Below are 144,179 nucleotides of genomic sequence, written 5' to 3'. Positions count from 1 at the left end.
TACAACTTTTGGAAATAAAATTATCTGATTTAATCTCTAATTTTACTTAACAGAGAGGCATGAGTTTCTTAATCCAAAGCATGTATTCAAGTGCCTGTTTTTGATTAGTTGACTGTTATTATGTATTTTGGACTAAAACTTCATTGTAATATGGTTCCATTCCTCAGAAATATTGAAAATACTTGTTTAGCAAAGATTAAAATGTAAGCACATGATGTAAAAACAAATGTACAAAATGTAACATGCATTGTGCTCTTATGTACTGTGTGAGAAATCAATAAACAAAAGATGCCTAGAGTTAGACAATTCCTAGAACAAGGAGGGCAGCATCGATGCTGATGTTAGTGTGGAAAATCAGCAGAGGCAACTTCAGTTCCTTCCAGAACTCTTAAAGAATGCATTATCTGAGATAGAAATACTATAAGCCATTAAAGACTCTCCTTCGAGGTAGATAATTCTGCATGTGTACTTTATTCCACATGAAATATATGGTATGTATAAGCTATTTCCAGTTCCCAACAAAGTTGGTAAGGTCACGTGGTTAATGAAAACTTTAGTGCACTGAGTTTTGCATTTCTGGGTTTTAAAGCAAGTTCCTTATGAGTACTACTTAAACACTAAGGCAAATAATTAAACAATGCACTTCTACCAATGAATTAACTGAGAATTCTCTGTACTAGTAATTTGTACAACATGGCAGGTCACTGATTGAACTCATCTATAACTTAACAGGGCCTTAAAAATCTTTTTTTTTTTTCAGAAGAAGCACATAAGAATGAATTTATTTGTGGGGTACAATAACTGCTGCCCTCTTGTGTTTGACGATTGAATGCTAACTTTCCTCTGGATCAAGTGCACAGTTTTGATGTTGGAGATACCAGATGTGGCAGAACAGAAACAGAGCTCAGCACAGGTGTAGAGCGAATGACAGAAGAGAGCTAGACCCATGGATTCAGGCTGGAACACAGTAAGAATTGCCTGTCATTAAGAGAACAGATAGCAGGAAAGGAGATGGAAATTTCTAGAAACTTGTTGGGAGGGCAAGGACTTGATACTGAAAGTCATACATCTGTCAGTTTATCCCTGAGAGTATTGGGAAAGGTTGTTTCTGTGTGTCCATCATCAGATATGTCTTCACAGGACAGACAAAGCTACTCCACAGAAGGGGTGCTGAGAAGCTACTGCTCTCAGATGGCATCTGAGCTACCAGGACACACTGGTAATGAGGATTACCATTCTTCTGGTCCCTTATCAATCCACAGGCTTGAGGGCAAGGACAAGTGAACAGAACAAGCTTAGACACGATCTGGGTAAAAGAATGGTGTCTTTGTGTGGGAATTGTTCTCAAGAGTCATTGGGAAAAGTTATCTGGCCAATGTGCAGTGACTTTGGGGACTTGGCAACAGTTGTGTTTTCCTTCTCAAGGGAAAAAGCAGAGAATCCAGTTGGTGCTAAGAGTGAAAGTATTTCAATCACAAGGACAAGAAAAGAGATTCCAGTTCTACCATCTCAGTGTCTGGAAGGAATAAGGTAAGCTTGAGTTCATTTTAAGGAGTCAAGTTTGCTGTATACAGAACAGCACTAAGGTGAACTTTTTTCAAACACACAATCATTGACTGCTGTAAAGAAGAGAGACCTTCTTATCACACTCAGAAATGCTGATTCTCAAGTGCCACAGCCCTTCTGCTGAATATGTTTAAGACATGTGTGTTACACTGTGGTACCTTGACAAAGTTTCCTCAAAGAAAGACCTAAGTACCTTGTCACCTGTTAATCAGATCAAACAACCACAAATCCCAACATTGTGCTATAGCTGATGGCATCATGGGTGTCACCATGTATTGTCTTGTCTCCTGCCTTGGTTCCCTCCCACCTAAATGCATGTTGTCCTGTTGATGTCCTCTTGTGGTTCACCCCTCTCATCTCTGTCTGTCATCTTTTCTAACACACCAAGGGGCTCACCAAGCTAGTATAACTAACTAGCAACTGACGAAGGGCAAACCTGACCAACTTGGCCTCAGGAATTAGGTCCTTAACCACTGTGTCTATAAATCAATGTTCTCAAAGTGTCCTTATGCCCCCAGCAGAAATATTACATGGGGACTTGTAAGCACTGCCTGTCTCAGGTGCTCCTAACCACTGAAATAGAATCATTTTATGCTTCTTCATTCAAATAAAAATCTAGTATATCATTTTAAACTGGAGTATACACCATCTATGTTCTTAAAGTATGAAAATCATTTTTCAAGTTTAAAATTACATTCTCAAATTAATAGAGAAGAAATAAAGAATATAACAACAATATAACATTTCTGCCTTAACTGACCTCTGCTCTGCATGAGGAATGGTTTAAGGTACTTTTATACTGGCTGACACATCAAAACTTACTGTTGAATTAGAGTAGGTTCTTTTACTCTCATATTTTAGAGATGAAGTTAAGGCAGAGAGTATAATAATTTTCCAAGTTAATAAATGAAGCAACTGGTAAAGGGTAAATCTTTCCAGCTAGGCCTCAGAAATTAGGTCCTTTACCACTGTTACTGTGAACCACTGGTTTTCAAAGTGTCTCCAAGCCACAGGCAGGAACATGATATGGAGACATGTTAGCAATGCTGATCTCAGGTATTTCCCAGTCACGGAATCAGAAGCAGCACTCATGCTGGGACTAACAATGTGACTTCAGACAAATGTCCCAAGTGAATTCAGTGTCTGTTTAAATATGAGAAACTTTTCTCAGAGATCAGTGGCAATATCATTAGTATATTTTCAAATTTTTATGTAGTAGTAAACCATTGTGTAAATACATACTTATCAACCCGGCAACCTTCAATCACTTTTAATTACATTTTTTTTTACCATTAAAGTAAGACATGTTGTTTTGTCTTAGGAGTTGAAGAGGAGTTTTGAGATTTGGTTTGGTATCCCAAGCAATGGATGTTGTTTCAAAAATCAAATCCCAACATTTTCACTTAAGTCCCTGATCTACTTCCTGCTACTGTACCCAGACCAGAGTCCCAGTAAGGAATAAAGTCAGGTCTCTCAGGGAGAGCTTCCTTCTGAGGCTTTTCATTCAGCAACCCCATCCATGGGTTCTTTCTGGAAATAAATTAGATACTCTAGGAGGTTGAAATTTTCTCTTCATTTTGCTAAAGACAAAACAAAAAGGGAGATCCTTATTTGTTCTTGTGTGTTTCTATAGGCCAGCTCAAGTGGCAGCTGACCCTCCCTTGCCATCATCCATTTGGTTGCAAAAGTGGATGAGGTTTTACGCTGCTACCCAAGAGGGCTATGCTGTCACCCTTAGTACATTTAGTAATACCATACCATTTGCCTTTTGCTATTGAATGAATCTATTCAACAAACAGTAAAGTGTTCCAAACAACCAACATTTACATGCTCTGTAAAATCTCGAACTCAGTTTAGATGGTTTCCCTTCTTTCAACCAGAAGATTCCCAATGATCTAGAAAGACAGACAATAGGATCCAAATTTCAATTGAGCCAAGGAAGCCTGGCTCTAATTTCCAAAACAAACCTGGTGCTGCAGGACAATTAATAGTTACTAATTAAATCATGATGTTTTGAGTACACAATTCATGGACAACTGCTATTTTATCCATCCAAGGTAAAATGATTGACTTGCATGTTCTGGGTACAGGCTGGAAGGAATTGGCCAGGAGAGAGGGCACAGAAAACAGAAGAAATCCACAGCAGGGGACCAGTTTCCTTTTCACTCCTCCTTCTGTAGACAGATCATTCTTCTGAATAAGTCTTTGAACTTAGAGTTACTCAAGATGATTATGACAGAGTGGCCGGCAGGATAGGCTGCCATGATTTCCTTCACCACAAAGAACTGGTGACTTCTGTATGGAATTCTAAATGTCATATTTACCATGAAGGCAGCAAAGTAAGAAACAAAGAAACAGAAGAATGTTGTCACTGTTTTTAATGCATTTATGTGAGCTTCGGTTCTGGTATTTGACAGTTTGTGAGATTCGCTTTGCATCCGGTACATGTGCTTGTAAAGAGAAATGAATAACATAGAGGTGCACATAACAAACACAGTTAGGGGGAGCAGTAAGATCAGATTGACGAGGAGCAAGTCATTATTTCTCATTAGCTTGACATTACTATCATTTAGTCTTGTGTTTCTCAGGACATACCCATCCTCAATTAAAGGAAAACCTACCTCAATACACACAGTTGCAGTGCCCAAAGAGGCCAGCAAGCTGCCTAGAAGCAGCCAAACTATGAGCTTTGAAATTCTGAATTTCAGCCAAAGAAACCAGGGCTGAGTGAAGCCTGAAATCTTGAGGCAGTAAAAGACGGAAAGACATGTGGCGAACCAGAGGCCAATCGAGCTGAAGAACATCCAAACGAACATTATCTTTGAGCTGTAAATGTTTTCCTCATAAGAGTATGGAAAGAACACAGAGAAGAAGCTTTGTGTCATCAGCATTATCTGCAGCCCGAGTCTGGACAGCCCTGTGCACATCAAGAGGGTCTGCAGGATCAGCAACGTTTGGTTCTTGAACAAGTCATAGCAGTTCACAATGATAAGGAATCCATTCACTGTAATCCCGATGAGGAACTCTGCTGTCATGATGACCATGTGATAAATAACTGAGAAAGGGAAGATCATGATGAATCTCAGCGTTTTTCTGGATGATCTTAGATTTGTCCTGTTGATCGTCCTCCACATAGGAGGACCATAGGGTCCTAAGGAATCTGGCTGGCTGCTGACCTGTTGATTGTAGTAGAACCTTATGCATGCTTATCTGTATGAATGCAAGTCAGATGTCTTTTCAATGCAGTACTCATCATGGGAAACTGAGAATGCAAATACAAATATTTGAATGACGGCTGTTCTTTCCAATCATATTTGGAGTGGGGGGGCTACCATGTGTGTTTTCTAATTTGGTCTGATTGTGACTCTGTTTTCTAATTTGGTCTGATTGTGACTATGTTTCACTTTGACTACTGCTGTTACTTTTTTTTTTTTTGGTCTCTGTTTTTTTCTAGTGCCAAAGACAACAGCCCTAGGGTACATGCTTATTTTTCTTTATGGTAGCAATGTCTAATCTCAGATGTCACTTGTCCCAGCATATGTGGCTCTCTATCCAATACACTTTCAAGTTATATTACTTCCAGAAAATGTGAATAAAATTTCTTCTCTTGATTCAAGGGTAGGGCAGAGGGGAGAGTCTGGGGAGGATGAACACCATTGAAGATGTTTGAAGAAAACTATGTTATAAATTTTCGTGTGTGTGTGTGTGTGTGTGTGTGTGTGTGTGTGTGTGTAACAGTTTAAATGGAGTTAACCATACACGGGTGGGGGGGGGGAAGCATCCTTCCTAGAATCCATAGGTTTTCAAAAAAATGTCTAGTTCCAAGTATGAGATACTTCCCTTGAGTCGTTTGTCAGAGAAGTCACAGAAACCCACCAAATAATACAGCTTAGTGCTATTGTCTTTCCTTGCTCACAAGAACTTGATTGTAAGATCCTATTCCTGAAACAAACAAACAAAAAACCAAATAAACTTGCACCTTGTCACCAGAGAGATCAGCAAGGGCTGATCTAGAAGCTTTCTCTATGTTGCCTAGCATTTATAGCACCAGAAGCTGCAATGCAGACTGCTCGACAGAAACACCATCCTCAGTCGGCCCAAGCCATGAATCTGTGAATACAATCAAGACTGGCCTGGAAAGACATGCCCATGGGTGTAGCAATGACTAGAATGCCATAGGAACATTCAGTCACTTTCTGCTGGGATTTAAGGCACACTCCATAAGAGGGAACTTCTATCTGATAATATAAATCTGACCACAAACCCATGTCTAGGGAGGTAATAGCTTCTAGGGATAAACCTACTACTATTATTTTGCTAAATAGCCACAGTATCAAACTGACTTCTAATTATGCACTTTCCTTCCATACCCATAGATTTGTGCAACTCTCATCCTTATCAGAGAAGTTGTGTGTGTGTGTGTGTGTGTGTGTGTGTGTGTGTGTGTGTGTGTGAATAGTGAACAGTATTTAAAACAGAGACACACAACTGGTCAAGGTGCTGGTAATAAGTGTCTGCGCAGTACTTGTACACAGATTGGACATTCCCAGTTGAGCATATCAGTCTTTTCCCACCCCAAGGTTTAACTCAAAAAGGAGGGTGGACTAATTGTAAAAGCCAGAGAAAGGGAGTGGAGTGTCAGTGACTTCAGGATGTAACAAGATCATTGTACTGCTGACCTCATATGAGTGTGGCCTTGGAAGAGCATTGCTGTCCTGAGTACGTGAGCAAGAGCTGCACAGTGTTAAGCCAGTGAAAATTCCAGCATGGAAGTAGCACAGCACATGCACACCACTTCTGGCTGCAGAGAGTTGATGGCTAGGGGAGAGAGAATCAGTTTTCTTTAGGTACATGGTCCCTAATAGGTTAACCAGACACTAATAGATGCTCCACTCCCAGCTTATACCTGGGCATGTATGAGTAGCACTAAGCAGACTCAGTGGGGAGAAAAGGAAGAAGATGGAGGAGGAGGAGGAAGAAGAGGAAGACGAAGAAGAGGAGAAAGATGTGATGTTGGGAAAGCTAAATGAGGGAGATTTTTCAGAGGAGTTGAGGGAATGGGAGGGAATGTGATAGAAATAAAATCAAATACATGTATGAAATTCTCAGAAATAAAATATAATAAAATGTATAATTATATAATTTATAAAATTATATAATTTTAATATAATAAAATATTACATTAAAATAAAATAGAACAAAAGTTTCCCTCCCTTGAGCCTCAACTTTCACCTATGAGAATTGCCACATTAGACTTCAACAGCAATTTCTGGAATACAAATGCGGTAAAACAAAAGCTACTTTTTGCCCCCAAATTATACTGCATTTTTATTGCCTTTGTGTTGGTGGAATGTTGCCAGGTGATCCTGCCATGTAAAATAGAAGGTTCAGTAATTTTAACAATCAGCAAGGGACACAATCACTGGTTAAAATGAGCTTCCTCTCTGGGCTAGGAAGAGGCAGGCACATGACCCTGTTCAACTCATACCACATGCAAAATGTAATAAGCTATTACTGCATAAGATATCATGAATCCTGGATAAGTCAGGGCAGGCACTTGACAAACGCTAGTTGCTACAAACATTAAAAATCTGTCTTTGTAATGTGCTTTATCATATATGTATAAATATATATATAGTATAGAGGATTTCTATCCTATGGAAAGGATAATATATATTATATGATAATATATAATATATGACAAGTAACTATATGTTAATATAATATTTATATTGCACATTGATATAGTATATAATGCATTAATATGTTAGCATATGTACAAATTCCATGAAGAAGTAACTTCTACAGAAGTTAAAAAGACCAGTATCCTAGAACACTGAAAAAATAAAAGCAAACCACTGGAGTTGTGATCCACTGTCCAGGTTCATTATGATTTCAGAAAGCCACAGTGTTCTATAAAGTGTCTCTTACTCTTTCTTAAAAGCAACTGTCGTTACTTTGTGCAATGTTCCTCTGTAAATGCTGCAACCCTTTCCATCCTTCATACGTCTCGACTAAACAAGATGTTGGAAGACTGAGTCCATCTCTGTCCGTTCAAATATTCTGCTTTTACGAACCATTGTGTGATCCAGATTTTCATTCTGACCGGCTTTTGGTCTCAGTGATTTTGTTTAGAAAACGAAGTGTTTATATTTGCCTCCTAAAAGCATTGCCCTTATAGGGCAGGTTGTGAGACTTCAGCAGAATTGCAAACTCCTGTGGAGACAGGAGTCCGAACTCTGAGATGAAGGAAGAGAAGGAAGAGCTGCATAGTTCATAGCTCAGCCTGAGTTAAGTGCGGATTCTGAGCCACAGCACCATGTTTCAATACTGTTCAAATACTGTAGATCTAGATAGAATTCTTGCTTAAAATAAAAATTCAATCTCTCCTACCAGTTTTTCAAAACTTCTGTTTTGGTTTTCTAGTAACTTTGTTTCAATAAAAAATCTTGCTGGGCTGAACTTCTTAAGCCAATGAGAGTAGCAGTTTATATATAAATAATCCAGATGTCAAATTATTGAATACATAATTATTGATTACATAATGGAATGCTAGACAAAAATCTTTGACTACATACCAACTCTAGGGTATTTTATATTAAGTAGTGTCATAGTCAATGTGGTTTAACTATACTGTTTGACCATACAATTATAATGAAAACTATATACTAATATGCTTCTATTGACTTTATATTTTAGTGTAGCAATGGTGATCATTTTATATGTCCAATATATTTACCATTATAGTCAGTGTTTGAGTATACAGAAATTCACACATTTTCTTCCTTGTTTTCTAGGTGTCCAGTTATAGAGTCTTCCCTCAATTTTTCATGGGACACTTGGCTTAAAATGGATGGAGTAATACACAGGGATTTTTACTTTTGTCAAAAATGTTAATATTGAAATAAGTATAATATTGAAATAAGTATAATCATCATTTTTCTGATGATTGATGTGAAACTAAATTTTTATACCTACTTCAGAACGCATATATTCTCTGAATATAATTTTATGAAGCTGCTTTTGATGTGCCATCTTAGATAAATGTATAATATATCAGCTAGAATTTATCTCCATTAAGTATTTCCATGCTTTAAAGTATATTGGCTGCGTTACCTTCAACTCACCTCATCCTTGTCACCTTGACCTTGGTGCAGCTGCTTGTAGTGAATGGGACTAATGATTCTCTTCTGAGATTTTAATTTCCAGGACCTATTTCATTGTGAAATCCTGGATTCTGGCTCTCATTTGCCCCTTTATCTATACCATTTAATTGAAGGGAAAGAACAACTTTGGTAAGAACTGCTCTAAAAGTATAATTGACATTGAGCTTCAATTAGTTTGCATTTGCATTTGTGATTTTCCTGTCATATGGCTCCTGGTTTGCATTTACCTGGTCCAACCCCATCTTGGAGATAGAGGTTTAATGAAGCACTTGCTCAAGCAGTGAGAAGGTTCATGGTGACTGAGATAGTCTTACCATGAACAGCTCCTTGGCATTTTTCTGAATTTAGAGAAAGATGGCGATCAAATGAAGAGAAGTGGGTTTCAAATTAAGAAATGTCTAGCAAACTTATTGTGACATATTTCTTTTATTAAGACACTGGATATTGATTTTATTAGGACACTGGATATTGATTGCTAAATTTGTTTATCTGTGTCTCGATGAATATAAATGCTGATAAACATTCAAAAGGTTCTTGAGAATTGGTATACCTCCAGTGAAATTGTTTGGGTAGAAGCTTTTGATTCTGAGGTGAGGGACATAAATTAGTTTGGAGATTAGAAGAGGGAGGATGGCGACACTGACTAGAGGAGCTTGCTACCAAGTCTGATGACCTGAGTTCAATTCCCAGAAGCCACATGGGGAAAGAACACTGAAATTAAAAAGTTGCTATCTTTTTGACCCAAAAAGATTGATTTTCACCCAAGTACCCAGGCACTTAGACATAGTAGACAGACAGACAGACAGACAGACAGACAGACAGATGATAGGCAAATATATACTTATATACATGCAAGAAACAACAGCCATAACAAAGAATTAAAATTAAGGTGTATTTTAATTATTGATATTATTTCCAGGCATTTTCCTGGTATAGAATATGGTTCTTACTTATTGTAATTGCACAAGTGTTTGTGGTTTTTAAACAAAGTACATTGATTAAGCTAGGTGATTTACAAACACTGGAAGAAGACTGAAGCTATGTTTATGATTAAAGTTGAAAATATTTTTGTAGATAATTCATCTCCTACCTTGGGTTTACCATCAAAGTTTTATACAATTTGGTTTTCAGAAAATCAAATACAAGGCTGGAGAGATGGCTTAGTAGTTAAAAGCACTGACTGTTCTTCCAGAGGTACTGAGTTAAATTCCCAGCAACTATATGGTGGTTCACAACCCTCTTGCAATGGACTCCAAAACTCTTTTCTGGTATGTCTAAAGACAGCTACAATGTACTCATATATATTAAATAAATAGATAAACATTTTAAAAAACAATCAAATGCTATCCATTAGGGTAGTATAATTGTATGAAAATACTCAAACTTTTTTTTTTTAATTCTGTAAGGTCTGATGCAAATTTTCACCTGATTTTTTTTTAATCAAGTAATTATAGGAAGGAAAAGGATGAGTAACAAGTCTTACAAGAGATACCTAATGACATATTGGTAGCATTTCACTTACTGTCTCGTTGCTGAAACTGTGTGTAAAAACTGCTTCTGATTCTTTTGAGATATCTGCATGACTATTTTGTGTTTTGTGCAGTTTTTTATTATGATTTTATTGAAAAGTTCCAGTAGGTTGTCTACCTAGATTTTGAGCTGGGAGATGATGTAAGTTTTCTTTTTCTGTTTGGTTTCTGAGTTTCCTCCCTGAGTTTATGGAATAGCAGTAAGATCTGGATGTATGACAGAGAATCCACGCAAGGCCATCTCTCACACTTCCACCGAAATCTTTACTCCTGCACATGCTACATTGTATATATACATTTCCCCATGAAAAGTTAGACATCAAATGAGAAATTTGATAATTCTATTTGGATTTGATAATAGTCCATCACTTTAGTTGCCACAATAGTATGACGTGGTTATTGTTCTCCACAAATGTAGTTTCCTTTCCTAGACAGGCACTATTGCTCCACTGCTTCAGAAAAACTGGGTAATTGACATGTAGTATGAAAGCAACAGTGAGAGGCTGCGGCTTGGGGATAGCATAGGGAAAGACTTGAGTGTACGTGTTTATTTATAACTGATGAATCTTTTCTTCTAAGAAAATACCTTTGGAAGGACGAGGAAAATAGTCATAAACTGTATTTTCCCAACACATTGCTACACTATTAACTAAAATGACATAGTACATTCTTTTTTTCCCCCTTAATGGAGTACTTTCTTAGGGAAAAAAACACTAAAAACCATTTAAGAATGAGAGTACATTTACTGGAATCCATTTCCTTTTTTATGCAGAAATAAGAAGAAGTTAACACAACATTTTCTAGGAATTTAGGCTTGTGAAGTAGTCAAGCTAGAACCTTGGCCTTAGGTTGTTAGCACACGTGATTATCCATCATTGCCATGGGACTAAAATAGTGAAAAGCAGGAAAAGCCCAGGCATAATTTAACAAATAGAATTCATTTAATACATCTGTGAAGAGCAAGGCAACTTAATTCCCATGCAAATGGCTCATATTCAGTAACTGTTTACTCCCTTTATAGAGCAAATTATTACAGACTTTAAAGGACATGGGAGTTTTTCCAGATTACATAGGTAAATACTGGCAGAACTTTTGAAGTCCCCTTCTCTGGGGTTCCATGAACTCCCAGGTAAAACAAATGTTTATGAACAAAAGAAGAAAATCTATATTACAGATTTTGTCACCCTTAAAGAGACTGATAGTTAGGCAAAGTTTTGAAGCACCTGGTCTACCTTGCATGAGCTGCTTCTCATCTAAGCGTGATAAAGAGTAAGATTTTGTTATATAATGTTTGCTATTCAGAATGTTCTACATGTTCTCTATTACACCACCAACCTGAAATAGACTGTAGCCATGACCAGAAGTACAGCAACATGTGGCAACATGCATGCACTCTGGAAAATAAGTTGCAAGCAGAAAATATGGTAACATATTTATCCTAATTTACTTTGTATTGCTCTGATAAAACATTGACCAAAAGCAACTTGAGAAAGCCATCTTATTTCATCTTACACTACCAGGTAAGAATCCACTGGGGGGACTCTAAAGGGCACATAGTTACTCCAAATTACATAAGTAATCTGAAGCACGGGGAAGCTAGGGGGAACTCACAGCAACAATCTGGATTCAGGAACTGAAACAGAAGCCATAATAGAGTATATAAAAAAAATTGTGGTATCAGATAATGTGGGTTCAAAACATTAACCTATGTTGTCTTTCAGAAAGTATTGTGACAAGCTACACCTTAAGTGGAGTTCTGACTTTCGGCTGATTTAATAATAAATAATTGTTCTGCTTTATAATACCTATTTTTTATGTTTCAAAATAGATATTTATATTTTTCTAATGTTCATAATGTATATGATTTTGCATGCATTATTTTGTGACATTAGTTTACTAATTTTTAATATATATATATATAAAATATATAAAAATTATTTATATACCTGTGTGACTTTTCCTGCAGCATAGGCACATGGGTGCTTGTAGCAGCCAGAGAGAGTTGGATTCTGTGGAACTGGAGTCACAGTAGCTTTTGAGCCACCTAATGTGGGTACTAGGGACCAAACCTGAGTGCTCTACCAGAGAAACCAGTGCTCTAAACCTCCCTGAGCCATCTCCCAGCCACTATATTACTTTATATAAGGCTGACCCAGACAATATATCTCTTGGTGCAGTTTAATATCATGCTATTTTCTATTAAATGAAAATAATAATGCTTATGGCATATTTATTCATAAATATTCTCTTTTATTTTCCATGTTTAAAATTTTATGTGAAGGTTTATAATACATTTTGAATGTCTGGGGACAAATACACACATTATTTCCAATATTTAAGGCATCTTTACAATGGCAGCCCAGCATTAAGATATAAACTTTTAATTAATTATTTATGGTTCTTTCCTAATCAATACAAGGATATTACTAGTAACTTGGTCAGAATATAATCTAAATCAGTAGGTCACTGAAAGTAATCACTAACTATTAAGTCTCAAGAGAGATTAAATGATAATTTTACAGGGATGAAGTGGTTTACTGTGGTTTTCTGGTTCATGCATTCCCCCCTTCATTTTGTTATAGAGGTAGTTTGTGTATGCACAAGGATGCATATTTACATGGGGGTGGGTTGCAGTTCCTGCTATGCCTACTTACATATTGACTCATAGTCTGTAGGTAAATGCAGGTTTTGTTCTATGTAAATAAGTTAGATGATGGCTCTTTTTACTAATCCCTATTTACATGTATTTTCTGAATTATTACTAGTAACAGAAAACCTAGTTAACAGCCATAGTCCTTTGTAAAAATGTACATTGAAACACTAAAACATCCTATAAAACCATGAAAAAACTTTCCCATGCGTGAGTTACTCATTGCAATTCTTTCCTTTTATGATAGAATGGTAAGATAAAATTATAGTCTGATAGAATTCTGAAGTAATGTCTCTAGTATGTAGAGAGATAAATTCCTCAAGTTGTGTGAATGCTTTGAGTGATGGTACCTTACTCATCCCTCCAGCCAAGTCCAGGAAGAGTTGGCAGCCATAAGGAGAGGTCCTTGGTCCTGTGAAGGCTTGATTCTCCAGTGTAGGGGAATGCCCAGGTGGTGCAGCCAGAGTGAGTGGGAGGGAGTGGGGGGCATCCTCATAGAAGCATGGGGATGGGGGATGAGATGGGGGGGTTCTGGAGGGGAAACCTGGACAGAAGATAACATTTGAAATGTAAATGCATAAAATAACCAATAAAAAATAAGAAAAACAAAGCACAATTCTCAAGGTAAAGACTGATCTACCACCAGGCTGAGGAAGCTAAGCATCTGATCCTTCTGTTAGCACTAAGTAGATTCTCTGTAGTCCCTTCAAGGACCTCTGGAAATGAGCTGTATGTCTTTACAACATTTCCCAATGTAACATTTTTTAATTTTGTCTTCTTTTTTTTTTAAATGTAACAGTTTTGTGTGAAATAAATTAAGACATGTCTGTTCACTTTGCTCCTCTTGTACTTTGCTGTGAGAACATTAGTGTGGCCCCTAGAGTTTCCAAGGGCATATTCTAGAATTTTGATCTGGCTAGAAGGAAGATGAGTTAGGAGACTCTGAGATGTGTGCATGTGGTTCAGTTTCCTTCGTGGGTGCTTCTGGTATCCCAAGGTTTTTGTGTAATGATAGTTTATTGTCCCCATCACTTTGTGTAAGTAGGGCTCGTGGAAGGATGCGCGCACTAAGCCTGGGGTTTATTGATTCTAGAAATGTGTCCAGAAGCACCAGATTCTAAAGTGCATGTATAATGGAGAAAATGATCATAAAATAGGCATACTGACATGCTGGTCTCTGAGAGTTAGCCTGCCACCTTCCAGAGGGTCTTGACCAGGCTTATTTTCTTGGCTACTTAAGAGAATCAAAAAAGAAACAGGAAAAATTACGGAATTCTATTAAGTGTGAAGAGTTACACATACACACACACACACACACACACACACACACACACACACACACACACACACACACACTGAGGCCTGTCACTTCTTGAAGGCTGTGGGCTTTCAGATCTTTTAGGTATGGTCAGTTTGAACAGAGACAGGGAGGCAGATAGGTCCAAATGTTTGCAATAAACCCATCTTTGTCTGACCTTGAACTTATTAGACTGGTCCATAAGCAGAGAGCCCTCCCAGCTTGAGAAAAGCCCACAAGGCCTTTGTCCTAAGCTGCTGCTTGCCTTTGTCTCAGAGAGTCAAGAGGATAAGGATAAAGTCAGACATTTTGGAAGTCCACCGCCATTTTTACCACCTTGTCACGGTCCTTTGTTCTATTTGCCTGCATGCCAAGGAAACTGCCTAACACCACATTCCTCTTTCTCAAGTCATAATTGTTTACAAATGAAAGGAGTAAGTCCCCTAAAGACAACATGATAGAATTATGAGACAAACATCAGCCCGTAAGGGGGATCAAGCTTAGAGTTTGAAGCTGTTTTGAGTAACCATGGCCAGGACCATGGATTTAAGTTACTCCAAATTTCATATTCCAATGTGGAAGCAGTTTCATGAAGCTTTAAAGTTCAAAGAAACTCACAAATCAAAGCAAGATTAAAATACCTTGGTCAGTGGTTACACGAAGATGGGTGAGGCTTCTCTATAAGCCTTAGTTGCTATCTGATGACGTTCCTAGCTTCTGGGTTGGTGGGAGCTCATAGTCTGATAAATCAATAGATTTCAAAAGGATTTTATCTGTTAGCTGCAGGATGCTAGTTCTGACATAGAGGCAGAGAAGGAATGGCTTTTGGGGATCAAGGAGGTGCTAAAGTTAGCCCTAGAGAAGGTTCTAGGTCTGAGCTTGTAATATTTCAGTCTCTCTACAGCACTGAGGTTCTAAGCAATCAGTTTATGCAGACATAGCTTATTTCCAGCAGTTGTCTTTCACGGAGCTGATGTGAAATGATAGTCTGTGAGGTCAGAGCTATTCCTAAATAATTATCAACAGTAAACATTTATATCAATTATGTTAGAAGTTTGACTTATCTTCCTATTCACTTTACACAAAATGCTCTAGCTATTCACTTTATACAAAACATTGCATCAATAGTCCTGTCATCAGAGGAGATGCTCTAAAAGTATACAGTCGAAAGTGGTAGCAAAAATATTCTAAAAGGGTCTGAGTTATTAAAACTGTACATTTTAAACTTTATTGTACTTCTGATATTTGTTAGCTTTCCTATATGTGTATTGTATTGTGATTTTTCTCACTGTAATGTTTACTTTTGTATATTATTAAGTCATATCTTATATGCTCTTTAATAAAGGGTCCTGGATACTATAAGCTCTCTTATGATCTGACTCTGCCCCTTAGGAATGTTATGAAGGACAGGACACACTGCTGTACCATCAGGAATGCACACTGTCTAATGACCTTTCTCCTCAGAATTTCTCACCAGATGTCTGAAGTTATCACTTAGATTGGCCTTCAGAATATAGGTTTCTTGGTTTCTTTTTCTTTATTTAATATCTGCTCAGAAAAAACAAAACCCAAGTATATATTAAGATTGTTACAACCAACTTTCTGTAGCAGGATTGTTGATAGTATAATATATGTATTTTTCTTTTTTTTTCTGTTTTTTTTCATTAGGTATTTTCTTTATTTACATTTCAAATGTTATTCCATTTCCTGGTTTCTCCTCCAAAAACTTCCTATCCCATCCCCCCTCCCCCTGCTCACCAACCCACCCACTTCCACTTCTCTGTCCTGGCCTTCTCAGAATGAAAGACCTCTCTTCCCTTTGATGTCCAACAGGGCCATCCTCTGCCACATATGCGGTTGGAGCCATGGGTCCCTCTATGTGTACTCTTTGGTTGGTGGTTTAGTCCCTGGAAGTTCTGGGGATACTGGTTGGTTCATATTGTTGTTCCTCCTATGGAGCTGCAAATCCCTTCAGCTCCTTGGGCCCTTTCTCAACCTGTATTTTTCAATGTAGATCCTGAGTTACCTTAAAAAATAGGGAGTTTAAGAAAACCTTTAAAAAATAGAGTTCAACTGTTACCTTAAAAATAAAGTTGTTTATAGAATTTGATTCAAACACAGCATGTTTAATAGGTTTATATCTTACATAATATATAAAATATTAGCCGGGTGGTGGTGGCGCATGCCTGTAATCCCAGCACTCTGGGAAGCAGAGGCAGGTGGATTTCTGAGTTCGAGGCCAACCTGGTCTACAGAATGAGTTCAGGACAGCCAGGGCTACACAGAGAAACCCTGTCTCGAAAAAAACAAATCCAAAAAATAAAAAAATAAATAAATAAAATATTGTTAGATAGTTATATAATTATATATGACCTAGCATATTATGTTACATGTTTCTGGAAGCCAAATAATTATTATTTGCTTTAATATACAAATATATTTTATGTCTTTTAAATTTATTTTATTTATTTTATTCAATATATTCTTTATTTACATTTCGAATGATTTCTCTTTCCTGGATCCCCCCTCCCTGAAAGTCCCATAAACCCTCTTTCTTCCCCCTGTTCCCCAATCAACCCCCTCGTACTTCCCTGTCCTGGTATTCCCATACACTGCTGCACTGAGCATTTCCAGGATCAGGGGCCTCTCCTTTCTTCTTCTTGGGCATCATTTGATATGTAAATTGTTTTTTTGCATATTCCAAGAGCATCCCGGCTAATATCCACTTATCAGCGCGTGCATAGCATGTGTGTTCTTTTGTGATTGGGTTACCTCACTCAGGATGACATTCTTCAGTTCCACCCACTTGCCTAAGAATTTCATGAATTCATTGTTTTTAATAGCTAAGTAGTATTCCATAGTGTAAATATACCACATTTTCTGTATCTATTCCTCTGTTGAGGGACATCTGGGTTCTTTCCAGCAAATTGATCCATTCTTATCTCCTTGTACTAAGATCCACTCCCAAGTGGATCAAGGACCTCCACAAAAAAAACCAGACACACTAAAACTAATAGAAAAGAAACTGGGGAAGAGCCTTGAACTCATGAGCATAGGGGGAAAATTCCTGAATAGAACACCAATAGCTTATGCTGCAAGATCAAGAATTGACAAATGGGACCTCATAAAATTACAAAGTTTCTGTAAGGCAAAGGACACTGCCAAAAGGCCAAATTGGCAACCAACAAATTGGGAAAATATTTTTACCAACTCTACATCTGACAGAGGGCTAATATCCAAGATATACCAAAAACTCAAGAAGGTAGACTCCAGAGAGCCAATAACCCTATTAAAAAATGGGGAATAGAGCTAAACAAAGAATTTTCACCTGATGAATATCGAATGGCTGAGAAGCACCTAAAGAAATGTTCAACATCCTCAGTCATCAGGGAAATGCAAATAAAAACAACCCTGAGATTTCACCTCACACTAGTCAGAATGGCTAAGATCAAAAACTCAGGAGAAAACAGGTTCTGGCAAGGATGTGGACAAAGAGAAACACTCTTGGGGCTGCAAGCTGGTAGAACCACTCTGGAAATCAGTCTGCTGGTTCCTCAGAAAACTGGCCATGATACTACTGGAGGACCCCACTATACCACTCTTTTAAATTTTATATATAAATTCATTGTATTTAAATACTAAGAAGGAGGAAGCCAAGTAAGAGAAACACATGCCATTTCTAGACTGCCCTTCACACCTCGTCCTTAGTGTTCTTTGACCATCGCTTGATTGAGTTCTTTTGGAATCTCCCCCTCCCCACTTCTTACTTTGATCTCTCTGGAATATCGTGGGCCCAGGGATATTAGTGAGAAAAGACTGATATCAAGGACTGCAGAGACTACATCACTCCACTCAGTGTCCAAAACAAGCCATCCCCCCAACCCACACACACATACAACACTAAGGAATTCTTTACCTCCATTTTGTTTATTTCCTCTCTTTATATGCATAATGCTGTTTTTCTCATTGGGAGGGAATGCCCTTCACTACTGGGAAGGGCAGATCTCCACAGAACTAATTGTGAGAGGTTTTCAAGAGACAACTTTTTGTGTCTTATAAAGGATTGGTTTGCCAAATTACACATGATTCAAGGGACCTCGGAATTTCTCTACCCTTAGAAAAACAGAGTCTGCAATAGGAAGGGCACCTTATCTTCTAAGTGGAAATTCTTACAAGAGAAGTAATGTGCAGGTCTGAGGGGAAAATGAGAAATGCTTAGCGATGAAGAGAAAGCCCAAATGCCTAAGAGGGACCTCATTGCTGACTACTGTGAAGGGTGCAAACAAGTCACTTTGCTTTTCTGTGGGAAAGTCAACAAAAGCTATTGGATTGAGCAAATGGTTGCAAATGTTGTTGTTTTAACTTTTTCTCCCTAGTATACAGTATCAAATGTAATTAGTATTTATTAGAAATTACCTGGTAAGTACTTCAAGAGAATTCATGTGGAATGAGTAACAATTATTTAATGAATAACCAGAGAAGAGATGACACCTACCAAAAGAAAAAGTTGTTTCCCCCATACAATATTCAGTCAGTTCAGTCCTTCTGAGTGATCAGACAACAAAGATGTGACTACATAGTGGTCTATGAAGAACAGGAAGAAGGAATGTATGGTGGGAACCCTGAGGAGTTTGAATAGTTAAGACAGAAAAGCTTCCAGAAGTTCCTAGTTTATTGATAATGCTTCCTTCTTGCTTAGATATATGGAAAAATAAAATTTATAAAATCGCTATTCACTCAGAGAACAACAACTCTCTTCAATATGCCATTTTAACCCTTTTGATCAATTATAGCTACTTGTAAAGCAGTTCCCCTAATTTTTGTTTCTTGCTGCCACCTATTGATAACACAGCAGTATTACCATTTGTACATTGATAGCTCTAAATCTAATAGAGTTTTGGATGTCTGATGAAGGCTTGTGTTTGTTAAAGTTTAGTTGAGTTGAACTCAATTCAAAGACTGCTTTTGTCAATATTAAATTAGATAAAGTAAGGTTTTAAATTTTAAGAGTTCACAGGTCACTTGACCAAAAAAAAATATGGAAGCAGCTAATACCCTGAAACTAAGGCAATGTGCGAAATAAACAAGACTAGAACTCACACTTAAGGATACATAAAGATAAAAGGAGATATTTGTGATCTAAAAGACAGTTTAGAAGTTAAGAGTACATAATGCTCTTGTAGAGGACTAGAGTTCAGATCCCAGTACCCATGTTGTTTGGCTCACAACTGCTTGTTACTCAAGTTTTGGAGATGTTAGGTGTCACTGGACTTTTGCACTCGTGTGAATGTATCTACTCACACACATAACACAACTAAAAACCAATAAAGTATTTTTTAAAAGTGAATTGTGAGTTGAAGCTTGTAATTACACAACCCAAGCCATAGGAATCCTAGTGTGCGGCAGGTAGGGTAAAGGCCCGGATGTGCAGGATTTGGAGGCTAATTACATGAATACGAATTTTGGTAAAGATCACGAGTGAGGGTATATACACCTCTCATTTTTTTTAAAATTTAATGAATATTTATTTTTTTTAATTATTCGATATAATTTATTTACATTTCAAATGATTTCCCCTTTTCTAGCCCCCCCACTCCCCGAAAGTCCCGCAAGCCCCCTTCTCTTCCCCTGTCCTCCCACCCACCCCTTCCCACTTCCCCGTTCTGGTTTTGCTGAATACTGTTTCACTGAGTCTTTCCAGAACCAGGGGCCACTCCTCCTTTCTTCTTGTACCTCATTTGATGTGTGGATTATGTTTTGGGTATTCCAGTTTTCTAGGTTAATATCCACTTATTAGTGAGTGCATACCATGATTCACCTTTTGAGTCTGGGTTACCTCACTTAGTATGATATTCTCTAGCTCCATCCATTTGCCTAAGAATTTCATGAATTCATTGTTTCTAATGGCTGAATAGTACTCCATTGTGTAGATATACCACATTTTTTGCATCCACTCTTCTGTTGAGGGATACCTGGGTTCTTTCCAGCATCTGGCAATTACAAATAGGGCTGCTATGAACATAGTAGAACATGTATCCTTATTACATGGTGGGGAGTCTTCTGGGTATATGCCCAGGAGTGGTATAGCAGGATCTTCTGGAAGTAAGGTGCCCAGTTTTCGGAGGAACCACCAGACTGATTTCCAGAGTGGTTGTACCAATTTGCAACCCCACCAGCAGTGGAGGAGTGTTCCTCTTTCTCCACACCCTCTCCAACACCTGCTGTCTCCTGAATTTTTAATCTTAGCCATTCTGACTGGTGTAAGATGAAATCTTAGGGTTGTTTTGATTTGCATTTCCCTAATGACTAATGAAGTTGAGCATTTTTTAAGATGCTTCTCTGCCATCCGAAGTTCTTCAGGTGAGAATTCTTTGTTTAACTCTGTACCCCATTTTTTAATAGGGTTGTTTGGTTTTCTGGAGTCTAACTTCTTGAGTTCTTTATATATATTGGATATTAGCCCTCTATCTGATGTAGGATTGGTGAAGATCTTTTCCCAATTTGTTGGTTGCCGATTTGTCCTCTTGATGGTGTCCTTTGCCTTACAGAAACTTTGTAATTTTATGAGGTCCCATTTGTCAGTTCTTGCTCTTAGAGCATACGCTATTGGTGTTCTGTTCAGAAACTTTCTCCCTGTACCGATGTCCTCAAGGGTCTTCCCCAGTTTTTTTTTCTATTAGCTTCAGAGTGTCTGGCTTTATGTGGAGGTCCTTGATCCATTTGGATTTGAGCTTAGTACAAGGAGACAAGGATGGATCAATTCGCATTCTTCTGCATGCTGACCTCCAGTTGAACCAGCACCATTTGTTGAAAAGGCTATCTTTTTTCCATTGGATGTTTTCAGCCTCTTTGTCGAGGATCAAGTGGCCATAGGTGTGTGGGTTCATTTCTGGATCTTCAATCCTGTTCCATTGATCCTCCTGCCTGTCACTGTACCAATACCATGCAGTTTTTAACACTATTGCTCTGTAGTATTGCTTGAGGTCAGGGATACTGATTCCCCCAGATTTCCTTTTGTTGCCTCTCATTTAATAAGCAAAAATAATGAATAAATCATGACAGAATAGTTTATGTAACAATAAAACATTTCCAAGTATGATGACACTTATAATCCTAGCATTTAGGAGGCTGAGACAGGATGATCTCTAGAAAAAGTTTGTTATCTAGTTAGATATCAGCAACATTGACACTTGTTGAGAATGGGTCTCTTCCTTCATAAACAGCAGATTATAAAAACAATAACTGAGACTGCAGGTCTCTGGTTACCACTGATCCTTGAAGGTACCACTTTCCACTTTCCAATTTCAGTAAAAACTTTCCAGTTTTTACTGAAATTTGAATACATCAGGAGACAGAGACTACAGGGAACTCTAGTCAATTTGATACCTATATTAGTCTGCATTCTCTCTCTCTCTCTCTCTCTCTCTCTCTCTCTCTCTCTCTCTCTCTCTCTCTCTCTCTCTCCCAGTTTTTTGAGATAGGGTTTCTCTGTGTATCCCTGGCTGTCCTGGAACTCACTCTGTAGACCAGGCTGGCCTCGAACTCAGAAATCTGCCTGCCTCTGCCTCCCAAGTGCTGGGATTAAAGGTGTGCACCACCACTGCCCGGATGCATTCTCTAGAGTTAGAGAACTTATAGAATAAATCAAATATAAAGGACATTTATAAGAATGAGTTACAGGCTACAGTTCAGCTAATCTAATAATGCTGCTGAATAAGATCAAAGTCCACCATGACCTGATAGCTTCTGAGCTCCTTGCACTAGAGGATTCCTTTCATTGGCAGGATTTCTCCTTCTCTGACCTTGTCTGGGAAATTTTAAGTCCTCACACAGGGCTCTACAAAAGAAATGTCACATAGCCTTAGTTTGACTACAGGTTCAATTTCCTTTCTCTTAACAAGAACTCACTTGGCTAGCACCTGAGATTCCTGAAATGCTTTCCCATGCTAACGAAACATTTCTGTACCTTGAGCCCTCAGCCAGTGAAATTTTATAAACCTTGATTCACTCCAAGTACAGTTGATCTGACTCCTGGTGTGGTCATTCCTTGGACATACTCACAGGACTTCCAACTTCCCCTTTTGTCATCTTTGCAATATTTGCCTGTGTGAAACATATAGGCCAACGGATAGTCAACCAGAGCAGAGAGAACAGCTAGCTGCCAATAGAAAGCTCAAGAATGTAGTAGTTGCTCAGTCCATGAGAGTAGATGTCTCAACTGACCTTCAGTATACCCTGGGATCCTGAAGAAGTAGGCTTTAATGTCAGTGAAGGAATAACCTTGCTAGCAAGGTAACAGAAACAGGGTAAGAGCAAATGCTTCCTTTATTCAACTTTGTATAGACTTTCAGGAGAAGGTATGTCTTCCTGCTCCAAGATCCAGATTAAAGGCTCTGGTCAAGAAAAAATAACCAAGGATATCGATCACAATACCCAAATTGTTCCTTTCTCCCCTCTCCCATCTATAGGCCATGGAAAATTTATAATACAAAAAAAAATTATCCACACTAATTGGCTCCATTGGCTTTAATATTTCCAGCATTGTTCCAATGAACAAGTCCAAAATCGCTTCTGAGACTCGAGGGGGGGTGCATTTCTTGATTGTGGCATCATGTATAAACAGAAGTTCAATATTTCCGGATTTCCAGCATGCAAAGGCACACAGCATGCTTTGGCATTCCAAAATTAAGGAAGTAGAGACAGAGCAAGGAAATGTTGAACTAAAGCAAGATCAGATCTCACCAGAGGAAACATTAAACCTCGTAGATCCTGTCTGGAATCTGGAACTCAAGATAGAATTGTCTGGGACCCACAGTACTTGGGTAGAAATTCTCACCATCTTTGCTCTCTGGGGTGCACATAGTCTTTTCCTTTAGACAGTTCTACTCTATATATGTGACTTCTATCTGCACTGTAACTTAAGTCTATACTTTTATTGCTCATGCAGTAGCCTTTCAGGGTCACTTTGAAAGAATCCTGGCCCTGTCACACTTTGTCTGGCCTTACAATTGCTATTGCACAATATTCTATGATTCTTACAGCCTTGACTCTTTTATGTCTACCAAAACAATGCTAAATTGACAATGCTGCTAATGTCTGTTTTCTTACAGCACGGGCTGGAGCTTGGCCCCCTTTGGATCACTGTTGTGTCAGTTTCTTGCTGACCCTTGTAAGAACACTTCCATGGGCAGTATCTTTTGGCAGAGAACCACTCCAGCAACATTGTCAACCTAGGCTGTCTTCTTTCAACTGAGTTTGCAAGATACAAGCTTAGATGGATGGGATTTTGTCATCAGGACACCATTCTAGTTGACCCAATAAAGTGTCAGGGTTCTCTTTAAAGGTACTTATCTCTTTAATAATTTTAAACTGCCTTATTTTCATGATTTCTGCTCTACTTTTTGCTCTTTCACTGTAGCTTGGATGAGAGAGGTGAGCTAGTCTTCATGCTCTCTTGTCCTGAAGGTTCTTCCACCCAACAAATTTGACCATCACTTCAGTATTCCACTTCACTCTGATTCTCAAGACAGGGAGAATGAAACTGGATTTTTTGTTGGACTATCACATAAATGGCTAGAGGGTCTAACAAAGATAGAACTCCTGCTCCCTTATAAAACCTCAAAATTAGAACTACCATTGTCTGAATTTCTCTTCAGTCTGTTCTTCCAAACTCCTTCCAGAATGACCCACTAAGCTCTACTCACAGGTCTTTAGGGCTCTTTTAACCTAAAGTTCTAGAATGCTCCCACATTCCTTCAGCAAGCCAGTTCTAAAGCCTGAAGAACCACATCAGGTTCATTACATTACTGTCTCTGCAGATTTGAGCTTGTATTAACTCCTTGCCTCCTTAAAGCAGAGAAAGGGAGATTATATTTAGTAGGAAAATGTTAAATTCCACTTCCTCTCACAGTCTTTCCTCAGTGAGGTGTGACATGATACAACTTTTCTTGGAAGCACACTTACCCTCAGAAACACACCAGTATGATAGGTTAAGGATTTGATTGTAGACATAATCAAGGGAGCTTACTTTCTAACAGGATGGATGGCTGTTTGTGACTTGCATAATTGCACTGGAGGGGAAAGAGGAGAGTAGAGATGGAGAATAGGAAGGAGAAAAAGGGGAGGGGAGGAAGAGGTATAGCGCTCTGTGGCTATGTGGGTCCCTGGCTGCAGCTATGATAAACTGTGCCTGGACATTGATGATGGTCTGGGCTCACAGAGAAGGAAGCGAACGCTCTAATAGACAATATCAATCTATTATGTATGACTTGCTTCCTGTACAACAATGGCATGTTTGTTATGGTGGTAGCCAATTGCTCTCTGCCTGCATTTCAGGACAGCTTCATTAAAATGATTCCTATGTTGTACTGTACACTTAGTCACAAACTGATGGCCATAGAAGTCTTAGGCCTTAGAGGCTCATTTATTGCTGTTTACTTAGATTTTCATGATACCAAGCTACTTTCTAAACATTTATATTTATACTGATAGATGTTACCAGTTACAGAATATAACAGATGTTACAGATACAGAAGAGAAACCGCTTCTGTAATGGATACAATTGATTATAAGCTGCATGCCTGCTCAAGCTATGAATACATGAATATTGAGTGCTCAGAACTAAACTGAATATAAATACCACTCCCTCTAAGGATCAGAGAATATTGGAAAAGCAGGGGTGGGGTGAATTTCAGAGTAGAAGGTGGATAACAGAGCTATTAAATGGTATCTTCTGGGCATGATATAGGCAATGAAGTTATAATCTGACTGAAAAGGGTCTGTTCAAGACCAGGCCCATCAACAGTCAATTGTGGGTTGAAGAGTACACATGGTTAATCCTGATGGATTCTTAAAGAGAAACAGTCATTGTCTTCAGTTACACAACAATAAGCAGCCCACTAAACTCCAGTGGAAAGCTCTAAATCTGTCATAACACAAATAAACCCAGTTAAACCTGACAAGTCTTAGACAGCAACAATAACAACAATAACAATAACAACAAAATTGTGACTGTGTGACAAGGATGTTTAGGGGAGGGAGGGTAATAGAGTTGTAAGTATTGCTGAAACTACCTGATGGTGATTAAAAGAGTATTTGTATAAGTTTAAAGCATTCATTCTAATCTCTAGAGCATTCACTTGGAAAATAATAAAGAAATACAGAAGAAAACAAAATTAAGATTCAAAGCACATATAGCACATTACCAAACTCTCAGTTCAACACAAATGTAAGCAGTAATAAAAAAAATCAATGATACATAGAGAATGAACACAAAAATAACAGAAGTCAGTGTCTCATCAGTCTCATATATATATATATATATATATATATATTCAAGTAATTGACAGAATTAACTTCAAAACTTGCATAGTTGTCTGAAATCTAAAGCTAATTCCTTTTTATAACCGTGTCAAAGATGTGTTGGGACTAAAACTTTGTAAGAACTTTATGCAAACAGTGAACAAGAGTGACCAGGAGTGACTATAAAGATATCAAATAAAACACTATTAAAGACAGCAATAAAATAGTGATGACAGAGCAAAGGAGGAGAGTGTGTCATAATTAAAATATCAGATAATTTAAAAAAGGTGTGATGTTGAATTATGCTGAAATGAAAGGTAATTATTGTATTGAAGTAGTTGAAGGAAAGATAATGAATTTAGAAAAGTGCATGTAGAGGAACTTTAATCTAGCAGTATGAATGCTCTGGCAAGGGATCACATCTAAAGACCTAGGTCTGTGTGATCCAGCTGGATTGCAGGGACACCACACACCTGTAATCCTTCTGACTAGAATACAGAGTTAAGGTAGAGTTAGGTTTTTGAAGGAAGCATCCATGTTTGAAAGTGACTCCTAATTGAGAAGTAGACAACGTGACAAATCAGAAAAAGATGTGACAGAATGGGTCAGAGATAGTATATACCCAACTCTTAGCAGAACAGACAGAAAATAGAGGTGACTTAAGATATCAGTACACACAGACAGAATGACTCAGAGAATAATAAGGAATCAGAAGATTTGAACAGATTGTCAGAGTTAGTTTGCTTTTCAGTTGGAAGCAGACAGAAGCCAGTTAGAATCAGTTTGCCTGGAGAGGAGTTTGAGCCATGATAGCTGAGCTGAATCAGCCAGGCAGAGTTCAGATAGAGGAAGAAAGGGTGAGTTTATCCAGCATTAAGCCTCTGAGACAACAATTTTATCTGGCAAATAAAAGTGACCTTTACAAGGGAGAAATATAAAAATTCTATAGATGAACCCAGGGAGATTTCAGAACCATAGACAGAGACAGCCATGGCACCTGAAAGATTAATGGGGATTTTTCAGGCCTTATACTCAGCAGACTTATGAGTTAAAAATATTTTGAGGAACAATTCCTATATTAACTTTCAAGCTTGGTCTACTGAATATTTTCTCACAGTTATGACATAGAATGCTTTTCTTATAGAGTATGGTCATCAGGAGAAAAGGAGGGTAGAAAAAGTTGAGGAAGATTAAACAGAGTTAAAAATTATTATGATCAGTGATACACTGTTTCAGAGAACACAGTTGCTAGAGAGATGATTGATAAGAAATGAAACTCAGTCAAAACAAGGGTGTGCACCGCAGAGTGATTATATGGTAAATATTGTCTCCATAGATTTAACTGACTTCTTAAGTTTGTCTTGCACACTGCTTGTTGACATCAGCTTCACCTCCATCTCCTTGAGCATACACCACCACTTAATATAATAAATAGAAAAAAAAATTCAAACAATGATTCCACAGCCCACTCTAACATCTTTCTATATATGAATTTGATTTTCACCAGGAGACATCGCATGTGGTATTTAAAGACAAGAGTAATGCAAAATTCAGACTTCTACCACCTTTATGTTGCTTTCCAAGAAAGCTGTATAAAGTAGGTTTCTAGAAACAGTGCTTCATGCCAATATCCAATCCCTGGTTTTGTGTACCCAGGAGCATTTTAATCAGGTCACAGCTAACTTTGGTTCCATTTTCCATTCAGCAATGTTGTAGACATTGAGAGCAACATTAGTGACTCTAGAGTCATGGGCAACTTCCTCACCTCTCTCTGGTCAGACTTCAGTACACTGAAATTTCTACATCCAAATCTTGCAATAAAATCACGTGCATACAATTTCTCTACTGAATCTCTCTATATACCCCAACCAATACAGGGTTTCCACTATATTAATGTCAGATATAAGTTGTTCCTGGTTCAGCTCTGTACTCACTAAATTAAATGTTTATTTCCAATTTCATAAACATTTTAGTTTTGTTATGATAGTAAAAAAAACTCAGCTGTTTTTACTGACTTCCACTCTAGTATGTTGTTTTTAGAGATTATCAGAGAAAGTTGTCTACCTTAATTTGTTAAAGAAATTTTATCATTTTTTTGTAACAGGGATTTTATGAAGCCTTGTGAAAAAAGAGTATTCTGCCATACCCTTTTAGAAAATGTGTCATATGCAACTTGTATTCAGTAATAATATACCTGTTTTAAAGAACTGAAACTTGAATGTAGTGATTTATGTTTTCCTGCCATTTTGTTTTAATTCCTATGATATATTATCTCTACTAAATCCTTTTATTACAGCTGTTTAGTAATATATGACTTTTTCATAACCGCCTAGAGTTGAAACTGCCACTCCATAGACATAACTAGTAAGTCTAAGAAATAAGAGTCAGGAAACCCAGATTCCTGAGGACTAGAAGTGTTATTGCATTTTGGTTTTGATGTTATAGAAGAAGAGACTTCTTTTCAAAGGCTTCAGCTGTCTGCAGCCTATGATTAAGGCCACCTTAAACATGGCCTTAAAAAGCTGCTTCTTTCCTCAACATGGCAATTTTGGCAGCCTTTTGAAGTAAATTATATTCCTCTCTTTACTTATTTCACAACATTGCCCCTTCCCCTTTCAAATTAAGTATCACAGTGGCATAAATGCAAAACAGATTAAGTGACTTTCAGATTGGCTGCCCTTTGTGAGGCATGGTTTACATCGAAGGGTAATTCTGAAGCAAATTTTAATTTGAAAATATGATATGGAAATTCATTTCAAACAGGATAGGTAAATGGTGATAAAGAAGATGAAAAGAATCAACGGATCAATTTGAGGCTGTTCTGGAAATGGACTGATTTGTTTTAACACTCTTGTTACACTTTTACATGTGTGCCAGTGTGTGTGTGTGTGTGTGTGTGTGTGTGTGTGTGCATATTAATACAAGGGCCTGTATATGAGGATCAGAACACCACTTATAGAAATTGGTTCTCTGGGTATATGCCCAAGAGTGGTATAGCAGGATCCTCCAGAAGTGACATGCCTAGTTTTCTGAGGAACCATCAGACTGATTTACAGAGTGGTTGTACCAATTTGCAACCCCACCAGCAATGGAGGAGTGTTCCTCTTTCTCCACATCCTTGCCAACACCTGCTGTCTCCTGAATTTTTAATCTTAGCCATTCTGACTGGTGTAAGGTGAAGAAATCTCAGGGTTGTTTTGATTTGCATTTCCCTAGTGACTAATGAAGTTGAGCATTTTTTAAGATGCTTCTCAGTCATCCGAAGATCTTCTGGTGAAAATTCTTTGTTTAGCTCTGTACCCCATTTTTAATAGGGTTATTTGGTTTTCTGGGGTCTAACTTTTTGAGTTCTTTGTGTATATTGGATATTAGCCCTCTATCTGATGTAGGGTTGGTGAAGAAGATACGTGCTCCACTATGTTCATAGCAGCCCTATTTATAATAGCCAGAAGCTGGAAAGAACCCAGGTATCCCTCAACGGAAGAATGGATGCAAAAAATGTGGTATATCTTCACAATGGAGTACTATTCAGCCATTAGAAACAATGAATTCATGAAATTCTTAGACAAATGGATGGAGCTGGGGAACATCATACTAAGTGAAGTAACCCAGTCTCAAAAGGTGAATCATGGTATGCACTCACTAATAAGTGGATATTAGCCTAGAAAATTGGAATACTCAAAACATAATCCACACATCAAATGATGTACAAGAAGAATGGAGGAGTGGCCCCTTGTTCTGGAAAGACTCAGTGTAGCAGTATAAGACAAAACCAGAACAGGGAAGTGGGAAGGGGTGGATTGGAGAACAGGGGGGAGGGAAGAGGGCTTATGGGACTTTTGGGGAGTGGGGGGGGCAGAAAAGGGGAAATCATTTGAAATGTAAATAAAAAGAATATATCGAATAAAGCAAAAACAAACAAACAAACAAACAAACAATCCCCCCAAAAGAAATTGGTTCTCTCTGGCCCCCAAGTGAATCTATGATATCTGACTCAGATTGTCAGAGTTGGGAGCAGAAACCTTAACATGCAGGGGTGTTTCACTTCTCCCAAACTGACATGTTTTAACATGCAAACTGACATGTTTTAACATGCAAACAACTGTTTGCACCTCTTATGCAGGTAAGTGTGCTCAACTGACCTGAAATTTCTTTTACTTTTAAGACAGAATTAATACCAACTTTTTCCTAATAAAACTGATTAAGTGATTAGACAAAATAATACATGTGATGTCTTACCAAACATGGCATAGAGAACTTGTTTTTATTACTGTCCATGTTATATTTTACTGTCTTATAAATGTGTCCTTATTGATTTGATGTATATTTGTTCAATGAAAACACCCAGCTCTGTCATCAAAAGGCACACCCAACCTGGACGATGGCTCATAGAAGTTGCAGCCCTAGAGTTCTTTGCATAGTTTGCAGAATCTTTCTCTTCTCTTCAGCATGGCTGGTCAGAATCTATCCTCCCTCAGCCGCTTCTCTTTATATAGGGAATGGACTCAGAGAATCATAGAAGTTTCAATTAGTCAAGACATGTGAGATTTTTGTTTATCTCTGGGGTTTCATGAGCCACCCCCTCCTTCTGGAGAGACAGCTTCAATTAGGAGGAAACTGCCCTATAAGACTGAGGAAAAGTAAATCTCAAGAAATGATCAAAATATTTAGAGATTGCCCAAGGCCTGTGTGTGTGTGTGTGTGTGTGTGTGTGTGTGTGTGTGTGTGCACGCGCGTGCGCGCACGGGGGGGGGGGGAGCATATTTATTTTTTTCTGCTACACTCCATATTTCACTAATGCATTACCTCTAGCAAACATCACTGGACTTTTCTGTCTTGGTAAGGCCTTCTTAGAATATGTTTTCATGGGTTCTTACTACATGCTTTTTACACTTAAACTATCTAGAAAATGAAAATAATGTATTATTGCCTATCAATGGGAGAATACAAAATTTAAAAATACTATGAACATACTGTATACATTTTATATAACATTTTAAATGTTAATAATTGACAGACTACTTTCTATGTTGTGTTAGACAGATATACATCACGATGAAAACTACCTGATGTGAGCTATTTAAAAGGAGGAAAGGCTTAATTTGCATCCTGGGTTTAGGGAATTCAGTCCATGGTCACTGATTCCTGCAATTTTGGGTTGATGGTGACATAATCAATATGGTGCAAGCAAGTAGCAAAGGGCCTGTTCTCATAGTAGCCTGGAAGCAAAGAGAAAGAATAGAGGGGCAGTCTCCCAATGACTTTGAAAGGGCACCCTCACTATGTAATCTACCCTCTTTCCAATGGTCCCACTTACTTAATAAGTTTTATCAGCTCCCAATAGTGCTTTAGGTTTGGAAATCAAGCTCTTAACACAGGTGCTTTGGGAGGACATTACACTTGAGCATTCCTAGCTAGCCACAAAGAACATGCTGAAATATCTTCAACTGTGGTATCCAAAATGAGAATTAGCAGATTCCATGTTTAGTCCTGGAGGTTGAAGTGGAGAGTAGTTATGAATTGTCATACTATTTCTCTTTAGAGTAGAGGTTCTCAACCTGTGAGTTGCAACCCGTTTGAGGGTCAAATGACCCTTTCACAAAAGTCACATGTCAGCCTACCTATCTGATACTTACCTTTTGATTCATAACAGCAGCAAATTTATGACTATGAAGTAACAATGAGAATAGTTTCATGGTTGGGGTTCACTGAAACATGAGGAACTGTATTAAAGGGTCTCATTGTTAGGAAAGTTGAAAATCACTGCTTTAGAGTAACAGAAATGTCTTCAAATTAGATTTTGGTGATTGGACAGAACTGAAAAAATGTCAATGTGCTTCAAAGTATGTTTAAAAATTAGGTGAGCCTATGTATATCCTATGTATATGTAAACATAGGTGTGAAATTCTAAAAATATATTAAAATAGTTGAATATTATCATTTATAAGCTATGCTTCAATCAGGATATCTTAAAATGGGTTTGTATCTATTATATCTGGTATATTTGAAATTGAAACACTGTGAGTTAAGAACAGCAGAACAACAAATGGGGGAGAGAGAGAACTGGGATCGGTGTGTGGGAGAGGGCATCGCTAGGATGATTGAGAAACTTAGGACAATGATAAGTCCCAGTATTAGTATAGCTAAAGATAAGTCCCAGGATTACTATAGCTAAAGATAAGTCCCAGGATTACTATAGCTACAATGTGTAGCAATGAGGGATATGGAGCCTGAACTGGCCTTCTTCTGTAACCAGAGAACACTTCCAATGAAGGGACTTGGATACCTATCCAGCCACAAAACTTTAGGCCCATAATTATTCCTGCCTACAAGATGTGCAGATGGAGCAGAAATTGAGGGAACATGCAACCAAAGACTGGTCCAGCTTGGGACCCATGCCATGAAAGAGTCCGTCCTTGACACTGCTAATAATATTCTGCTATGCTGGCATAACTGTGATCTAAGAGGCTTCTCCCAGTGACTGATGTACACTGATGCAAAGACCCACAGCCAAACATTAACATGAGCTTGGGCTGGCCTATTGAAGATGGGGAGGAAGGATTGTAGGAGCCAGAGAGGTCAAGGACACCACAAGAAAACCTATAGAATCAACTAACATAGCCTCCAGGGGCTGAAAGAGACGTAGCTGACAACCATACAGCATGAATCGAATGGACCTAAGCCCTCTGTATGTATGTAAGAGTTGTTCAGCTTGGTTTTCTTCTCCGAACAAACAACATGAACAGGGCCTGTGTCCTGTTCAGTTGCCTGCCTTTTGATCCCTTTCCCATAACTGTGATACCTTTCCTTGCAACAATAGGAGAAGATTCACCTAGTCCTATGGCAATGTAATTTGTCAAAATGGGTTGATATTTGTGGGAGGCCTCCCATTTTCTGAGGATAAAGAACTGCACTATGGGAGTTGGAGTTGGGGAAGGGACTGGTAGTTGAGGAGGGAGGGAAAGATGCTATTGGGATGTAAAGTAAAAAAAAAAAAAAAGAAAGAACACAATCTAAATTTGCAAACATCTTTTAGATTGTTTTGCAAACTAACCCACTTCCAGATAAAGCATGCATTATGTTAACAAGTTATAATCTCAAGACTCAAATGCTTTGTGATTTAGAAAGAATTGAATACAGAAATCACATAAACAAACCCAGAGTGCCACATATCATCCCCACCTGCTACAATATTTCATTTACGGCTTCTGAAAGAATCTAAATCAAACAGAGTCCTTGCCATTACTAGCCAGACACACATTTCAAAAGTATATTATTATGTATACTTAAAATGTCTTAGTGTTACTTCCTATGTGTGGATGCTTGCTGAACAGGTAAGTTACACACTTTTTCAATTTCATTGGAAAGAAAAGTAGCACTGCAAATCATATTTAAAATAATACTGTTAAAGCAAATTTAATTTCTCTATTGACCATTTTAAAATTAGCTTTTAATTTATCAACATGCTAAAAATTGCACTTTTGAAAATAAGTTCCAGAATGTCTTTGTTCACATTAAATTATTTTTTCCACATTCAAATGCTCAAGAATTCACAGCAATTACATAGTACAGTTCTCTAATACAGTTGGTAAGAAAACAAGGCAGTAAAAACTGCTATCAAATATTTTTTTAACCAATGTAGAAATTATGTTTCTATTTTGGGACTAGCTCTTAGTCAAACATTTATGTGTTTGAGAAAAAAGAGCTGAAGTCTTAAAATCTGAGCTATAGTAGGTGGAACAATCACACACACAGACACACAGACACACACACACACACACACACACCATAGGTCAAGATCTTAATTTCTATGTTACTGTGTAAGTTACTTAACATGGTAAAGAAACTTTGTAAAAGGGATTAAATGAATGTGGAAGATTATTCTAGGAAACACTGTTGTAATCCCAACTCTTCCTTAAAAGGGAGTCAGGACAATCAGAGATAAGAAGAATGAGACTGAGGTCAAACAGATGAGATGCTACTGCCCTATTGGCTATCAGGGTGACAGAAAGGCATGGATGTAGGAAGTCTCTTCAGGCTGGACAAGGTTCACAAAACAGTTTCCCCCACACTCCCTCATAATCCAGAGTCTCCAGAAAGACTTTGGGTCTGGTTGAAAACAAGTTAATTTCCAAATCGATCCTCTCCCCCTTTCCTGTTCCTCTTTTCCTCATTTTCTTTCCTATTGGCAGGATTTTGCTCCATAGCCTACTCTGGTCTCGAAGGTATAATCTTTCTCCTCAACATTCTGAATGGTGGGTTGGTCATCAGACTTTTAGGAAAAAAGCCTGACCTCTTGGAATCTAAATACTCTAGTCAAAGGGACGAGTTGTAGTGAGGGTATAGAAAGGGTCTGCTCCCCCTGGATCCATCCTAAAGAGCCAACCAGGAACATTCAGACATTATAGTAAAAGGAAATAAAGGAGATGGTTGGGGTGTGCAAGTTGAGAGCAGATAGTGTTGGTCAGACCAGTGATCTGAACAATCTTTACTTCAGCTACTTTCACAAGCTGTCTGAATAATCATTACCCAGTAGTTTCTCTACAGATGTTACTGTTTGGGGGCTATTTTCTTCCACCTTGAGGTAATTTGTTCTGTGAGGTGTGCCACTGCATGTACTTAAAAGTACTGTCAAATGCTTTTGGTCTTGATGTTAATTGATCAGTCCTGCCATTTTTAGATGGCAGGGTAATCTCTGAAGAGAATAGTTAACACTTTTAAAATTAGTTCTTTGAGTTTGATAATAGTCAAAATACAGATATCTTAAGACATGAAGATATATTATGAAAGCATAAAGAAAAACTTCAGCATTATGCAAATTTAAACCACAATGAACTAGCTAACATCTCACAGCCATCAGGATGGCTGCCATTAAAAAAATTAAAAAAAAAAAACAAACAAAAAAAATAAAAACAAAGATTGGCACATTTTGGCACCTATGTGAAGAAAATGGAGCTCTCACATAATACTTATACAGCAATTGTGAGAAACATTTCAGAAAATTTCATGACAGAACCTCCATATGTCTTAGCAATGCCAGTAGCAGATGTATCAAAATGAAATGAAATAAAAATCTGAGGGAGAGGTGTGTACTCCCGTGGCCACTGCCACAAGATGGGATTAAGCAAGTGTCTACTGATGAATGAATGACTAAACGATATTATGTCTATATGTCTTATCCAGCCATAAAAAGAAAGAAATGCTGCCATTTATGTCAATGAATTTGATGGCATCAGGAAGGAAGCAGAATGGTGGTTACTAACCAGGCTTTGAATAAACTAGAAGATGTTGGTCAAAGGACATGAATGAAGTCTCAGCTAGGTGGGATGGGAGAGCTTAGAAGGGCTAATGTCCATTAGCATCATTCCACTGTACCATTTGCTTGGAAGCTGCAATGAGTGCATCGTAAGTATTCTCCTGATAAGAAAGAAAGCAACAAACTCCTCATAAGAAAAGAAAGAAAAGGGGCAGAGAGATGGCTCAGTGGTTAAGAGCACTGACTACTCTTCCAGAGGTCCTGAGTTCAATTCCCAGCAACCACATGGTGGCTCACAACCATCTGTAATGGGGTCCGATGCCATCTTCTGGTATGTCTGAAGTATACTTACGTACGATAGAGATAGAGATAGAGATAGAGATAGAGATAGAGATAGAGATAGAGATAGAGATAGAGATAGAGATAGAGATAGAGACAGACAGACAGACAGACAGACAGACAGACAGACAGACAGATAGATAGATAGATAGATAGATAGATAGATAGATAGATAGATAAAAAGAAATTATAGGTATATTGTTGATTCTATTGTAGTCACTTCATAGAGTTTATGATTAACTGGCCCAGTATGCTGGGCCAGAATGATGGCAGCAGGCCCTTTAGCCTGACTTCCTAAGTTACAGATGCCTGAAAAAAGAGAATTTCTTCCTGAAAATTGTCCTCTGGTATTCACACCTGTGCCACATGCATACCTCTCCCAAATAAATAAATGCAATGGAAAAATTCATCATAATATATTTATTAACTGTATATTTTAATTTGTCAATTGTACATCATTAAAGTTGGAGAATGAAATAAAGAAATAGTTAATAAAGAATGAAAGTCAGCAATGTCAAATACATATCAATTGATTTTATACTTGTTTTCAAAATGAAATAATTACAATAAAACTTTGTCGTCTTTTAAGTCACTAGATTTGTAATTTGTTAAGCAGCTGGAACCCAACAATATTTGAAATGCTATGAATTATTGTTCCTATTTTGAAAATAAAAAATTGGAGGTATTTAGATGACTTGATATTTAATTTAAAGAAACAAAACTAAAATCAGAGTATAAAACTACCCCAAGTGAACATTATTAATGTGCTACTTCTTAAAAGATCTTTATGTTATTGGCTAGGAAAACTGTTCAGATGCTAAGAAAGCTTGCTGCATAACCCTATGTTCAGATCTCAGAACTCACTTAAGCTAGGTTTACCACAAAATACCAATAATGTTAGGTCCGACAGACTCGACCACACATGGGTGTGTTTCAAACAAATTCACATTCTCTCTCTCTCTCTCTCTCTCTCTCTCTCTCTCTCTCTCTCTCTCTCTCACACACACACACACACAGAAATGCAGAGAAGTAACACACATTTTCTAACACTACAGATGCAGACATGAGAACCCGTATTCCCTATCACATGGACCTTATGCTAAGACATAGATTAAATATTGAGTTTGCTTCAAATTCTAAAAATGATATAATTGGCTCAAGACTAGATCATACCCAAGGATAGGGTTTTCTATACTGACTCAAGGGCTTGTAACAATATTCTGGATCAGTAGAGAAGCAAAGCAATAGTATCTTTGAGTTTCTTGTCAAATCTTGTCAAGGACTAAACAGTGTGAAAGAGCCAATGACCAAGTCATTCTTAGTTTGTGATAAATAATAGGAACTATTGTCATTTTTTTCAAGCAAGAAACATCAAAGAGGACCCAGATATAAATTGTCAGGCCAAGTAGGTGAGTGCTTTAGCTTTTGTCCTTTTATGTGTTACAGCATCACATACTTTTCGATCTGCATGAAGCAGGAATATTATGAGTGAAAGATTTTATAATGTGGTTCCAGTCATTCTCTTTTCAGTGCCAACCACTCTTCTTCATTAATATATTTTAATTAAATAAAGCTGGTCTTTTATTCATCCACATTTTCCTCATTAACTTTTAAGGAATTAACAAAAAGGAACTGTCTTAATTTCAGGATGAAGACAAAGTAAAAACTTAGCTTGGAAATGAGAGTATGTCTGCTCATCTCTCCAGTGGCATTTCAGTTACACTGTAACTGACTGCAGTACCACTATTCATAATTTCTAGATGGTTATCTGTGTTACTCTGCAAAGACTCAAACTTTTCTTGTATCTGATTTTTTGTTTATGGGTATTTTTTATATGGCCTGCTAGCTAGTCACTCTGTTCCTCTACAGATGACTAACTAAAGACATGATGCTATGTTCCCATTACTTCACAGGCAAAGGGCTTATGAGCAAGCAACTTAAAAATTGTATAATTCATATTTTCTCCTGACCTCCCAAACAACATTTTTAGAGGTAAATGATAGTGATAGAAACAAAACATCCAAACTCACAACAGCTCTGGGGAATCGCACAAAACAGAGAGGGTCGCTAGGAGGCGTTAGGAGAGCTTTCCATCCCTGCTTGTCTGCTTCCTGTGACCATGTGCCTGTCTGACCCTGTGTGTGGGAGGAGGCAGTGATGTGCTGTTTATTGCTCTTATATACCTTTCATTCTCTTTGAGCACTGACCGTGTTCTTTCTTCTCCCCACAGCCTCCACTATTTGATCACTCCTAGAGTAAAATTGGCTTCACATCTGCTTTTGAGAGCCCTTATGTCCAGCTGCAATGAATCACATAAGCAGCCCTATCATTTCTTTCCTTTGTGGACAAGAGAGTCTTTCATCTTTATTCTGCCAGTACTGTGGGGAACATGACTTTGGGAAAAAGCAGGATTGCTCTGATTTAGTAAAACATATAGAATTTGTATTCTATAATGTGATTTCTCACTGTGTTCTGGACGATGCAGTACACTATAATAGAGTAATAAAGAGAAACTACACATTTTTATGTAATTAGAGACAAAGGAAGACATAATTACATAGGTTTTAGCCATTGTTTTAATAACAGTAAATTATCATGTTTATTCATAATAGTTACTCGGAACCAGGTGCTAGGCAAAGTACCCACTCCTTTCATTGCTTCACCCACACACAAAGACACATACTTTTTTGATTCTTAAACTCTATGTAGTATTATTTTCATTCCTGTTGTACAGGGAAAACTGAACTGAAGTGGGCATAAGCATGATGTTCAAAGTTACACAAACAAGAAGTTTGTATCCGACCTGTAATCAGAGTGCAGGTGGTCTGTGCTCCCAAAGTCATTGTGACAATTCTGTCTTTTGATCTTTATTTCTCAGTGGTATTTAAAAAAATATTTACAAGTTACATGCATATTTATGAGGGCATCACATTTATATTATTTTTGCTGGAAATCATATAAGTGGTATTTTTCTTGAATAAAATATAAAAATTTATTCTATAGATATTGCTAATTTAATTTACAAAGCCATCTATAATTTGATTATATTTATTGTATTATTCCTAAAGGTTTAAAAAATAAACCAAGATGACTGATATTTATTTTTATTTCCCAATTTTATTTGTAAACTGAAACAACAAAAACCAATAAACTAAAAAATTAAGAAATCTTTGAATTTTTCTACCTGTATTATGTGAATAATCATAATATCCTAAGTAGAAAGCTAGGTTTTTATCTTTTTCTTTGTAATATTGGGTTCTCTTTTGACATAGAGAAAAAAACCTACAAATAAGTTTGTATGCCAAAGAGAACTTAGTTCCCAAATTGGTTAATGATTTCAGTTTTGAGACATGGTTTAAACTCTGTCTTTTCTTTCATTCCTCTCTCATGTATGATACTCAGACCACAGTCTTCCCTCCCTCCCATCTCTCTAGTTTCTCTGTCCCACCTCCTTACTCCCCCAGATACCCTTCCTCTACTGCCTGTCCTCAGAAGAGAACAGGTGTCTCAGGGAAATCAACCAAACACTACATCTCATGCTACAATAAACCAGGCACGTGCCATCACTTCAAGGCTGGACAAACCAACCCAGTTGGAGGAAAATGATCCCAAAAGTAGGCAAAAGAGTCACAGTCAGCTCTCACTCTCACTGTTATGATTTGCACAAGAACAGCAAGCTACTCAACTGTAACATACATGCAGAAGACGTAGGTCAGCCCTCTACAGGCTCCCTGAGTTCTGCTGCAAGTCGCCAACCGTCCCATTCAGTTGATTCTGTGGGTCTTGATGTCACGGTGTCCCTGATCTCTCTGATGCCACTAAACCTTCCTCCCCTCCCCCATCTCCTCTCTTCCCCCTCCTCCCTTCTCCACTTCCTCTGAGAGAATTTTGGAGCTCTGCCTAATGCTTGCCTGTGGGACTCTGCAACTGCTCCCCTCAGTTGCTGCATGATCTCTTTGAAGATGATTCTGCTAGGGTCCGGTCCCAGAACACTGCAGGCATGACAAATTGTGGGCTGTAGGTTTGGTGGCTGCATAGGTGTCCCAGTCACTACACTGGAGACCTTGCCTGGTTACAGAAGATGGCCAGTACAAGCGCCCTGCCCCCTATTCCTAAGAGTCTTTGCTAGAGTTACTTTAATAGACTTCGTGAAATTTCTATTACACTAGTTCCACCTCATCCCCAGAATGCCCCAATTCCAGGCATTTCTCCCAGTATTTTCTCCCTTGCTTCTCCCACCACCTGATCCCCCCTTTTCATAACCCCACACACCCCAAGTCCAACCACCAGAGCTATTTTCTTTCCCCTTCCCAGGGAGATCCTTTTGTGTCCACTTAGGCTCTTCTTATTACGTAGCCTCTCTGGATCTGTTAACTGATTTTTTTAAAAGCTAGTATCTACTTATAGGTGAATTCATACCATGTTTGTCTTTCTGGATCTGGGTTAATTTACTCAGGGTGATTTTTTTTCTTGTTCCATTTGCCTGCAAATTTCATGATGTCATTATTTGGAACAGCTGAGTAATACTCCATTGTGGAAACATCACATTTTCTTCATCCATTCTTTGGTTAAGGGACATCTAGGTTGTTTCCAGTTTCTGGCTATTACAAAGAAAGCCGCTGTGACCATAGTTGAGCAAGTGTCCTTGTGATAGAATACCCTTTGGTATTGGGTCCAAGTCAATGAGGAATCCCCAGGAGAACTCTAAGAACCGCTAGACCCGATGCCAATAGACAAGAGAGTCTTTATTAATTTGAGTCAGACTTGGGTTGCAAACCTTCCCACTACGCAGGATACGAGTACGACCCTGTGCCTAGAGGTCTTGGCATTTTTATACAGAATAGTCAGGGATTCTTTGGGTTTGAGGGTGAAAGGGGGAGGTGACAAGGGAAATCATCTTTCAAACACTATATTGACTATTATTATTTCAAGGTCTATAAGGAATTGTGTTGGAATTTTGATCACAATTGAGTTGAATATATAGGTAACTTTTAATAGGATGGCCGCTTTTTCTATGTAAATCCTACTGATCCACAAGCATGGGAGATATTTCCATCTTGTGATATCTTCCTCAATTTCTTTCTTTAAAGACTTGAAGGTTTTGTTATATATGTCTTTCACTTACTTGGTTAGTTACTCGAAAATATTTTATTTATTTTATTATACTATATATATATATATATATATATATATATATATATGAGTACAACATCATTGCTCTCTTCAGATACACCAGAAGAGGGCACCAGACCCCATTACAGATGGTTGTGAGCCACCTTGTGGTTGCTGGGAATTGAACTCAGGATCTCTGGAAGAGCAGTCAGTGCTCTTAACCACTGAGCTGTCTCTCCAGCACCATTACTCGAAAATATTTTATATTATTTGTGCCTTTTGTGAAGGGTGTTGTTTCCCTGATTTCTTTCTCAGCCTGCTTTTCATTTGTATATAGTAAGGCTACCATCTTTTTTGAGTTAATCTTGTATCTAGCCAATTCACTGAAGGTATTCAATTCAACTGGCAATTCTGCCGTTGGAGTTCCCTGGTAGAGTTTTTGGGGTCACTTACATATACTATTATATCATTGTGAATAGAGATACTTTTCTTTGTTCCCAGTTTGTATCCCTTTGATCTCCTTTAGTTGTTTTATTGTTCTAGCTAGTACTATACTGAGTAGATATGGAAAAAGTGGACACCCTTGCTTTGTTCCTGATTTTACTGGAATTATTTTCAGTTTATTATCATTTGATTTGTTATAGGATATAAGCTTGCTGTAAATTGACTTATGCTTAACTATTATCCCTGATCTTTCAAAGACTTTTATCATGAAGGGGTGTTGGAATTTTTAAAGGTTTTTAGTATGTAATGAGATGATCATGTGGGCTTTTTTCAGTTTGTTTATATGGTAGATTACGTTGACAGATTTTCATATGTTGAGCCATCTCTGCATCTCTGGGATGAGGCCTATTTGATTTTTTTGATGTAATCTTGGATTCAGTTTTCAAGTTTTTTATTGAATATTTTTTGTATCAATGTTTATGAGGGAAATTGGTTTGAAATTCTCTTTCTTTGTTGAGATTTTGTGTGGGTTAGGTATCAAGGTGACTGTGGCCTCATGAATTTAGCAGTGTTCCTTCTATTTTACTTTGTGGAATAATTTGAGGAATATTGGTATTAGCTCTTCTTTGAAAGTCTAGTAGAATTCTGCACTAAACCCATCTGGGCCTGGGGATTTTTTGCTGTTGTTATTGGTTGGGAAACTTTTGATGATTGCTTCAGGCTTCTACTTCCTTAGTGGTTACAAGTTTATTTAAGTTTTTTATCTAATCATAATTTAAATTTGTTAAGTAGTATATATTGAGAAAATTGTCCATTTTCTTCAGATTTTTCAAATTTGTGGAGTACAGGCTTTTATAGTAGAACTACTTTGCATTTCCTCAGTGTCTACTGTTATGTCCCCCTTTCATTTTCTAATTTTGTTAATTTGGATGTTCTCTCTGTCTCTAGTTAGATTGAACTGTCTCTGTCTATCTTGTTGATTTTCTCAAAGAACTAACTCTTTCTTTCATTGATTCTTTGCATATTTCTGTTTCTATTTTATTGCTTTCAGTTTGATTATTTCCTGCCATCTACTCTTTTTCAATGTGTTTGCTTCTTTTTGTTCTAGAGTTTTCAGATATTCTGTTAAATTCCTAGTCTGCTATCTCAACAATTTCTTTGTAAATGCACTTAGTACTATGACCTTTTCTCTTAATAATGCTGTTTTCAGTATCTGGAAAGTTTGTGTATGGTGTATATTCTTTCTTTATTCCTGCCTTGATCTAGAAGTCACTCACCAAGGAGTTGTTCAATTTCCCTAAGTTTGTAGGCTTTCTGTTGTTGTTTCTGTTCTTTTTGATATCCACATTTAATCTGTAGTTGTCTGATAAGATATACATGATTATTTTAATTTTCTTGTGTCTATTGAAACTTGCTTTGTGACCAATTTTTGCTCAGTCTTTGAGAATGTTCTATGATGTGTTAAGAAGAAGGTATCTTCTTTTGTTTGGGTGAAATGTTCTGAAGATATCTTCTAGGTCCATTTGAGTAACAATGTCTGTTAGTACCATTATTTCTCTTTACTTTTTGTCTGTATAACGTGTCCATTGGTGAGTGTGGGGTACTGAAATCTTCCACTATCAATGTATGAGGTTTGATGAGTGATTTAAGTAATGTTTCTTTCACAAATATAGGTATCTTAGATTTGGGGCATAGATGCTAAAAGAATTGAGATGCCATCTGGTTGAGTTTTTCCTTTAATGCATATGAAATGTCCTTCATTTTCGATTAATTTTAGGTGCAAGTCTATTTTGTTAGATATTAGAGTATTTATACCGGTAGAATAGCTAAGCCAGCATGCCTTTTGTGTCCATTTGCTTAAAAAAATTTTCAAACCACTTATTCTAAGGTAGTGTCTATCTTTGATGTTGAAGTATGTTTCTTATATGCAACAGAAGGATATACTTTCTGTGTCCATTTATGTTAGCCTGTGTCTTTTTATTGGGTCATTGAGTCTATTGATATAGAAAGATATTAATAACCAGTGATTATTAATTTTTGTTGTTTTGTTGTTGACAGTAGTTTGTGTGTGTGTGTGTGTGTGTGTGTGTTTTCTTTCTTTTGGTTTTGCTAGTGTGATATTATTTATTGCCTGTAGTTTAGTGGGCTATTTTGTCTTTTTTCCTTGAAGATTTTAATATTCTTTCATTGTTCTATGTTTATTGTTTTAGTATGTGGTAGGGGAATTTCATTTTCTTGTACAATCTTTTTGGCGTTCTATAAGCTTCTTGTACCTTTATAGGTATCTCTTTCTTTAGGTTAGGAAATTTTTCTTCTATAATTTTATTACATATATTTTCTGAGTTTTTGAGCCGGGATATTTCTCCTTCTGTTTCTATTATTCTTAGATTTGCTCTTTCCAAGGTGTCTCATATTCCCTGGGAATTTTTGGTAGAATTTTTTTAGATTTAACACTTTTTAACCTATAAGCTGAATCTTATTTCTTCTATTGCATCTATAACTCCTGAGAATATTTCTTCTATCTTTTGTAATCTTTTGGTGATGCTTGCACCTGTAGTTCTCGTTCACTTACTCAGATTTTCCATTACCAGAATTTCCTAATTTTCTCCCTTTGTGTTTTCTTTATTTCTTCCATTTTTCAGGTCTTAAACAGTTTTGTTCATCTGTTTGTTTTTCTTGCATTTTTTCTTTTTGTTTTGGTTTTATTTCTTTTTTTCATGTTCTTTAAGGGATGTACTGACTTCTTCCATACTTCCATTTCCTTGTTTGTCTTTTTCTAGATTTCTTTAAGAGATACTTTTCATTTCCTCTTTATGGTCCCTCATCATTTTCATGAAGTTTGTTTTAGAGTTGTTTTCTTGTACTTCAGCTGTATTGAAAGATTGAGGTCTTGCTGTCATTGAATAGTGTGCTCGTATCGCGCCATATTGCTCATCGTGTTCTTACGTTGGCATGTGGGTTTGAGATGATTATAACTCTAGATGCTGATTTTGATTTTTTTTTTTTTCGTGTTGGATGGGTCTTTTGTCTGTCGGTTTCTGTTTCCACTTTGGGCTTCTGGTTTGTTGTTGTTTTTTTTTTTTTTTTTTTTTTTTTTGGCTTTGTATTTGTTTTTGTTTTGTTTTGTTTGGCCTGGATATCTGTTGGCCTATATGACCCTCAAATCAATAGGGATTCTCTGTCAAGTTTGGGGCTAGACTTCTAGGGCCTATCCTGGTCTCTGGTGCAGCTGGGGGGTGGGGGGTGTCTCTGTTCTTCTGACTGGTGTGGCTGGCACTTGAATATCTGAAGTCTTCCATAGTTTCGAGCAGCAGTCTAATAGCAGGGCAGGCACTGATGTATGGGAAAGGCATTGGAATGGGTCTTTGGCTGAATCTAGGGAGCTGCTGAGTTCAGCTGGTAGATAGCTCACTCACTTTTATTGACTGGTATGGCCTACACCAGAGCAGGGGACGTCCACCAGAATTGAGGACAGGGCCCTGGCCATGGGATGAGGTGGTAGGAGTAGTGGAACAGGTCTTTGTGACTAAATCTAGGCAGTGGGGGAAGTTCTGTTAGTAAATTGGTCACTCACCAGTTTTTCTGATGGTTTAATAAGAGATAGTTATAAGGGAAACATAATTTAAAACAAAATTCTTAATGCTTGTGGTATCCTCTGTCTTATGCGTTGAGTTCCACCTTGTCTATATAGTTCTATATCAAGTATTGTGATCTGAATCTAGCTTCCAGCAGGTCCCTCCAGGAAAACTTTTGTTCACCAATGTTCCTTCCCCTCAGGTCAAGACAGGTCAGGATAAAGACCTAGGTGATGGATCAGGGGATGCTGGGTCTGAAACTTCCAGAGAAAATCTCTAGAGAATGAGGATTCATTTTAAAACACTAAACACACACACACACATACACACACACACACACACACACACACACACACACACACACAAGGATCTGCTTTCTTTACAGAGGCAACCACACCTCTGCAGACTCAAACCACTCTTAGGTTTACTAGCAACCAGGAAGGTCTTTTTCTTTGCTGAAGAATCCTGGGTCAGCACTAGACAACAGAGTCAGCTCTTGGATTCACCTACACTCACAAAGAGCTGGCACTACACTGGCATGAGTTACCTTTCCCTTTCTGCCCCCCAAACTCATCAATGAATCTGAAGATACAAGAGCATCTTCTGGGAAACAGGTTCACCTGAAGAAGCAAAGCCAAGTGAACCAAAGCAGCAGAAACACCTAGAAGTCTGAGACCACACCTACCCTGTCAAAAGGTTCAGTTCATACACTGCTTGCCCTGCAATAATAAGAATTTGATTTCAACCCCCAGAGCTCACTCAAGAAAGCCTTGTAATCACAGCACTAGTTGAGATCCCTGGTCTTCAGTGGCCCACCATCCTAGACTATTTGATAGGATACAAGAAAGACTCTAACTTAAGTCACCAGTGTCTGACAAATGACACCTTCGGTTGGCCTCTGGTCTCCACAAGAAAAGATGTGTTAATAACCAGAATGTGATGTGTTTTCCCTGTAATTCCAGAATTTAAGGGGTCAAAGGATTGTAAGTTTAAAGGCAATCTTCTCTAAGATGAGGCACCCAACAGCCAACGAACAACAACAACAACAACAAATCCTTTCCAAACTCCACCAAAAACAGTCTAGATTTTTTTTTTTAAGAGAGCTTGCATTGGAGCAGTTTTTCACTATTTGTTAGAACAGTCAAAGCTTAAGTCAGAGCTAAATCTCAGAGCTCCTATTCTAATGCAGATGACATCCTCCTGATCCAAGATCTGCTGGGTGATTGTGGACAGCTTGGGCGTGGCTTTCAGAGAGGTGGGTAGCCAGAGTTGGGAGGAGTCTAGGGCTAGGGCTAGGGACCAGAAGTCTCCCTTAGAAGGACCTGTTTGGTATAGAGGACTAGACTCGTAGCAGATTCTGAGAAAGTTCAGGGAGTAGAGGACTGATGCAGTGACGCACACACAGCCCTAGCAATGTGGGGCGGAGCCTGGGCACGGCTGGTGACCGCCGCGCTGATGCTCCTGGTCCCGGGAGAAGGCCAGCAAGGTAGGTGGCGGGAGAGCGCGCATAGAGGCGCAGTCTGAAGATGAAGGTGAGGAGGACCAGCTTTGCAGCTGAATCAGTGGTGGGAACATCCCAGTGCCTTTCTCAGCCAGCCGCTCCTGGAATTTACTTTAAGCTCAGGTTGCCCAAACTTGTTTTTTTTTTTCATTCGATATATTTTTTATTTACATTTCAAATGATTTCCCCTTTTCTGCCCCCCCTCCCCGAAAGTCCCATAATCCCTCTTCCCTCCCCGTGTTCTCCCACCCACCCCTTCCCACTTCCCTGTTCTGGTTTTGCCCTATACTGCTACACTGAGTCTTTCCAGAACAAGGGGCCAATCCTCCGTTCTTCTTGTACCTCATTTGATGTGTGGATTATGTTTTGGGTATTCCAGTTTTCTAGGTTAATATCCACTTATTAGTGAGTGCATGCCATGGTTGATCTTTTGAGACTGGGTTACCTTTTGGAATTCCCTGGTCCTGTTTTGGTTTTCTTCTTTCCGGGTAGGTCTCCTAATCTTTAAACTCCTTTAATTTGCTGCAAGAACCTTTGCCGAATCTCCGGGATGCCATGCCAGAAAGTGGATTCGAATTATTTAGAAACTAAAGATCGCCACTCCCAGCCACCTCTGGAAACAGTTGGTGAAAGCTGTATCCCCCCCAGTAGCTTTCTCATCATTTAGTGCAGTCAGTTTCCTGCTGCCAAAGGGAACTTGATGGGAAGGAAATCCTCTCCTACTTCATCAAAACATGACAGAGAAGTGTTCAGCAGAGTGATGTTAAGGACATAAAAAGGGCCACGTTCCTTAACCTTTCTGGGCGTCTTTGTGCTCTTACCGATAGAAATATTAAACAAAAGGTCACTTCGTCTTGTAAGTCAGGTTTTTGTTTTTTGTTTTTTGCCTTTTTTGTTTTGTTTTGTTTTTTGTTTTTTGGGTTTTTTTCTGTGGAAAGCAAATGATGTGCACAGCTTTCTGCAGCTTGAAGAAAAGCCACGGACACCATTTTTTTATTATTCGATATATTTTTAATTTACATTTCAAATGATTTTCCCTTTCCCTCCTGACTCCCCACTCCCCAAAAGTCCCATAAGCCCTCTTTCCTCCCCCTGTTCCCCCAAACCCCCCTTCCCACATCCCTGTTCCAGTTTTGCCCTACACTGCTGCACTGAGCCTTTCCAGAACCAGGGGCCACTCCTCTGTTCTTTTTGGACATCATTTGATGTGTGGATTATGTTTTGGGTATTCCAGTTTTCTAGGTTAATAACCACTTATTAGTGAGTGCATACCATGATTCACCTTTTGAGTCTGGGTTACCTCACTTAGTATGATGTTCTCCAGCTCCATCCATTTGTCTAAGAATGTCATGAATTCATTGTTTCTAATGGCTGAATAGTACTCCATTGTGTATATATACCACATTTTTTTTGTATCCATTCCTTTGGGCTAGAGAGATGGTTCAGCCATTAAAGGCAAGGCTCACAACTATAAAAGAGTTCGGTTCCCACAACATGCACCATTTCTAAAGGTTGAAGATATAATCGTCTTTGCACCTTCATGTCAATCTTGAACAATTTGATTAACTTAAATTTGGCCTGTAAAAGGAAGAGTGAGAAAGAAGCCGGCATTTTCCATGTGAATAAGAATAATAGTATCACCAACACTTGATTTATTTCTGAAAATGCATTTCCTTAAATAGGTGGCATTCATCTGTGGCTTCTTAGTTTTGTTAGATTTACCAGATATTCAGAAAAAGTTTATTTTAAACTAGCATGATAGTTTAAATATTTATAAGCAGGAGAGTCTGATTGGATCCAGGTATCTAGTGTCTAAAGAGCAGATCACTCATTAGGATATCTGTCTTCTTAAAGCTGTTTTGTTTGTTTGTTTGTTTGTTTTGTTTTGTTACTGAGAATCTTTGAATTTTTTTCTTTCTAGTTCTTTATAAAATATAGAATACATTTTAGTCAACTGTAGTCAACACATTGTGTTGGAGAACATTATGCCTTATTCTTGTAGATATTCTCAAGCCCATTATTTAATCAACATTTCCCTCTCCCCCTACCCTTCCTAACCCTATACCATTAAGAATTTCTAGAACTCCTGAACAATAAGTACTAATTATGCAGCCATTTTGTTTCCAAAACTGCTTCTAAACATATTTATTAGTATATTCTAATATTAAGAAAGATGTCTGTACGTTTACTGTAAATCACATTAACAACTCTATTAGAATGGTATGTAGACCATACAGATCACTTATCTAAAGCATGCTGTGGTTTTAGTACATCCACAAATATGTACAGCCATTTCACAGTCACAGATAAACACTATTCTGCTTATTGGTTTAGGTATTCATCTTGTCTGTGTATTTTAATGAATGGGATCATATTAAATGAGTCATTTTTCACACAATGTAATGATGTACCATGATAAGTGTCATTTATTTTTAAGCTTGAAAAGTATTCAGCTCTAAAGAGACAGTGCATTTTCTGCATGCATTTTTCTGTCAATGGATTTATTCGCCTCTGTCTTTCTGCTATTATAGATAATGTTGCCAGAAGCATTGCTATGTAAGTGTTTGCATGGACACATGTTTTTATTTTTACCCAGGAAGAGGATTATTGGCTCAGACATTTTATCTATGGTTAACTATTTTCAGAATGGGTAGTGTCTTCCAAGAGTGGCTGCACTGTATTATATTCCTATAGCACATGCCGGTTTCAATTCATTCATGTAGATACTAGCATTCGGAGTTACTTGACATTTTGATTTTAGTCAACCTAGTGGATTTCAGCTCACATATTACCCTGTGGCTTGGTTTACCTTTCCCTGGTAATTAATGGTTCTAAGCAGGTCTTTTTCATTTGTATATTGACATTTCCATATATTTGTTGGAAAGAGTCCTATTTAGATCTTTGCCCTTAAAGAGAAAATGAGTTCTTGGGTTTTGTTGTTATTGTTGATTTATAGGAGATGTTTGCATGTGTTAGAATAAATTTTCTTGCTGTCTGTATGATATGCAATTATTTTTCCCATTTTGTTCAGTGGGTTATTCTTTTGCTTTCTGTATCCTTTGCAGTACAAAATTCTTGGATTTTCTGGAGACAAAGATTTATTCTAATCCTATGCTTGCCTGAAACACTCCCCGTCTTCTGCATGTTGGGTTACAGACATGTACCACCATACTGAATTTAAATCTTTAATTTTTGATAAAATTTGATTTCTATTTAATTGATGTCTTAACACATTTCTCAACTAATTCTCAGCTTTAGATGATTAAGATCTGCCTATTGTCCTGTAACCAGAAAGCAGTGCATTATAAGTAACAGTGAAAACCCATTTGCATATGCTGCCACAGTGGGCCTATCATTTATAACCTGATACATTCTCTTAAAGTATTTGAAATCCAAGACTGTAGATCTTATTATATGCTGCTTTGTTGACCTAAATCACACGAGAATATAGATTAACAAACAGTGGTATAAATTTATGTGAACTTTTTGTTTTGGGGGAAATACACTGAGGCTTTACTAGAAGGCGTATCAAGTCATGACGTGGATGGCTATGGAGGATTTGCAGAGCTATTCATCCAGCACTAGACAAAGAGAAGCTTGTCTTTGCATGAGAGCCAAGACCTCATCACAGTGCTTACTTAAGTGTATGATATATTTTGGAGCTAAGCCAGTCTTTTGCTTGTTTTGGGACTTTTTCCTCCAGCTGGGTTGCCTCATCCAACTGTAATATGAAGGGAGATGTTTCGTCTTATTGCAATTTGGTGTGCTGTGTGTGATATCCCTGGGAGATCTGCCCTCTTCTAAAGAGAAAGGAGAAGGAGGGGGAAGGAAGTGGGACAGAGGGAAGGGAAGCTGGAGGGACTGGGAGGGAAGGAGAAAGGGGAAATTTTAGTCTAAATATAACTAATATATAAGAGAAGAATAAACAAGCAAAATGACTTTTAGAAGTATTTTCTTAATGATTTCGGCCTCCCAGACGCCCCAAGACTCCCAGGGACTGAACCATCAACCAAGGGCCACATATGGTTCCAGCCAAAAATGTGGCAGAGGAAGGCTTTGTTGGGCATCAGTGGGAGGAATGGTCCTTGGTCAGGTAAAGGCTCAACAGAGGCCCGAACAAAGGGAAACCGAGGGGGGGAGGTGGGAGTGTGTTGGGTGGAGGGGCATATACCTGGAGGCAGGGGAGGGAGGAGGGGTTGGGGGTCTTTGGGGAGGAGGGAATTGGGAAAAGTTTTACCATTGGCAATGTAAATGAAGACGATATTCAATAAAAAATAAAAAAGAAATACAGGAGAACACAGGTAAATAGCTAGAACCCCTTAAAGAGGAAACACAAAAATCCTTTAAAGAATTATAGGAAAACATAATCAAACAGGCACAGCAGAACTGTCAGCTCTTAGCTTAGCTACTATGGAGGTAAAATCCTTTGGGGATGTGAGGGACATTGAAGTACAGCCTTATTACAATGAACTCTAATGTCTAAAAGTTGATCTTATTTTGGGTTTGTACTACAGTAAGAGCCAAGATTTTAAGCTCTACTAAAAACAAAACAAAAAAAAATAAAGAAAAGAAAATCATTTAAAAAAAAAGAAGTATGTTCTTTTCCTCACTATGACTTTAAAATTTCTACTCAACATTCTATAAGTGGCAAATACTGTTAAGAAAAAATGCAAGCTAACATAAAAATAGTAACTATTAATAATTTTATTTACTAAGAACCTTAAAATAAATGAAATAAAATTCTCATTTAAATATTGTATACGCCTCCAATATTGGGAATGTCACACAAAGATGTTCCCTGCAATTATTCTTTATGCTGCTTTGGATTAAGAGACATTATTTTAAGCAGGAAAATAAGAAGAGACATGAGATGTGAGGACTATAAATGCACTGAAGGAAAAGTACTACGGAGAATTAAAATAGATCCAGGGGTTGGGAAAATCACTCAGTTTTGAGAGCACTTGCTTTACCTCTGTGATGACCTGAGTACAGATGCCCATGGCCTACCTAAGTGCCCTATAAGCATACCTGTACAAGATGCTAACATGCATAGACATACTACACACGCACACGAGAAAGAAAATGAACTTACTTTTCCCTAATGAAAATTATATTGGAGATAATAGATCACAAAATATTTCAGTAGTTCATGTAAATCCCATTACTACTATCCTTTAACTTAACATCTTTAATTTTTTATTGGTTATTTTGTTTATTTACATTTCAAATATTGTCCTCCTTCCAGGTTTCCCTTCTGCAAACTCCCTATCCTACGCCCCTCTCCTCTTCTTGTATGAAGGTGCTCACCTGCCCACCCACTCCTATATTACTACCCTAACATCCCCCTAAACATATTTAATTTTTAACCAGGTATAGTGTAATTACATGGAAATATAAGAGACTTCTTTTAAAATTAAATGAAATAATAGTGTGTCTGTGTTTGTGAGTGTGCATGTGTATAAAGATATTTATCTGAAGCTTATAGTTTGTAGTTATCAAAGTTATTGGAATTATTGAAGTAAAATTCTTCCTAGAAAATGATCATCTATGGAGAAACAAGGTCCTTGAGGTGATTCTAAAATCCTGTAGTAAACAGAAATTTAGGTGGCAGGCATGTCTACAAAAAGTAAGAAGAGCATTTAAAAAATTAGTTGGGCATATCACATACTATCTGGCAGAGGTACGACTTTGGTGCCTACTTTAGAGAAAGTTTGTTCAAGAAAGGTCAGTAATGACATTTAAATCTAAACAACTGGGCCTAAGAGGATTCCTTTTAGTATTGGTGACTTCTAGTTACAATAAACACACCTTAACTCTAGAGCACTCAGCTCTGTTGTTCTCTTGGCTCAAGTCAAATGAAAAATAAAAACCTCAGTGCTTTAGTATCTTAAAATCACACTGTGACAAGATTCAAGTTGCTTATTTCATCTTTAGAAAATGCAAGCTAAATCATCTTTGACTTTCTGGGAGTCCCTGATATTCTGAGGGCCGTGTGTGTGTGTGTGTGTGTGTGTGTGTGTGTGTGTGTGTGTGTGTGTGTGTAACAGTGAGTGTATTTGCTTGCTTTGGGCTTTGGGAGGGAAAATAAAATATTAAACATAGACTTAACTATGCAGGTGAACAAAACACATGGTATAATAATTCTCATCTTTCTGTCTAGTTCAGGAGTGCTCTCCCGGGGGTCACCAATTTCTTCAGAGTCCTTATAGAAGCATCCACTTTGAATCAGTGTATCTCCATCATTCTGCTGCCCAAGATCTCATCTGTGACCATTCTCTCACTCCTGGATGGTACCGATTCTTTATCTTTGACAGACCTGCTGAGATGCCAACCAAATGTGTGGAGGTACTTCTTCTCTTACTGAAGTGTTATATTCATTAGATTAATTTCATTTGAAACATTTCTCTAATACCTACTTTAATGATATTTGCTCTGAGAGTAATGTTATGCTCCATTTGCTCCACAAATGTTTTAAACCACAATATCTTAGGCAATTTCCACAGCTGTGGAACACAATGTAACAGAAATCATTCTCCATCAAATTATACAGGTCTCATATATTCCTATGCTTAAGTCTCCTGGTTACCCCATTAGTAGGCCAAAGAGCCAAATTTTAAGTGGATGTTCAGGTGTATAAGAAAGATAAATGTGCATTTTCTTCAAACCCCCTATGTACAGTCTATGTGCGCTGTTTTTCCTATACAGACAAGCCTGGGTCTTTCATGTATGTCCTGGGAATTGAACCCAGGATATCACACACATTAGCAAGCTTACTACTGCTGTGCTACCTCTCTAACCACCTTTAAGATCTTCTATATGTAATATCAAACTAGTTGTGGTTTTCTAAAGTTAACTTTTCCCTGAACTTTCCACACAGTTTATGATGCTTTTCAACCTGGTAGAGTCGTATCTAGTCAGTTAGCCCAAATAGCTTTCTTTACAAGGATCTTTGAGGAGAACATTTTTTTTTCTCTAAATTTCCTCAAAGAACAAGCATAAGAAAAAGAAATGCAAAAACACTATTCCTTGAGTATTCATCAGCTACTATGAATTTGATTGAGAACTCTAGTTGTCTGAATCACTATTTTCAAAGAAGTCACCAGTAATTCAGGTAATCATACTGACAGAATACTGACATCTCCCCTACCTATGTTACTTGTGATTAATTGGTGTTTCACACTGTTCCTGTTATCAATACTTATGTCTTGTCCACATAATCTAAGAACTAAGAGTAGGTTTAAATATTCTAAAAAACCTATTATTTCAGAACCTCTGTATGTGGCATCAAAATGGTAACAAAGTATTTGAACATAGCTATATATTTTGCAACTAATATGTTTCTTGCACTGTAGGTATATAGCTTCATTTGATTTCACAGTGAGACTTTGTGGTAGCCAGTTAATTTCATTATAAAAATGTGGATTCAGACAAGAGTTTGAATCATGTAACCAAAGTCATTACCATTAGTGGCAGAATAGCCTGCAATGTTGCCACTCCATGAGATCTTTGCCTTATCACAAGCTATAACATCTCAGTGGATGGTTTCCTGGGACTGGTCAGACACACATGGTTTTTGTTTGAAATATGAGACTTTGTGACAGGGCTATACTATTCAAGAAATACGTCTAAATTGATAATCATCACTAATGACTTGGTGCCACATCCTAGTGTATTGTGCTGTTTTTGCTTTTTAATCCAGAAGATGTGGAGCTACTAATTAAGACCTGCAGTGAGAATATACCATATAAAACTATGTCTTATCAGATCACTTGTTTATCTTATTTTCATCCGTAGTTTGAGGGTTATTTAGATGCAGGTTTTTCCTTTCTCAACACCAATGTGAAAACAATAAAACAAAAACAAAACTCAGAAAAAGTATTCAATTTTGAGAATATTTAATGTTAACATTTGTCATCATGGCTGTTTCATTTTCTCCTTTTTGTTTGTCTGATTTTATTTTTTTTCACTTTTGTAACATTTTGTTTGAAGGAAACTAAGCCATCAGAATTTAAAGGTAAAGACTGAGAAAAATTGGGGGCAAATCACAACATTCTTAATATTTACATTCTCTTCCTTTGGCTAAATTAATTGATTCTAGAGCCTTATAGAAATGTGAAGATAAAATAGTTTTCCTTGAATGTTCTTGAAATTCAGCACATGGTCACATGTTATGCTGGTGGTGAATAAGTGTACCGTGTACACATGGCCTTAAGAGTTTAGTGGACAATCAATTTTTTCTTTATCCATAGGATGATACAAACCCATTAAAATAAGTTTTTGCTTGTTAGGTTTAAAATAATAGGCATGAATCATAGGAAACAGCAAAGAAAGGACAGGGAACATAGCAGTCATTTCTTTCATAATCCATCTCAGTCGTAGCAATCATTAACATCCTCTGTTTCCTCTTATTTAATTTTTATAACATGATTTTTGTAGGTAATTGCATCATTAGCATTTTCCTTATTATAATTATTTCAAGTGACTTTTAGAAATGATGTATATAATCATCATTGTAATTTTAGTATGATAAATAAAATTTTATAAGTAAAATTAATGAAGACATTTCTTTTTTTTGTTTGTTTTTTTGTTTGTTTTTTTGTTTTTTTTCAAGACAGGGTTTCTCTGTGTAGCCCTTGACTGTCCTGGAACTCACTCTGTAGACCAGGCTGGCCTCGAACTCAGAAATCTGCCTGCCTCTGCCTCCCAAGTGCTGGGATTAAGATATAGCTCTTAAAATGTTAGACTATATACTAGTTATTTAAAACATAATGATATTTTTAATTCCCATAGCAACAAATAAAAATATATCTCTTGATATTGCATATTCTCTATCCATTAGATTTTCATATTTCATTTGAGATTTATGAAATTGTTGTCTTAGAGTTTGTATACAAACAACATAACCTGAATAAAATAAAATATTTACAATAATGTATTTATATTAAATACAATAATACATTTAATAAATAATAGCATACTAAAAATAACTACTTCAAAAAGTTTCTTCATTTAATTTTTATTTTTTCTATATTTTATGATTATTAATCATATCAATTAACTTTTTCTTTATAAGTTTTTTGCTTTTCAATATGGAGATAACATGGTTAATGACTGTAACCTGGTTAAGGATTATTGGTTATTCCTGCCTAAATGCTGCATTTACATTTATGCTTTAGCTGATCTCTTTACCTCTGTCTGCTCAGTACCTGAGAAGGATGATGGGTACCTTGTCTAAAGTTACGAGTCTTTTCGCTATTCTCAACATTTTGTCTTTTTTACAGCTTAATTTGTCACTGAGTTACATTTTCAACCTGGAAGAAATCTTCATAGTAGGCCTCAAGCATGGTTTAACTCCATTTTTCCAAGTTGCTGAATGATTTTTCTATGTCAGATTATAAATAATACATTTTTCCTCTCATGTTTTTTGCTTCATGTTGACTCTTAACTAATATCAAATACACGTTATCTCCAACAATTGTGAAAAATCCTGATGTTCAGTTGGCATCTGTGCTACATATTAATACACTTTTAGTTTGACTTGCTTTGTTTTCTGATATGTTGGCTAAAGTGGTAAATTATCTGAAGTTGAATTTCACACTTATAATACAAATATAAAATATATATTTTCATTGAACAGGTTATATAAGTATTAATTAATATTATATTAATTTAATGCTCTTTAAATTTACTTTCTTAAACAATAGACATAAGTGAACAGATGTTTTGCCTGCATGTAAGCATTTATACCACATGCATACTTGGTTCCACAGAAGTCAGAAGAGAATGTTGGATCCTTGGATCCAGAGTTATGAGTGGTTATGAACCACTATAAGGATGCTTGTATCCAAATTTCAGTATTCTAAAATTCCAGTCAGTTCTCTTAACTTCTGAGCCACAACTCAAGCCCCAACTTGTGTTATTTGTAAGCCAAACAATAATTTACTATTTTGAAGATTACTGATGAAAAATGTAAAGATTTTCCTTTTTGTATAAAATTAAATAACTTTTCAACTTTTGTTTTCTCTGACATGAAAGATGAACCACTGCGGAACTCAGGCCCCCATCTGGCTGTCTCTGAGTGATTCAGAAACCCTGCCTCTTCCTGGAGAGATCACGGAGCTGACAGCATGTGCCACTTGGCAGTTTTTGTTTAGCACTGAAAAAGACTGCTGCCTCTTTCAATTCCCCGTGTCTGTCAGAAACTGTGGGGATTTTTTCGTGTATTTACTACAACCCACTCAGGGATGTATGGGCTACTGTGCCGAAGGTAGGGACTGTCTATGACCCTGTGAGCCGCTAACTGTAGACATGTATGTGAGTGCATTTGTATTCTGAATAGGCTGTCATGAGCTAATGTGAGCAGGAGACTTGGTCAGTCTTTCGTGATAAATTAAAGCCAAATTTCTGGCTTAAATTGGCCAGGTTTGTTTAAAATACTTATTAATCTCTTAAAATGCTCAAAAAACCAATGTTGCTGTAAAGATATCAAAGCAAACTTACTGCACAGAACACCTGAAGTGCTTAAGAAACTTGGCTTCTTTTTACTCTTTCCTTTTTCTAATTAAGACGAGATAGATAGCAAGCAAATATGTGAAAATTTGGGCTTTTGAATTATTTAATTTTTTGTTAGCAATTTACTGAGTGTTTATACAGAGTCAAGAATAACTTTAGGCCCTGGTGTTGGTTGCAGTAAGAGATAACATAAGTATGATCTCTCCCATAGAAGAATACCTCAAACAAGTCATAAATAAGCTAGATAGAGCTCACAAAGAAGAGAATAAACATCTATGCACTCTACATGTGAGGTTTCCCTGAAGAAAAGTTTGCAATTGTATTCATAATGTACTTGCATGTTGGAGCGCTTGTCTTACATCTACATAGCTTTAGCCTCCAGTACTACAAAAACTGTAAAACTAGAAAAAACAAGCAAAGCAATATCAGATCATGTTGGTAACTTCTATGCCTCCTATATACTTATTTTTATTTTGATTGTGGTATGGATTACACAGTTAGCTTGCAAATAATAGTGTATGAAAAAGAGAACCTAACAGAGGTATCATAGAAAGAATACTTGCTGTTGCTGTGTTCAATCATCCCTGAAGATGGAACCAGAAAGCAACATTAGCATTTGCAAACTCGCAGTAAAGGAACTGGGTGTGTTCATTTTCTCCAGAGGCCAGTTTATTGGCTTAATAATGAAAAAGTATTGACACAGATTAAGGAATCTTCTAGAGAACTGATGATAATAATAAGTTTCAGAAGAAATGACAGCCAGAAAACCCCAGAAAAGAATGAGAAACTATCCTGTAGACTGAAGAAAAACGTTCTGAGGGATGCACTGTGATTTCCTGGAATGGATATCAGGACAGAAGACACCGGTGGGAGAAATTATATTTGATTCTTGTCTAATGTAGTCTTGATGTAGGAAGATCAGCTTCCTAATTTTAACAACTATATCCTGGCCTTATAATATGCCAACATTTTTAGAAAATGGCTCAGAAGTGTATATGGGGTTGTTTTGTGTTATACTTGTGTGTGTGGGAGAATCTAAAATTATTTTAAGCTAAAATATTTGTAAAAAAAAAAAACCCGATTGTTTTGAAAGTAATGCCTATTAATTAAAGAAAGCCAGGTATTACAAGAGGCATAGATCAGCATGAGGACATTGTCTTTAAACACTAGTTCTTGAAATCTCTGATTGGTTGACAAGTCTGAATAGATATGTGGTTGAGAAGAACTGGGCAGACATGAAAAAATATGACGGGAACAGAGTAAGGAGACATACTGGAAGAGGAGTCCAGAGAACAGCTGTGGGATCTTCAGTTCATTTGAGAACTTAGGTCGAATCAGCACCACTGTATAAAGTCTTAGGGTGTTTTCAAGTAGATTGATAATGCAATCAGAGGAATGTATGCTAAAGGCATTACTCCTGGAGAAAGAAAGTTTCCTGTAGACTGTTGCATTTGTTGCATAGTGAAGCGTGAGTGGGCTTGCAGGGAAGGGGTAGAATCGACTGGTACGAATGACAAAGCAAAAGGGGCATTGAGCTTAGATGCAATTCTCAGACAAAATATGCATCCATTACCTCATCTGTTTATATTGTTGGAGTAATATATATCTTCTAGCCAATAAAGCCTGTCTTTAGTATAGGTTAGAGGATAAAATAAGTTTGAAATCTCCTATTATTTTACAGGGCATTTGTGTCTTTACTAATTGTAATTAATCATATTCATGGAAAGATTGCAAGTTGCTATGGAAGAGTATGCTGCAGGCAAGGGAAGGATGCAGTTCACAGTTCACAGCCCATAGAGAAACCCTCTTCAGATCAGATGGCACTGACACTGAGAGCTGGAGTGTACACAGACCACAGTCAGAGCACGTGGGTCAGGGTCAGTTTATAGCAACAGCAGGCAGCAGGGTGTGTGCTTAGCACTACAGAAATGTTGGGTGCCCATGAGCAAAGGAGAGCACAGAGAGGCTTCGAGGGTATGGCAGTAGTGCCATCTTTAGGAAGCTCTGCACTGTTTAATGAGATTAGGTTGAAAGGGGTGCTACAACTACTGGCAAAACACTTTGGAATAACTCACATGACATAAAAAAATACAATGAGTTCAAGGGGATACGAAATAGCAATTCTAACTATGTAACAACAATTAAAAAGTTGGGAGTGGCAATCATATGATTAGAGAAAGTAGAGGATAAGATTATTGAGACAGGGAAAAACAAGGGTTTTTCCCATTAAGATAAAATACCAGTTCTATATCAGGATACAGCAGTTCAAGGGACTGAGCTAGAACCAGATGTATACTGTGTGATGCAAAACTGGTAGCTCTTATATTCAAGGAGAAACAGACAAGCCTCCAATTAGAATGTACATCACCAAGCACTCTGAGTAATAAAATGAAGCCAGCAGAAGCAACGAGGACTAGAGCTACTCTGTCAACCAATTTATTCTAAATGACTTCCAAGGCAACTCCACACAAGGGAAGCAGAGCAAACACTTTCTGTAAGTGAATCTACAGTATTTACCAAGATACACATCATCCTGAGCCCAAATCAAGAAAACCAGATATTTTTAAAATGAAGCTAATTAAAATTAATGTTGAGTGAACATTTATTTTATAAAATAAAAATTTACAAATTAAATACCTCAACTTACAAATTTTGAGACTACAAGGAATATAAACGAGAGTCAGAGCAATAAGGTGAATGAACAGACGTCAATAAACTGTAGTTCACAGAAATAGCAGACAGTCAATCAATCAAAATATAGTTGTTTGAGTAGTTCAAAGAAAGCTATAATTCTTTATCCATAACTATGGTTTAGAAAAGAACACATTGGGACCAGATGTGTGGAGCAGGTTGTAGACTGAATGCTTAGCATGCTGAAAGGTTCATTCGCTAGGAACACACAAATAGACAGGGGCTTGGGGAGGAAGAAAGAGTGGGAGAGAGAAAGAATATTAGGGTTACAACCGAAACAGAGCACATATGAGACACAGACTGATGCAGCAAACACAGGGTCTACATGGGTCTACACCAGGTCCTCTGTACATATATATGCTATATATACATATGTATATGTATATATAGCATATATATGTATATTATATAATATAATAGCATTCAGCTGAGTGTCTTTATGAGATTCCTAATTGGGAGTATTAGTGGGTCTCTGACTCTGGTTCCTGCTCTTGGGACTCCTTTTCTCCTGTTGAGTTGCTGTGTCCAACTTTTTGCTTCATTTTACCATATTTTATTTCGTAATGTTTTGGTAGTTAGCTCTTAGAAGCCTGATCCTTTCAAATGAGAGCCAGAAAGAGAGTGGTTCTAAGAGGAGACTATATGGGGTGGATCTGGGAGATGCAGAGAAAGGAGAAACTATAGTCAGGCTATATTGTATGAGAAAAATCCATTTTCAATAAAAGCTAAAAAGGGACGTAAAAGTAAAGATAAAGAACCCAGGAGAAAAATATTTCACAGATAATATGAGAAAAACAAAGGAATAATTAGGAGCAATTCTATGATTACTTTGATATCCTAGATGAACTAAGTTAATATTTTAAGTTACTTAAAATATGTACCCAGCCACCATCACTTAAAAGCAATGGCTTCATTTATATTCAAGAAGGTATATTTCTAGTTCAGTACGATTTCAAAAGGATCACCCAGGAACCAGGCCATTTTGAGTGGGAATGTCCCAAACATAAAGTGGAATAAAAACAAATTCATGCAAAATCTTGTGGATAAATGAAGAGAAATCTCTAATCCTAAAGTGTCTAGAGCTAAGCCTCTGTGAAGCCAGTGTTACTCCATACAACCACAGACAGACACACAGGAGAAAGATATTATTCCAAAAAGTTTTGGAAGCTTAAAGGTGAAAACTTTAAGTTTCCCTTAAAGGGGAAAACTTTAAGTTCCCAGCCAGCCTGGGCTAAAAAGTGAAACCCTATATTGAGATTGAAAATGTTATGTCCCAGTCACAAAAATCTTCTAGGCCAAGAGACCAAAATTACTGTCTGCATAAAATCCCTATAAAATTAACAATTATGAATATAACTTCTATTCAGAAGAAAAATGGCAGCATTATGATAACAATGTCCAAATGGTCTTTCAAAGTGACGGTATCACTTTGCACTCCTGCAGCCCACACATTTGGAAATATCAGTGTGTTCTGATGTTTAATAGTGAAGACACCAAAGAAGGTCTGAAAGCTACAAGTACTACAAATACAGTACTGGACCATCAATCATCTTTGCTCGATTATATCCTTAAATGGGGGATTTCTTATTAAAAAGTCCCCCAGGGAACTAAGTCCTAAGCTCATGTTAAATGTACTTTCCCAAGACCTGTTCTTAGATACATGTGAATTTGCACATTTATGGTCATCTAAATAAAAATACAAACTTTAACCTTTTACAGCTATTTCTGATATGAAGTTACCCACATGTGGCCCTGGAGAAACAGAAATTGAAGGTGGCTGTGTTGGTGTGTATGACATTGATTTTATATGATGTAGTTATATGATAGTGACTTTTGTGAATATTTTTTGTTCTGTGGCTTAATTATGGCAGCTTTGCCTGTCTGATAGAAATCAGCAATAACAATAATTTTTGTAATATGTTTGTAGAACATATCCCTGAGGTTAGTAGAAGTATAGTTTTTTTTTCAAAAAGATGTAAATATTGGTAGAATCATTCAAAATTGATGATTGAACTTAATTTTCATAAAATTTTACATGTATTTGTACCTATTGCTTTACTTTCAAAGATCTTCCTTCTAGAACGGTTCAAGCAAGTATGAAGTACAATAGTTAATACAACATTTTTTAAATAAGATGAAAAATGTTTTAAATCTATAAATAAGTCAGGCACTGTGGTATGTACCTTTGATCATAGTTGGAAGATTATTGTAAGTTTTTGTCTTCATAGGATGATCATCCCTCAATACAAACAAACATTAGTAATTTCTCTCTATAAACAAATAGTTACCAAAAATTAAGAGGTGGAGTTTTCATCCAGTTACTATGATTAATAGCTCTGAGCAGGTACCTTCCCCAGTATATCTGGTATCAAACCATTATGCTATCTCAAATTCTCAGCTTCAATAAAGCCTGTGAAGATGAATCATTTTTATTGTTTCTTTAATATTTTTATTAAAGATTATAACATAAATAGTAAAACAATATTGCTTAAACATTGTAACTATAATCAAGTGATATGATTATTGGTCCATTATATGTACTAGAAATGGATTTTCCTAATTAGGGATCTGTATTAAAGAAAAATCTATTATCATTCTTGAATAAATAACACATTTCAATTGGTCCTTGGGGTGTACCATGTAGGACAGAGCTTCTCTGTCCTGTGTCAAGCCCTGGGTTCAAAATGAGCACCATAGGAAGCAATAGACAAACTTACATACTTACTTACTTATTTGATTATTTCAACAAATTGTGATTAGTTAAAATATTTGTATAATTATTTAGAATTTAATATACACAAAACTACACAAGCTGAAGAAACCTGAGTAAAAAGCTCACTATGATTATGGTCACTTGACTTAAGAATTACTAGGATATTTGCAGCTGGATATTAATGTCTGAATCAAGGAGACTGATGCAGAAAGATCAAGAATTTGAGGCCAGCATGAGCTACAACAAGACCCTTCCTCCAGAGACTCCAACATGTTTGTTGTTATTATGTTAATTGCAAAACAGTCCATTTGAAGTACTCCTTGGGATATGCTGTCTAGCAAAATGATCCTTTAAATAATCTGAAAGTAAGTTTCTTTATAAAAAAGATTTCAAGACAAGGCTTCTCAGAATTTTCCAGTTAACTTTTTGATCGTCACCAAATAATAATGTGTGTAATAAAAGAATGTACCTTTCATAATATACTAAAGCATCTTGTTAAATTTTATCAGTCAAATATTTTTATATTTCTAAAACAAAACAATCTTTACAGATTCCTAGATTTACATTTTAAATGCCTGGAGATTAAAAAACAAACAAACAAACAAACTCTAAACTTTTCTAGAGATTCTAGAAGAAACTTCAGGCATATCTTTAACCTCTTAAAAAAAAAAGAATTAGACAGTTGCCAAGCACTGCGGACAGTTCACTGACAGCATAGCCATGACACATGAACTGCTCTGTGACCCAACGTTCTGATGATTAGGGTTAAAGGCATATTACAAAATAAAAATCTGTGTCAATGCTATGGCTAGTGACTAAATTTTGTCTGTTCTATATTTTACAAAGATTGATTGCCTGAGGAATGTAAGTCCCTTTTCTTTTCATAGGCCAGGCTTTGCAAAGGCTAATGACTAATGACTAATATAAACTTGAGCTGCTACTCTGATGCCAATCGGTACTCATCATAGTTTAAACTGGAGTGTTTGTGGCCTGCTAAAAAATAATCATTTTTTTTTTCCCAAATTGCTTCCATGTCTTCTTAAAGTAAGTCCAGGATTGATAGTTTTGGGGTCCTTTTTCTCTAAGACTGTTTTCTTTTCTTTCTTTCTTCAACTGTGCTTTCTCCTTCCAGGACAGTTCTCCACAACCTCACTACCTCCTCCTCCTCCGCCGGGCAGGCCCAAGGTCACGGTGGAGGCGGTGGGTTCCCAGGTGTATTGTAGGTGTACTTTTGATGTTTCCCCCACAAACAACTCAGTAGGCTTTCTGATAGCCTGGTCTAGGCTTTCTTCCCAAGAAATCAAAGAAGAGCTGAGACAAGAGAGCTCTCTTCAGACATTCTCGCTGTTAGAGCTTGATGGCGTAAATCTCAGACTTGGAGATAAGGTATGTACAAAAACTTGCAGTTTTTCATGACTATATTGATTTTCAAAAATGGATTTCAAACCAAACACTGAAAGCTGCTTTTGTCCTCAACACATAAAGCAGTAGAGTCTTGTTTTTTCATTTTTTTTCTGCTTGGCAATTGTGCTAATTCTAGTAACATAACTATCTATCTATCTATCTATCTATCTATCTATCTATCTATCTATCTATCTTTCTATCTATCCTAGTAATATATATTATTTATAATAAAAAGTGTACTACCCTTTATATTGCAGTTCAAATAACTAGTATTTATGATAGAATTTTTCTCAAATTTAGGCACGTATATAAACTGTTTAATTCTTTTTTGAAATTTAATATTATTTGTCTTATCTTATGTGTGAGTGTTTTGCCTGTACATGCATGTACCATGTGTGTGTTGGATGTCCATGAAGTTCAGAACAGGTATTGGATTCTCCAAATCTGGAATTATGGGTAGCTCTGAACCTCCATATGGGTGCTAAAAATGGAATTTGAATCTTCTGCAAGAGCAGCAAGTGCTCTTAACTGCTGGCCATCTCTTTAAGCCCTTGGCCCTTAATTTTATAACTTACTACCAATTACATTAAAGATTAAAAGAAAATTTGCATGTTTCTTTTCAATGTCATTACCAAGTGATTATTTCTTCCCTGTATTCATAGATATTCTGCAGTGCTGCCATCTTTTACTTGGAGAAACCAGATGTGCAAAGTATAGCTGTGGAAAGCCAGGAATTTTTTGCAGGAATTAAGGTGGGTAGCATTGAGTGTGAGCTAGAAAGGTTATGTTCTATAGTTTGCCCATGATTGTTCCTGGGCCTCATCATAGATGGAATCAGAAAGTAGGTTAAATTTGCATTTTTGAGGAATGACTGGATAAATCTCACATAAAATAAAGCTGGAAGATACATGGGAATGAGCTGGATTTGGAGTGCTCCTTCGTTTTTGATGGCACTGTATTCCTGTAAACTCATCATAAATTGAAAAACAGTGCATGTCCAAATTGTATTTACTGCACCATAGCTTGAAGTTAGCATATCGTGGAATATAGATGTTTACTCTTTGTGACCCATTCCTTAGTGGGAGCAATGGTCTATGTCAACCACTACCTAGCATCATGAGAAAGTATGTTGCAGATATTTCCAGTCTCAGGAAAAACAAAAATTCAAAATGTAACTTCTACTGAATGTAAAATTGTTACCATGATAAAGTAAAGCCTCCCGAGTCAAGCCATCAAATTCATGGACTTGTGAGAAGGGAGGACTAAAGGTCAAATTAGAATGATATTCTATTATGCATGATCAGAATGCCACTCTTTGATTATTGTAAATATTTGAAGAGAAGTACCAGTTGAAGGGCTAGAACTTGGGACTTAAGATGAGAGGACTCACAGTTCTGGGCCTTATTGATATCCATGATTGCACTAACTAAACAACGTAATTCTTTTGGTTACTGCTGGTCACACTGGATCTAGAGAGCGATGAGTTCTTCCCACAGGTAAGCAAAGGGTCAGGGAATCATGTCAGTGGAAGGACACTGGGTGGTTCAGAAAGATGGAAGCTGGAGAGCTATACTGGGTGAAGGGTGCTTCTCACTAATGCAATTAGAGTTTGCATGGAATTCATTTCTTGTCCAAAGATAATGTGGCAGATTGGTCAATTGTGAGGACCGGACTTAGGGACAGGATAAAACCCTTTGTCTAGCTAATTTCCATGTACAGGCAGATAAAACCCAGGTAAAGAAGACTGAACTATACTGGCAGTGGGAGAGCAAAGAGAGCTCTGATTCTGGGAGCACAGTAACCTTTGCATCTGCATTGGTAGGTACACAATATTAGTGGTCAGACACTGTTTCTTCTTAGACTAACAGAGGAATCCCACTAAGAAGCAGTTCTTAGAGGCTCCCACCCAGCAGCTAATGCTGTTCCCATCCTGCAGACAGATGCTGGGTATTCCCACAGATGTTCCCACCCACAGCCAAACAGACAGAGCTTGGGGACTCTTAAAGAAAATTAGGAGGAAGGATTGTGGACCCTGATGGGGATAGAAACTCCCCAGGAAGACTAACAGAATCAACTAATCTGGACCCTTGGGGCTTTCAGAGTCTGAACCACCAACCAAAGAATATACATGGACTGGACTGCTAGACTTAGACCTCCCCTCACTTATGTAACAGATGTGCAACTCGGTCTTTATGTGGTTCCCTAACAACTGGAATGCTGGCTGTTGGCAAAAGCTGTTGCCTGTCTGTGGGATGTGTTGTTCTAGCTGGCCTGCCTTGTCCTGCCTCAGCGGGAGAGAAAATGCCTAGCATCACAGAAACTTGAAGTACTGGGGGGTGGAGGTGGGGGATAAGGCATAAGGATAACCACTGGGGAGCCCCACCCACTTAGAAGAGAAGCTGAGTGGTGGATGTGGGAGGGGTTATGGGAGGGGGTTACCAGGAGGGGGCAGTGAGCAGGATGCAAAGGGAATAAGTTAAAAAAAAAGAAGCAAGTCTTCTGAGAATCAGTTAATACTTGAGGCTGTGGGGAAAACAACAAAAGATCCCTGCTTCTGCGAACGACTGCCCAGTGGACTGGAGTGTACTCAGGTTGTAGCAATACATCTCAGGAAGTCTAACTTAAAAGGCAGACGGTGAGAAACTGAGGCAGCTGAGGAGGAGAGCAGTGAAGGCGACAGCATTTTGGCTTATATAGTAAATAAACGCATACATTTCAACGGTGACAATAAGTCCTTGAAGATCACCAGGTTCTTCTCTGGTTGGGTCAATAAGCATCAACAAAAAATGAAAAAAAAATCACAATATCTTGTCCTTCGTTCTCCAGAATCAATGAAATGGCTTGATGACATGCTTGTCCAACATATATTGGGTAAACTACTGAGCATAATCTCAGAGTGGGGCTGGTGGTGGACCTCTCTGGATGCCACTGCAAAGTGACTAATGTTTTTTTACTTGTTTGATGTTAATTGGTCTTGTTTACTTAAATAAAACTGAATGATTAAGTTATTAATGGCCCACTAAGCAAAAGCTAGTGTGCTGGGGTAACAACAACAACAAAAGCATGTCTTCAAAATGAACTAGAAATACATTCTATTTGAACTTAAATGCTGTATTTTCTCATGCTAGTTAAGACCTGAACTGGACACTATATCAGAAGATGGAAAGGAATACCAGCTGAGGATAGAGAGTACAATCCCTATTGTTTGCTCTGAATTTAGTGAGCTTGATCAAGGATGCAAAATCTCATTAAACCTGAAAACTGTAGAACAAGGTAACATACTGCGTTTTGGTATATTACATTTCAGGCAGCAACTGATTTTTGTTCTGTTTTATAGAGAGAGAGTCCCTGGAACATAATTATATAAGAAAATATGTTCCTTGTTTACATCAAACAATATATTAATCATATTAATGACCATATTAATGATATAAGGTTGAATGGATGATCAGCAAAGCAATTCATGTTGCTTTTTATTTTCTTCCGTTCTGGGCTGAATGAAATATCCGTGCCATGTTGTCATTTGTCCTTTTTTCTTTCTCTCTACCTTTTCCTAATTGATCACTCCCCTTCTCTTCTGTCTCCTACTTTTTCTTCTCTTTGCCTTGTTTTCGGAGATGGGGACATCTTTACAGTTTTCCAAATTGCTTTCACTGAAAATATTATTATGTGATGTACTCCAGAGTTGAAGCTTATGAGACATGGATCTCATAATGAGTTCTTCACATTTCTTTCCCCAATGTAAACTTCGTGTGGGAAATTTTGTCTTAATAGTCTTCATTTACATGACTAATCCCATGGATACTATGATACATGACCATTTATAGACCACTACTAAGGCAATATAGAGAGGGAATCTCTCCCTAGAGCAAGATAGAACAGACAAGAGAGCAAATTGTGTATAGCTGTGGCTGGGTTGCTTGAATTCTTTTCCAGTTTCCCAAATGCTCTGACCAAAACAAAAGATTTTCTGATTAAAACAGAACCGTTAAAGAGGAATGAGAACTCTGTTTGCATAGCATATATTCTTCATAGAATAAAGCCTTTTCAGTAGAACCTCCAAACACAGGGTATCTAGGTGTCGATGGCTGTATAATGCCTAATTGAATCAGAGAGGTGAAAAGATTAAAAGGCCCAGGTTAGTCTCCTGCCTAATGTATGCAAATAAATTAATTAATTAAAATTTAAATTTAAAAAGGTGGATCAAAGACATAAAAAGAAACTCAAAGATGTCATGCTAAGGAACTTGACAATTACATATGCTTAGAAGATACCTACCTGGGCACTTAGACTTCTGGAGGCCTATGTACACATCAGGCTTATGAATTTTATTATAGCTCACACCTTTGACACAATTCCAGTTCAAGCTACTTCTAGGAAGCATAGATACACATATTACTAAAACTGTCCAGATTATGCTAAGGACAAATTCCTGTTGATCAGAAGTATACTTTCAACACACTTGCACACTTTCAATTTCTTTAATGCAATTATTGATATAACAATAATAATATAAACAATTGCATAAATATGCTTTTATATTTTATATGTATGATTTGTCAGTTAAAACTTGCTCTCTGTTTCTAGAGAGAAATTTCTGATTCAATTCTGCATAGTGTTTCCCTTTTCTTCTACCCAGTGTCTACAGTGACTGAGAACATGTTTAGGTTTTACAGAGGTTGTGCGGCTGTCATACAGGCTCCATGAGAACAACCTTGGCCTTCATACTGAAAACTTGAGAAATGAAGTCATAGACTGTACCTGAGCCAGACATATTCCACACTCTCCTCAGGGAGCTAGCTAAGGGATTTGGATGTTTTATGTATTTATGTGTATGAGAAAAAATTGTTTCTAGGAAAACAAAAGGGTTAACATAGGCCAGGCAGTGGTGGTACAACCTTTAATCCCAGCTCTTGGGAGGCCTACAGACCTAGTTTCAGAGAAACACTGTCTTAAGAAAGAAAGAAAGAAAGAAAGAAAGAAAGAAAGAAAGAAAGAAAGAAAGAAAGAAAGAAAGAAAGAAAGAAAGAAAGAAAGAAAGAAAAAAAGAAAGAAAGGAAGGAAGGAAGGAAGAAAGAAAGGGAGGAAGGAAGGAAGAAAGGGAGGGAGGAAGTGAGTTTGGGAAGGAGGGAGGACAGGAGAGAGGAAGGGAGAAAGGGAGAGTGAGAGAGAGAGGAAGGAAGGAAGGAAGGAAGGAAGGAAGGAAGGAAGGAAGGAAGGAAGGAAGGAAGGAAGGAAAGGAGGGCGTGAGTTTGAGAAGGAGGGAGGACAAGAGAGAGGGAGGAAGGGAGAAAGGGAAGGAGGAAGGAAGGGAGAGAGAGAGGGAAAGAGAGAGAGAGAGAGAGAGAGAGAGAGAGAGAGAGAGAAGGAAAGGGAAAACAAAACGTTTTCTTTAGGATCTTGAACCCAGTACAATGTACTTTTATGCGACTACTGTAATTTTGTACCTGTAAAATCCATGTAGATGAAAAGAAGACAGCCTTTAGAATTAATTACTTCCTTCTGAAGTCTTGGGAAGGCTTTGTGGTCCTGAATTGAATTTGAAAATTTGCTTCTTTATACCTGATTTGGGGACATGTTTTTTCATTTATGGGAAAAACAGAAATTATGCAGATGAGTTATACCACTTCTTAAAGTTCTGTTTTCATTTTTTGTTCATGTTTCTTCTCAAGATTTTTTTCCTCTTTGTTACTTAAGGAGATCATTTTGAAGTTCTGGATATATTTTGATTATTATGAGGGGAAATAAGTTTATTACTCATGATCATCTTCAAGAAAATCACATCATTCTCTTACTAGATGTCGAAATTCATGCTTCATAGCATGAATACATTTATGTTGGTGAAATATTATGCTAAAATATTCATTAACTTGTCCTACCTGTTTATTGCTTTTGAATTTTATCTAAATGCACATGTATTTATAACTTTATTGAAAATCGTGTTTGTATGTATGCATATTAAAATTAATACTTATCTATAAAGATCAAGTAGATTCAGTAGCTTTATTTTAATTTAAACAAATGTTGCAGTAATTTTTACAGAAAAATATTTAAGAATAATATTTTAATCTGTTTCATATTAATCAAGTAGCTACATTTGATTTGTATGTATCTTGAAAAAACTTTTTAAAGTATTTTCGTTTTTTCTTCTTAAATAGGTAAAGAACACCTGGGTTTAAATTTGGCATTGTCTTCCTGCCATGTGGACCTTCACCAGAACTCTTGTGCAGATGGAATATGTAGCCAGGCTGTATTGTTCTACACTGCTGTGACAGACTTTTCCCGGGATGGAGACAGACTGACAAACATCATTGTGGAACCTATAGTCAATGATGTTTTCCTGTGGGACAGATACACTCCAGACAGCATCCAGGTTGATTAATCAGAAAAAAAAACCTTTATAACTTAAGATTTAAAAGATACATTTGTGCCAACAATTAGTTTTTATTTATAAATCATTTGACAGGATATATGGCTAAAAGGCTAAGTTAATTTTCTTGTCTTTAGAGGACTCAAATTTGGTTCCTAGTGCCATCTGAGGCAGCCAACAGCTGCCTGTAACTACTGCTCTAGGTGACCTCATGGTCTCTTCTTGTCTCTGTGGTCACCTGTTCACACCTGGCTTATATACGCATACAGACGCATTATGGAAATAAATAATCTTAAAATTTACTTAATATTTTTTATTTTAAACAATTCCATATTCAATAACTATAAAAATAAGAATTTATTGAATATCAGTTTCAATTGCTATGTAATTTACTAGCCAGCAATCAGTGTCAACATTTAAATATGTTCTTCTTCTGCAGATCAAAGTCAAGGATGTCGCATCTGCTTACTGCTATTCATTTACTGACCCACACATAATCACCTTCGATGGCAGGTAATTTCCTGATCTTTCCTTCTTTCTGTGGCTTTTGTTTTATTTGGTTTTTGCTATGTTTTATTTTAAATGTCACACTCTTTTATCACTTTTTTTTTTCGAGACAGGGTTTCTCTGTATAGCCCCTGCTGTCCTGGAAATCACTCAGTAGACCAGGCTGGCCTCGAACTCAGAAATCCACTTGCCTCTGCCTCCCAGAGTGCTGGGATTGCAGGCGTGTGCCACCACCGCCCGGCTTTATCATTTCTTTATCTTTCAATGATTTGCACTTTTACTGGTTTGCCCCTAGATATTAGTGTATTTGTGTAGACTATTTTTGCCTTGATTCCAGTTCTTAGTAAATAATGCAGACAACTAGTGGGCCTGAACTTTTGGATTATTATAAGAGAAGATGTATGTATTGAAGATTATTGCAAATGCACATAATCATTTGTACTTGGCCACCGACATACACTTGATATTAAGCCATTTATTTTCACTGAGGGAATTTACTTTGTTGTATGTTTATAGAATTACAAAATAATCCACGAGACTTTTGTGAAATGACTAAGCTAATTCATTAAATTTATTTTAATACTAATTACTTTTAATGAATGATAAGAATGCCAATTTTCAAAATCGATTTTTTTTCCTGCCATAAAATCCTTTATGGTTGTTTCTAGAGTTTAAGTAGTTCAAAGTAATGAAAAAGATATTGTCTTACTTAGAGTTTTACTGCTGTGAGCAAACACAATGACAAAGGCAACTCTCATAAGGACAACCTTTAATTGGGATTGGCTTACAGGTTCAGAGGTTCAGTCCATTATCGCTAAGGTGAGAACATGGCAGCATCCAGACAGGCATGGTTCAGGAGGATGTAAGAGTTCTACATCTTCATCCAAAGGCTATAAGCAGAATACTGGCTGCCAGGCAGCTAGGATGAGGGTCTTAAAGCCCACACCCACAGGGCCACACCTACTCCTACAAGGCTACAACTTCTAGTAGTGTCATTCCCTGGACAAACCATACATAAAACATCACAAGTATCAGAATGATACTGCTTTCTGTCTGCATAGGAACAGTTAAGCTTAGTGATGCTGTTCTGGAGTCCTCATGATGCTAAGACATCCTTAAGAAGAGAGACAATCCATTATCTAGTAAAAATTTTCTTCATGATACCTGACAGGTATTTTAAACATAGTGTGATAGCTGTCAGTAAGATTATTCCTGAGTGACGTAGCAGTAGACCCCTCCACTATAAATAGCACTTTCACACATTTTGATGAGTATTGAAAAGTTGTCAGGACTAATCAGTTATGCAGCAATCTATTATGGTTTGGAGATTTAGAAGCCTCCTCAGTGAGGAGTTCTCAAGAATAATGGTGATGAACTTAATCTATCTTCTTTCAGTGAGATTACTTGCAAAATATCCAGATGACAAGCCATGTTCTAAATGCTGAGGGTAAGACATTGAATGAAGTCAAGAACTTTCTTTGCCCTGGTGCTGAACTTTGGATAAGAGAAGAGATACAGACACATACTTTATACCAACAATAGTAGAACTACCAATAAAAGAGTGTTGGAAGAAGATTAGAACAGACAGAAAATAGGGAAAGGAATACAGACTTCCTGTTTTTGTTAAAAGAGTCTGGTTACTGAAAGCCAGAAAGTAACACTCTCGTTGGAAAATACTTTCTGTAAGGAAGACAGCCAAGTGCCTGTGTACTCAGCAAGCATATTCTCCTTCAAGAGTGAAGCCAGCTGGGTGGGCAAAGGGACAGAGAGAAATGCGGAAAAGAGTTAAGGTATTTGTGGCCACTTTGAGTCATTCACTGAAACATACACATCTTCAGACCCGTAAATGTGCTGAAAATACAAATTTCTTATTCTTACAACAATATACATTGCCTGCTCATACACATATGCTGAAGAAATTTGTAATAGCATAGTTATATTGTTATGATATTTTATCCTTATTCTTAATGTAGTTTATCTTTGTTCATACCAGAGTATATGATAACTTCAAGACTGGAACATTTGTGCTTTATAAGAGTATGTCACGTGATTTTGAAATCCATGTGCGTCAGTGGGACTGTGGGAGCCTTCACTATCCTGTGTCATGTAACTGTGGCTTTGTTGCAAAAGAAGAAGGTGACATCGTTACTTTTGATATGTGCAGTGGCCAGTTACATGAATCCCCGCCATATTTATTTATAAAGAGCCAAGAGTCATCATCAAGCAATATCAGAATAACTGAATCTTATTTAGGAAGAAAAATCACGGTATATAAATAGAAGTAAAAATCTAACATTAGAAGGAGTTTTGCTTTTCATAATTTTGGATGACTTCTATTAATCCTTACAAATTAGGAACTGTTGTGGTTTGGTATTAGTTTGCTGAAAAAAAATTAGCACTTAGAAGATAATGAATGAATATAACCAAAATACATTATATACATGTATGAGAATGTACAAAAGAAAGAAAATTGCTTTAGATCCATTCTGATATTTTAGCCTATTATTCAAAATGGAACATATCCTGACATCTAAATTGTTCCTTTAAAATATTTTAATATTATGGTTTTGTGGATTATTCAAAAAACTATTTAACAATGTCCAATGAATGTATATTAGGTAAAATGTCAATGAAAAAAATCAATATTCAGGAATAGCTAAGCAGTTTTTAAATAAATTTAGTCTGTTACTACTTCAGGAAGGAGCTGGTAGATACATGAAAAAGATCAAAAATCAGGCAAGGAGCCCCAAATTACATTTTACAAATTGTTTTTATTGTTAATCTTTTTGAAAATGCTATTTCATATCAGTAAGCAAAATATTTGTCTCTTAAGTTCATGTTCACCTTTTATCTTTCAAAAAGTAAATTCTTGGTAAATATATTCAAATTTAAATAAATAATTTTCAGTATGTTATGGTTTTGTAAATATTACTGAATAGTAATATGCAAACAAAATATTATTTATCTGAATTCTGTCATCCAGAGCCAAAATATGAATCACTAATTAGAAAAATCTTTGCTACATGCATAAAATAATAAATATATAAAACATTTATAGATCTGCTATACATGTATACATATATATGTATATACATATATATACATGTGTGTGTATATATATATATATATATATATATATATATTATGTATAGAATTAGTAGACAACTACAAACATGAATAGCATCAAAAGGTACAAGCTGTTGTGCACATGACTGCTATCCCGACACTTTAAAGCCAAAGCAAGAGACTAGAGAGTGTAAGACAAGCCTGGGTGTTGTAATGCCCCGGCCCGCGGGGGTTTTCAACAGGGTACCCTAGACGAGAAGGGCAGAGAAACAGAGATAGGAGATGTGGAGAACAAGGCCAAGACTAACTGACTGTTCAAGGCCTAAAAAACTGTATTTTCTCAGGGAACTTATATAGGCAGGGAAGAAGTAAGGCAAGTGGGATTCTTCACGTATCCCAGGCATTCTGCCAAGGTGAATCCCTGGCAGCTGTAAGATGTTTTCTTCTTCTGGGAGGGCACAGTGACCATTGACCACCCAATCTCTCCAAGGTCTGTAGCTGAGAAGTCAAAACCTAAGCCTATCTTCAAAATGAACTCTAAACATAAAGTAAGGTCAGTTTGGCTCCTGGCATATCCTCCCTTTTTATTTAGTTTTTGTGAGGCCGGTGAGAAAGCAGACATCTATAGGTCTCGTTGATGCATGAGTGGGCATTAACCAAAAAGGGGGAAAGCAGTAACCCGACCCCTCTCGTGGGGAACAGAGGATTGTTCTTCCCACATCTTAGGCGGCTCTTGGTGTCTTTTAGAGAGGAGGGGCAGAGCCTATCTTGGTGGGAGACCCCACATAACATAGAGTGGTCTGAGGACCAACACCCACCCCTATGCAGATCGGGTGTGCTTCACGGGGGACTCAGAAGCAGACAATTGGGTCCTCCCCCTGCAATGCCTTGCTCTACACCCCTTGCAGGTTCCCACACTGAGTTCACACTGTGCTGAACCAGTGTGCATAGTTCTGAGTTGCAATGCATCCACCTTGGGGGCGATGTCATTGCATGGCTCAGCCAGGCCTCTGTCAGCCAAATCGAGTTGATGATAATGTACTTGTATGGTTTTGAATGCCACTGAGTCAACCTGTTGTCTAATAAATCTTATACATAAGCAAAGGCCCAACAAGGGGCATCAGGAGGGAAAATATGCTACCAACCTAGATCTAGAAAATATCTGTCTCTGAAGATCTTTACTTAGCATATGGATTAGCCTGTAATTCTATCAGGCCACATTTATTAACATAATAATAACATTCTTCCTTAAGAAAAAGGCAGGTTCCACCTTTCTCAGCTGTGAGAATATCCAAGACACGGCAATTCTGCAAGGTAACTTGGGCAAGTGAGGTTATTTGCTTTTGCAGGGAAGCCAGAGATTCAGCAGAAGCCTCTATAGCTAATGGAAATCGTTCAGCTAACTTATTGGTGACTATAATAGAAGGTCCCAATCATCCACCCGCCAGTACAGGGGCCACTACATTGTAACAAGACTCTGTCAAAACTAAGTGAATAAGCAAAAACAAAAAGACAATACACAAAGGAGTAACACTGAAAACTAAGTCTAAATGTACAAATAATCAATAAAATATTGAAATGTCCCATCAGTAATCAAATAAAGAGTACTACCTTTAATTTAATATTGCCAAAAATAAAAACAATGGGAAATATAGTCTTTCTGCGGTACTCGATATGTCACTTCAGCAAGGAAGTGGAAATTTACTGCAAATTTGTTCTAATGAAGTGCTTAAGGATGTGGGTAACACTAGTGATGTCCATTGCATCTCTCTCTGTGGGGGGGGGGGAGTTTAAGTCGCCATAGGGGAGTTTAATAAAAGGCAAACAAGACACATGATAGAAGACATCTGGTCAAGAAAATGAGAAGGAGGACATTTGTTGACTGGTGGGCAGAGATACTCACAAAATGCAGACTTTGGAATAATTTTTAATTACCTTACTGAAAAGGTATGTTAAGGTTTAGACACATGAAAAGAAATTCCTATAATAAATACACACCTTTTTTTTAAAAAAAATAAGAGGACAGGAAGGTTTACATTTAAACTGAAAAACAAACACCGGTGATGTGTCTGGTGATTTTAGGAAAAGTCACTTTTTTTTTCAGTTATACTTCCAGATGGTTGGCCTCAGGACATTATCAGGACAGGGCAGAGCTCATTGTCAGATGGCCCAGGCCATTAAAGTCATGTAGTCTCTGCTTGCTCTGTTTGCCACTTTCACAAATAACTTAAATAGCTTGGCTATTGATTGTATTCGCCTACTGACAATAAAAAATAGTGATTAGCTTCAAGGACTTGTATTCTTCTCAAATTATGTTTATTGGTGTAAATTAATGACTTGGCAGTGAAATTCTATAACGCATTACTACCATCAGGATGTGACTTTGTTAAAAATGACCTTCCTAGTTTTAACTGCTTCAATCTTATAAAATATAAAATTTTAATTATTAAAGAAGCCGAGAACTGTTTGTTTCAATAAGTAGTTGATATAATGGGGCTGGCAGACAGTTAAGAGGACTGGCTTCTCTTTCACATGTTCAATTCCCAACTCCCACATTGTAGGTCACAACTGTCTGTAACTCTAGTCTCAGAGAATCTGACTCCCTATTTTGGCCTCTGCAGGTACCAGGCACACACATGGTGAACAGACATCCAGGCTGGCAAAACATCCATGCACATAAAATTAAAAATTAAAAGAACTGAAATCATAACCAAATTTCAAATCAGCACAATGTGAAAAAGGATTTCTGTGAAATAAAATTTTAAAAGAAAGTTTTCATGTAAAAAATAAATATTTCATTCTTTGTATGTATAGAAAAATAACTGTCTTATATCTTACATGGTTCTTTTTTCTTAACCCAATGAATTCAGCATCTTGTATCTCAGTGTGGGTTTTGTCTGCTTTCAGATTTGGTTTTCCTCTGGAGCATTCATTCGTGCCGACCTCAGTGAGTGGGGCATGAGTATCACACTCAGAGTCCCTAGTTCAGACTACAGAAGCACATTGGGGCTTTGTGGTACCTTTGACGAAAACCCAGAAAATGATTTCCATGACAAAAATGGGATCAGCATTGATCATGACATCAACAATTATATTGCTTTTATCAATGAGTGGAGGTGAGAATTAAGCTATTATTTGGTTGTTTCTGTGTTACAATGAAGCTTAAGCAGTGGCCATTCCTATTCAAATAACTATCCTGTCTTTCATCTGGAAGGCTTCTACCAGGAAGAAGCATGTTTGACAAAATACCAGCTTCCCCGCGGTTTCCTGCAAAACCATCCTACTGCAGCTGCTGGCTGGGCACCGCCATGCACCATCTGCTTTCTTACCATCTAGACAGCAGATCTCACTTAGAAATGGCTTCCAGGTGCAAAGACATGAAGCACATCCAGTTCACTTCCTTGATCCCAGACCTAGATATTACCTCTGAGTATATCAATTCAGAAGCTCTTGTTGGAAAAATAAACCCTCATATACCCAGAGCAGAAAATAATTTGAGTTTCGTACGACAGGAAAATTCCCACCCAAACCTACCCGAACTGGACTTAAATTTACAGCATCCTGGGAATAAGACACAAAATCCTCCTACACATTTAAGTAATGAGAGGCATACAAAAAACTGGAAAATGAGGGGAACTCTACAGAACAGATGGAAACAACAGAATTTGAAGGACTTTCATTCCGTATTTACTTTCCAGAGTCTTGGACAAGGCAACTTGGAAGAGTTTTCTTATTTTTTCCCTGAAGACCACCACACTGAGGAGAGCCAGGAGAAGTTTGTCCCCTCATGGCCCACAGCTTCCGGCCTCACTGAATTCAGCGTCTTGGCAATCTGTCAGCAGACTCTAGCCAACTCCAGCATTGCAAGGCTCTGCCTTCCCTTTCTTGGCAGGACACTAAACCATGTTATGGACATGTGTGTGAAGGATGTTCTGTTGAAGGACGACGTGAGCTGGGCAGAGGCAGGAGTGGCCTTGTTAGAAAATGAATGCGAGAGGCGCGTTTTAGAAGAAGGAAAGCACAACATAGAAGAATACAGGAAGTCACTAGAAGGCATCCTAGAAGTGTTGAAATGTCCCAGTTTATGCAGCGGACATGGACAGTGTATGGACTGGGGCTGTGCATGTGTTCCAGGCTACAGTTCCTTTGACTGCAGTCATGCATATGGTATGCAAATACTCTGAAACTTATATTGGGGATGGCAAGTGATTATAGATATGTCTTTGTCCTTAGTGTTTATTAAGTCTATAGTGAAAAATATATTAGTTAATACCCTAATGAATTCTCCCAAATGTTTCATTTTATTCAAATGTCAAAGCTAAAGGCAGTAGTAAAACTGCATGTCTGGTACCACACCATTTGATGGCCTCTTTCTTGCAGCTGTTGATCTTTTCCAGTTGAGCTCATCTATGCTGCTGTTCACTGGAAATGCCAGGCCACGCAGACACAAGTGTTACAGACCGTGGGTCTGCTGTGGGAAAACCAGGGTCCTCTGGTCCAGGAAGGCACAGGTCAGGTTGAGATGACAGACAGAACAAACCACACACACACACAGAGGCAGTTTGAATCTGAATGTATTTTGGAGCTCTAAGGCAAGGATTTTTATACAGGAAGAGTTGGTGTTACCATTTCAAAAGATGTAGCCAGTGAGGCAGGCACAATTATCATAGCCATTTGGTACAAGGAAATGCAAAATCAATCAGGTACAAAGTTTCTCAAGTAACAGATACAGAAGATCAATTTACAGATGCCATCAAACTTCCTGATTACAGGAATCACTCATAGTTTACAATAAACCTTCAAAGAGTTTGAAGTTTCTTATACTACCTGGCTCTTAACAAGTTCTTGTGAGAAATCCTTATCTAACATTTAGCCTTCTATCTTGTGAAACAAAACTTCCTGACTAAATCAATGCTTTCAGTACCAGAGTGCCAGAGCCATCCTCATACACATACACAGCCATAAAAACCTGCATGTGGTTGGAAGGTAGTAATTATGTAAACAACTATGAGGCAAAGCATTGCAATTCTTAAAAGGGAGTTTGGTGGTTAGTGAATCAACTTCAAAGACCAGATTATCAGCCAGGCCTTAGGAATCCCTGAGAAGAGAGAAAAGGAGGACTTAGGGCAAACTGCTACTTGAGAACTACAGGCCCATCTTAAATAGCTAGGAAGTAAGAGAATATAGCAAATTGCCAGGTGAGATTTCTGCTTCTAAATTTACAGAGAGTTCCATTATTCCCAGGAGACATTTCTTTTTTCCGCCTCTGTCTGTAAAATATCAACTTTACAGACTTCACTGGGCCACCATGGCACACAAGGCCTTTGCACACAACTAGTGCTTATGTCTGCAGAGAATAACCTTTCACCTAGACCTCATATTCAGTATATTCTAAGCACTATTTTATGTTAATTTTACGAAGTATACTAATTTGCTCAAAATTGCTTTTTTTGTTTTTGTTTTTTGTTTTTTTTTAGTCTACTTTGGGAATTTTTTTTCTGCATTAACTTAAAAACTTCCTAGTAGTTTTTCCTCACACAACCCCATATTTTCATTATCTCATGTGACATAATTAATATAAAATTTCTGCACGTAAGTGAAAATACATATTTCTACATTTTATGCTTTTTCTCTTTTCAAACAATCTTTGTCATCCCATGATAGAATTTAAGTAATATGAAGGCTTCATTTGGTTTATTCCTATGCATCATTTAATGACGCGATATTCAAATGCATCAGTAAATATACACGTTACAACCATGACATAATGAACTAATACAAATTTATGTGAGAATTTTGAGAATCCTGACATCATAGGTTTATGATTTTCACCCCATGTTAGATTCACTTAGGCTAGGGCAGAGGAATATTGTTTATAGGCACACATCCATTTTAATAACAGATCTCACCGATGCAGGTAAAATGAGCTCACTAAGGCCGCAATCAGAATTAGAACAATATAAAAGTCAGTTAGCTATGAGTTCTAAAAGAGATATTTCCTCTCATTTATTAATACACTCACAGTTATCCTTATGGGACAACAAAAACTATGGACAAAGCTGAAATAGGAGTATAAACTATATTCCTATATGTGTGTATACATACATATTTATATTACTCTTTGATAAAAAATTTTATAATACTTAAATGATTTTTGAAATGTGAATATTGCACTGATAAGTACATTAATTTATTACAAAAGAAAGCATAATTTACCTATAATCCATCTATTTGATACAAACTGATATGGCAAAACGAAGATGTATTTTAGGTATAATTTGTTAACATCTGCCCTTTTGTTTTGTTTTGTTTCGTTTTGGTTTTTTTTTTGGTTAATATTTTATTTTATTTTATTTTATTTTATTTTATTTTTTGGATTTGGTTTTTTCGAGACAGGGTTTCTCTGTATAGCCTTGGCTGTCCTGGAACTTACTCTATAGACCAGGCTGGCCTCGAACTCAGAAATCTGCCTGCCTCTGCCTCCCAGAGTGCTGGGATTACAGGTGTGTGCCACCACCGCCCGGCTTAACATCTGCTCTTAATAACAAATATTACTGAAACATTATGGAAATGTGCGTTTAAGTGTCATCAGTTATGATAATGCCTTTGTTTTGATGGTTAGCAATACCTATTTAAACACATCATGATTAAATGTCTAATTGGATAATTGCTATAAATAATGTTTTGAGTACCTTTTGAAAAGTTGTTGAAAATATACTTTTAATTTATACACTCAAAATAATTATGTGGTATTTTTTCTGTAATACACAAAGCATGTGATGCTTATTATTATTTTTTCTCTAAAGATACAGCTCCTGAAATTACTGAGGTTGAGAACGGTGGATTCTGTGATATTCAGAAGCAGAACTGTGTCACAGTGAGAGTTTTTGGTCAAGGCTTCAACGAGTCATTGTCCATCAAGTGTGAAATTACTAAGCTGGAGGTATGGTAAGCACAGGCTTGGGTGCAGTGTTTAAAACCATTGAGTTTGTGCCATTTTAGGTTAATTTTTTTTTTCTATCAGAGATATTATCTCAGGCTGTTCAACTTACTGAGAGTTACAGGAAAATGGCCACACTACTTCACTAGATAAGCTATCCTGTGATCATTACTAAGTATTTTACATTGTTTTTATTTAGGCATTGGGCCATGGCTTTCAGTCATGATCAATAAAAGCTAGTAGAACATCAAGGTTGTTGTAGAGAAGCATCTATCTTTCTTGAGCTGTAGACCACAATGAGTGCTGATGACTTTCAGCCAAGATAATCCAGTAGGGAGTGTAGGTGATTAAGACACCTGAATATTCCCTTCCAAAGCACAAATGGGGCTAACTGCACTCACTGATTATATCTCCCTTGCTCTGACTCTCAAATGCCCAATCCATCCCCCACCAGTTATTTGTCTCTCAAGATTATTAAAGCAGAAACAACATTCAGCTCGAATGGGAGCACATCTAAATACACATTATTTTGCGAATTATACAATCTTCCTTTACTTTCTTCAAGTAAAAAAAATTATTATAAGGACATGCTTTTAAATTTAGATGCTCATTTGGACAAGTTGAAAATTAAAAAAAAAACATGTTTTTGCATTCTTACTTTATCTCTTAAGTCGATGAAGTGAAGTGTGAATCTGGTACTGAGAATTTGTTGAAGGAAATAATTTTGGAAATATTTCCCTTGTGTAACTATGCACCAGTACACTCATTGCATCATGTCGTGCATGGGATCTCAATATCAGAAGAGAGGAGATATGTGGCTTCGGCAGATTTGTTAATATTAAATCATGCTACTAATAAATGATTGAACAGAAGATAAGTTTACAAATTTGTATTTTCTTGGAAAGTACATCTTGGGCTTACTTTTAGATGTATTTTATGTGTTGTGACTTGCTTCTCTGCCTTCCAAACACCTGACAGGGAATTTTGGAAATCCCTAAATATTATAATTAATTGCTAAAGAAATGAAAGAAGTTTCATTGCCAAATCCCAAGACAGCCTATGTACCAAATGTTATATTGACATTAAATCAGTCTCTGCTATCCCTATTTTTTTAAATTGACATATATTAATCCTCATATATATGCATATATGTATATATATATGTATATATGTATATATGTATATATGTATATGCATATATATATGGCATTCATTTAATATTGCTTGTATGTATATATTTGTAAGACTGTCCTCTTGCTATTGGAAAAACCAATTAGCCAGGAGTAATCTTAAACTCTAAACATGTCCAACGTGGGTTTTAAAGCTTTCTTGACTCACTCTTGATTAATTATAATTTGACACAATTTTCTTTCTGGATATTTTATCCCCTTTCCCAGTTTCCCATCCTGAAATACCCTATCCCATTCTGCCTCCCCCTGCTTCTATGAGGGTGCTCCACCACACACCTATCCACTCCTGCCTCCCCACCTTGGCATTCCCTTCACTGGGCCATCAAGCCTTTCCAGGACCAAGAGCCTTTCTTCTCATGATGTCCAACAATGCCATCCTCTGCTCCATATGCATCTGGAGCTGAGTCAATCTTTGGTTGGTGGTTTAGTCCCTGGGAGCTCTGGGTGGGCGAGTTGGTTGATAATGTTGCAAACCCCTTCAGCTCCTTCAGTCCTTTTCTAAGTCCTCCATTGGGGACCCCGTACTTAGTAAGGTTGTCTGCAAGTATCCACCTTTGTATTTGACAGAGCCTTTCAGGAGACAGCTATATCAGGCTCCTGTCAGCAAGTATTCCTTGGAATCCAAAATAGTGTATGGGTTTGGTGGCTGTATATGGGATGGATTCCCAAATGGGGCAGTCTCTGGATGGCCTTTCCTTCAGTCTCTGCTACACACTTTGTCTCCATATTTCCTCCCATGAGTATTTTGTTCCCCCTTCTAAGAAGGACCAAAGCATCCACACTTTGATATTCCTTTTTCTTGAGCTTCATGTGGTGTATGAACTGTGTCTGGTAATCCATGCTTTTGGGTTAATATCCACTTATCAGTTAGTGCATACCATATGTGTTCTTTTGTGATCAAGTTACCTCACACATATTGATATTTTCTAGATCCATCCATTTGCCTAAGAATTTCATTAAATCATTATTTTTATTAGCTGAGTAGTACTTCATTGTGTAAATATACGACATTTTCTGTGTCCATTCTTCTGTTGAAAAACATCCGATTCTTTCCAACTTCTGGCTATTAAAAATAATGCTGCTATGAGCATAGTGGAACATGTGTCCTTGTTTGTACAGAGCCATATTGGGGCAGTCTTGCACTTGGTCAGAGTTTGACTTTGGTCAAGGTTAACTTCTCCCAGTTAGCCAGGATCCTGCTCCACCTAGGGTGGAGTGCACGTAGTAAAGGTTAAGTTCATTGTTCTTCCTGGTATAGGGATTCCTGAATTAAACAGGTGACCCACCCAGCTGCCGGAGCAGTCAAGACGAAGACCTCCAAGAGAAGCTAGACAACTTCCACCGGAACTCAGCCTGGAGTCTGGGGGGAAGGGTTTGCCCGAACTGTTATAAGGTCTGGCGCCATTAAAGTTTAGGGCTTTGATCAGTGAACATTGACTTGGCCGTACGTTCTTTTCGCCGCTCTTCCCTATGACCCCAAAATTCTCTCAACAGGTAACCCAGTTCACATGTAGCCGCTGGCGGCTACATAGTGGCGCCTGAACGTGGGAAGACCTGGCACGAGAGAATTTCCTGAGGTAGCCCTATCCAGCGAAGCTTCGCGGAAAAGGTGAAAATTAATGGTGTCCGCACGGTAAGCAACATAGAGGGCAAAACTAGCGCTAGTGAATTCGTGTCTATGGTTGTGAGTGCAAGGAATGGATACAGTTTTTCAAGCATACTGCGTGGACCCAGCGCAGGACTGCTTGGGTTGATAAGATAGGGAAATATGGGGAAGGAATTTGGTAGGCATTTGCCCAAAGCTCGTAAGAGCTGATTTCGGCGAAAAGAAAGGGGTTTTTAAAAATAGGCATATGTCCACAGCTTCTAAGAGCTGTTTAAAGAGGAAAATGGATGCAATTGCTTAACAAGCACGCTTAACTTTCTGTGTATCTTTCCGTGTTTGTCCCGGTGCACCGACTGTCTATGTGTATGTTTATGTCCTCTCTGTGTCTTTGTGTGAATGACTGTTTCATGTTAAAAAGGAAAAATTGGTAAAGATTACATCTGCTGGTAACCTCTTGAGCTAGCCACAGTTTGTGTGGGGATTGATTCAAAGCCACGCCGCGACAGCGCAGCTCACTCAAGAGGCAAGCGTGGCTGGGGAAAAAGCCGCTCTTAAAGCCCAGAAACCTCGAGATTTGGGAAGACCTTGGTTTGGCTTGTGAAATTCATGTAGTCGCTTTATACTTGTTTCTAATTGGTTTTAATGATATAAGGCTTTACATTTCTTGACTAAAGAGTTATAAATTAATTGGTTATTATGTAAAAGGTATAGTGTTATTAAGAAAAGGTTAGTTTAAAACTGGTGATTCAGTGTTAGAGCTATCTTAACTAACTACACGTGGCCTAACGCCACTCATGCCTTGTTCTTGTTTATAATTGGATTTAAAGGTATATTTTGCATGTCTTGACTATAGAGTATTGGCTTAAGTCACTGCACATGATTTAAAAGGTATAATGTTATTAACAAAAGTTAGGTTAAGGCTGGTAGTTTAGGGTAGTCGCCATTTTGAACACGTGGCATGACGATTAAGGCTGGTAGTTTAGGGTAGTCGCCATTTTGAACACCACGTGGCATGACGCAATCCAGGAAATACAGGCCTTTGGGACGCTCCTAAATTGGCATGGTGTTTCATGTGAATCTTGGCCTGGAGATTAGACTTAATGAAGATTAAGATTTAAAATATTGTCTCTTTAATAAGTTACACTGTTATACACTTGAACATAAGAACTGGCAGACAAACCTTGTGCTGTAAATATGTGTTTGCCATTAATTTTAAAGAAAATAGATTGTTTAAAATTGAGATTTGCTTCCAAAATTACAATTGTGCTCTAATATTGCAAGAAAACATTGAGTTACAATAAAAATCAGTGTGTCATTGGCTACAGTTTTCAGTTTGCAGGCTCGTAATTGTTAACATTTTGTAATTAAGATAATTTTGAGAGTGATACAGCTATGGGTTTTAGAGGCCCATTGCCTCTTTTCCACAAGTTTATAGGCTACAATGGTAGGAGCAAAATTTAACCCTCCAAGATTAAAAAGGATATCTCTGTAGAAATGTATTTGATATCAAGTAGGTTCCCTTGACCATGGAATTACTGGTTTCTTTTGTTTAATCCTTAAATTGTCCTTGTAGGTTTGGGTCTGGTCTTAGATAAAAGGCTCAGATTAGAAGATATTTACATTTGAGGAATCTCATACAATGTCCTTGCCAAGGACTCGAGGTGGATCCTAGGGCAGAAAAAAAAAAAAAAATTTACATTTGAGTTAATGCAAAGCTTAGAGCTGCCTCAGGGGAAGCTAGTGAGGAAGTTTTGAGAAATTGTTTCTGCCTTACAGGCCCCACCTAGGGAGTTTTTGGCTTTAAAAAAAAAAAAAAAGGTTTTTGACTTATCCAGGTGTGGGTTAAAATGCAGTTCAAATCTATGAAAGGTCAAGGAGGCTATAAAAGCATTAACATTTGGCCTGTCTACTCCCTATAAAATTATTGTAAATTTAAAGGGTTGGTTTTTTGCTTTACGTTCTGATAATTATAAAAGCATTTGCTTCTAATTTTAAAGAGACAACAAAACAATTTCATTAGAAAGTTTTGCCTCAAGGAATGGCTAACAGCCTTATGTCTTGTGAGAAAAAATGTTTGTCTCTCTTTCAATACTAGAAGTTAAGATCTTAAAATTTTCAGTGTATAATGTTCATAGAATGTTTGTTACAGGCCCTTGCTCCTATAGACTTTTAGAATTTTTAGGTAAATGGCTTTCAAAGGTTGTTAGGATATATTAATTGGCTTTATCTTATTTACCTCATTTTAAGCTTGCCACAGAAGGTCTTAAACCTCTGTTTTCAAGGTAGGAAACGTTTGTTCCTTGCTTCAAGCAACAATCAAATTTATTATTAATGGTTGATCTATTACATGGCAAGCATTTTTAGGCAAAATTAATAATTGTTATCCAAAAGATAATTTGTACTATCAGATCACATGTTTATTCCTTTAAGTTTCTCCCTGCTTCAACACAGATACCTGAATTGGGTGCTATAGCAGCTATTTTTAAGATGTTAAAGGTCAAGCTTTTAATAATAGTAGATATACATAGCTCATGGTTTATAATTGCTTAAAATTGGTCCATTTTTAATACTGCTAATTCTTAATATTTACAGTTTATACAAATGTGATTCAAATTTCTAAGAACAAAGGATATGTTCTCTAAATGACTGTCCTTTAGGTATTTGAAATAATTTTATATTTTGTGCACATCAAATTATAAAGATTTGTTCTTGATGTCCTCAATTTCTACCTCTACCACGTAATGGTGTTAATCCTAGAGGACTTAGTTATTACAGATAAATGATATTCATATTTCTAATTTAAAAGATAAAAAAAATATGTACATGTGACTAATGATTCATTTTTAGGCTGTCTAGTTGCAACTGCTCTAACAGAAAAAGCAACTATATTTTATATAATTACATAGTTATTGCCTATGTTATGGTTTATACTTTGTGTTCCAACTTAAATTAATAAAACAATATCTTCTTGGAAGAAAGAAGAGAGGGGAAATTGTGTCCCTGTGCATATAATTTAAATTATGCTTACATGTTTTTAAGAAAATTTTAAAATTTTAAATTTAGATGCCAAGAAACTCCTTGCTAAATGTATATGACATCTTGTAATTAGACATATTGATGTCTAGGTGAAATGAAGGAATTCACTTACTAACATATGCCATGATCCTGATTTAATATTGGGGGAGAAGGCATGTCCTCTGTTTTTTCCACAGAATGCTGCAGAAGATATGCTGACTGTGTGCTTGCTGAATGCCCAGACCATGGTAACATAAGAGCTATATTGGATATATGTTCTTGACTTACCTCAATTGTTAAATGTCCCAGGTTAGATAAATTGCCTAGCTTCAAGCTTTTAGACTTTGTGGGGCAGAACATGGAGACTGTTATGCTAGCTTAGGAAAAATTAATTAGAAGAGTTAAAATGACCCTTCTCCTTATTGTGCTCAGCTGACTCAACCATAGACTGGTCTAGAAATAATTCCAATTTTGAAGATTCCAATTTTGAAGATGGCTAACAATCTTCAGCCAGCTGTGTTAATTTAACATATAGTCTCCACTTTTCCTGAGAAGTAACAGCTTAATTCTTGATTCACAAGGCTACCTCTCCCACCTCAGAGGCCAAGCCTTGGGTCCTCAAAGTTGTTAATTTACAACTGAATTGGATACTTCTGGGACAAGTTAATCCTATTCCACCTTTAACTCTTGACCTTGTCTGTTAAGCAGACTGGCTGTCTCCACCCAGGCTCACCTGGATGGAGAGATTACATGTCTGTTAAAGACACTTGCAGACCCCCCTGGCTTCAAAACTTACACAAGTGGATCTCCAAAGAGGGAGCCACATAGAACTCAGATCTATGTGTGTTTGTTTATGAACAAACATGGGTACCAGCGAGACGTGCGAGGCAAAGCACTGCATGGGGAGGTGAATTTCTGCTTCTGAGTCCCCAGGAAGTACACCTAATTGCATAGGGGTTAACGTCGAGAGGCTGTCCTTAAAATAATAAGGGAGCCTATTACCCCTCCTCTGAAAAAGACGTTATACAATATTTAAGAGGAATTACGGTCAATGCTTCCCCTCCTGGTTAAGGCCCGCCTTCTTATGAAGGATATTTATCCACTTGTTTTCTACCTCCTCGTGTTCAAATTAATAAAAAAAGGGAGGACATGTACAGAGCCATATTGGGGCAGTCTTGCACTTGGTCAGAGTTTGACTTTGGTCAAGGTTAACTTCTCCCAGTTAGCCAGGATCCTGCTCCACCTAGGGTGGAGTGCACGTAGTAAAGGTTAAGTTCATTGTTCTTCCTGGTATAGGGATTCCTGAATTAAACAGGTGACCCACCCAGCTGCCGGAGCAGTCAAGACGAAGACCTCCAAGAGAAGCTAGACAACTTCCACCGGAACTCAGCCTGGAGTCTGGGGGGAAGGGTTTGCCCGAACTGTTATAAGGTCTGGCGCCATTAAAGTTTAGGGCTTTGATCAGTGAACATTGACTTGGCCGTACGTTCTTTTCGCCGCTCTTCCCTATGACCCCAAAATTCTCTCAACAGGTAACCCAGTTCACATGTAGCCGCTGGCGGCTACACTTGTTATATATTGGAGCATCATTTGGGTATATGCCCAGGAGTGATATAGCTGGGTCCTCAGGGAATACTATACCCAATTTTTGAGGAACCACCAGACTGATTTACAGAATTGTTGTACCAAGTTTCAAGCCCAACAGTAATGGAAGAGTGTTCCTCTTTTTCCACATCCTTACTAGCATTTGCTGTCACCTGAGGTTTTTATCTTACTCATTCTTACTTGTGTGAGGTGAAATCTCAGGGTTATTTTGGTTGCATTTCCCTAATGACCAAGGATGTTGAACATTTCTTTTGGTGCTTCTAAGCAGTTTGATATTCTTCAGCTGAGGGTTCTTTGTTTAGCTCTATTACCCCATTGTTAATTGTTTTTTTCGATATATTCTTAATTTACATTTCGAGTGATTTTCCCTTTCCTGGATCCCCCCTGTTACTATATGTTATATGCTATGTGCCATAAGCCCTCTTCCCTCCCCCTGTTCCCCAATCCACTCCTTCCCACTTCCCTGTCCTGGTAATCCCCTACATTGCTTGCATTCAGCCCTTCCAGGACCAGGGTGTAGGTACCTGAAGCCTGCAAAGTTTGTGATGCCATACAAGCAATGTATAGGTCTGTTGCCAAGGCAACGGCTGCCATTTACCCAGAATTCCATAGCCCACCTTTACCTGTAATTACGTCACCCCCGGTATATAACTGAGCAGTGCTCCTTTCCTCGCTCTCTTTCTTTCTCTTCCCCCTTTCCTTCCCGCCCGCTACCCCTTCCCCTTCTTAAATAAAGCCCACGTGGAGCTATCTGGTCTAGTGTGTCTCATTGCAGTTCATGGTTCCACCGTGTCCCGCGGCGCGGTGCCCGGGGTGCGCACATGTGGGCACGGTGAGCAGCAGCAGCCCCAAGGCAGGGAGCAGACAGGACATTTGAGCGAGCACAGAAATCAATGCAGGAACCAACACAGGGACCTCTCCTTCCTTCTTCTCAGGCATCATTTGATATGTGAATTGTGTCTTGGGTATTCCAAGCTTCTAGGCTAATATCCATTTATCAGTGAGTGCATACCATGAGTGTTCTTTTGAGGCTGGGTTATCTCACTTAGGATGATGTTCTCCAGTTCCATCCATTTGTCTAAGAATTTCATGAATTCATTATTTCTAATGGCTGAATAGTACTCCATTGTGTGTATGTGTGTGTGTGTGTGTGTGTGTGTGTGTGTGTGTGTGTGTGTGTATTTCCAGCTTCTGCCTATTATAAATAGGGCTGCTATGAACATAGTGGAGCATGTATCCTTATTACATGCTGGGAAATCCTCTGGGTATATGCTCAGGAGTGGTATAGCGGGTTCCTCCAGAAGTATCAGACCCAGTTTTTTGAGGAACTGCCAGACTGATTTCCAGAGTGGTTGTACCAGCTTGCAACCCCACCAGCAGTGGAGGAGTGTTCATCTTTCTCCACATCCTTACCAGCACCTGTTTTCTCCTGAGTTTTTGATCTTAGCCATTCTGACTGGTATGAGGTGAACAATAATAGGCAAGTACAGCAATGGAATAGAATTGAAGACCGGAAATGAATCCACACACCTATGGTCACTTGATCTTTGACAAAGGAGCTACTACCATCCAGTGCAAAAAAGATAGCATTTTCAACAAATGGTGCTGGTTCAACTGGAGGCCAGCATGCAAGAGAATGCGAATTGATCTATTCTTATCTCCTTGTACTAAGCTCAAATCCCAGTGGATCAAGAACCTCCATATAAAACCAGACACACTGAAACTAATAGAAAAGAAATTGGGAAAGACACTTGGGGACACAGGCACAGTGGAAAATTTCCTCAACAGAACACCAATAGTTTATGCTCTAAGATCAAGAATTGACAAATGGGACCTCATAAAACTACAAAGTAAGGCAAAGAACATTGTCAAAAGGACAAAATGGCAACCAACAAATTGGGAAAAGATCTTTACCAACACTGCATTCTACAGAGGGCTTATATCCAAGATATACAAAGAAGTTAAGCAGGTAGACTCCAGAGAGCCAAATATCCCCCTTAGAAAATGGGATACAGAGCTAAACAAAGAATGTTCACCTGAGGAATATCGAATGGCTGAGAAGCACCTAAAGAAATGGTCAACATTCTTAGTCATCAGGGAAATGCAAATCAAAACAACCCATTTGTTGTTTGCTGTTTTGTCCTATTGGCAGTGTCTTTTGCCTTACAGAATCTTTTTGCAATTTTATGAGGTCCCATTTATCAATTGTTGAACTTAGATCATAAACCATTGGTGTTCTCTTCAGGAAATTTCTCCCTGTGCCTATGTGTTTGAGCCTCTTCTCCACTTTCTCTTCTATTAGGTTCAGTGTATCTGATTTTATGTGGAGGTCCTTTATCCACTTGGACTTGAGCTTTGTACTGGGAAATAAGAATGGATCAATTTTCATCCTTCTACATGTTGACTGCCAGTTGACCCAGCACCATTTGTTGAAAGTGCTGTCCTTTTTCCACTAGCGCGTTTGTCAAAGATCAAGTGACCAGATGTGAGGGTTAATTTGTCAGTCTTCAGTTCTATTCCATGATCTACCTGCCTGTCTCTGTACCGATACCATGCAGTTTATATCATGAATGATCTGTAATGCAGCTTGAGGCTAGGGATGGTAAATCCCCCAGGAGTTCTTCCATTGTTGAGAATACTTTTTTCTATCATGTTTTTCTTTTTTTGTTGTTATTCCAAATGAGCTTGCAAATGGCTCTGTCTAACTCTATAAAGAATTGAGTTGGAATTTTCTTGGGGATTGCATTTAATCTGTAGATTGATTTCAGCAAGATGGCTATTTTTACTATATTAATCCTGCCAATCCATGAGCATGGGAGATCTCTCCATTTTCTGAGACCTTCTTTGATTTCTTTCTTCAGAGACTTGAAGTTCTTGTCGTACAGATCTTTTACTTGCTAAGTTAGAGTCACACAAAGGTTTTTTTTTTATTATTTGTGATTATTCTGAAGACTGGTTTCTCTAATATCTCTCTCAACCAATTTATCCTTTGAGTAGAGGAAGGCTACTGATTTGTTTGAGTTAATTATATCCAGTCCCTTTGCTGAAGTTGCTTATCAGCTGAAGAAGTTCTCTGGTGGAATTCTTGAAGTCACTTAAACTATTATGTCATCTGCAAATAGTGACATTTTGACATCTTCCTTTCCAATTTGTATCACTTTGACATCCTTTTGTTGTCCAATTGCTCTGGCTAGAACTTCAAGTAGATATTGAATAGGTAGGGAGAGAGTGGGCAGCCTTGTCTAGTCCCTGATGTTAGTGGGATTGCTTCAAGTTTCTCTCCATTTTGTTTGATCTTGGCTACTGGTTTGTTGTATATTGCTTTTACTATGTTTAGGTATGGGCCTTGAATTTCTGATCTTTCCAAGATTTTTACTGTGAGGGGATGTTGAATTTTGTCAAATGCTTTCTCAGCATCTAATGAGACGATCATGTGGGGTTTTTTTGTTTGTTTGTTTGTTTGAGTTTGTTTATGTGGTGGATTGCATTGATGGATTTCTGTATATTTAACAATTCCTCCATCCCTGGGATAAAGCCTACTTGTTCATGATGGATGATTGTTTTGCTGTGCTCTTGGATTTGGTTTTTGAGAATTTTATTGAGTATATTTCTATCAATATTTATAAGGGAAATGGGTCTGAAGTTCACTTTCTTTGTTTGGTCTGTCTGTGGTTTAGGTACGAGTGTATTTGTGGCTTCATAGAACAAATTGGGTAGTGTTCCTTCCGTTTCTATTTTGTGGAATACTTTGAAGAGTATTGGTATTAGGTCTTCCTTGAAGATCTGATAGAATTCTGCACAGAACCCATCTGGTCCGGGGGAATTTTGGGTGTGAGACTTTTAATTCCGTGACTATGTCTTTAAGGACTATGGGACTATTTAGATTGTTTATCTGATCCTGATTTTACTGTGGTACCTGGTACCTGTCTAGAAAATTGTTCATTTCATTCAGATTTTCGAGTTGTTTTGAGTATAGTCTTTTGTAGTAGATTCTAATGTTTTTTGAATTTCTTACATTTCTGTTGCTCTCCCTTTTCATTTCTAATTTTGTTAATTTGGGTACTGTCTCTGCACTCTGCTTAGTTTGGCTAAGGGTTTATCTAGTTGATTTTCTCAAAGAACCCTGTCCAGGTTTTGTTTTTTCTTTGTATAGTTATTTTTGTCTAGTTGATTTTCCCAAAGAACCTTGTCCAGGTTTAGTTGATTCTTTGTATAGTTATTTTTGTTTCAACTTGGTTGATTTCAGCCCTGAGTTTGATTATTTCCTGCTGTCTACTCCTGAGTTTGTGCATTTCTCCCCACCCCCTTTTTTTGCCAGAGCTTTCAGGTGTGCTGTCAAAGTGCTGGTGTATACTTTTCATTTTGCTGTTTTGGTTTGGTTTTGGTTTTGGGGGGATTTTTGGAGGCAATCAGAGCTATGAGTTTTCCTTTTAGCACTGCTTTCATTGTGTTCCATAAGTTCTCATATGTTGTGCCTTCATTTTCATTAAATTCTAAAATAGTCTAATTTCTTTCTTTATTTCTTCCTAGACTAAATTATCATTGAGCAAGATGTTCAGCTTCCATTTTTCTGTAGGATTTCTGTTGTTTTTGTTGTTGTTGAAGACCAGCCTTAGTCCATAATGATCTGACAGGATGCATGGGATTATTTCAATCTTCTTGTATCTGTTGAGGCCTGTTTTGTGACTGATTATGTGATCAGTTTTGGAGAACATTATCTTAGGGTCTGTAGGACATCTGCCCAGTATCTTCTGGCTTTTATAGTCTCTGATGTGAAGTCTGGTGTAATTGTGATAGGTCTGCCTTTATATGTTACTTGACATTTTTCCTTACTGCTTTTAACATTTTTTTCTTTGTTTTGTGCATGTTGCATTTTGACTATTATGTGACAGAAGGAATTTGTTTTATGGTCCAGTCTATTTGGAGTTCTGTAGGTTTCTTGTATGTTTATCAGCACCTCTTTCTTTAGGTTAGGGAAGTTTTCTTATATAATTTTGTTGAAGATATTTACTAGCCCTTTAAGCTGGGAATCTTCATTCTCTTCCCTACCTGTTATCCTTAGGTTTGGTTTTATTGTATCCTGGATTTCCTAGATGTTTTTTGTTAGGACCTTTTTGCATTTTGCATTTTCTTTGACTGTTCTGTCAATGGTTTCTATGGTATGTTCTGTCCCTGAGATTCTCTCTTCTTTCTCTTATATTGTGTTAGTGATCTTGTATCTACAACTCCTGATCTCTTTCGCAGGTTTTCTATTTCCAGGGTTGTCTCCCTTTGTGATTTATTTTTTCCATTTCCATTTTTAGATCCTGTATGATTTTGTTCAATTCCTTTACAGTTTGGGTTGTGTTGTTCTATTGTAAAGATTAAAAATCTTTAAGGGATTTTTGTGTTTCCTATTTAAGGGCTTCTATCTCTTTTCTCATGTTCTGTATTTCTTTTTCTTTTCCTTCCTTCCTTCCTTCCTTCCTTCCTTCCTTCCTTCCTTCCTTCCTTCCTTCCTTCCTTCCTTCCTTTCTTTTTCTTTTTGAGACAGTGTTTCTCTGTGTAGCCCTGACTGTCTTGGCACTCACTATGTAGACCAGGCTGTTCTTGAAGTAAGAAATCTGCCTGCCTCTGCCTCCCAAGTGCTGGAATTAAAGGCATGTGCCACCACTGCCCGGCTCTCCTGCATTTCTTTAAATGAGTTATTAATGTCCTTAAAGACCTCTATCATCATCATGTGGTGTGATTTTAAATCTGAATCCTGCTTTTCTGATGTGTTGGAGAATTCAGAACTTGCTATGGTGGGAGAACTGGGTTGTGTTGATGCCAAGTAACCTTTGTTTCTGTTGCTTATGTTCTTGTGCTTCCCTCTCACCATCTAGTTATCTCTGGTGTTAGTTGGTCTTCCTGACTCTGTCTGGAGACTGCCTTTCCTGTGAGCCTGTGTGCCTGTGATTTTAGGTGTGTCAGCTCTCTCCAGGAATGTTCTGGTTATGGAGAGCTGTACCACAGGGTTAACTTCTGGGCAAAGGTGGAGAGCAGCAGGATCCTGGCCCCAGTTGCTCTGCGGTTCCTGAGCCCTGTGGTTTCCTGGTGTGTCCCTCTTTGTTCAGTTATTGGAGCAAAAGTATTGGTGTCACCTGTGAACTTAGGAGTGACAGCTCTCCTGAGAGACTGACTCTCTCCAGGCAGTATTTGGGTAAGGAGAGGTATGCCACAGTGTTAACTCTGGAATGCAGATCAACACAATTTTCAAATCATGCAACCTTAGTCTTTTCGAATTTGCTGGAAACCTAAGGCTTCACTTGGGTTTATGGTACTTAGCTTTCACTAACCTAATGTTTTCTTCTGGTTTCATTATTTATTATAGACCAGTTATTGCTTTTAAGACCTCAATGCAATTCTTGGTCTAGAAATCCAGCTACTTACTCATTTCTTTAATTTTTTTTCCTCTAAAAAGTCAAGACCAGCTTTTAAGATGCTGGTCCATAGTATTAAATCTAAAAAGTAATCCTGTAGGCAGAGGCTCTTTCTGACCTAAGTCCTGACTCCTTTTGCAAGCAGCCTAAACATTCCTCTCGTCTTCATTCTGTTCTACCACATACCATGATGTTTTGTGCTTTGTTTATTTTCAAATACTGGCTTCTCTCACCATGATGGATTTCCCTCTCTCCTTTTGAATTTTCATTATCCAAACAGAAGCAACCTTTATACCCCAGGAAGGAAAAATATGACCCCCTCTTCTGAAGCCTTCCTTGACTAGATTAGATTTGGTGCTTCCTATGTATTATATTGTATTTTAATCTCAGGTATCACAGAAAAATTATATACTCTATATCTTTTCTGTTATGTTTTGCCTCAGCAGATTACCAGTAGTTAGTATGTGTATGTATATAGGGCAGACTGCTTGGGACTGGATAAGTATGGCTTAATACAGGACACATATGTGAAATTCTCAAAAATTAAAATATTTAAACTAAAAAGAATATCTTCATTATATAATAGACATTCACAAAATGTTGAATATAAAGGATGCAGAATCAAATGTATTCATCACCTTGGGTTAACCTTTTTATAGAGGGCTAGAAGTCATATCTTAAGGTCCAGTCATTGACTGCAGTCTGACTTCACAGAGAAAAACAAGAGATCCAACATGCTTTAAGCACAGCTATCTTGACAACCTTGTCAGGATATTTTTGTCATTCCTCCTCCGCTAGAGAAACTGGCAGATCTGCTATAACAGACTTTTCCTCTATAACTATAGATATCTGCACAACTGCGAGCTGTCAATCAAAATGAGGCTACTCTTTATTCCACATAAGCTGGAGTGATCTCTTTCCTCCTAACCTACAATGTTGAGGCACTATCAAGTTGAATGACCGATGCTATGTTTGAAAACCATTGTGCAGTGAAAACGCATTTTATACATATGAATATACATATGACTTCAGATGCCAACAAATATGCCCTTCTAGTTTCCAATATAGTTATCAGTACTCAGAAAATCATTCTGTCCTTTTCTTTTCACACACTAAGACATTTCACAATATGACTAAGTAGTACCCAAAGTATAGCTTTAGCATGATGTTCCACTGGCATTGAGTAAAATAAACTGGCTAGAATTCTGCTCAAATAGCATAAACTAGCTTAAGCCAATGACACAGTGTACTGACAATAAAATGTTTTTTAGAGAATCAAAAACATGAAGTTGAATTCTCCTGGGGAAAATCACTTTCCTGGGATTTGGGCACCGTGAAAAAATTAGTGTAAGATTAGCACAATTATAAATCTGCATTTCTGTTTTCATTCCTACTACTCTTTGTACACTTCAATTTTATATTTAGCTTTATTGAAAAGCATGGCCACCACTCCATAGTTTTATGTTTTGAAATGTAATCCATGATGGGTAGTCTGGCCCTAAATCCTATGGCATATAGTTAAAAAGGTTCAAAGAGTTGAAGCACTGACCCATTTTAGTTATTTCTTTGGACCAGTCCAGGGTTATATAGCACCATGAAAGCCCAGTGGCTGCCCACATACTTAAATGGTGTTCCAGGAAGATGAAAGTGGGAATCTGGGGGAAAGAAACTCTTACATAGAAAATGCGTTTATCGTGTGGCAGGCATGCACTGCATTGCTTTTCTCTTGCTCTGAAATCCATTCTGTGGGGAATGAGTACCTATGACCAACCTTGGCAACTTTTTTGGGTCAAACCTGTCAATAATGTATGTTTTGAGAGAAGGGTTTATTTTGTTTTTCAATTACCAAACTATGGTGTATCCTTTTCTATTATTTTAAAAAACTTGCATTTACTTTATTTTCTTAATTATTTATCCTATTGTATGGGATATATGTTTTAAAATTATTAGGTATAATTCAGTAATTATAAAATGCACAAGAGTATTTCCACAATTTAGAAGTAATTAATTGCCTTTTCATTACTCCTTTAGTATAATGGCACTGGATGGGTGCTTGGAGAAAGTGTCTACACACAGGCAGTCTTTCAAAATAGCAGAGTGGTTGGCTGTCAGTTGTTCCCAGATGGCCAGCATCCTGATACCATGGCTCTGACAGCACAGAAACCCTTGGCAAAGTTGCAATTAAAGGTAACAAATACGAGATATCATCCTATGCATAAGTAAAATTTCATAGTGAATTGATTAGGCAGAATTTAGAAAAAATAATCTCACTGTAGGACTATATCTCATAGGTATCTAATGATGGTTATGCGTTCAGTAATTCCAAGATAATGATCATATATGATGGCGCTTGTCAAGTTTGTGGTACCCATGAAAATGATTCATGCACTATGAAGGTATGTATTGTTACTTTTTCATAGAATATAATACATTCATCCACATGTCTTTTGCATATTTTTCTGCTTTTCCCAAACTTATGCTAGAATGGCATGGATAGATTTTGACTTTATATTTGTGTTAGTCTAGTTAAAAATTAATGAACTTCTTGTAAGTCTCGTGGATTAAACAAAGATAGTGTTTCTTCTTTTAATGTCTTAATGTGGCAGAATACTTCTCCCTGATACTTTGAAGAAGGAGCTATGTTAAAGTAGCAAACATCTGTAGTTCTAGCATTTAGGAGATGGAGGCAGGAGGATCAGAAGTATAAGGTTGTCCCGCCCAAGAGAACAACCTGTGCTACATGAGACCCTGCCCCTCTTCTATGTATCCCTCCCAAAGAATCAGAGAAGGAATTTCATATTAAATTGTTCACTCATACAGGTCTACATACATTCTTTTTTCAGTACGATTGTCATTGTGGTTAACTAGTCTTTTTGTTGCAATTGATTTATATTTGAAAAGGATTTATAATATGTATGTAATGCTTTTATTGTTTTTTGTTTGCCTGTTTTCTGGTTTTAATTTTACTTTGGTTATCTAGAAAGCTCTCTACATGGAAATTAAGACTTGATAAACACCATGCACCTAATATCAGCCATCCCTTCAAAGCACAGAACATAAAACTGGTGTACACATATATAAAAGCAATTTGTATATGTTTTTTCTTAAGATAAGCATTCAGAAAATGTCAAGAAGAAATGTTATTTGTGAAAACCTATTTGGGTTTTATTTTATCTGGAAATATTTTGTCTCTGCCTGTTTAGAAATACTTTCAAAGCTGTCTTGTTCTCCCAGGCTATTTGCCTTATTTCATAAAGTACTCTAAGTGCTAGCAAAGGCGTTGTTATGAAATTAGCAAAAATGATAAGTAAGTGTGAATCTTTTGAAGATGTGAAGAGATGGTTGCACTCCGCTGCTTTCTCCATGTCGAAACATTGCTTTCAGGGGTGCCTTGTAACTGCATATTATGAAGTGAAGTGATTATGCAGTGGATCTGAGCTGGTGAAAGAATTTAAAGGACAGAATAGGCTACAAAGAGAAACAGAAGTCAGCTGTAAATTGATGTGATTCTTTCAACCATACAGAAAAACACCATATTAATAAAGCATTTCCAGGAGAGCTGACAGAGAAAACATTGGGGCTGTTTGCTGTTAGTCATAGCTATGCTATAGTATTTAATGGCTTCCCTGCATTGTCTTATTCCTCCAAATTAATTAGTTTTATTGTTTTTAATACTATGAATAATTTGTTTTCGAAGATGAATTGAGTTTATGAAAACTATCTCCAAATCCAAATATATATGCTGCTGTCTTTCTGTTTCTAGTTTCTATGTATTAAGCATAGGATATCTTATTGATATTATTTTCAAATTCCACTAGAATAATGTTTGTATTATTGATCATCTTTGCTACACTGATGGGGATAAAAATCCTGCCAGCTCCTGTTTGATTTGTAGACCTCAAACTTCAAATTCTACTTGGTCACTTTTAGATGGTAAGTTCTTTTTTATTAATTCAATTATTTCCTATATAAAAGTCTTAGAGTGATTTTCAGCAATAACTGATATTAATGTGTTTGAGATAGATGAACTATGTATTTAATTTAGATTCTCTCATTACTTCATAAATTTATTTGCTTTAAAAAAATCAAGACAGGAGTATGTGGTGTGGTATGACTGATTTGTGAGTATCTAGCATGTTTAGTGGTATAAGTAGTCTTAAAATAGGCCTCATGTGAAGGATGAGGGAAATAAGATCAATAATGAGGCAACTTTCAAAACAATACAGGGACATATTGGAAGTTGGACCTGGGGTCTCTTAGCACCAGTGCATCATGTGTACACATAATGCAATTATAGTTGGATGCAACCGTATAGTTGGATCTCTTACTTATGTTTAGTTAGAAAGTGAGGAAAGTACATATGTTAAAATAGAAGACAGTAAAAAGTATATTTTAGAATGTTTTCTGAGTATAAAGAGAATATTCCTTATTCCTGACACAGCTTCAGTAGAGGCTGTGTGAGCTTAGGCACTGGAAAGAGCCCAGGGATAGGAGTTTGGTCTGACTGTTCACTCCCACTTGTTATAAATGGGGAAGTAGGCAGAGTGAAAGAAGCATTACGACTTGGATGAGGAGTATAATAATAGGAAGTTGCAGCATATGCAGAGGGAAAAGGTGAGGCTGAGAGAGTACACACAGATAGAGTAACAGAGACAAAGATACCCAGGATGCCCAAGCAGTGAAATGGCCAACTCAAAATTATTTAAGACAAAAGAAGAATGCCTCCAACTTGTAGAGTGCAAAACTGACTGCATGTGCTATGCAGTTCCTAAGTATTTATAGACTAGGCTCGCAAAACTGACCCTGAACCTGCCAGTCACTTTCACATTTACACAGAATGGAATGTCATTTATGAAAAAAAGAGAAAAGAATAGCAGCTCATAGACCTTTAAGCAGAATTAGGTCCTCATTAGACATCTGTTCCTGTGGAAACTATCAGAATTCTTTCCTTTTTTTATACAGATACAAAGTTAAATGCTATCTCTGTTACAGATAACCAGCCCCCTGTGATTCAAACACTGCAAGACAAATTACAGGCATTTTATGGTGAAGACTTTGAATACCAGTTCATAGCCTGGGATCCAGAAGGCTCTGAGATATATTTTACATTGGATTCTGGTCCTGATGGAGCCACTGTTTCCTCTGAAGGACTTCTTACATGGAAAACTGAGTCTCGGGCTCCTCAGACATTCACTCTCCGACTTCAGGATGATTGTGAGACTGAATCTACAGTCACAGTGGAGGTCATAGTTATAATTAAATGAATGTCACTGGATCTTTTACAAATACAACCACTTAATTTTAAATCATAGCACAAGACATAGTCTTAATGTCAAAGGGCAGTGGAGATATTAAATGTTGCATGTTTGTATTACATGTTGCTTGTAATAGCATAGCACCTTAGGGACTCTCTTAATAAGCCCTGAAGTGTGGGTCTAAATTGATAGCCAACACCATGCTCTGTACTTGCAGGCAAGGATGAATAGCTCACTCATTTCCACTTCCAATGAAATCCTGACTAAAATAAGATTGATAACTATATCTTTTTCCTTCATATGAGAAGGTCTTGGAGGCTGCATTAGAAATCACAAGTACAGAAAGAAGACATGAAATTGAAAATTTTCCTTTATTGATATATATAGCATGTCTGTCACGAGGCTTAAGTTCTTATGAACTTGTAATGTACATATACTCTTGAAGTTTTGCATGCATATTTTCACACATATTTTCACATGTCATGAAAGGAACTGTGTTTGATCATATTAGCCTAGCAATTGAAGTTATTGTCTGCTCTTAAACTGCAATAACATGGGTATCTGACTGCCTTCCACATTACTAATTCTGTTTCCTATTATTCTGTTTGCATTTAGAAACTGATGATTCTATCCATGGGGTATGGTGTTAAACTTGGGAAGATGAGGAAGGAGGAATAGAAATTCAAGGCCACATTGATCTATTATTGAATCTATTTTGAAAATTATAAAATAAAAACAAATTGTTTTACTCAGAACATTTCTAAAACTATTCCATGCTGCACCTACATTTTAGCTTTGCTCTTGAAAGGGGACATAATTTTTTAAACAAGAATTTTACAGAGAAACATGACTTGCTCATCTATGTCACATAAGCCCTCCTGATTTCATGGAGTGATAACTAAACATAATTTTATTCAAAATAACGCATTCTTTTCTTTTGTAGGTGACTGTGAAGTCTTGTGACTGCTTGAACGGTGGATCATGTGTGTCTGATAGAAAATTTCCTCCGGGAAGTGGAGCCTACCTCTGTGACTGCTTGCCTGGTTTTTATGGTGATCTTTGTGAAGTTGAAGCCAGTGAGTGCCAGTCAAGCCCTTGTGGCCTTGGTAAATGTATTAGAGGCGTACACAGTTACTCCTGCGACTGTCCTCCTGAGCTCACAGGTCAGTTTGGGTTCCTGATGAACTAAATGAGAATGTGAATGAATTAGACACAAAGTTCCTTGGAATATTCCTTTTGGAAAACCATGCAAATCTATGTTCTTAAGATTTTTTAAACCATATTCTTAAAAGTCTGGCAAAAAGTAATGCAGACCTAAACACTGCAAATATCCTCTGATAACTTTTCACTGTAGACTAGTTTCAAACACGTGTGCACTTCTGCTTTCATGCATTCTTGTGATTTTGTCCATGTTATGATTCTGACGGCAATCAAGGAACCTCGGTTTCACGGTTATAGGCATCTGTTTGGCAAGTAAAAGTGCATTTAAGTGTATTGATATTGAAATATAGATCAGGGAACCCCGTCGAAGAGAAGGTGGAAGGAACATGGGAACCAGAGAAGGTGGAGAACACCCGGCTCTCTAAATTAACTAAAGAAAGCTTGCATGAATTTATAAAAGCTAAATCAGGAAGCTCATGGTCTACCCGGGTCTGCACCAGGTCCTTTGGGCATATATTTTAGCTTTCAGTGTAGGATGTTTATGAGACTCCTGAATGTATGAATGAATGGGTCTCTGAATCTTATACTTTCTCTTGGAGTTCATTTACTTCTGTTGGTTTGCGTTGACTAATTTCCATGTGATTGTTTTTGTTTTTATATTTTATTTTGTTAAAAAAGAAACATTTACCTAAAAACATCTTTAAAAGAAATATAATGTAGAATAATAAGAATGCTTCAGGAGAATACAAATTTTATCACATAAAACGTGCTTTATTAGTAATTTACTAACTAATTGTTAGAAACAAATGAAATGCAAGCATAGTCACTAATTCAGTACTTGTCCTAAAATGTCTGATTCCAAAATTAAGCATATGATAATAATAATCCTTTAATTCATTGAAGACTTGAAAGTCATGTATGAATAACTTTTTGGGTATAGAGGTATAATATTAGATCAATATACAGTCATTGAGATGACTTTTCTGAAATAAGTCAGTTTTAACATAAATGAGCAAAGCAGAAAATGTATTTGTATTTAACCTTTTTATTATTTTAAAATTATCACATAGACATGAAATATAGATATTTCATTGGTTTTATGTTATAGACTATATTTAAAATTATTCAAATATTAATTTCCTCAAAAATATATGTACATCAAGGACTCTTTTCTATTCATAGTATGAATTTATTCATTCAAATAAGATGCTAAGCATATCAAAGTATCTTGTTGGGAAAATTTTTGAATTTGGAACATATAAATTAAAATTTTCAGAGTCCAAGACTATAAGTGAGTAACTCATTCTTAACATTAGTGACAAACATTCTTAACAACCATTCAAAGAATTCAAGATTTTAAAGAAAAGTATAAATGTTATAATTATATAATTATATACCATATATACTGTGATTCTTACTTCATATATTAAATGACTTGTTTCTTGAGATGTATCCTTTTTTTGGATTGGCTTGGTTTTTTTTTTATTTTCTATATTCTTTGTTTATATTCCAAATGATTTTCTCTTTTGAGGTTCCTCCCTCCCCCTAAGTCATATAAGTCCTCTTCCCTCCTCCAGTTCCCCAATCAACCCCCTCCCACTCCTCTGTACTGGCAATACCCTACAATGCTGCATAAAGCCTTTCCAGGACCCAGGCCGTCTCCTTCCCTCTTCTTGGGAATGACTTGATATGTGAGTTGTGTTTTGGGTATTCTGAGCTTCTCCACTAATGTCCACTTATCAGTGACTGAATTCCATGTGTGTTCTTTTGTGAATGAGTTACCTCACTCAGTATGATATTTTCTAGTTCCAACCATTTGCCTATGAATTTCATGAATTCATTGCTTTTAATTGCTGAGCAGTATTCCATTGTGTAAATATACCACATTTTCTGTATCCATTCCTCCACTGAGGGACATCTGGGTTCTTTCCAGCTTCTGACTATTATAAATAAGGCTGCTATGAACGTAATGGAGCATGTGTCCTTATTGCATGCTGGGGAATCCTCTGGGTATATGCCCAGGAGAGATATAGCAGGATCTTTCGGAAGTGAGGTGCCCAGTTTTTTGAAGAACCGCCACACTGATTTCCAGAGTGGTTGAACCAGCTTGCAATCCACCAGCGGTGGAGGAGTGTTCCTCTTTCTCCATATCCTCACAAAAACCTGCTATCTCCTGAGTTTTTAAGCTTAGCCATTCTGACTGATGTGAGGTGAGATCTCAGGGTTGTTTTGATTTGCATTTCCCTAATGACTAATGATGTTGAACATTTCTTAAGGTACTTCTCAGCCATCTGAAGTTCTTCAGGTGAAAATTCTTTGTGTAGCTCTGTACCCCCATTTCTTAATAGGGTTATTTGGTTCTCTGGGGTCTGAATTCTTGAGTTCTTTGTATATATTGGATATTAGCCCTCTGTCGGATGTAGGGTTGGTGAAGATCTTTTCCCAATTTGTTGGTTGACCTTTTGTCCTTTTGACGGTGTCCCTTGCTTTACAGAAACTTTGTAATTTTATGAGGTCAATTTGTCATTTGTCAATTCTTGATCTTAGAACATATGCTATTGGTGAACTGTTCAGGAACTTTCCCCCTGTGCCCATGTCCTTAAGGGTCTTCCTCAGTTACTTTTCTATTAGTTTCAGTGTGTCTGGTTTTATGTAGAAGTCCCTGATCCACTTGGAGTTGAGCTTAGTACAAGGAGATAAGAATGGATCAATTCACATTCTTCTACATGCTGACTTCCAATTGAACCAGCACCATTTGTTGAAAAGGCTATCTTTTTTTCCACTGGATGATTTCAGCTCATTTATCGAAGATCAAGTGACCATAGGCGTGTGGGTTCATTTCTGGGTCTTCAATCCTATTCCATTGATCCACCTGCCTGTCACTGTACCACTACCATGCAGTTTTTTAACACTATTGCTCTGTAGTATTGCTTGAGGTCTGGGATACTGATTCCCCCAGAAGTTCTTTTACTGTTGAGAATAGTTTTAGCTATCATGGGTTTTTTTTTCTTTTTGTTTTTATTCAATGTATTCTTTATTTACATTTCAAATGATTTCCCATTTCCTGGGTCCCCACTCCCCGCAAGTCCCATAAGCCCTCTTCCCTCCCCCTGTTCCTCCATCAACTCCTTCCCACTTCCCTGTTCTGGTATTCCCCTATACTGTTGCATTGAGTCTTTCCAGAACCAGGGGCCACACCTCTGTTCTTTTTGGACATCATTTAATATGTGGATTATTTCTTGGGTATTCCAAGTTTCTAGGTTATTATCCAGTTATCGTGAGTGCATACCATGACTGATCTATTGAGACTGGGTTACCTCACTTAGTATGATGTTCTCCAGCTCCATCCATTTGTCTATGAATTTCATGAATTCATTGTTTCTGATGGATGAATAGTACTCCATTGTGTAAATATACCACATTTTTCTGTATCCATTCCTCTGTTGAGGGACACCTGGGTTGTTTCCAGCTTCTAGCTACTACAAATAGGGCTGCTATGAACATAGTGGACCATGTGTCCTTATTACATGCTGGGGAATCCTCTGGGTATATGCCCAGGAGTGGTATAACAGAGTCCTCCGGAAGTGCCATGCCCAGTTTTCTGAGGAACCGCCAGACTGATTTCCAAAGTGGTTGTACCATCTTACAGTCCCACCAGCAGTGGAGGAGTGTTCCTCTTTCTCCACATCCTCACCAGCACTTGCTGTCTCCTGAGTTTTTGACCTTAGCCATTCTGACTGGTGTGAGGTGAAATCTCAGGGTTGTTTTGATTTGCATTTCCCTAATGATTAATGATGTTGAATACTTCTTAAGGTGTTTCTCAGCCCTCCGAAGTTCTTCATGTGAAAATTCTTTGTTTAGCTCGGTACCCCACGTTTTAATGGGGTTATTTGGTTCTCTAGGTTCTACCTTCTTGAGTTCTCTGTATATATTAGATATTAGCCCTCTGTTAGATTTAGGGTTGGTGAAGATCCTTTCCCAATCTGTTGGTTGACGTTTTGTCCTTTTGACAGTGTCCTTTGCCTTACCGAAACTTTGTAGTTTTATGAGGTCCCATTTGTCAATTCTTGATCTTAGAGCATAAGCTATTGGTGTTCTATTCAGGAACTTTTCCCCTGTGCCCATGTCCTCCAGAGTCTTCCCCAGTTTCTTTTCTATTAGTTTCAGTGTGTCAGGTTTTATGTGGAGGTCCTTGATCAATTTGGAGTTGAACTTAGTACAAGGAGATAAGAATGGATCGATTCACATTCTATTCATGCTGACCTCCAATTGAACCAGCACCATTTGTTGAAAAGACTATCTTTTTTTCCACTGGATGCTTTCAGCTCCTTTGTTGAAGATCAAGTGAACATAGGTGTGTGGGTTCATTTCTGGGTCTTTAATCCTTTTCCATTGATCTGCTTGCCTGACATTGTACCAATACCATGCAGTTTTTATCACTATTGCTCTGTAGTAAAGTTTGAGGTCTGGGATACTGAATCCCCCTGAAGTTCTTTTACTGTTGAGAATAGTTTTTAGCTATCCTGGGTTTTTTGTTATTCCAGATGAATTTGAGCATTGCTCTTTTTAGCTGTATGAAGAACTGGGTTGGGATTTTGATGGGAATTGCATTGAATCTGTAGATTGCCTTTGGCAATATGGCCATTTTAATTATATTAATCCTGCCAATCCATGAGCATGGAAGATTTTTCTATTTTCTGAGATCTTCTTCGATTTCCTTCTTCAGAGATCTGAAGTTCTTGTCATATAGGTCTTTCACTTGTTTGGTTAGAGTCACCCCAAGATACTTTATGCTGTTTGTGGCTATTGTGAAGGGTGTCATTTCCCTAATTTCTTTCTCAGTCTGCTTATCGTTTGAGTATATAAAGGCTACTGATTTGCTTGAGTTGATTTTGTAGCCAGCCACTTTGCTGAAGTTGTTTATCAGCTGTAGGAGTTCTCTAGTAGAGTTTTTTGGGTCACTTAAGTATACTATCATATCATCTGCAAATAGTGATAGTTTGACTTCTTCCTTTCCAATCTGTATCCCTTTGACCTCCTTTTGTTGTCTAATTGCTATAGCTAGGACTTCAAGAACTATATTGAAAAGATATGGAGAGAGGGGGCAACCTTGTCTAGTCCATGATTTTAGTGGGATTGCTTCAAGTTTCTCTCCATTTAGTTAGATGTTGACTACCGGTTTGCTCTATATTGCTTTAACTATGTTTAAATATGGGCCTTGAATTCCTGTCCTTTCCAAGTCTTTTAGAATGAAAGGATGCTGAATTTTGTCAAATGCCTTTTCAGCATCTAATGAAATGATCATGTGGTTCTTTTTCTTTGAATTTGTTTATGTAGTGGATTCCATTGATGGATTTCCTTATATAGAACCATCCCTGCATCCCTGGGATGAAGACTACTTGATCCTGGTGGATGATCGTTTTGATGTGTTCTTGGATTCGGTGGGCAAGAATTTTATTGAGTAATTTTGCATTGATATTCATAAGGGAAATTGGCCTGAAATTCTCTTTCTTAGTTGGATCTTTGTGTGGTTTTGTTATCAGCATAATTGTGGCTTCGTAGAAGGAGTTGGGTAGTGTTCCTTTTGTTTCTATTTGGTGGAATAGTATGAAGAGTATTGGTGTTAAATCTTCTTTGAAGGTCTGACAGAATTCTGCACTGAAACCATCTGGTCCTGTGCTTTTTTTGGTCGGAAGGCTATCTATGACCCCTTCTATTTCTTTAGGGGTTATGGGTCTGTTTAGATTATCTATTTGATCCTGGTTTAATTTTGGTATTTGGTATCTGTCTAAGAAATTGTCCATTTCCTCCAGATTCTCCAGTTGTGTTGAGTACAGGCTTTTGTAGTAATATCTGATGATTATTTGAATTTACTCAGTTTCTGTTGTAATATCTCCCTTTTCATTTCTACTTTTGTTAATTTGGATACTTTCTCTGTGCCCTTTGGTTAGTCTGGCTAAGGGTTTATCTATCTTGTTGATTTTTTTCAACAAACCATCTCCTGGTTTTGTTGATTCTTTGTATGGTTTTCTTGGTTTCTACTTGATTGATTTCAGCTCTGAGTTTGATGATTTCCTGTCTTCTCCTCATCCTGGGTGAATTAGCTTCTTTTTGTTCCAGGACTTTCAGTTGTTCCATTAATCTTCTAGTGTATGGTCTCTCGAACTTCTTTTTGGCGGCACTCAAAGCTATGAATTTTCCTCTTAGTACTGCTTTCATTGTGTCCCATAGATTTGTGTATGTTGTGCCTTCAATTTCATTAAATTCTAAAAAATCTTTGATTCCTTTCTTTATTTCTTCCTTTACCAAGGTATCATTGAGTACAGTATTGTTCAGTTTCCATGTATATGTGGGCTTTCTGATGTTTTTATTGTTGTTAAATACCACGTTTACTCCATAGTGATCTGATAGGAAGCATGGGATTATTTCAATCTTCTTATATTTGTTGAGATCTGTCTTGTGACCAACTATATGATCGATTTTGGAGAAGGTACCATGAGGTGCTGAGAAAAAGGTATATTCTTTGGCTTTGGGATGAAAAGTTTTATATATATCTGTTAAATCCAATTGGTCCAAAGCTTCAATTAGTTTCACTGTCTCCCTGTTTAGTTTCTGTTTTCCCAATTGGTCCATTGATGAGAGTGGAGTGTTGAAGTCACCCACAATTATTGTGTTAGGTGCAATGTGTGCTTTGAGCTTTAGTAAAGTTTCTTTCATGAATGAGGGTGCCCTTGTATTTGGAGCATAGATGTTCAGGATTGAGAGCTCTTCTCGTTGGGTTTTTCCTTTGACCAGCAAGAAGTGACCTTCCATGTCTCTTTTGATGACAGTAGGTTGAAAGTCAATTTTATCTGATATTAGAATGGCAACTCCAGCTTGTTTCCTGAGACCATTTGCTTGTAGAATTGTCTTCCAGCCTTTTACTCTAAGGTAGTTTTTGTTTTTGACACTGAGGTGTGGTTCCTGTACGCAGCAAAATGTAGGGTCCTATTTATGTAACCAGTCTGTTAGTCTATGTCTTTTTATTGGGGAATTGAGTCCATTGATGTTAAGAGATTAAGGAGTAGTGGTAATTGCTTACCATCATTTTTGATGTTAATTTTATACTAGTGTGGTTATCTTCTTTTGGGTTTGATGATAGAAGCTTAATATCCTGCTTTTTCCAGGCTATAGTTTCCCTTGTTGTAATGGTGTTTTCCCCCTATTATCCTTTGTAGGGCTGGGTTTGTGGAAAGATATTGTGTAAATTTGGTTTTGTCATGGAATATCTTGGTTTCTCCATCTATAGTGATTGAGAGTTTCGCTGGGTATAGTAGTCTTGGCTGGCATTTGTGTTCTCTTAGAGTCTGCATGTGCTCTGCCCAGGATCTTCTAGCTTTCATGGTCTCTTGTGAGAAGTCTGGTGTAATTCTGATAGGTCTTCCTTTTTATGTTACTTGCCCTTTTTCTCTTATTGCCCTAAGTATTCTTTCTTTGTTTAGTATATTTGGGGTTTTGATTATTATATGATGGGAGGTAGTTCTGTTCTGGCCCAGTCTGTTTGGAGTTCTGTAGGCTTCTTGTATATTCATGGGCATCTCTCTTTTTAGGTTAGGGAAGTTTTCTTCCATAATTTTGTTGAAGATATTTGCTGGCCCTTTAAGCTGTAAATCTTCACTCTCATCAATGCCTATAATCCTTAGATTCGGCTTTCTCATCATGTCCTGGATTTCCTGGATGTTTTGGGTTACAAGCTTTTTGCATTTTGCATTTTCTTTGACTGTTGAGTCCATGGTTTCTATGGTATCTTCAGCATCTGAGATTCTTTCTTCTATCTCTTCTATTCTATTGTTGATATTTGCATCTATCGTCCCTGATTTCTTCCCAAGGTTTTCTATCTCCAAAGATGTCTCCCTTTGTGTTTTCTTAGTTGTTTCTACTTCTGTTTTCAGATCCTGGAAGTTTTTGCTCAGTTCTGTCATTTGCTTGTTTGTGTTTTCCTCTAATACTTTTAGAGATTTTTGTGTTTCCTCTTTCATGACTTCTGCCTGTTGATCAAACTTCTCCTGTATTTTTTAAATGAATTTTGCATTTCCTCCTTATTGGGTACAAACTTCTGACCCATATAGTCCTGAATTTCTTTAAGTGATTTTTGTGTTTCCCTTGTAAGGGCTCCTAACTTTTGATCATTTTTCTCCTGAATTTCTTTACGAGATTTATTTATGTCCTTCATGTGTTCCTCTAACAGCATCCTTACCAGTGCTTTTAAATCCAACTCTTGTTTTGCAAAGTTCCTATGCTTGCCTTTAGCCATCTAGTTCTCACTGGTGTTAGATGGTCTTATTGTCACTGGCTGGTGCCACGACCTATTGTGGACCTTTAGGGCTATTTCTGAGACACTGGATGACTGGGTTTCCTCTGGCACAGATTACTGATATGCTGCCTTCCTCTTTTGTGCCTTTGGAGCCCTGCTCAGTCCTGCATCAAGAAGTGTTATACTTGGGTTGTCAAGGTGAACCAGGTGTTCTCAGACTGCTCTGTTATGGAGCAAAGATGGTGAGTGAGGGGTCACTCCCTCTGTTGATTCTCACGTAGGATACAGGCCCCACGACCAACCTTCTTGCAGTTAAACCGCCTATTTTCTCAGGTCCTGAGTGGAGGCAGACCCCTGGAGATTTGCATCCCCAGAGATCTTAAGCTCAGGATAATACAGTATGTAGTGATGTTTTTCTGCCCTGGCAGGCCACAAAGATGGCCATGGGAGTAGCTCCCTCTGCTGTTCTCTGCAAAGAATACAGGCCCCACGACCTACCAGCTGGGAGATAAATCACCTGTGTCCTCAGGTCCTGGTTGCAGGCAGACCTCTGGCCGTTTGCACCCCCAGAGATCTAAAGTTCGGGGTGATACAGTACCTAGTGATGCTCTTCTACTCCAGCAGGCAGAGAATATGGCTGCAGGGATTCTCTCCCTTTGCTGGTCTCCAGGCAGGACACAGGCCCCATGCCCGGTGGACTGGCAGATGAACCACCTATGTGCTCAGTTCCTGAGTGCAGGAAGACCCCTGGTGGCTTGCACCCCCAGAGATCTAAAGCTCAGGGTGATACAGTACCTAGTGAAACTCTTCTGCCCTGGCTGGCAGTGAATGGCTGAGAGGATTCTCTCCCTTTGCTGGTCTCCAGGCAGTACACAGGCCCCACGCCCGGAGGTCTGACAGATGAATCTCCTATGTGCTCAGTTCCTGAGTGCAGGCAGACCCCTGGCGGTTTGCACCCCCAGAGATCTAAAGTTCAGGGTAATACAGTGCCTAGTGAAGCTCTTCTTCCCCAGCAGGCAGTGAATATTTGAGATGTATCTTATTGTGTTACTTATCCTGACCAACTCAAAGTCTTCCTATCTGTCCCTCCCTGGAGAGGAGACTACTCATCATATTTATAGAAAAAAATAAAATTTACATGTGTGAAGAGTTGAGTTTATTATTAAAAGAAGTCTAAATGATTTTATATTTGATTGCATAGTAGTTTTAAAGTACATAGTAAGTGTATTTCCTCAGTAGAGGCATGGAAGTGCTAAATATAGAAACAGGAAAACCTGTCAGGCAGGTACATCTTTGCAATCACAGAACTCAAGAAGCAGCAGTATGATACATTTTAGTTTAGCCTGAGCTACACAGCTAGTACCAGGAAACTATAAGTTACCTAACAATGGGATGTTAGACATTAAATAATTTGAACTATTGGTCTGTTTCCTATAGGCAAGAACTGTGAGAAGGATGTCGATGAGTGTGAATCTGGGTCTTGTTTCCCAGGTGTGGAGTGCATCAATGTCTTTGGATCCTATCACTGTGGTCCATGTCCAGAAGGGTTTCATGGTGATGGGAAGACATGTCATGGTAATAGCCCTTGCTTGCTGCTGTGTTTTGTGCTGTGTCTATCTACTTCAGGTCACTCAATAGCATTTAGTATCACTCATATAAGTTTCTTTGGTTCATCATGTTACATGTAGAACTAGATGCACAGGATACCAAAGTGTATTTCATATGTCCTCACATTTAATTAGCATGTGATAGCAAGAGATGTTCCATGGTACCAAAAAGATGTTTTGTATATTTTGAATGAGAGGCACACAAGAGGCATTATTCCTACAGGGAAGGATAATGGGAGACCTTGAAAGAGACATGAATTGAGTGGAAAGAGTGAGGGGGCAGACTGAGAAGATTATCTGTATGAAGGTCAAGAGAGGGGACTGAACTAAAGATGAACTCTCATAGTTATTATCCAAGGAGGCAGAAATTTTAGAGGAAGGGGGACACAAGAAACTGAAGGACATCAATATTTGAAAAGTGAGTTCCAGAAGAGAGCATTAAAGAACTATATATGTGTTATATTTAAGTGAATAAAGATCCTCTTTTCATGAGATATTTACTGATCACCCAATCTTTATACCATGGTGGTCTTATATGTTGAGGTAGCAAGTAAGAAAGCCTGTGTAACCTCATACTTGTTTACCATAAGACTAAAGTAATTATCCCTAGAATATTTTTGTGGAAAGAAAAGAATTTTGTATAATGTACCATGAAATATTTTCTTTTCTTTCAAATTCTCTGCAATCTTAAATCTTAATTACAGAACAACATTGGGGAAAATATTTTTTCCTGATTCTGGAGTGGGGAAAATCAAGAGCAAGGGTGTAGTTCAGTTGTTTTCAGGAATACTATCTTCTTGCGCATCAGACAATAGTACCTACAGACCTTTCTTCTGCACGTGCTTTCTGGGTATCCCTGCTTCTTCTTAGGGCAATTATCTGCTTAAAGCAGAGCAGAGATGCACCTTCTCACCTTGTGCAACCAGAATCCCTTTTACAAAGGCCCTCTCTCCACGCATAGCCATGCTTAGGACTCACACTTTTACAGATGAATTTTCAGGCATACGATTCATTCTACATCTGAGGATTTGTTGGGAAAAAACTTAACTTTGGGGCTAGAGAGGTGGCTCAGTGGATAAGAGCACAGGTTGCACTTGCAGAGAACCTGGGTTCAATTCCCATCACCCATGTGGCAGCTCACATCTTCTCAGTCATACATGAAAGCAAAGCATCAATGCACATTTTAAAAAAAAAACCTCAACTTTGATCTAATTTCCACTAATTAAGTCCAAGAGATTCATGAATCCCAGATTATGACTCACCAGATTTTGCTTTCATTAGTTAAACTCTGATATGATCGACCTACTGATTTATAGTTGAAACAGAATTTTTAAGTGACTTCATTACAAAATTGAGGATTTCATGGGGTCTGACAAAAGTGTTATTGAATAAGAGGATTGTAAAACTGCCAAAAGCAAAAATTCATATTAGGGCAATTAAAGAAAATGTGCCCAATAAATCCTGATCTTGGATCAACTCTAATACAGAATACTTCCCAATTTTTTTCTACCTAAGACTTACAAGTTGTACCTCAATTAATTATAATTTTAAAAAGATAACCTGAGGGTTACATAAGGTAACTCTAAATACATTTTTCCCTTGCTAACCTCCTGACTGCTCAAGTATATATTACAGAAAAGTGAGCAAAGTGAATTTCAGGGCAGCTTAAGAGTTGATATTCCATAGCTTTCATATCCTGTTAACTTTCTGTGTTACCTCGTGTATCCAAATAGGTTGCACATTCCTTGAAGGCTGGAAAGCTATGATGACTTTTTACTACTATATGGTTCTTAGTCTTAAATGTTATAAACCACACATAAATGAATGAATAACTTGACAGCAAACATGGATAGGATAGAACATTAATAACCATTCTGATGAACATTTCTCTTTATGTCTTTGCCCTTTAGACTTGAGCTTTCAGCCACCACCAAAGAGGCCTTTACTGATGAACCTAAGCTTTACTCAGAGTCCTGCGACAACTTTCAATGAGTTCTTAAACTCATCAAGCACATCTCACTTGTTAATAAAATCAGTTACAACTCAAATGGATGACAAGAAGAAGGGTGTTTCTCATCAGACACTGGCTTATGAGAATGTGGATCATGTCCTCAGTTCAGATCTTACGGTTGATGAGCTTGAAGTTCCAGCACACAATGGTAGTTTATTAAGCATCAACCCTAACAGTTCTTTTGTCCAAGTAGATCCTGTTCAGAGCACTGTTCCAGCAGAGACAGGAGGGCATAATGCTCAAATTAGTTTCCAAAATTTCTCTGGGCGAGAGTTTACACCATTGACTACTAAAGCAGCAATCACTATTTTGCCAGAAAAATTGCCATCAACCAAAATATCAAACTGCACAGAATCATCTTGTTTCCTGGGTGTTTCCTGTGTGCCAACCACGAGTGGTCACTTCAGGTGTGGACGCTGCCCCTTTGGGTATTATGGAGATGGTATCACTTGTAGAGGTACTGTGAGAACTTTTCACCATACATTATGAAAACTAACTCACTTAAGTTTCAGTAACTAAAAAGTTGTACATTTGCTGATTTCTACTCACTCTGCTTACTTTAAAACATTTTGGAAAAAGTGGGTTTTCTGAATTGCTTTTTAAAAATTACTGTTTCTATTAAAAATATCATTACTATGTAAGTATTAATAATACAGTTATAGCTACTCTATTCTAAGTTCTACAGTAACATTCTATTTTAGTCATCATATAATCTATAATAGCTTCACATTTTGATTGCTATTTTCCATTTGTACAGATGACAGCACAGGTCTTTGTGAGCCTAGTTACTTAGCATCAAGCAGCTAAAGAGATGAGGCACAGTTATGAATACAAACCTGTTCAGTATTGTGGTCCAGATTCTTGTCAATCCACAGCTGACATGTAACACTTCAAATTACTAATTCTGACATACTTGCTTATTTTCATAAATGGAGATTTTTCTGTATTGCCACCAACACTTTTGGCATTCAAACAATTTTACAAGCATTGTTTATATGTTTGTATGTATAGTAACTGTTTTTGTTTAATACAAATACAAATTTTGACTTTGGTAATGAAGGAAGTGTTTCTTTGATGTTTTACCATTGCTTTTACTACTGCTTTGTTAAGAGTAACTGCATCTTTTATGGTTAACAAATAGAGCAAAGGCATCTCATACATTGTGGTTACATGAGCAGTGTTAACAACCTAGTGGACTATGTCAAGTAACTCACGATGCTCAAGGTAATCTCATCCCATTAGCTTTCTACTTCCTGGGAACTTGCTTTCTGGTTCAGCATCAGTATCTGTTCATCAGTATTTAGTTGCATTCCACTGGAAACTGTGCTCTAACACAAGTGTATGCTTGGCTGCTTCCGCTCCTGCAAGCTAAGGTTATTGGAATAATTGCCACATAATGTGCTTCTTTCTTAATCTAGTAATTTTTTCCTCAATAATTCTAATCATGAATCCAGTATAAAGAAAAGAATTATGGGTAAATTATGTAGAAGCTGTGCTTTAATACATCATTAAGATGCTCACTTTAAAAGATTTCAGATTAGGGGTTGCAGTTCAGTACTGAACATAGTGACTCGCAATCATTGTAACTCCATTCCCAGGAGATCCTATGCCCTCTGTTGAGCTCCTTGGACACTACCTTTTGCCAAACATCCAGAAAATAAAATTTGTAAAACAAAACAAAACAAAAAAACAAAAGAATGAAAAAAGAAACAGAAGAGAAATTTTGGCTGGGTTGTTGTGGTACACACCTTTAATGCCAGCATTTGGGAGGGAGGTAGATAGATTTCTTTAAGTTTGAGGCCAACCTGATCTGTAGAGCAAGTTTCATGACAGTCAAGGCTAGATTAAAAAAAAACTTTTTTGGAGAGAGAGAGAGATATCTTTTATATCGACAGACAATATGCACGCGCAAACACACACCCAGACACACACATACACACTAAAATTCAGACTTTCTTCCTTGTTTTTTGTAGCATTTTGTAGACACGCCTGTGGAAGAAACAGAGAATGTGTTGCCCCAAACATATGCAGATGTAAACCAGGTTATACTGGTTCCAACTGCCAAACTGGTATGTGCATGATTCATTAGTTTGTGTAATAAATTTTACTTGATAACCAATATTTCTAAGCCATGGGCTTTATTTTTATGTAGCCATCTGTCACCCTGTTTGCAAAAAGAATGGAAAATGCATTAAACCTAACATCTGTGAATGTCCTCCAGGGCACGGTGGAGCAACCTGCGATGAAGGTGAGAATTCCAATTATAGTCTCAAATATGGAACCAAGTACAATGTTATTTCCTTGAAAATAGCTTTGAAAGGATAATTGTCTTGCTGTGCTTTTGTTAATGAGTGCTGGGGTAAAAGCTCACAGTTTAAAATATATTCATACTAATTCTTTTTAGGGGGATATTTTTGTTTTTAATTTGAAAAAATATTAACTGTACAGGTGTTTTGTCTAGATGTATGTCTGGACATCATGTGTACACAATGTCTCCAGAATTATATTTACAGAAGGTTGTGAGCTGCCGTGGGTGCAGTGGAATATCTGGAATCTGGCTTATCTGGAAAGCAGCCAGTGTCTCTTAACCATTGAGCCATCTCTCTAGTCCCTAATTTCAGACGTCTAAACACTCATACTTCGAAAATCATAGATCCAAAGAGTAATTGTTTCTCTTCCAAAAAATCTTTGATTTTTGAGACTTAGGTATTTGGGACAGACGTCTAAACACTCATACTTCGAAAATCATAGATCCAAAGAGTAATTGTTTCTCTTCCAAAAAATCTTTGATTTTTGAGACTTAGGTATTTGGGAAAAAATAATTATATAAATGATTTGTGTATTAAATGCAAAACTCAAGGCTATGAGATAATAAGAAGAAACTTAAAAGATGGCCCTAAAAATACATCTGTAGTCATATACACCCTGCATGGCTTAGGATGATTTATTAAGTATAAGATCTACAGAATAGAATTGACAAAATTAGGTGATTTTTAAAAATTAGTTTGCTATTTTTAAAACATTTTTTTTTGTGACGGAATTCCAGTAGATTGATACAATTGTGAGTGATCTTAGAACCCTGTTAGCTGTTTTAATGAGAAAACTACAAAGCAATAAAGTAAGTTTGGAACTAACAGAAGTCTTCAAAACTAATAGCATATGAGAATATGGAATATATAAATATATCTTTGAACAGGAATTCATATGACCTATTTCACATTTTAGAAGCTGAAGGTCATGTATTTTTAATCCAATTAAACAGTCTCATAAACACACCGGCATTGTGTTTTGTAATTTTCATGAATAAACCAAAATATGGTTCTGATTACTAAGCTTCAGAAGTGTAAATTCTCATAGTGGATTCCTACAGAAGAGTAACTGCACAGTAAAGGGAACTGAGTTTATCCTAAATTGTTCTTATACTGGAGCGTTATTGCAAGCATGCTTTACACATGCATGTACGTGGTTACTGAAACCTGACTTAATACTATCTGTCTGCAGAACACTGTAGCCCTCCTTGCCAACATGGGGGCACATGCTTGTCTGGCAATCTCTGCACTTGTGCTTACGGCTTCGTAGGACCAAGGTGTGAGACACGTAAGTAAAGCTCTAATAAACATCTTCCTCGGAGAGTTGATGGCTTTCATGCTAAATCAAACAAACCAATCCCTAAACAGCATTGGTGCACAAAAGGAACTGGGGGTTACCAGAACGGAGGTAAAGATGGGTGTGGCTGTAATTCTGGTGTTTGGGAGAGCCATGAGTTGGGGAGTATATAATGAATTATACATAATGAAACTGTGTCTCACGGAAAAAAAATAAAGAGGTTTGGCTTGAATAGTAACATCTCTTTCTTTGAAATAAGTGGAAATCAGACTTATTATTTTGCTTATAAGCTTATTTTATTTAATTTATATCTGAATATGTCCACCAGTTACTAAAAATTTTCCTAAATAACTAATTCTTGTCTGGTGTTAATAATTTTCTAATTTCTCCATCTCTATCAGCAAGAAAATCACTAAACATAAGAGCCTGAGTTCTTATGAATGAATTATTCTGGTCTCCCTCTATGGTTAAATTCAATTACTAGAAGTATTTGACAGTTATAAGCTGAATCTGTCTTTCTTTTGTCCCTGTTCTGTGATCTTAGTGGTCTGTAACAGGCATTGTGACAATGGAGGAGAATGTGTGGCCCCTGATATTTGCCAGTGCAAGTCTGGCTGGTACGGACCCACCTGCAGTACAGGTAAAATCAGAATAATGTACAATAAGCGTGTCGACAGAAAGAAACTCCAAACGTCCCCAAGAGTCACATCTAATTGACGAAACTGAGCTGACAGGCAAGATGTGCGGTGGTTATGAATAGCACATTTTTAAAATGTGTTCTTTTCACCCTCACATTTTTCTCTTATCTTGAACCGTATGTTGTCTTACATGTCACATTCCCTAATCAGTACTGTCTTGCTGCTGTGTTTCTAGGGTATGTGTCACATGGTATGGACACAGAAACCTGTTTGTTGCAATTTCTCCATTTAAGTTCCTTTCTCCTTCTCTAACCATCCTACTTTACTGAACATCTGTTTAATTCTGTATGTCAGGGGCAGCCATCACATAAATCCATTTATTAATTAGTATCAGATGTGCTTCCTTAGCAGAAGGTTTGAGGTTGGTCAATCTAATCTAACTTCCTATCTACACATATCTATCCTCCTATGCTTAGAAGGTACAATACTTTCCTATTTATTACAACTTTAATGTCTGCTTTAAACTCTAACTCAATAATTTCATCTGTAATCCCTATCTAGTGACCTTTATTAACAAAAATCTAACCCACCATTTATAATGTGCTGGGTATACTTGAAACAAAGATCAAGCCGACTCTTGGCCTTATTTCAAGCCACACATCATTAGTGAAGCAGACAAGAGATGTAGTTGTACTTTTTTAAAAATACAACTGAGAAGCAAGTTGGTTTATGATAAGAAATATAAGTAAACTACATATTACAAGTGAAAGCATTAATTTCCACAAGTGGAGTTTGGGAGAAAACTGTGTCCGTACATCTTGGAGACCACATAAAATCGAAGCTGAAAGTAGAATTAGAAGTGCTTTCAAAGCAAAACATTGATGATCAAGCACCAGCCTTCTGAACGTGGAAGGACTTGAATGAAGTGCCCATGTTTTATTTGCATAGGGATAAAGATGTGCGCATAGCCAACACCAGAGCTGTCGAGCTGATTTAGACTTTCTCAGCCTACAATCATTACCAAAAGCATTCTAAATTTTAATCACTCTCACTCTGCTGTCTTTGTTTTATCATCAACATTATTAACACACCAAATAAACACAGTTACAAGCAATTTCAAAGTTACTTTGCTTCCTTTCATTTGGTAAAGCCTAGAACATTATTGGCTCTTTTTACTAGTAGTTAAAATCTACATATCATTATGCTTCCTTCCCTCCATCTGTGCCACACTCAGTCTTAAAATAATAGGGTTTGTGATCTCTATCTCCTGTTGTTCATTAGCTCTGTGCGATCCCATCTGCCTCAATGGTGGTTCCTGTTATAAGCCAAACACGTGCCTTTGCCCTGGTGGATTCTTTGGTCCACAGTGCCAGAACGGTAAGCACCCTGTGTATAAGTACAAAAGGCAGGTGGAAAACTAGGAATACAAAATGGAAAAGTGAGCTCTTCAGAATCACATGTCGAATTTCAAATGGAAAAAGAGAGACTGTGTCCCCTCTCTATTCTTATTATTTTGTATATATGGCCATATAAACCAGCTAGTACAGATGTATCAGAATTGTCAACTATTCAACATACGTTAGGTTAACAACCTGGGAATGGTCTGAAGTTTTGTCGAGCCAAGATATGAAACAAATAGATATCCTCCTAGTACAGTTTAGAATTAATGGTAGTATTTCCATTGCTTTCAGTCCAATAAGTTTGGATACATATTTTATCTGCTGTCTAACATTTTCCTGTGACTACTCTTGAGTTTAGATTCGTTAAACATTTGTGAAATGCATCTATGTACAACTCTATGTAAGATGATATATTTCTTTCTTTTTCTTTTTGTTTTATTTTTTATCATTTATTTAAGATTTATTTATTTACTTTAAGTATATGAGTACACTGTTTCTGACACCTCCAGAAGAGGGCGTTGGATCCCATTACTGATGGTTGTGAGCCACCATATGGTTGCTGGGAATTGAACTCCCTAGAGAAGAGGCACAGGGACTTAGGGGTGTCATATAGGCAGGGCCACGGAGGGTGGGGCATCATCAGGCCTTGTGGCTGTGGGAAGAGCAAAAAGTAGAGAGTGGAGACTAGCAGTAGGGGGCTGTAAGTCCAAAATAAGATCTGGAAAGTGCAGCTAAAAGTCTAAGGGGCAAGGGAGCCAGGAGCTATGGGCAAAGGATTAAAGTGGTGAGAGCTGGGCGCTGACTGGGAGGGCAGTTGTCAGGGAGAGAGAGTCAGGAGAGAGAGAGGGGGGGGGAGAGGGAGGGGGAGGGGAGGGAGGGGGAGGGGGAGAGAGAGGGAGAGGGAGGGGGAGGGAGGGGGAGGGGGAGAAAAAATGAGAGGGAGAGGGAGAGAGAGAAAGAGAGAGAGAGAGAGAGAGAGAGAGAGAGAGAGAGAGAGAGAGAGAGAGAGAGAGAGAGAGAGACCTTGGTCTTTGAACTAGTGGTGTCAGGGATTATTCAGGTCCTTGTTTAATCTGGAGTTTAGGCGTGGGTCTGAGTGGGTTGTTAGTTGGGATAGACATGTAACCAGTGTTCCTAAGCACTGAGCCATCTCTCCAGCTCAGGATCATTTTCTTTTTCTTTTTCTTTTTTCTTTTCAGAATAATAGTAGTATCTCAGGCATGTTGATAGGAAATAGGAACTATTCTCAGTAAATTAAATGCACAAAATATTTCCTGTATCTTTAATTTTATAATTATACCAGTTTTAAAACACGTTTGAACATCTTCATAATTAAATTTCTAAAATTAACACTTATATGATACAATTTGATTTGTTTTTTATTGAAAATATTTTTTCATGCAATATATTCTTGTTACAATTTTCTCTACCCTAACCCCTTCATGATTCTCTCCTTCCATCTAGAGTGACCCCCCTTTTTATTCTCATTTGAAAAAAAAACAGGCATCTAAAAGTTATAATAAAATGAAGACAATCCGAATAGGTCAAAACAAGGCAAGAATGCAGCAGGAATAGAGATTTTTTAAAAAAAAGTCCAAAACATAAATGCAGAGAAACACACATTCTTTTACACACAGAGAAATCACATTAAAAACAACAATAAACAAATGTAACAGCAATAAAATGGAAACTGTAACATATATGTCAAAGACCTATAAAGTTGGGGGGACTATGCCTGACATGGGCTTTAGAAGCTTAAAGTTCATCCCGCCCACCTGCCCACCCGCGCCCCACCCCAGTGACACGCTTCCTCCAACAAGGCCACACCTTCTAGTTCTTCTAACCCATCAAAGAGTCCCACTCCCTGGTGAGTAAACATTTAAATATAGGAACCTGTGGACGTCATTCTTAGTCAAACCATCACAAATGTATTATACGGCTAGTAATTTTCTTTCCTGTGATTAACAAATTATATTGGATACATATTTAGAAAAAAATTTCTGTAGGGCCGATGAAATGATTCACTAGGTACAGATGCTTGCTTTCAAGCCTCAAAGCAGAGGTCAGTCTGCAGAATCTACACAGGGGTAGAAGAGAGCTGGCTCCTGAAAATTATCTTCTCTGATCTTCATCACACACACACACACACACACACACACACACACACACACACACACGACTCACTATGTACCTGCAGAGGTTCAGACTAAAGCAATACAAACTATTTGTTGGATTAATTATTAAAAAATTTCAGCAGTGGGGCTGCTACCCTCCTCAATGGTTGATATTCCAGAATGAAAGACGCACACGCACTCACACGCGTGCGCGCGCGCGCGCGCACACACACACACACACACACACACACACAGTCTTCATATTTTAATATTGCCTTAAGCAGCACAATACCTGGGTGACTGCCTAGACTTCGAGCGGCTAGAATCTTCCTCCCACTGTAATTCTGAGTTACAACCAACTAATTTTTGTGTTCTATCTTGTGCTCTTAGTCACCCATCTGGGCCATGTTTTCTTGGCCCAGAACCTAGTGCTCTCTCCTTACTTTTTACCCAATAGAGAACGCTCTGTCTCCTTCTCTCCACACTCTCCTCAAGCATGGAGAAGCTTCTTATCCTCCTCCCAATCCAAAGCTGGGGAAATCCTCAAATCCCGCCTCTGTCTCTCCTCCCCAGCTATTGGCTGCCGGCATCTGTATTTACCAATCAGAACCGCCTGGGGTAGGTTCCAGGCGCTACATGGATATTCTCTTGTGCAAATAGTTTTTTGGGGGAACATAATTAGCATTCGTAATGCAAGCAGCTACATCTACTCATTAAAATATCCAGTTGCATATTTCGTATTGAAAATGCTATTTCATTTATAAATCTTAAAATCAATTATGTTTTTAGAGGGAGTGAAAATTAAGAAAGCTGTTATTAAAGGGATCTGATACAAACTGGCAACTTAAATAGCTCTTTTACTAAAACACACTGATTTTTAAAACAAATTCAAATCCACATAACAATCTATTAATCAAGGAGAAATGAATTTAAATTAAACAAAACAAATAAACAACACAAAAATATCTAGTATTTACAGTCTATAGTATAGCTGGGAGTTATAGCACTTGCTTAGCGTGTATAGAGCTCTGGCTCACCCTGAGATTTCACCTCACACCAGTCAGAATGGCTAAGATTAAAAACTCAGGACACAGCAGGTGTTGGCGAGGATGTGGAGAAAGAGGAACACTCCACTGCTGGTAGGGTTGCAAACTGGTACAACCACTCTGGAAATCAGTCTGGCGTTTCCTCAGAAAAATGGGCATGACACTTCCAGAGGACCCTGCTATACCTCTCCTGGGCACATACCCAGAGGATTTCCCAGCATGCAACAAGGGCACACACTATGTTCATAGCAGCCTTATTTATAATAGCCAGAATCTGGAAAGAAACCAGATGCCCCTCAATGGAGGAATGGATATAGAAAATGTGGTACATTTACACAATGGAATACTACTCAGCAATTAAAAACAATAAATCTTAGGCAAATGGTTGGAACTTGAAAATATCATCCTAAGTGAGGTAACCCAATCACAAAAGAACACACATGGAATGTAGTCACTGATAAGTGGATATTAGCCCAGAAGACTGAATACCCAAGACACAATTCGCGTATCAAATGATGCCCAAGAAGAAGGAAGGAGAGGGCCCTGGTCCTGGAAAGACTTGATGCAGCAATGTAGGGGAGTACCAGGACAGAGAAATGGGAGGCGGGTGATTGGGGAATGGGTGGAGGGAAGAGGGCTTATGGGACTTATGGGGAGGGGGGAACCGGGAAAGAGGAAATCATTTGGAATGCAAAGAATATAGAAAATAAAAAAATAAAAATAAAATGCAATAGATGGAATCTAAAAAAAAGAATAAAATAACATTAAATGTTCCTGTTTGAGAGAAACACAAAGCAAAAATAATCATCTCATAGAAATGATAGACATTCAGATTTCTTTCCTCATCTGGCTTCCCCTGTATAATCAGTATGAGGAAAGTTACACTAACCAGCTAACAAGTATTCCCCCACAAAGAAATCTTATTTTATTTTTTGTTTAAAAGATTTTTACCCAGCAGTCACAGGAAACAGTCTTATAAAGTTGCATGATGATGTGACTAGGTTAAAGTTCTTTTAAAGTGTTTCCTACTAATTTTATAAAGTAGTATAACAAATGGTAAGGGTCTGTCTAGTTTGTACAGGAGGAAATATAACTTTGAGCTAAGCATCAGCTCACTTTCATAATTATCTTCAGATCATTTCATAGTTGTCTTTCCACATCGATGAAGCATCTGGTACGTTTCACAGGGCGCTCAGGATTACAGCTGAAGACTCCAGCACTAAGGTGTTTTAAAGATGTTAAACTCCCAGCAGTCAATGGCTCTGTGTTCTGCATTTTATTATTTAGGAAGGACAGTTGCAATGGCTTGTGGTTGTGATCTTTTATTTTTATAGCACATTTCTCTATCTTATGGCTCCGTAGATAAGAAGCCCATGAGGCAATGTGAAATATATAATAATTCAATATGTACTGTTCACATAATGCTACCACTTGTTCTTTTAGCTGTCTGTCACCCACCCTGTAAAAATGGCGGCCTGTGCATGAGAAATAACGTGTGCACCTGTCGTGCTGGGTACACTGGAAAGAGATGCCAGACAAGTAAGACACCACTAAAATATTTGCATGCCACAGGTAAAAACTAATTTTTGATGTTTGACATGTGCTTTGTTGGGCTCTTTTGTCACTCAAGGCATCTGTGAGCCTATGTGCATGAACGGTGGAAAGTGTGTGGGACCGAATATTTGTTCCTGTGCTTCTGGTTGGAGTGGGACATGGTGCAACACACGTAAGTAAAACAAAGAAGACTCCCAGAGTGTCACCACAGACCTTCTTGAGGGCAGTGTGCAGCAGAATTAAAGACAGTTTCTTCCTGTTTTCATCTGTTTATTTTTATTTTTGCTCTTTTATTCCTGCTCTGGGAGGTACCACTCTGAATTAGTGAAAGAGAGAGGTATCTGAAGACAGTATCCAGTATTTTCTAGTTTTTCAATCACATATGCCAGCATAACCCATGGCTCTGGACTAATCTGAAATTGGGTTGTGAGGAGGCTTTGAAATGAAATCACCTGAGCTCTGCAGTTCAGGTCTTTGCAGGATGAGGCTCTTCTCATCCAGCAGGTTAGCTGCAGAGCTAATGATGACTCCCCTCACAAAAATGTCTCCTTTAGTCTTTGTATAAAAATGTTATTTAATCTCGGGGTGATGGTCCATGCCTTAAATCCAAGCACTTGGAAACCAAGGCTCTGTGAATTCAAGGCCAATTGGAGGATCCCAATTTGGGCCTGTCCCTGGACCTCCTTTCCTTCAGGATCTTCTCCAGTTTTGACCCTGCATTTTTTTCAAACAAGACCAACTCTGGGTCAGAGTTTTTGACTATGGGATGGCAACCCCATCCCTCTGCTTAATGTCCTGTCTTTCTACTGAAGGTAGACTCTACCAGTTCCCTCTTCCCACTGTTGGGTATTTCATCTAAGGTGAGACCCTTTGAGACTTAAGAGGACAGGGACAGATGGATCTCAGAGGCTCACTAAACAGTCTGACACAAACGGATGATACCCAGACTGATGGAGAAGCTTGGTTTTTATAGTAGCATATATGTTAACACATCTCTCTCTGTCTCTCTCTGCCTGTCTCTCTGTCTCTCTCTGTCTCTCCATCTCTGTCTCTCTGTCTCTCTATCTCTCTGTCTCTCTGTCTCTCTCTGTTTCTCTCTGTCTCTGTCTCTCTCTCTCTCTCTCTCTCTCTGTCTCTGTCTCTGACTCTTTGACTCATATATGTGAGTCTCTCAGCTCCCAGGTCTCTGGTTCATTCTAGAGGGTCCCTCACCTCCTACCTCCTGAGGTTGCCCGTTTCCATTCTTTCTGCTGTTCCCCTACCCCAGTACCTGATCATGTTCCCCTCTTCCCCTCCATGTCACCTTTCCAACTTAGCTCCCCCCAACACCTCCAGGATTGCTTTCTTCTCCCTCCCAAGTGGGACTGAGGCATCTGCACTTGGGACCTTTGGCTTGTTAACCTTCTTGGGTTCTCTGGCTTGTATCCTGAGTATTCTTTACTTTTATGGCTAATATCCTCTTATTAGTGAGTACATACCATGATGTCCTTTTGGGTCTTTATGTAAACAGCTCTGATCTTTGTGGAATCTACTTTGGCAGGTCCATTCTTGTGTTTGGTCGACTCTTATTTAGGCCAACATGTCAGTAAGACTTTTTTCAAGACAATGCCTGATAATGGAAAATGAGATTGATAAAATGTTTCCCTTTTAGGGGTTTTTTTTGTGTTTATTTTATTTTACTTGGAGACAGATTCTCATCTTTTAGGCTGGCCTTGGACTTGCTGTGTAGCTGAGACTGAACTTGAACTCCAGATATTATTCTCTTAGACTCCAAAGTGGTAGGACTATGGGCAAGTTCCGTTACTCCTGGCTGAGCAAAGACTTTTCAATTCTTGACTTGAAAATTTTTTCATCTTAAAAAAATTGTGGAGCCGGGCAGTGGTGGCACACGCCTGTAATCCCAGCACTCTGGGAGGTAGAGGCAGGCGGATTTCTGAGTTCAAGGCCAGCCTGGTCTATAGAGTGAGTTCCAGGACAGCCAGGGCTACACAGAGAAACCCTGTCTCAAAAAAAAAAATTGTGGGTTTTTTTTAGTTGTTTATGCTATAATTGGACTAGTGGTTTAAATTTATAATTTCTTTAACTTTGTATTTGCAGCAGTCTGCCTTCAGAAATGTAAAAATGGGGGTGAATGTGTAGCTCCCAGCACGTGCCACTGCCCCTCCACCTGGGAAGGCGTGCAGTGTGAGAAACGTAAGCAGCATTTTCTACTTCCTGTCCTGTTCTGCATATGGACTCATTGGAATAATTCATCTATAGCTTATGGAAAAGGCCACTGTAGAGACAGCATTTTAAGTTACCGATCCGTTTGTAGATGGCTCAGTGGATAGAGGTGTTTCTCACCATGTCTGGTGAGGAACAGATGCCACAGGCTGTTTTCTGACATCTGCATGTGTGCCATGGCATGCATGTGCCCCTCCCCATACTATCCTAATTCCATTATATTACTCTGATAAAATATCCTGACAAAAGCAGCTTAAGGAAGAAAGCATGTAATTTAGATTATAATAACAAGTTACAGTTAACCCTGCAGGGAGGTCACTGTGGCAGGAGCTTAAAGCAAGTGGTCACATCATATCCACCATGATGAGAAGAGAGAAGTCAATGCTCCAGGGCTTGGATGGCTTTCTTTTCACTCTTATGAACTCTGGGGCCCTAAACCTGGGAATGGTGCCATCCGTTTTCAGGCTGGGCATCCCCACATTATTTAAGACCTAATTAAGATAATCCCCCATAGAAATGTCCATAGGCTAACCTGATCTAAGCAAACCTTCATTTCAACTTTCTTCCCAGGTGGTCTTAGGCTGTGTCAAATTAACATTTAAAGCTATCTGTCACATATACAAAATAAAAATAAAAATTTAGAAGTAAAAATAAATGTTGGCCAATTTTAGATCCATTTGAAAGATGTAATAGTTTGATGATTTCCCATTTCTCTTATTTCCTTTTAAAGTTTTAAAACAACATATTAATCATACAAATAATGGGTTTCATTATGACATTTTGATACATGTGTATAATGTCTGCTGATCATATTCATTTTCATTGCCCTCTCTTGTCCCCTCTCTGCTCTTCATAATTCTCCATGAATGTGAAAGCTCCGGTTTTAGGTGTAGACTGATATTCTTTAAGCATGGCCTGAAGCTGGGACTCGTTTCTCCATACTCCAGGACTCTATGAGAATAAAAAAAACAAACACTTTTCCTTAAAACGTTTGCTTTCCAGTTTTTGAGAAACTATCTAATGTCTTGACAATTTTGACAATGTCTTGACTGAACCTAAATGTTACTGCCATCTTCTGGGAAATGGTGGCAATGCCCATTCAAAATATATCTAGAAGATGGAACCTTGTTAATGTACTGTAACCCTTGAGTGTTGCATTCCTTCCCAACCCCAAACAGCAGCAGGGATGGAAACAGTTTGTCAGCTCTTGAATTATGTAAACTTTCACAATTACGTTTGGCAACAGTGTGACTCCCATGAAAAATAACTACATATATACATTTTGTTGTGTTTATTTTTACTCAATGTTATTTTTAAAAGTACTATTTGTCCTTAAAGCATTATTTTTAAATGTTCTTTAATGTTAGATCTTATTTTTTAAAAGATTTATTTATATTATGTATGTGAGTATGCTGTAGCTGCCCTCAGACACATCAGAAAAGGGCATCGGGTTCCATGACAGATGGTTGTGAGCCATCATGTGGTTGCTGGGAATTGAACTCAGGATATATAGAAGAGCAGTCAGTGCTCTTAACCACCAAGGCATCTCTCCAGCCCACATTAAAACATTATTTTAAGTATTATATTATTTTCTGTAATGCCACTGCACAGTATTTATATTTAATGCAATGACCTTTTCCTTCCCTTTATGGTGAACATTTCACACATTTACAAGTGATTGTGTTACTGCAAGCATTTTTATAGATGATGCACAGATAGATATAGATACTTTTAAAGTTACTTTAGGTGAGATTTCCACAAACACCTTTCTCATACAGACAATGCAATTATGGTCAAGAAGTAGCGGACTATCTGGGCATGGTAGTACACTTGTAATGCGAGCACCTAAAAGGTCTGGTCAGGGGTGCAGCTATGAGCTTGAGTCATTTAGACTACATAGGGAGTACAAAATTAGCAAAGTCTCATAGCAAGGTTCTGTCCCCAGAAAAAAAATACAGAAATGGAGAGAAGATATCAAGGTGTTTCTAGTTACTGTCCAAAGTAATATGTAAATTGTTTCATATACAAACCAGTATCAAATCTTCTCTTTGAAATGTTTTTTAAAGATACATTTCACATAACTTAAGTAATACAATTTTATTTTAATTTTATAAAGTATACCTTGAGTTAGGAGTGTGGGTTCTGGAGTTAAGAGAGCATATATATTAGATTTGCCAACAGACAGCTCATGGACAGATTCTCTATATCACCTATTTCTTCTCCACTCTAATATATCTACCTAAAAATTTAAGCCATGCATGGTTCATATGCACTTCTTTCCTATGCTCAATTGTAATGTATTTTATTTATTTTTAAGTGTCACCGAAGCTGTACATACCTCTGTGTGATGTTTGAATCCATATATGTATCTTATGAAGTAATGATCATTGAGAATCACAATAAAGGCTCCAATCACAAGATAGCTTCAGGACAGTGGAACAGAGTGCATTATGGTATTCTATTATAAGGCGTGATGACTATAAAAATCTGCTTGTTGCAGCTGTTTGTACTCAGAAGTGTCTTTATGGAGGAAGATGTGCGTTTCCTGGTGTATGTTCTTGCCGTACTGGATATTCTGGAGCCAAATGCGAAAAGAAGATACAGGTACTTGACAGTACAGATAACACATGTAGGCTTCTCTGTCTTCTACCTGGTAACTGACTACCGTTGATATCTTATTTCCAAAACAGAGCATACATGGATTCAATGTTTGCCTCCAATGCCAGAAAATATCATCATTTGACTCTCACACAAATATCTTATGTTCATGTAAATGAGTGTAATGTATATGTCCCACCATACAATAGGATGCAGGATTCCAAGACACCAAAGGACAGCTACTGGACAGTATGACATAGGACACAGTCATGCTTTAGTCAAATGCCAGCCTCATATCTCTCAACATACCTACTACTTTAAATTAATGAGCCACAACCTCGGTGATTAAAGTCCGGCCCTATACAGTTTTAATGGCCATGTATCACAAAAAGCAAGTCTCTTCTCAAAATCCCCCCCCCCACAAATAAATTTTTCTTGCTTTATTCACTGTCTATTAAAATCCATTTCTGGAAAAAGAAATATGCCTATCACTAGAATTAGGGATTCTTTGTGTTTCAGAAACCAAAGAACCAAGGGAAGAAGAGGATTTCAGGCTGTAATCACTCTCACCTTGACCTATAAGACAACTGTTGTAATGCATTTATTCTGAAGCTTCAGGTTCCAGAATATCTGCTCAATTGCTACTCAAATTCCAGACCAGCAAGGTGTTGTTTGGTTCTGTTACATAGTGGAGAGGGGTGGCAATGGCATACAAGTACATGTATGTGTGCACATGCAGAAGGCCCTTCAAAAATGTCTTACTCTATGAGTTTTGATATAAAACCCATCATGTATTGCTCAGCACTTCAAAACACCCAAGGGCCAACCCTTGAGATGTGAGAGCTGGAGGATCTGGGGTTTAAGTTCAACTTTAGCTATGTAGTAAATTGAGACACTCTGTCAAAATAAAACAAAATAGGCCAGAGATCATAGAAATCTAAATATATTGAAATATTATACTACATATAAGGTTTAAAAATGTTCTTCTTGAAGTTTGAATCTGGATCAATCTGTTTTGGGATGCAAAGTCAATTTATGTATGTTTTTCTCCCTGCTCTGTTTTTCATCCAAGAAAACTATGGCCCCACCCTTGACTCTATTATGAAGGTACATAACAGAGTCAAGGTGTGACATTTAGGATGTCAAGCTAATCTTAGCTGGCTAGATTTGAGCACAGGACTGGGGAGTGGTAGGGGAAGAAAAGTATGGGAAGTGAGGCTGAGAGAAATAGGTAAACTATTCTGCATATGAAGTCCTTCCTAAAAGATATAAAAGTCGATTTTATTGGGCATTGAGCATTTTAATGTAATATTTATGCAGTGTTGCATCATATCCGTATACAAGTTCTGGATACAAGTGGGCTTATTTATCCTCATTTGGATCTATTCTATGAAACAGTGATGAGTGTAACAAATTTGACTTTCAAGTTGACAGAACTGAAGGGCTTTGTGCGCCATGCCAGAGGAAGGGAAAATAAATAGATAATAATAAGAGTTTCTACTGCTTATTGGAATGTGACTTTCTCTTTCCATTACAGATGAAACATCCTTGAGAAACATGTACAATTTACAAGCCTCTATCATTACAAATGCAGAAACAGTGGAAGATAATTTTTGAAGCTTATTTGAATCTTATAAATTATCATAAAGAACAAATAAACTAAGAAAATATGGAATGATCTAAGTTGTCAATATCAAAGAAACAACAAAAACTCCAAGTAATTTGAATTTGACTTTGAATTATGGTTTGATTCTTGATATTAATGTCGTACTCCTGACATAAATATGGTGATATTTGTAAGTTTGTGGCTTTTATCAGTTGCCATTGTGGCTACGTCTGTATCAAAGGTCAGTCAAAATGACATGCTACTTAATGTCTCCTAGATACACAATGTTTAATGCATGAGTATAGATTGCCAGGGTTTTTTTTTTTTTTTACAAGAATTGGCTGTGAAGATAGAGACCTAGAGGTTGAAAAAGTAGCTGTACAAGGTCTAACCCAATCACAAAAGAATACACATGGAATGCAATCTCTGATAAGTGGATATTAATTAGCCCAGAAGCCCTGAATACCCAAGGCACAAATTGCATAACAAATGACGCCCATGAAGAAATATGGAGAGGGTCCTGATCCTGGAAAGGATTGATCTAGCATTGGAAGGGAATATAAGGACAGAGAGAAACGAGGGAGGTGATTGGAGAAGGGATGGAGAGAAGAAGGTTTAGGGGACATATGGGGAGGGGGGATCCGGGAAAGGGGAAATCATTTGGAATGTAAACAAAGAATATAGAAAGTAAAAATATTAAAAAAAGAAAATGAAAGATTGAAACAGAAGATTTCACCTAGTACTTTTGAACACACCTTCTTTAATTGTGAGTGAGGACCTTGAGACTCTTAAAACTCTAGCACCATGTCTCATATACAGTAGGCGATTCTGAATCATGTGTTACAAAGTTGCTGTGAGTCTTTAAACTATCCAAGCACCCAGGTATGGATACCAGTGGGAAAAAATGATAGATTGGTTCAGGGGCTATTAGGAAGAAGTTGTGGGAAGAACCCAGAAGCTATAGGATGGGGATGAACATTTTGAAATACTGACTTCTGGATGTGACATTGGTATCACAATTGTAAACAAATAGCAACTGGAGTTTCTACACACAGGCTACACAAGAACAAGTCAGCCAAAATTCCAGGATGAATTGTACAGATGGTTTCTTGCCCCACCTATGACTAGCTATTGGCAGTAGATAGTTGATAGAGAATCATTCCTTTCTGAGAATATAAATACTAGTAGACTTCTCATGCTCTGGTGAATGGTTCCAGACCCAAACACACGGGCACTACAAACTAGACTGGGCTATGCAACACAAACAAAAAGATGTACAGTTGGTAGAGGATCCTTTGGGAAGAATGCTGAGAGGTGGGGATGGTACTTGGGCAAAGATGTAGAATATGCTTTCACATCTGTAGAAGTGTTACTAAGAGCAACTTAAACAGAATTTCTTCAGGTGAAAATTCTTTGTTTAGATCTGTACCCCATTTTTAATAGGGTTATTTGGTTCCCTGGGGTCTAACTTCTTGAGTTCTTTGTATATATTGGATATTAGCACTCTATCAGATGTAGGGTTGGGGAAAATCTTTTCCCAATTTGTTGGTTGCCATTTTGTCCTTTTGACAGTGTCCTTTGCCTTACAGAAACTGTAATTTTATGAGGTCCCATTTGTCAATTCTTGATCTTAGAGCATAAGCTATTGGTGTTCTGTTCAGGAATGTTCCTCACTAGAGGACACACCCAGCTGAGGCCTGTGACAGACACTCTGGATGCAATTCACATCCAAATCCTGGCTCTACCTCATCCCAAGCATGTGGACTTTTGAAGGCAACTTTACCTTCTTGAATATATTCATTCGCAAAATACATATTTGCAAATATGGCAAATATGGGCAAATAGGCAAAATAATGGTGAGCATATTCACTTCAGTGGGTTACTGGGTAATTTCAGACTTGAAATGAGGTTATTGTAAATGTTTACAGTGAGTGGCTTGCAGCAATTGAACAAAGGTCAAGCCTGGCACTAGAGTAGTGCTCAGTAGGAAGTGCAGGTCTGTGTAAAGGTATCCTTGACTGCTGCTGACTACACTTATTCTTTCTAGTTCTTTCTGAACTTTGTCTGACTGGTTCAACTCAGCTCTTCAGGCTCAAACTCCATTCCAAACTGACTGATTCAATATGGCTTCTCTCAGTTTGTTACTAAAGTCCTCTGCTTGGGCCTCAAACTAACTCAAGCCATTTGCTCTGGGTCCTTCTAATTCACTGGTTTCAGCTGGCCCTGCTGACCTGCACTGACCTGCACTCACTGCAGTGATGCCCAATCTAACTGACCAAACATTCTCTCTCTCTCTCTCTCTCTCTCTCTCTCTCTCTCTCTCTCACACACACACACACACACACACACACACACACACACACACACACACCTGTGCTGCTCTTAAATAGCTTTTCTCCTGAGAGAGTTGGGTTTATCCTATCCCTGAAACCATCAAAGTGGTTGCCTGTATCAAATCTTTCTCTGATTTATCACTTTGTCTGTGTCTCAATTAGATGTGTTTGGGATTAAAGGTATGCACCAAGAGCGTATCTGCATTCCAGCCAGATGACACAGATTCAAAACGTCTTTGGATGTCATTAGAGCAGCCATGTTGCAGGATTACATGGTCTACAAGTCTATCATTCATGACGCTCTGGGTTCAATCATCAGAACTAAAGGAAAAAAGAAAGCCTAACATATGGATCTTATTCTTGTTATTAATAATACTATTGCTAATACGTACCAGTTAGATAAGCTGGAGCCTCAGTGACGAGTGTCTGTATTTAGTTTTATATTTTTCAGTGATTACTATATTTGATAGCTATGGTTTATTGCCAAGGTTAAATATTTACTCTTAAGAAACACCAAGTCAGCAATGTTGAGCTAAGATAAAATTTGTGGTCAATACGTAGTACCTAGACTACTCTAATGAAGGTTAGCGTATAAAGAGAAAAACTGGAGAGGTGAGTGCACACTGAGCTGGTCCACATACCTGGCAAGTGCTCAGTTGGTGGATCCGTGAGCCTCTTTGTGTGCTTCCCCCTGTGTGTTTTCTCAGCATTTTACTCATTGAACTGCGTGTAAGACCTGTGTGGCTTTAGTGGACCTTAAGGCCAGTTGTTATCATGTGCTTTTTCCATTTAAAAATATTCAAACCTAAACCTGGGTATGGTGCCCAAAGGAAGTGCACATACTTAGCACTCAGGAGGGTTGTAGTTCTAACCCCCAGCCTCCCAAATAAACAAAATTATATGTGATAGCCATGTTAGTATAAAGATGAGTGCCACCAATGCTAAATTAAAAGACCACGCCTGAAACTGCATTCTTCCCATTGCCATGGCTGTCTAAGGCATTGTGGCCCACAGCTGCTGTCCCTCTCTGCTAAGTAAGAAGGGTTCTGCTGCAAGACAGCGGTAGGCTTTTGTTTGGTGCTGTGTTCTGCGGTTTTGTGGGAAGTGTCTCACAGCTTAGGATAGCCTCCTGTTTTGCACAGTACTCTAAACCTCCACTGAAGAGATCTCAAGATAGTTTAAAAAATAATAAAAGCAAACTCCATGCCACTCCAATGTGTGTGCATGTGTGTGTGTGTGTGTGTGTGTGACAGAGAGAGAGAGAGAGAGAGAGAGAGAGAGAGAGAGAGAGAGAGAGCACATTATCTATCCTTCAGTTTGAATCTATTGTAATCTGTAATTTCTACACAAGTTGAAATTAGCAGACTTGACCTGCAGATGGTGCTAGAGCCTCAGTTCATCTTATGAGACTTGGGTAACCACTTTGATAAAAGCCTAGGAAGCATTTAATGCAAACATGACACTTTCAATAAGAAAATCATTTATGAGCCTAGACATCTCCATTACATCGGGCGATTGCCTGGTAATTGTACCCACTTGCCTTGGCAGTTGACAGTTCCCATTGTGCTAGTAAAGGATATTAAATCCATGTAAAGATGTGGTGATGTGCTGAATTCATCAGAGGTTTACAGCATCTTGAGTAGTATTTGGTTAGACGGAATTTCTCCCTTAATTCTGTGAATTGGGAAATGTTGATCAATTAAAAGAGACAGAGTTCCAGGTAGTTGAGAGTACATATCCTGGTGCCATTGAAAAATAAGAGTATAATCAAATCATATAAATGACATCCTACAAAGAATCTCTATAGGGCAGAGTACTTGCCCGGATGTGCTCCTTCTCTCCACTTTATTTATTTTTGAGGCAGGGTTTTTACAATTAGCCCAGAAACTAGCCTTGAAGGTGAGAGACACCTGCCTCAGCTTCAGGTATACTTGTATTAAAGACATGTTCCTAGATTTTTTTGTCACTTCATTTCTGTCAAAAAACAAGTGCGATTTCCCTGACTACCTGTACATCTAATCATCTGGAGAGTCTGATTTGAGACACTCTGAGTTTAAGGAATAATAAAATTATAACTATTTCAAATCAGTGCTAGAGATCAAACCATGGCCTCTCAATTGAAAGGAAAGGCCTTGGCCACTTGAGCCATTATTCTCCAACTTAAATTATGAGAGATAAAAATAAAATATGTAAAAAGTTATGACATCAAATTAAGTTAACTTCACCAAAGCGTCAGATAGGTAACTCTTGCCTAGAGTGGTCAGAGCTGTTGCTTTCTTCTTTTGGGGATCAGCTCTAACATTTGCTTTTCGTTCACTGACTTTCCTCCAAGTTATTCAAGTCGAGGTTCTTTTCTGGACAACAGCTCTCTTAACTACCAATAACAGATGCTCAGGCTACCTTATAATCCATGGACCAAGGTTGGGTCATTGGCGAACAAGAACTGTGGCTTAATTTATATGGCTGATTCCATGTTGACCCAGTTAAAGCAGAAGGCGACACATGCTCCATGCCATTATTCGGTTTCCCTGTGACTTGTCAGCATCCCTGCTGATCAAATGATGAAGAGAATTATCTGATGACTCTAGGATTCAAGAGGAGAAAGTTTTAAACCCTTTCTGGAGATAGGCCAATTATTTCTTTGTATTTCATCTGAGACTCATCTCCCCAAATTAAAGTGCCAATACGGAACCAAAATATGACCATTCCAGATGAAATAGGTATGATCGACGAGTTTATAGTCTGACCATTTTCTTTATGGTAGGAAGCAGTCCCTTCAGTGTGAGAACGTGATGGTGAGATGTAATGTTAGGAGACAAATATAAGGTAGCCACAAAGCCTGCTGAGAGAAATTTGACTTATGGGCAAACATCTTGAAACTGTTTCGTTTTCAGCTCCTCACGGTAAACAACAAAGTAAGCATAACTGTAAGAGAGGAAAAGTTCCATTACCCCAAATGTAGAGCCTAAACTGGTTATTTTGAGGTCATAGACCAGATGTGTGCTTGGCTCTGTTCACTGAGTGTGGGGGTTTCTAAAGGCAAAAGATAGCATCAATAAGAACACAGGGCCAGGGAAGACAGAAGATGAATCGCAGTTCAATGCCAATGCTCAGTATAAGTACAAAACCTTCCACACACAGGTCTGAAGGGAGGGATGCCAAGCTAATCCTTCAATAAATTTTGCTCTGAAATAAGGACTGATTCAAGCCAGGCTCGATGATGCACACCTTTTATTCCAGCATCTGGGAGGCAGAGGCAGGTGGATCTCTTGAGTTTGAGGGCAGCCTGGTCTACAAAAAGAGTTCCAGGACAAGACAGCCAGGGCTGTTGCACGAAGAAACGATGTCTTGAAAAAGAAAGAAAAGAAGGAAAGAAGGAAAGAAGGAAGGAAGGAAGAAGGAACGAAGGAAGGAAGGAAGGAAGGAAGGAAGGAAGGAAGGAAGGAAGGAAGGAAGGAAGGAAGGAAGGAAGGGGAGAAAGAAGGACTATCCCCATTAGTCCTACCCACCTGAGCCAGTCTTGAAGTTGTTTTTAAATGTTTTCCAGGTCCTCACTGCTTTTCAAGTGTGAAAAGCATAGGATTTCAACTCCATTGTTAACCTGTGAATAATGCAGAAGCAGCTCTGCCAGGTTCTATTACTAAGCAGCAGTGAGAGGATGTTTCCTCTCTCAGGGAATGCTAACATGACAAGCATGCTCCAAGCAAAAATGAATAACCAGTTTGTAGTGTCCCACAGAACATTCATGCTGAAAATAAACATGTACACTTCTAGCTAATTAGGCCCCAAGTTCTTCTTAAAAGCCACATTGTGATTAATTAAAATGATTGCCACTCATTACCTTAAAAAGAGTAAATTCATTAGTATGTGTACACTTAAGGCACCATATTACAATTTCTGTGTTGGGCTATTAATAAGATCTATTTTATGTCATTATTCAGCTGTCAGTTTAAGTCGAAATTGTCATAATATTATATAAATCCTTTGGTTAATATTTAGCAGAACTTGATATAACAACTGAAATTTAAATTCAAGATTGTTATCTTATATTGCAGACCAATTTAGGAAGAGTGATCACATCTTCGGCTTCACTGCTGTGAAGGAGGACCAATCAGTGGAAACTTTTACCACTTACAGAATAATTTAATTAAGTGCAGTGCCCCACTACCACAAATTAAAAACAAAATGGCTGGGTTATAACTCCTCTATATACACATATGTATATGTTTATTCAAATACTCTCTAAAATGTTATCATAATATAATTATCATTATATTAATGATAATTGTATTGCCAACAGTATTATTATATCCATTTTAATATAAAAACATAATTTACTATGAGTAATAGTAAATGTTTACAAAATGAAAATGCAAGCAAGTAATCAAATATTTTAAATAACTATCAAATGGAAAATAGTTAACTAATTACATATCCATAGAATTTCTATGCATTTGATACAATAATAACTAAAGTAAAACTGCCTTGATCACACAGAGAGGTCTGTGTTACATTTTTTTATTATTTTTTTTAATTATTTTTACAGTCTAGTCATTACTCCCTCCCAGTCTGCCCTCTCAGAGTTCCACATCCCATTCCTCCTGCCCCATTACCCTGTCTCCAAGAGGATGACCCCACTTCCCCCACCACAACCCCTTGCCTGCCAGGCCAACCTTCTCTTGGTGAATAGAATGTGGTACTAATTTGAGTGTCTTCAGATTGACAGAACTGAGACAATGAATAAATACTACAAACATCATTAGATAGTTTTAAACAATAGAATTTGGGTCGGTCAACACGACCATCTACTCACTGGAGAGGCTGGGAAATCTGATAACTCCTCAATCCATACAGCTGCATGCCTTAAGGGTATCAGTCTGACACTGAAGACTGGGAGGTCTTGTGGAGAATGTGTTGCCTAAATTGGAAGTGTAAGAAGCTAGGCTCCAGTATCGGTGAAGAACAGCAGCAATGGAAGCAGCAAAACAGACACACTCATCTGCAAGGAGGAAGGCCGGTAGACAAAAGCTGCAATGATTTCCTCCCAGACCTCTTTTACATGAGCAGCAGTTATCAGGTGTTACATGCACTGGGGGAAGTGTCTTCTTCTCTCAGTTCATGCAAGATATGCCCTCTAATGCCCACCCAGAGGTGTATCTCCTAGTTGATCCCAAAACTAGACAAGGTGATACTGAAAATCATGGATATAAAGGAAAGTTTCCAGACACAGTAAAAAATACACGTTAATTTTAACCATGCTTACTAGCCAGTTGGGAAGACACTCACTAACAATCCCACAATCCTAGCACTTGAGGAGTTAGACAGGAGGATTAGAAATTTAATGTTATCCTAGCTACACTGCAAGGTTCATGTCAGCCCAGGCAACGTGGGAACAAAATGAAAGTAGACATTTTCAAAAATATAACCACATACAACCTTCTTTGTTTGTTTGTTTGGTTTTTGTTTTTTTTTGTTTTTTTGTTTTTTTTTTTTGTTTTTTTTTTGTTTTGTTTTGTTTGTTTTTTTTTTTTTTGAGACAGGCTTTCTCTGTATAGCCCTGGCTGTCCTGGAACTCACTCTGTAGACCAGGCTGGCCTCCAACTCAGAAATCCATATGCCTCTGCCTCCCAAGTGCTGGGATTAAAGGCATGCACCACTACTGCCCAGCCACATACAACCTTTTGAAATCATAGTCTAAAAGTACAGACAGCTAACTTTAAAACTGGTTATCTCAAGAAAGCAGGACCAAGAAATGATGGGAAGGCGGAGAAGACTTCACTTACTACTTCATATGTAGCTCTGTTGCTTGCTGGGTTATTTCATTCCATGGGTTTAGGTGTTTTACCTGCAGGTATGCTTGTGCACTGTGATAGCATGAGGTCAGATGAATCCATCAGAACCCATGGAACTGGAGTTACAGATGTGGAGAACTACACAGATGTGTCTTCTGTGAATCACATCCAGGTCCTCAGTGATTAACCACCAAACTCTCTACTCTTCAAACTTTATTGATTATATTTTTATATTATGTTGATATAGGAAGGGGAAGAGAGAGGATCAAACCCTTGGCCTTCTGTGTTCCTGGCAGGACAGATACCACTGAGCTCCAGCTCTAGCTCTACCATGGTCTTAAAGGGTTGGGTTTTTGTTTGTTCTTCATTTCATTTTCTTTTCCCTTTTTCCCCTCATTACCCCACTGTAGTGGGTTTAGCCTAATGCTGCTTATGTTCTACTATTAATTTGGGTCCCCAAAATTGTTTACATAAGAGAGCCCACATTGGTACATAAGACACTGAGGGACCCTGCCACCAGTTGGTTCTGATTGGTAATTAAAGATGTCAATGGCTGGGCAGGGCAGACAGAGGCAGGACCTTCAGGATTCCCAGGCTCCAGGGCGAGGGAGGGGCTGGTGATCTGCCTTGCTGAGAGAATGTGGAGTAGAGGAGAGATGCCATGCGTGAGAAGAGTGCAAACTGGACAGGAGGTCCAGTTACAGGCTGGCATTTCTGTTATGAGAAACAATTGGTGAGCTATAGCCTCAGAACAGAGAATTAGTAGGAAAGAAATATGCAGACTCTGGTATCAACATGATATGGCTTTGTCTCTATCAGTTTTAGTGCTTGAATTTATAACAGAGTTAAGTTGATAGCAGAACAATTCAAGCCAAAAGATCATATGTATATAAACATATGGGAATAAATAAGACTATAACCAGTGTTTTTTTTTTTAAGTTTAAAGAGCATCTTTCACTGAAAATTCTAAGGCCTTCAAAGGACTGAACCATTATTATGTCAATATTAATTGACAAATATTTTTATATAAAAGAAAATAATCAAAATGCACAATTTTGTTTATTGAAGCTGTGTGTGTGTTTGTGTGTGCATATGTGTGTGTGTGTTAATTAGGGTTTCCATCACTGTGAAGAGACATCAGGACCAAGGCATTTTTTATAAAGGACAGCATTTGATTGGCATTACCTTCCAGGTTCAGAGGTTCACTTCATTATCATCAAGGCAGGAGGCATGGTATTGTCCAGGCAAGCATGGTGCTGGAGGAGCTGAGAGTTCTACATCTTGATCCAAAAGCTGTCAGAAAGACTATCTTCCAGGAAGCTAGAAGAAGGATCTCATTGCCCATCCCCCACAGTGCATGTGTCCCCCCTAATAAGGCCACACCTACTCCAACAAGACTACACCTCCTAGCAGTGCCACTCCATGGGCCAAGCATATTCAAAACTTCATAGTGCAGTATGCAGGAATAAAACTTTTCCAGAGACTAACAAATCAGATGATCATCAATTCACAGTAAGAGCAAGTCATTGGGATTCAATGACACTTTCCCCCTTTTATTAAATTATTCTCAGATTCTTCTTTTATAATATGTATTATCTTATTATATTATATTATATTATATTATATTATATTATATTATATTATATTATATTATATTATATATTCTGAAAACAGTTTTCCTTCCTTCTACTCTCCCCAATTCTTCCTCATCTCCTATCTCACCCAGATCCACTCCCTTTCTGTCTCTCATTAGAAGAGAACCAGCTTCTATGTGATAACAGGAAAGTAAAAATATAAAATACAATAAAACAGAAAAAAAAACAACCCATCATACTGAAGCTGGGCAATGCAAGACAACAGAAAAATGTAGGAGCCCCAAAGCACAAGAATCAAAGACACACTCGTTTATGCATTCAGGAGTCTCACAGAAGTAGTAAACTGAAAGCTATCGGCAGAGGGCCTCTTGCAGATGCACACTGACCTTGCCGTTGCGGCTTCTGTGAATTCATATGAGCTTTGCTTAGTTGTTTTAGAAGTACTGCTTTTCCTGGTGTCCTATGTCCCCTCTACCTGCCCCATTCCTTCTGCCTCCTCTTCCTCGAGGGTTCTCTGAGCCCTGAGAAAAGGGATTTGATGGAGTCATCTTATTTAGAGCTGTGTGTTCCAAAGTGTCTCTCTTCCTCTCCCTCCCTCCCTCCCCCCTCTGTCTCTGTGTCTCTCTCTGTCTCTCTGTCTGTGTCTGTGTCTGTGTCTGTGTCTGTCTCTCTCTCTCTCTCTCTCTCTCTCTCTCTCTCTCTCTCTCTCTCTCTGGGTCTCTATATTTGTTTCCATCTGCTGCAGAAGGAAGTTTCTCTGCCTATGGCTGAATAAGGCTATGACTGTAGCAAAATGTCAATGGGAGTCATTTTATTGCTACCTTAGGTCTCCAGGCTAGCCTGGTTCTTATTCATCCAAGCAGTGTCAAGTGTTGGTTCCATCTCATGGAGTGGGGCTGAAGTCAAATCAGACATCAATTAATTACTCCCACAAGATTTGTTCCACCATTGCCCTCAATTTTGCTGACAGGACACATTGTATATCAAAGACGTTGTGGTTAGATTAGCATTTACTTTTCTCTTTTGGGAGGCTGCAGAGTATCTTTTCTTGTCATAAGACACTAGAATGGTTAATATAGGTGCCAGTTCTATCTCTCCATGTTCAATGAGTTGTTTAAGTCTTGTCTTCAGTAATGTGCCTTGTCAGTTTCTGGAGAACAAAATATTGTCTTGGTGACAGGCCAGATTATTTGGGGATTTCTACTGGACCCTTCCAGCCAATACCTCATTTGAATGAAACCTGGCCCCGAAAAATAGGGGTTCTGTCTCGCTCATTATTTGGAAACCTCATTAGGATTGCCTTCATATATTAATAGTAAGTTTTTAATGCACTAGGGTTCCATACTGTCCCTCAAATGCTCTTCAAATCTAGTCTCTTACCTAATTTCCTCCTTCAACTCAATCTCCCTTTCCCATCTGATCCTCCTATTCTTGTTCTCCCCCTTGACGACTGTTACACTCTACCCATAAAAATCTATTCTATTTCCCACTCCAAGGGAGATCCATGTGTTCCATGTAGTACCTTCTCTATGCTTAATCTCTCTGGATTAGTGGGTTATGAATTGGTTATTATTTATTTAATAGTTAATATTGATATTTAAATGAATAAATAACAAATTTATTTTTCTGGGTTTGAGTAACCTTATTTTTTCTCTAGTTACATTGTACTGGCTGGTTTTGGGTTTCAAGTGGACACAAGCTGTAGTTATCACAGAGAAAGGAGCCTCCCTTGAGGAATTGACTTAATGAGATCCAGCTGTAAGGCATTTTTTTTCAACTAGTGATCAAGGGTAGGCGGCCCATTGTTCGGGTTCCATCCCTGAGTTGGTTCTTTTTTATATATTCGTTACATTCCAAATGATTTTCTCTTTCCCGGTTCCCCCTCCCCCTAAGTCCCATAAGTCCTCTTCCCTCTGCCCGTTCCTCAATGAACCCCTGACACTCCTCTGTCCTGGCAATCCCCTACAATGCTGCATCAAGCCTTTCCAGGACCCAGGCCCTCTCATTCTTTCTTCTTGGGAATGATTTAATATGTGGGTTGTGTTTTGGGTATTCTGAGCTTCTGGGTTAATATTCACTTAGCAGTGACTGCACTCCATGTGTGTTCTTTTGTGAATGAGTTACCTCACTTAGTATGATATTTTCAAGTTCCAACCATTTGCCAATGAATTTCATGAATTCATTGTTTTTTTTATTCAATATATTTTTATTTACATTTAAAATGATTGCCCCTTTTCTGGTCCCCCACTCCCCAAAAGTCACATAAGCCCCCTTCCCTCCCCCTGTTCTCCCTCCCACCCTTTCCCACTTCCCTGTTCTGGTTTTGCCTTATACTGCTACACTGAGTCTTTCCAGAACCAGGGGTCACTCCTCCATTCTTCTTGTACCTCATTTGATGTGTGGATTATGTTTTGGGTATTTCTGTTTTCCAGGCTAATATCCACTTATTAGTGAGTGCATACCATGATTGATCTTTTGAGACTGGATTACCTCACTTAATATGATGTTCTCCAGCTCCATCCATTTGCCTAAGAATTTCATGAATTCATTGTTTCTAATGGCTAAATAGTAATCCATTGTGTATATATACCACATTTTTGCATCCATTCTTCTGTTGAGGGATCCCTGGGTTCTTTCCAGCTTCTGGCAATTATAAATAGGGCTGCTATGAACACAGTGGAGCATATATCCTTATTACAAATTGGTAAAACACTCTGGAAATCAGTCTGGTGGTTCCTCAGAAAACTGGGCACCTCACTTCCAGAAGATCCTGCTATACCACTCCTGGGCATATTCCCAGAAGATTGCCCAGCATGTAATAAGGACACATGTTCCACTATGTTCATAATAACCCTATTTATAATTGCCAGAACCTGGAAAGAACCCAGGTATTCCTCAACAAAAGAGTTGATGCAAAAAATGTGGTATATATACACAATGGAGTACTATTCAGCCATTAGAAACAATAAATTCATGAAATTCTTAGGCAAATGGATGGAGCTAGAGAACATCATACTAAGTGAGGTAACCCAGACTCAAAAGGTGAATCATGGTATGCACTCACTAATAAGTGGATATTAACCTAGAAAACTGGAATACCCAAAATATAATCCACACATCAAATGAGGTACAAGAAGAATGGAGGTGTGGCCCCTTGTTCTGGAAAGACTCAGTGAAGCAGTATAGGGCAAATCCAGAACAGGGAAGTGGGAAGGGTTGGGTTGGTAAACAGGGAGAGGAAAGAGGGCTGATGGGACTTTCGGGGAGTGGGGGTCTAGAAAAAGGGGAAATCATTTGAAATGTAAATAAAAAATATAGTGAATAATAAAAAAAAAAGAATGGCTACTTTGGCTAGTTTCCTGAGACCATTGGCTTGTAAAATTGTCTTCCAGCCTTTTACTCTAAGGTAGTTTTTGTCTTTGACATTGAGGTTTGTTTCCTGTATGCAGCAAAATGTAGGGTCCTGTTTCCTTATCCAATCTGTTAGTCTATGTCTTTTTATTGGGGAGTTGAGTCCATTGACGTTAAGAGATATTAAGGAATAGTGATTATTACTTTCTGTCGTTTTCGATGTTATTTTTATATTTGAGTGGTTATCTTCTTTTGGGTTTGATGAAGGAAGGTAACTATCTTGCTTTTTCCAGGGTGTCGTTTCCCTCCTTGTATTGGTGTTTTCCTCCTATTATTCTTTGTAGAGCTGGGTTTGTAGAAAGATATTGTGTAAATTTAGTTTTGTCATGGAATATCTTGGTTTCTCCATCTATTGTGATTGAGAGTTTTGCTGGGTATAGTAGTCTTGGCTGACACTTGTGTTCTCTTAGAGTCTGCATGAGCTCTGCACAGGATCTTCTAGCTTTCATGGTCTCTGGTGAGAAGTCTGGTGTGATTCTGATAGGTCTTCCTTTATATGTTACTTGCCCTTTTTCTCTTACTGCCCAAAGTATTCTCTCTTTGTTTAGTACATTTGGGGTTTTGATTATTATGTGATGGGAGATATTTCTGCTCAGGTCCAGTCTGTTTGGAGTTCTGTAGGCTTCTTGTATATTCATGGGCATCTCTCTCTCTTTAAGTTGGGAAAGTTTTCTTCCATAATTTTGTTGAAGATATTTGCTGGCCCTTTCAGCTGTAAATCTTCACTCTCATCTATACCTATAATCCTTAGGTTTGGTCTTCTCATTGTATCCTGGATTTCCTGGATGTTCTGGGATACAAGCTTTTTGCATTTTGCACTTTCTTTGACTGTTGAGTCAATGGTTTCTGTGGTATATTCGGCATCTGAGATTCTTTCTTCCATCTCTTGTAGTCTGTTGTTGATATTTGCATCTATGGCCCCTGATTTCTTCTCAAGGTTTTCCATCTCCAAAGTTGTCTCCCTTTGTGATTTCTTAGTTGTTTCTACTTCTGATTTTAGATCCTGGATGGTTCTGCTTATCTCCTTCACTTGCTTGTTTGTGTTTTCCTGTAATTCTTTAAGAGACGTTTGTGTTTCCTCTTTCATGACTTCTGCTATTTGACTCACGTTCTTCTGCATTTCTTTAAGGTTTTGTGTGTGTGTGTGTGTGTGTGTGTGTTTCTTCTTTACTGGCTTCTATCTATCACTTGAGCCTTATTATCCTGAATTTCTTTAAATGATTTTTGTGTTTCCATTATACGGGTTTCTAACGTATTCATGTTCCCCTGTATTTCTTTAAGAGATTCATTTATGTCCTTTTGTGTTTTTCTAGCAGCATCATGACCAGTGATTTTAAATCCAAATCTTGTTTTTCTGGTGTGTTTGTGTAACCAGGACTTGCTGATGTTGGAGAGTTTGGTTCAGACGCTGCCATATTGCCTAGATTTCTGTTAGTAGCATTCCTGCATTTGCTGTTTGCCATCTTGTTATTTCTGGTGTTAGTTGGTCTTGTCTCTGGCTGGTATTTGTGCCTCCTGTGAGGCTATAGGGTTATTTCTGCAACACTGGATGGCTGGGTTTCCCCTGTTACAGATTGCTGATGTGCTGTCCTCCTCTTGGGTGCCCTTGGAGCCCTAGTGTGCCTTGCCCCAGGTTGTTTGTGTGAACCAGGCGGTGCCCATTTGCTCCTTCAGTGAGTGCTGATGGTCTATGCTGTGGGACCTTTTCCGAGTGCTGGTCACACTGCTGGGTAGCCTATCTCCCAACCGGGTTGCTGCACACAAGGCTAGTCTAGCTGCTGAGGCCCTGAGTCTAGGCAAAAGCCTGGCAGGGTAGGGCCTGAGCAAAGTTCCCCTTGGGCTATGACTATTAATTGGTTCTGTCCATTGCCCAGGATGGTGGAGTGTGCGCGCTCCCTGAAAGTGCTGGGAGAGTCTGCTAGGCTAACAACCTCCTGGCCGGGTTGGCACACAGATGCGCCCCCCACACACACACACACCCCAACAGGCCTGGGCCTTGGTGAAGGCCAACGCCCGTCGGGCTTAGACCCCTGCGATGTTGGCCTTGGGTTATATTTGCGTAACTCAGTCTGTCTGATTTCTCTGGCACCCGAGATCCAAGATGTCGGAGAGACTCTAGTAACTGACTGGCGGGAGGCAGAGTTCTGTTGTAGCTTCTGTGGGGTGAAAGGTGCTGTAAA

General features: G+C 37.9%; 2 protein-coding genes across 2 annotated transcripts; one reads left to right on the top strand and one right to left on the bottom strand.

Annotated features, from left to right (window-relative positions):
• Window positions 1-3,728: 3,728 nt before the first annotated feature.
• LOC127677850 (taste receptor type 2 member 3-like) lies at window positions 3,729-4,640 on the bottom strand. The gene has a single exon (XM_052172824.1). The coding sequence runs from the start codon at window positions 4,638-4,640 to the stop codon at window positions 3,729-3,731; it is 912 nt and encodes a 303-aa protein (XP_052028784.1).
• Window positions 4,641-45,648: 41,008 nt separating this feature from the next.
• Window positions 45,649-128,879, top strand: Vwde (von Willebrand factor D and EGF domains). Its single transcript, XM_052172823.1, has 30 exons — window positions 45,649-45,721; window positions 51,897-52,081; window positions 55,772-56,003; window positions 60,659-60,724; window positions 62,785-63,038; window positions 63,719-63,808; window positions 66,185-66,329; window positions 69,215-69,429; window positions 69,866-69,939; window positions 71,927-72,200; window positions 75,907-76,115; window positions 76,214-77,166; window positions 79,806-79,942; window positions 95,788-95,943; window positions 96,048-96,152; window positions 97,575-97,689; window positions 98,749-98,999; window positions 99,955-100,174; window positions 109,903-110,040; window positions 111,983-112,540; window positions 114,057-114,152; window positions 114,236-114,331; window positions 115,585-115,680; window positions 116,234-116,329; window positions 117,609-117,704; window positions 122,331-122,426; window positions 122,518-122,613; window positions 124,539-124,634; window positions 127,165-127,293; window positions 128,800-128,879. The coding sequence occupies exons 1-30, from the start codon at window positions 45,649-45,651 to the stop codon at window positions 128,877-128,879; spliced, it is 5,427 nt and encodes a 1,808-aa protein (XP_052028783.1).
• Window positions 128,880-144,179: the final 15,300 nt, after the last annotated feature.

Source organism: Apodemus sylvaticus, chromosome 2, assembly GCF_947179515.1.
Source record: "Apodemus sylvaticus chromosome 2, mApoSyl1.1, whole genome shotgun sequence".
Classification (NCBI taxonomy): domain Eukaryota; kingdom Metazoa; phylum Chordata; class Mammalia; order Rodentia; family Muridae; genus Apodemus; species Apodemus sylvaticus.
This window is presented reverse-complemented; position numbering and strand designations above follow the sequence as displayed.

What these genes read in the sequence shown, in the direction of transcription:
- LOC127677850 (XM_052172824.1), bottom strand. Translation starts at nt 4,640, where the DNA reads ATGATCTTCCCTTTCTCAGTTATTTATCACATGGTCATCATGACAGCA.
- Vwde (XM_052172823.1), top strand. Translation starts at nt 45,649, where the DNA reads ATGTGGGGCGGAGCCTGGGCACGGCTGGTGACCGCCGCGCTGATGCTC. An exon ending in ATCTCAGACTTGGAGATAAG is followed by an intron (nt 63,039 to 63,718) that starts GTATGTACAAAA and finishes CTGTATTCATAG; the next exon opens with ATATTCTGCAGTGCTGCCAT. An exon ending in TGATGGGAAGACATGTCATG is followed by an intron (nt 110,041 to 111,982) that starts GTAATAGCCCTT and finishes TTTGCCCTTTAG; the next exon opens with ACTTGAGCTTTCAGCCACCA.